Source organism: Grampus griseus, assembly GCF_964374135.1.
Source record: "Grampus griseus genome assembly, chromosome: X".
NCBI lineage: Eukaryota > Metazoa > Chordata > Mammalia > Artiodactyla > Delphinidae > Grampus > Grampus griseus.
Window position 1 is genome coordinate 79978626 of NC_138999.1, and position 144179 is coordinate 80122804.

At 36.4% G+C, this 144179-nt stretch overlaps 1 protein-coding gene across 1 annotated transcript; it reads left to right on the plus strand.

The window, feature by feature from the left end:
- Positions 1-2162: 2162 nt before the first annotated feature.
- FAM133A (family with sequence similarity 133 member A) lies at positions 2163-2922 on the plus strand (the record flags this gene model as incomplete). Its single annotated transcript, XM_082681342.1, has 1 exon — positions 2163-2922. Exon 1 carries the CDS (start codon positions 2173-2175, stop codon positions 2920-2922), a length of 750 nt encoding a protein of 249 aa, XP_082537468.1. The 5' UTR covers positions 2163-2172.
- Between the last annotated feature and the right edge of the window lie 141257 nt (positions 2923-144179).

Sequence of the window (144179 nt, forward strand, 5' to 3'; positions counted from 1 at the left end):
AAATACATGGTGCTCTTTCAGATTTCTCTGTTTTTTCACATATTGTTTCTTCTGCCTGGGGAATGTCTGTCATTTCCTCATTTCCCAGGTGAACTCCTATTTATCCTTCAAAATCCTATACTGACATCACCAACTACAGGAGGCTTCTGTGAATGCCCCTCTCTCACAGAGTTACCCCTGCATCAATCCATTGATTAGTTTGTTTATTATTGAGCAAATATTTATTGAGTACTTAGTGTGGGCCTGATGCCATGTTAGGTACTGGGAACACCATGGTGATAAGACAGATCAAACATGACCTTTACCCTTCTTACCTTATATTTAGCAATGAATACACACATGCATACACACACATACACAAACACAGACATCCAAATAGTCAAATAAAAAAAATAATCCTCAATTTTCTAAGTGCTACGAATAAAAGAAACAAGGAACTGTGATGCAGAATAATGACTATAAGGGATAGATACAGAGGCAACATAATATAAGGTTGAGCCATGTGAAATTACTGGTATTTGACTTTTTTTCTGTATAATTGGTGATTTTATATAGTTCCACCTAATAATTTCCTTTCTGAGGAATTGACCTCTAAACTGAGGCATGAAGATGAGGTGGAACTGGCCATGGTGGCTAAGCTTGGAGCTTAACATGTTCCAGAAACCAAGAGAAGATTGGAAAAGATAGAATTAAGAAAAGAAGTGAATAACTCTCAATGAAGTGTAAGAGCGATAAGCAAGACAGATCATGCAGGATCTTTATAGGAGTGTGGATCTAATTCTCATTAAAATGTAAAGCCATTGGAGTATTTTAAGATCCTTCTGATTTCAGTGTGGGACTGGAATGGAAGAGAGTAAGAATAAATATAGGGCTGTCAATTAAGAGGTTGAGGGACTTCTCTGGTGGCTCAGTGGTTAAGAATCCGCCTGCCAATGCAGGGAACACAGGTTCGATCCCTGGTCCGGGAAGATCCCACATGCCGCAGAGCAACTAAGCCCATGCACCACAACTACTGAGCCTGCGCTCTAGAGCCCGCAAGCCACAACTACTGAAGCCCACACACATAGAGCCTATGCTGTGCAAGAAGAGAAGCCACCGCAATGAGAAGCCCGCACACTGCAGCGATGAGTAGCCCTCACTCTCCGCAACTAGAGAAAGCCTGCGCACAGCAACGAAGACCCAACACAGCCATAAATAAATAAATAAATAAATAAATAAGAGGTTGATATAAGGAGGCAATATAATGTTGTGTTAGGTGTGCAGGGTTTGGCGACAGGCTGCCTTGATTTAAATCCTGGTTTTGCCATTTGCCATTTTTTATGTTACTTTATGCAAGTACTCATTACTCAAATTCTCTAAGCCTCAGTTTCTTCATCTGTGTAACAGGGATAATAATAGGATCAACTTCATAGGGTTAGTCTGGAGGCTGAACGAGATAATCCACTGCACAACACTAAGCAGTCCCTGGCACATAATAAACAATAGATACTAGAGATTAATAGTCCAAATGAAAAATGACAGTACCTGGACTATGTTGATGACAATATATTTGGAGAAAAGTGAATGGACATGAGACCTATTGTTGTGGGGGTTTAAACAGCAGGATTTAGTATGAATTGGATGTGATAATTGAGGGAGAAGGATTTTTCAGGTATGACTCCTAGGTTTCTATCAAAGAGTAGAGTGGATTGTGCTGCACTCTACTAAAATGGAGAAGGTCTGCCTGGTATAGAATTTAGCTATAGAAATTCCTCTCTCTCTTTATACCATATAAGGCAGAAAGAAAGAAAAAAAAAGGTAATTATCATACAATATAAAAGGAAATAGTTATTAAAAAAATTTAGATAACAGAACCTTACATGAGATATAAAAAACACTTTATGTTATATTCATACCACAACATCTAAAACATGCAAAAATCTTGTGTGTATATTCTTTTTTCTCAAGGTCTAAGATTTTGGAAATTTTTCTACTGTACTATGTGATAGACAGTGACCAATTAAACTTATGTGCTTACTTTGTCTTATATTAAAGGTGTTTTGTAATCATTCCATCTGCTTCTCTCACAGAATGGAGCCCACTTGGTATACTAGCAGATGAAGAATTTAAGGAGGATGTCTATCTTTATTCTCTTTAGCAACTGAGAGTCGGCTCTGGGAACCATCAGGCACCATGGGGAAGCGGGACAATCGGGTGGCCTATATGAATCCTATAGCAATGGCCAGATGGAGGGGCCCATCTCAATCTGCAGGCCCCACAATACAAGATTATCTGAATCGACCAAGGCCCACCTGGGAAGAAGTGAAGAAACAATTAGAAAATAAAAAGAAAGGCTCCAAGGCATTAGCTGAATTTGAAGAAAAAATGAATGAGAATTGGAAGAAGGAACTAGAAAAAAGCAGAGAGAAATTATTAAGTGGAAATGAGAGCTCATCCAAAAAAAGAGAAAGAAAGAAAAAGAAAAAGAAGAAATCTTGTCAGTCTTCATCTTCTTCTACATCAAGCTCTGATTCTTCAAGCAGTTCTTCAGATTCTGAGGATGAGGAAAAGAAACAAGGAAAAAAGAGAAAGAAAAAGAAGAACCGTTCATACAAATCATCAGAAAGCTGTACATGTGAATCTGAATCAGAGAGCAAAGAATCTGTAAAAAAGAAAAAGAAATCAAAGGATGAAACAGGCAAAGAAAAGTATATTAGAAGTCTCAGCAAAAAAAGAAAGAAGACTTGTCCTGAGGGTAAACCTTTATCATCAGAGTCCTCATCAGAATCAGATTATGAAGAGGAGGTACAAGCAAAAAAGAAGAGAAGACATGAAGAGCGAGAAAAAGCAATGGAAAAAGCAAAGAAGAAGAAGAAGAAACAGCACAAAAAACATAGTAAGAAGAAGAAAAAGAAGTCAGGTTCAAGTCACAAGTCCGGATAATATCAAGAAAAAAAGCAAGATTTCCCTATTGAAAAAAGCAAGGTGTAAAGGAAATTCAGCTGTGAATGTTAGGGCATATTTACCAAAATGCATGAGTTTCCCTGTGTTAGTAGAATTATTCCTGGACTTTGGGTTGCCAGTCAAATGCTACTGTGCCAGAAAGGGCCATAATTGTTGCCTGCAGCTTAAATGTAGGATTTTGGGTTTTTTTGTGTGTTCTTCCCTCCACTGGCTAATTCTTCTGAGAGCAAAACCGTGTTGTTATACTAGTGGTTAAAATGTTTGGAATTAAAGTAAAATGTTTTAGTTGGTAAATAATTTTGACCAAACAGTGGATCTAATGTTAAAAGTATCGAATTTGGCTACATCTTTAAAATATAATCAGAAATATCCAGGTGACAATAGCTGACATTTTTGAAGCATGGACTTAACATTGTCTCAAAATACTTACTTTTGAAGATGAAAAGTTTAGTTTAGTTTTCTTTTCTCCTTAATGAAATTTTGTTTACATGGGGAAAGGGTTTGTGGGGGAAAAAGAGTTTGCTCTCACTTTGGCGAGCTGAATAGTGTGCCTTTGATCCTTACACATCCTATTTTCGCCAGTGCAGCAGCCATTCTTTTATTACTTAGTAATGTATGCTGTTTCACATGAACAAGAAAGACAGCAATTTACAGTATATGTAAGGCCCCAGTTTTATGAAATTTACCTCCATTTTGACAGTACTGAATAGTATTTAGTGTTAGAGTGTTACACGATTTGAATTAACTTTGATACCCTTTGGAGGGGAATAATTTTAAATAGACCCTGGTATTTTTTGATTAATAAAGATTCTGAAATATTTTGCATGCTATATACTATTAAGTTTTGATTATCCAGAGATATTCTATATAACCAGTAATTCTTTTTTATATGATTTATGCTTAGGATACAAGTTTCAAGTTTGTAATTTCTTAATCTTACTATCTTAATTTCATGACTGTGTTTAATTGCACACTTGCCAAAATATTTAGCATGTAAAAAGAAGGTTTTTAAAAAATATTTAATGCCTTCATATTGAAGCTGGTTTACTGTAAGCAAGTTGAGTGCCAGACCTTTAGTACGCTGTATGTCTTGTTACATAAAACTACTGCCAAAATCTTAGCAACTATGCTGTTTAAAAATTTCTTGTCTTAAGCATTAATATTGAATTAAAATAGGAGTTAAATTTAGGAGATTATAATCTTTCTGTTTCACATTTTACTAACATTTGGAGTTTGTTGCCTTGTGTTTGTTGTTGAATCACATTTGCCACTATGCTGAAATAAGTTGAAATTTATTTTTACTCTACATTTTTTATATCAGAGTAATATGAATTATAAATTGATGTCTAACAAAAGCACCTGTTACAGAGGATGTGCTAATTGTAATGCCATATGTACAAAGTATTTTAGCATGAGGAGAGAATAAATAGCTATTTTTTTAAATAGCTGATTTCATGTCAGCTCCCTTGAATCACAAGTAAAATTATTATAAAGATAGAAAACATCTGGTAGATAAATAACATACTGGGTCCCCAAATTTTTGCAGTGCATACCCCGGAATCTCTCAGTAACATTCTTGGACCATTATAAATGTAATGCCTTGTTAGGTCACATTGAAGCTTCATAACTTTAGCTGTTTCCTAAAATATATGTCTATATGCTGATAAAAACTATTGCATTTAAGAGATATTTTCTATCCATATAGAGTTTTTCAAAAATTGTTTTTCATTAAAATATGAAAAAAAGCTTATATTATTTGTAGAATGTGGCAAAGACATTAACAGCTATCAAATATCTATGTGCCCCCATTCACTTCCCAGCCCCTTGTAGTTAGGCAATGCCATTACTTCTAGCAGAGGGATTACAGAGAGATTGTAAACAGAAGTGATGTGTCGTTTCAATACTGGAGCAGTAAAAAGTCCTGCGTGACCCTCCAGCTCTCTTTACCTGCCATGAGGACCTGAAAGCAGTGTCCTCCAAATAGTGTACCTACAAGATGGATGCAACCTGTATCTCTAAGTCGCTATTTGTAAGGGACCTGCCCTGGAGAGCTGATGCACTTACAGTGAATGTTCTGAGTGTGAGAAATAAACTGTTATGTGTTAAGCTACTGAGATTTTGGGTCTTTTTTATTACCACAGCAATCACCTATCCTACTCTAAATAGTAACATAGAACTCTAGAATGTCTGTTTCATTATTTACATAAAATAATTCACATATTTTCTATCACATCTTTGTGTAGTCGGCAGAATGATTCAGAGGTGATCACTTATGCCATAGCAGAAGTAAATGTTATTTAATAAAATAACATTGGTTTTTATGTAATGACTGAAGAAGAGGGTGGTCTAGCATGTTTCATACTTATCAGCAATGCTGACTGTCTAGGAAGTAAAATTACTTCATTATTCCTCTGATTATGGCCAAAACAATCTTCCAGTAAAGGTTTTAGGAAGGCAATTTTAAAAGCACTCATGGGAACTCAATAAAGAACAGGGATGCTATTCTTTAGATGTAAGTATAGACGATGGTAGAGAAAAGTGATATGGAAATATGTAAAGGACAATAGACTAAGTAGATATAGGTGAACATTTAATATGTAGCCTCCAGACTGAAAGCAAAATAACTTATCCTTTATGTGAAAAGCACTAAAGTTGTTATTAGTGATGTGCTTTATGTGATTCATAAGAATAGCTTTAGCCATAATATTCAACTAACTGTGGGAAAGGAAGCAGTGGGAAAGTCAATAAGAAAGTAGACAGGAGAGGGGGAAAATCGGTACAATCTAGATTAGGAATGTAATTGCAAGCACAAAAAGAAGAGTTTGAAAGATCTCAGGCTGAAAATAAAGGATTAGATTGGAGATAAGGAGAATGACTAGAATTGGGGGTTCTGGTTTTATATCTTGTGATAGTTTCTTTGTCTATTATAAATTTATTTTGAGAAAGTTTCACCTTTGACATTGTGATTCTGTAGTCATTTTCTGTTTGACCATATTTATTTTACCAAAAAAATAAGTATTTAATTTGTGATATAGGTTTGAAGCTACTTCATGACTCATGAAAATTGTAGTCAAATATTCAAACATACCCATGTACTTTAGAGCTGCAAGTAAGATGTGTTCTTTCTAGTCCTTCCTGAGCCGCAAATAAGATGTGTTCTTTCTTCAGGTGACTCTATCACTTTTATTTGACTCTTTCATGACACACCTCAATCTACCTTGTATTATGTATTTTGTGTATCTATAGACTCAAGTTGTTAAGAGCGCTGGCTCTTGGCTAAGCACTACGTTAAAATTCTCACCCTGCCGTTTCTTGATGTGTGACCCTATGTAAGTTAATTCACCTTTTATGTGTCTGTTTCCTCAGGTAAAAATCAGAAAAATAACAGTATCTATCTCTATGGTTGCTATGAGAATAAAACAAAATAACATTTAAAGCATTTAACACAGTTCTTGGAACATAGCAAATACTCAGTGAATGCTAACCCTTCTTTTCCCTCCTCTTCCTATCATCATCATCATCATCATCATCATCATTATTATATCATCATTTCCCTTTCTGCACTGTAACCTCCTGAAAGGTAAAGGCGGTTTCATCTTTTATCTCTTGCAATGATGGTACACAGCATTTTGCACATGATAGGTGCCTTGTGATTTTCATTAAATTGAATTACTTGGTCAGGCCCTTGGAAAAAAGAGAATCTGAATAAATCCAATGTACCAATGCTATGTATAAGCTCCTTGACTCACTTTTTAAACAGTTTATTGAGATATAATTCACATGCCATACAGTTCATGTTTTAAAAATATGTGGTTCGGTTTTTTTAGTATACTCACAGATATATGTAAGTGTAACCACAATCAATGTTAGGACATTTTAATCACCTCAAAAAAGAAACTCCGTATCTTATCCTCCCCACCACCCTCCAGCCTCCACATACTTTCTGTCTCTATAGATTTTATATAAACGGAATTACACAATATGTGGTCTTTTGTGGCCGACTTCTTTAACTTAGCATAATACTTTCAAGGTTCATGTGTTTTGTAATATGTATCAAGGACATTTATACCAAGATAAAATGAAAGAAAATCTAGTGCATCTTACCAAATTTCTGCTAGAACCAGAAGAAACACCACTTTCCATACATAGATGTGCTGGGCATCATTAATATGACTTGCACTTCTTTCTTTTTTTCTTTTTTATTCTTTTCCATTATGGCTAATCATAGGATATTGAATATAGTTCTCTGTGTTATACAGTAGGACCTTGTTGTTTATCCATTCTTTATATAAAAGCTTACATCTTCTAACCCCAACCTCCCACTCCATCTCTCCCCCAGCCCCCTCCCCCTTGGCAACCACAAGTCTGTTCTCTATGTCTGTGATTCTGTTTCTGTTTCATAGATGGGTTCGTTTGTATCATACTTTAGATTCCACATATAAGTGATATCATATGATATGTGCCTTTCTCTTTCTGACTTACTTCACTTGGTGTGATAATCTCCAGGTCCATCCATGTTGCTGCAAATGGCATTATTTCATTCTTTTTTTATGGCTGAGTAATATTCCATGTATATATGTACCACATCTTTATCCATTCTTCTGTCGATGGACATTTAGGTTGTTTCCATGTCTTGGCTATTGTGAATAGTGATGATTTGCACTTCTTTAAAATCCTGATTATACAGCAAGCTACTTGAGGGATTGTATTTTCCAGATGTAAAAATGTTCAAGTAAGTATTCATAAGAAGAAATTGGATCAATTTTTATGATGGAGGCTGATAATATTGACACAACACAAGTATGATTTTGTGCTCAGAAACTTGCCAAGAGAATAACTGTTTTAAGGATAGCTTGGATATGCTAATATTCCCTCCAATAAGCTATTATGAATGGTATAATTCAGAACTCTATATATGGTATTTTCAGATGTCTTTTCTCAGAAGCTGTTTACAAAAATTAATAATATTGCCATGATAAATCATCTTATTGCTAGTTAGTTTTAACATCTTGTTTCCCATGTGGAGAAAATAAACCTTTTATTTTTTCCTTGAATTTAAGCTGAAATAAAGTTTATAGAATTATTTTATATGCTGAAAAATGATCACCCATTTTGCTATCTTACTGAGAACTCAAAATGCTATAGCTCTATGGAAGCTAATGAAATATAAATAGAAACTAACTTATTAACCATTAAAATAACCAATTTGTATCACTTAAAATGGTTATATTATCAAATATTTGTATGAACTTTATTTTTCAAAAAAATCTTGATCAAATGTTTTTAGCAATAATACTAAGAATGAATGGTTAAAATATGATCTTGTAAAATCCAGGTTATTCTCCACACAAGAAGAAAAACCTGGGTGGTTTGAGAGTCTCTGCATTTGGTTTGTACATCCTGCTCTGTGACAGGCCTGCCGACTATGAGGTTAGTATTCCCACAATTCAGGCTATTCCCTGATGTTTTTAGACTCTGTGGAATTACATCAAAGAGCTTCAGATAATAATGCTGACAACTCAGGAAAGCATTCATTCATTCATTTATTATTTTACTTATGGAGTCTGACTATACGTAGTACTTTCATGAAAAGCCTGTTTCACAGAAATAATTAAAGGATATCTTCAAAAACCTTTAGTTGATAATAAAAATTAAAGATTTTGAATAAATAAAGGTTTTGAACCCTGTTCCCCATCTTGTTTCCTTTGATAGCATTGTATCAACCTCTTACAGGATTCAAATACATAGTGTGGCCAAAGGACCCCCCCACCCCACATTCTTTGAAAGACTACTGTAGACAATAAAGTCTCCCACCAAGGGAACTTGATTAACTCCTCCCCAACCTCATGGCAGGATTGTTGTTGCTTATGTTTAAAATAAGTACTTACGTACTTCTTTGTTTCTGGACTTGAAAACCCCTTTTCATATTAGTATTTCTAAGTCTTTTCTATACACAGACAATTGCAGCTGTCTGTTGATAGCCATGAGACTACCTTCCTCCCATCCCAGTTCAGAACCTAGGCCAGACCTCAACTGCCAATCATTTTACCTAAGCATAGTTATTATATAGTTGACATTAAATGCTATGAAACGGGGGCTTGGTATAAGTTATTTGGTTTGGATTAGTCCATGTTGCAGCTTTTATCATAGACTTTATTTGCAAATTTAGGTGCAAAAACTTAATGCCAAATTTAGAGGAGTACAGTGTGGAGATTAAGTGTGCAGGCCTTGGAGATAGACTGCTTCACAGAAGCCCTACAATTAAGTGAATTAATCCATGGAAATATTTAGGCTTTCAAACTCTCCAGCTTTTCAACCACTCCTATCATTTCCATTTCAAAAGCAAAAGATATCCCTTTGCATCCCAATATAGTACTCCGCTGCACCCCAAGTCTTAATACTCCCTTGCCTCACATGTGTGTGTATATATCTACATCAATACATCACCAAAGTGCAAATAGTAAAATAAATTCCCTGTAGTTTTTAAGATCTCATTTTTTCCTGTCTTCTCTTCATGAAACAGATTGTCTTCTTTCACAGACGTAATTGTCTTTCTGTCTTTAGTGCCCCCAAACAAAATAATTTATTTTGTTATCAGCATATCTCACTTTCAACCCATCTACCCCACATTTTAATCTTTATTCAATTAGTTTACCTAAAACTCTTTTAAAAGATGTATCCTATTTATTTCTTATACCAAACTTCACAAGATTAATTTATCTAGATCTTCTTCAGATATAATCCACAGGAAGATGTTTTGCTTTGTTATAGCCTCTTTACTCAGATAAAGATTTTACCAATACAACAAACAATAGAAAGTAAAGAACCATATGTTTTAATTCCATTACATCCATCACAAACGAACAGGAGGGAAACCAGTGAATAAAATCCATGACCTAGTATAACTCAACACAATCTCAACAATATGTCAGTACGTAAAACAAGATAAAATAGAAAAATAAATAACAACCCGCCAAATTTGAAACTTTAAAAAGACATAGTTTTGCCATTAAGCAGTCACTTAATGACTGCTTGAGCCTCATGGCCATATATTTCTAGGCATAACGAAGAATCCCATATGAATAATTTCTATAAGCCCAATAGTCCTTTGTAATATTACATAAATCTTTAACAATCAAATTCTAAAAGACAATTGCAATTAAGTAACAGGACAAAAAATGATTGCCCCCAAAATATATATCCATGTATATACATAAAAATTTTAGAAACTGCCTATAGATATCTGGCACATACCCACCCAGCCATAAATTGTAGGTTGTACCAAGATCACTGCCTAGGGGATTGTATAAGAGATTCAATCATTTAACAGAATGCACACACAAATTAGGATAATTTAAAAGGGTTTATTTATAAAAAGGTTTTTTACAAGGGTGTTGGCAGAATGTAGGAGAACCATATGAGATAGTGCAGTAACCTGGGGCTAGTAATAATGAGCTGTTACAACTTATAGACCTGAAGAGGTAAAAGTTGTGTATAGAAGACCCCCTTGAGTTGAGCATGGTCACAGTCAGCCTGAGCTGACATTTCAGAGAACAAGTACCATGATCTCACTTCTCTCTTTCTTTCTGATCTACTGTCTTTGTTCCCCATTAGCTGTACTCGACTGTAAATCAGAAGTCATGGGATCTCGTCAATATAGTCCAACATAAGTCAGCCTCCTGGGGGTTGAAAAAGGGTGGAGAGAACAGCTGCGGGGGCAAATGAAAGATAACCAGCACTGTACACTCCTTTTGCACCTCAGCATCCGTTCTTGACCTTCATCTGAGTAAAAATTTCATGTCTCCACCCAGTGGGTTGCATGAAGTCACACAAGCTACCATATCATTGCAGGGTGATGTCATTTTGATCATACTCCATGTAAAATATTAGCCACTACTGAGAATATTCATTAAAACAGTGGTGGAGTGTAGGGGAGAAGATAAAAGAACAAAAAACAGTGCTGTATTTTTCTCCTCTGTGACTATTCATGAGGCTATATTGGTAACCACAGCTGCCTTTCCTTTCCCGTTCTCTGCTCCCCTTACCCTCTGTCAGCACCTGGATGAATGGGGTTCGTCACCTGGTTGGGTGTAACAGACCTTCATTCCTGAAGGATCTGAGTCCTGTGGTCCTGACTTTGTTGGGCTGTTGCAGTTTTCAGTTGATGAGGACAGTTGACAGTTGTGCCTCTTGTTACTCCCTTGCCCAGCTGTCAAGCCTCTAGATTCCAAACATAATCCTCTTTGTCCCATTGTGTAGCAACAACTCAATTTCCCCCTAAAATTAGAATCAATTACCTAATTCAGTACAGTGAGTCCCTTCTTTGCATATTGGTTTAGGGGCATGAAGAGCTAAAAAAAAAAGCCCATGAAGTAGTGCCAGCTTCCCACCCATCAGACCCATGACATTGTTTCTTGGTGAAAATATTCCTCCCTTATACACTAGGATTTCCAAACCCACCAAGCCCAAGATTGTGGGAATGGAAGCAAAAATTCTTCAAGTAGGGGCGTCCCTGGTGGCGCAGTGATTGAGAGTCTGCCTGCCGATGCAGGAGATGCGGGTTCGTGCCCCGGTCCGGGAAGATCCCACATGCCACGGAGCAGCTAGGCCCGTGAGCCTTGGCTGCTGGGCCTGCGCGTCCGGAGCCTGTGCTCCGCAGCGGGAGAGGCCATAACAGTGAGAGGCCTGCATACCACAAAAAAAATTCCTCAAGTATATTATGAGCTATAATTGTAGGAAGGACTACACCCACCCACCACTTAGTTCCTGGTTATGGGAGAAATTGCACTATTTACTGGCCACTGGTTTGAGGCATACACTGCATCCTTTAGGACAGCATCTTAAACTTGCATGTTGCTTTCTCCTATTTGTCATAAAAAAATTAATCTTCAGCAGATTACATAAGGCACATAATAAAACCAGTGAATTCTGTCAGTGTGAGTCCATAGCTCTAAAGTGTATCCCTCAGCTAGAGATAATATTGTATGGGATACCATGGTAATTGATAAAGGGATTCTATAAGTCCATGAACAGTGATGCTGGCACAGTCTTTCCAGGCAGAGAAGGGAAATCCATATCCAGAATATGTGTCTATCCCATCGAGGACAAAGTGTTGCCTCCTTCATAAGAAAAGTTGTCTACTGTAATCAATCGGACACCAGATAGCCTGCTGGTCCGTTGGAAGTGATACCATATTTGGAACTCAACGTTAGCCTCTGCTGTGAGCAGGTTGGTCATTCAAAAGTGGTGGTAGCCAAATCAGCTCTGGCAATGGAAAGAACATATTGTTGAATCCATGCATAGCTTCTATCCCTGCCACCATGTACACTTTTACATGGGCCTATTGAATTAGCATCAAGGTGACTGTGGAAAGAGGTTGACTAACCAAAAGAGCCAGTCATCTTGTCCATTTGATTATTGAGAGCTTCCTTTGATATGGATGCCCTTTGGTCAGTATTTGCATAGGCTACAAACATCTTCACACTCTTAGCTCATTTGAAGAAGTCTATTCAAATACCTCTCTACCTACTGTGACTTCCTTATCACTGACTTCCTAATTCTGATCTTTCCAAATCCCTAACCAACCTATTAGCCTTTGCTTACGAATTGATATAGATCCATATTTCAGGCCATCTCTCCTCCCACTGATGTGCAAAGTCATATACACTGCTGAATATTCTGACCACTGGAAGGATTTCGCTACACCAGTGACTTTCACAGCCATTCCTTCTAGGTAGTATTGGCATACCTTGCAGTTCCATCTGTAAATCAGGCCCAATGCTTTTTCCTCCTCATTAACTACTCATAAGGAACTCCTCAGAAAGTAATAGATGTGTTTGAGGGAGAGGTGGTAAAGCGGTATAACTGGATGTCGTGAGAATCTGAGATATCTGCTCATAAATTTTAATAAACTTTATTTGTAGAGCACTTTTAGGTTCATAGCAAAATTGACTATAAAGAACAAAGAGTTCACATACACCCCCTTTCTCCACACACACATAGCCTCCCCCACTATCAACATTCAGCACCAGAGAGATACATTTGTTACAATTGATGAACCTACATTGATACATTATTATTACCCATACCCATTAGAGTATGCTCTTGGTGTTGTACAGTCTTTGGGTTTGGAAAAATGTATAACATGTATCCAACATTATAACATTATTCAGAGTAATTTTACTGCCTTAAAAATTATCTGTGCTCTGCCTATTTATTCCTTCTTGCCTCCAGCCCCTGGCAACCACTGATCCTTTTACTGTCTCCATAGTTTTACCTTTTCCAGAATGTCATATTGTTGGAATCAGACAATATGTAGACATTTCAGATTGGCTTCTTTCACTTAGTAATATGCATTTTAACTTTCCTCCCTGCCTTTTTATGGTTTGACAGCTCATTTCTTTATAGTGCTGAATAATATTCCATTATCTGAATATACCACAGTTTATCCATTCACCTACTGAAGGACATCTTGATTGCTTTCAAGTTGTGGCAATTATGAATAAAGCTGCTATAAGCATTAATGTGTAAGTTTTTGTGTGGACATAAGTTTTCAATTCATTTGGTTAAATACCAAGGAGCACAATTACTGGATCATCTGCTCATAGTCTTGACATTTCCTTCCAGATCTGTTTAGGCCAGGTATATACTACTTCCATTTTATAATGAAATGAGGCTGTGACATCCAAATTCATTGTTGTGTGAATCAGATAACACCAGTTCATGATGAACAATAGTCTCTTTTAGGGCCCATTCTTAACCCAGGATTTGTTTGGTTTGGTTTGGTTTTTAAATGGAAAATTGAGTAGAGTAAGACATTTCTCTTAAATCAAAGTGTACTGTGCTATTATCTTTCCATTGGGGTTTGCCAGAGGCTCCATATAACATGTCTTTCTGCCACAGAAACTCCGCTTATCTTTGGGACCCCTGGTTCATAAAGCCTTAGTAGTAAAACATGTTGCTCTAAAGCCTGGAACTGATGGAGAGCCCATTCTTTCCTAGAACCCAGTTAAAATTAGAAGATTTACAGACTACCAATGGATCTGTCAGAGAAGCACAAATGTGTTTTATGTTGCCTCCCAGATCCAAAGAGGACCGCCAAGCATTATGCTTATTTTTGTGTGTGAGTGTTAAAAGGTGAGGTAACTTGTCTCTCATTATGGAAGGAAATATCCCAATATACTCAAGACCACTGGACTCAGAAGCTTCACTAATATGGCAGACCCTGAATTTTTGCATGGTTTATCTCCTCCTCTCGGGCATTCATATGTCTTACTAAAATATATCTATGGCAGTGCTACTGAAATTGTTATATGGACTCGTGTCAGTTCCTCAACTGTTCATCATTTGTCTGCAACAAGATGAATATAGAAATTGATAGAAATATTAAAAAACTTATATAGCAAGTTGAGATACTTGCAATATCCAATCACATAAAGTTTTCTAATAATTTATATTTATTGTATTTTGCAGAAGTATCAGTCTGATTAAATGAAAAAATAAATTAATACAAACTTTTTTAAAAATTGGAAATTAAAAAAGAAATGATCCTTTACCAATGAAGTTTAATTAAAACTGATCTAGGGTGCTTGCTACTCCCTACTTGGTAGGTCCAATTAGCATAATGTCATCAATCTAATAGGCCAAAGTGATATTCTTCAGGATGTCAAGATGATCAAAGCTCCTCTGGACTATATTATGATTGAGAGCAGGAGAGTTCACAGCTCTGAAGCAATATAGTAAATAATATATCACTGTCCATGCCATGCAAATGTAAACTCTTTCTGATATTCCTTACTGATTAGAGGGTAAAGGAAAGCATTTTACAGGTCAGTAGCTGCATACTAGATTCCAGGGGCTGTGTTGATTTGCTCCAGTAAATATACCACATTTGAAACACAGCTGCAATTGGCAACACTCTCTGATTATTTGCAATAATCTACTGTCATTTTCCATGATCCATCTGGCTTCTTCATCAGCCAAAGTAGTGTGATAAATGGGAGTGTTATAGGAATCATTTCCCCTGCATCTCTAAAGTCTTTGATGGTGGCACTGATCTCTGCAAATTCTCCAAGGGCTTTTGGTTTGTTATCTTGGAAGAGGCCCCCACTTTACTTTTTCTAACATAATAGTCCTCCATGAAACTATTTTTCTACCATAATAGCCCTCCCACTTGACATATCACTTTACAACTCGATCAATTCTATAAAGTATTTCGACTTAACTCCATGAGACAAGGAGATATTGTGAAATTCTGCTAGTTACTTAATATATCTATTCCCACTATATACTCTGCAACAAGAGAAATAACAGAAAAGGTCTACATTCCAAATGGATGTATTGTGAACTGGATGTGAGCCAAGATTCCATCTCACCTGATTTCACTAAGTCTGTACTTTGACCAGTGGACTATGGTGACATTTTTGTCTCTAGTAGTCATCAACCTAAATTCCAGGTAAATCGCTATTAATCCCCAGAAGGTCAGGATATTTTCCTTCCTCCAGTGAAGGAACTTGGGTTCAGGTCTCACTAGAGAAGGATTGAGGGAGGATTCATGGTGTAAGCTTGTGGCTACACTGCAGGGTCCCTCCTCAAAGGTTCAGAATTTGCACATCAGTTAAAGGGCTTTGACTCAATTATATTTGAGGATTTGGAGAAAAGGCCATGGAGTCCCATGATGGTGACACAAGTTAGGCTTCTAACTTGATTTGGAATTTTTCTAACCTTTATCATCAACTAGCAACTTAGTATCCTGCCAATATAGTTAATTCTAGGGACTCTGTGATCAACTGGTCATTGCCACAGTTTGCTTTAGGTGAAAATACTCTATCATTACATTCCTTGGTTTATTGAGAAATTGCACACGCCTTGTCTCTGATAGTTCAATATTGTTATATAACCTCTAACACACCAGGACCCCATTGTTCCCATTGATGTCAGGGAACCTAAATCCACCAAAACACCCCCTATTGTTATCTCTGACTTACAGAGTTCAGCTGTGACAAAGAACAAACCTGACTCCATATTGTATCTATTCCTTTATCTGTATGTAACCTTTGTGCTCTGTAGCCTGTGCCTGGTCATGCTGACTCTGCACCTTTATGAAGGAATGCTGCCTGTACCCTGAAATATACATAATATCCCTTTCTCAAGGCTCTGCCTCCCAGGCTTGACCTTTAAGTATAACACTTTTAATTCATATAGAGATAAAAAGTTGCAGAACAGAGAATAACATTTGTCTTGTTGGAGGTTTACAGGAACTTCGTGACCAGACCTACATGGACAGCTGCAAGAAGAAAGGATTATCACATCTCCTCCGGGGTCTGACCAGCACCAAAAAGTTTACAACAACCAGCCACACCCCCTCCCCTTTTAGTATAAATGAAGCCTGAATTCTAACTCTGGTAAGATGGTTCTTTTGGACACTACTTCACCACCTTCTCCATCTGCTGGCTTTTTGAATAAAGTCACTATTCCTTGCCCCAACACCACATTTCTTGATTTATTGGCCTGTTGTGTGGTGAGCAGTACAAGTTTGGACTTGGTAACACAGCCATTACAGAGTTGAGAAGATTCATATAATGATCCATTCCAACATTCCTATTTCCCTCGGCCTTTGGCCTCTTTCCTCTAGTGCAGTGGTTCTCAAACATCAGTGAGCATCAGAGTCACTTGGAGGGTTTGTTAAATCACACATTACTGGGTCCCATGCCAAGAGTTCCTGATTAAGAAATTCTGGGGTGGTCCCCAAGAATTTGCAATAAAACAAGTTCCCAGTTTAGGCTGATGAAGCTGGTCTAGGGACTAGTTTTTGAGAACCACTGCTCCAGTGTATGCCAAGAAAATACTAGCATTTCAACCTCATTAACTGTAGGCCATTGTTTAGTCCAGAATTCAATTAGCCAATCTAGCAGACTGGTAGTGCTATTCCCAGGTTCTTGAGCAAACATACTGAATGCTGAATCCTAAGTGAATATACCCATGTCAATGCATTCAGTCTTTTATGTCATAAATCTCATCTTCCTTGGTTTAACATCCTTATAATCCACTCCCATACATGCCCTCTACACTCTTTTATGATCTTAAAGAAAGACACTGATAGATGGTGATTCATAAGGAAGAATAATTTCAGTTTGTGAGGCAACCATTCCTGGTGCTACTCCTGGAAGGGTTTTATTCAGAGATATTGCGTCTGCTGGAAAGAGAGATTAAGGGATACAGGAACCTGAACTGACCTCAAAGGGTGAGAGACAGGGGAATAAACACTAGGGACTCACTCAGCTCCCTCTCTGCTATCTCCTTCCGGGGCTCCCTTTAGGCCAAACCCACTGGGAGCTTATTGATGTAATCTGTAATGGTTAGACTCTCAGGACATAAGCAAAGGGTGGAGAAGCATGGAGAGCGGAGCTGGTAGGGCAAATAGATATTGAGCACAGGAATCCATCTGTTTATGATTAGTCTGCTCCCATGGAAATTTGAGCCCTAATTGGCCTTCTCTCCTGTCTGCTCTCAAATCTTTTATTGTCTTGTTGCCTAGGTCCTGAATCCTACTTGATATACCATCACTTCACAACTTGACTGATCCTATAAAGTATTTCAACCTACTAGTCATCTAATGGACTTTTCTTGGTGTGGTAGTCATTAGTGCTATTCAACAGATATTTATGGTTCTCCTCCCAAACACGTGATAATATTTCACTTGTTTAGCTCCTTGAAGTGCAGAGTCACTATGTCTACATACCAACACAGATGCTCCATTATGCTAAGCGTATTCAAAAATTTTCCATAAACAAAAACTAAAAATAATCTCAACTTTTACGTATAGAAAAATCATTTACATGTCTACTTTGAACACTCAATTGTCAAAAAGCCTTCATCTAAATTAGGATTAGAAAGAGCTAATAAAAACTGATTGTGACAATAGAGAGTTGGAAGAATTTACAGTTCTACACAATCAACAATCTTGAGCCTCTCAAGTTTGTCAAAAGGAAACTAGACAAATTAGGAGCATTAAAAAGACATTGGAGCTGGGAGGTTGAAATTGGAGAACTAAAAATTTTAAACTGAAATAAGAGACTGCAATATTAACAGGAAAAAGGTAAAATAAATTTTAGTATAGGCATACAATAAAATAGTATAAACAATTCCATGTTTTGTTTATGGGTAAATAGTGCTTATCCAAGTAATAAGCAAAGTAAAGCTTTTTTCAAGAGTTTTACTTGGAAAAAACTCTTTAAAAAATTAAAATCTGGTCATATTGGACTTTTGTTATGAATTATGGCTACAACTATCTTTTCATCTTGTGTATGACACACTGTAGTATCAACCAGTCAACTCATATTTATAGGTTTTTATAAAACATTCTTGTAAAACTAACTTGACGTGACTGGATGATGGTTCATTTTGACAAAATCCATGTCAGAAATGAAAATTGCTGAAATAGTCATACCAAATATGTCCTTCAGGACATTCTTTATACATCATTAACCTATCCTTATCTCAAGCATTTCATTTAAGGAATTTTTTTTCAAAATGTTGTGCTCAGATTTCATGTGTCAGAATCACATGGGGTACATGTTAAAAATAGATTCCCGGGCTTCCCTGGTGGCGCAGTGGTTGAGAGTCCGCCTGCTGATGCAGGGGACACGGGTTCGTGCCCCGGTCCGAGAAGATCCCACATGCCGCGGAGCGGCTGGGCCCGTGAGCCAATGGCCACTGAGCCTGCGCGTCCGGAGCCTGTGCTCCACAACGGGAGAGGCCACAACAGTGAGAGGCCCGCGTACTGCAAAAAAAAAAAAAAAAAGATTCCTGAGCCTCACGCTAGACCATCTGAATCAAACTTTCTAGGTGTTGACCTGAGATTCTTCATTTTTTTTCTTAACATCTTTATTGGAGTATAATTGCTTTACAATGGTGTGTTAGTTTCTGCTTTATAACAATGTGAGTCAGCTATGCATATACATATATCCCCATATCTCCTCCCTCTTGCATTTCCCTCCCACCCTCCCTATCCCACCCCTCTAGGTGGTCACAAAGCACTGAGCTGATCTCCCTGTGTGACGGGGCTGCTTCCCACTAGCTATCTATTTTACATTTGGTAGTGTATATATGTCCATGCCACTCTCTCACTTCATCCCAGCTTACACTTCCCCCTCCCGGTGTCCTCAAGTCCATTCTCTATGTCTGCGTCTTTATTCCTGTCCTGCCCCTCGGTTCTTCAGAACCATTTTTTTTTTTTTAGATTCCATATATATGTGTTAGCATATGGTATTTTTTTAAACATCTTTATTGGTGTACAATTGCTTTACAATGGTGTGTTAGTTTCTGCTTTATAACAAAGTGAATCAGTTATACATATACATATGTTCCCATATCTCTTCCCTCTTGTGTCTCCCTCCCTCCCACCCTCCCTATCCCACCCCTCTAGGTGGTCACAAAGCACCGAGCTGATCTCCCTGTGCCATGCGGCTGCTTCCCACTAGCTATCTATTTTACATTTGGTAGCGTATATATGTCCATGCCACTCTCTCACTTTGTCACAGCTTACCCTTCCCCCTCCCCATAACCTCAAGTCCATTCTCTAGTAGGTCTATGTCTTTATTCCTGTCTTACCCCTAGGTTCTTCATGACATTTTTTTCCCCTTAGATTCCATATATATGTGTTAGCATACGGTATTTGTCTTTCTCTTTCTGACTTACTTCACTCTGTATGACTCTAGGTCCATCCACCTAAGTGTTCATCGACAGATGAATGGATAAAGAAGATGTGGCACAGATTCTTCATTTTTGACAAAGGTCTAAGCCAAAACTTCAACACTAACTTCTGAGAAGTAGTTTATGAAATAAAAAGGAAATTAGTGGTAATGTTTGCTATATATGGTGTTTTTACATGAGAGTTAGTGAAGTGAAAACAATAAATTTGAACTTGACTAGGTAGAATATTCATTCAACACATATTTAAAGAGTACTGACTTTGTGTCAGACACTGCTAGGAGCTAGGGATAGAACATTTGTTATGACATGGTCTTAGCGGAGGAGATAGACATACAGGTAGATCATTATAATTAATTGTAGTTAGTGAATTTATAGTGATATGCACAGAAGAAGGATACCTAACCCAGACTGAGGAAGCCAACAGGGTCTTTTTGGAGGTGGTGACACCTGAGCTGAATCTTAAAGAATAGGTAGAAGATGACCCAGTGAAGGGAAAGATGTTTCAGGTACAATAACCCTTTTGTTATTCCAAACCAAAGGGATGGATGGAACATATTGGGAGGTATTTGACTTGTAGAAGAGTGAACCTGAAAGCCTTATAAGTTAGATAATTTTCCTACCACTTTTGCTCTCTAATCTCTCCTTCTTTGAAGCTGCCACTTTTTGCCCACCCTTTTCCTAGACTCAGTTTTTAAAAGCTAATATCTTAGGCATTCCCCATCTCTGGGGAGGGATTTGGCACTTCGCTCACAGTTTCCCATTTATTTATTCTCTTGTCATCCTGAGTAAATATGTTCTCAGCAAATTCAAAATCATAATAATGACCCATCTAACAATCTAGCTTCACAATGCTGATATCTATCTTTTAGTCCATCAAAGATTCTCACCAACATGCCTGTAATTCCCTCTCATGGCTATACCCTAGGACTTGTAAACATCTGCAAAAGTACAAGCTCTGAATTCTTGAATTCTGAAACTCTTCTCTCTTATCACATTCTCATATCTTTCCACTTCTTCCACTTTCTCATTTCCCACATTTCAAACTTCTATACAAGCCTTTGATACTTCCCAATTCTCCCAGTCTGTCAGGCTCCTCCAGGTTTCACTACCTGCCCATTCTAGCCTAGATATCTTGTCAACTACACCTTTAGGCATACAGCTCCTCAATTTCCATTTTTATTCACCTTCGAACTTATCTATTTTCAGAGTCTTGATTTTGTCCCTTCTCATTCTTTACTCTCTATCTGAGGAATCATATCTATTTATGAATATGACACAGTCTTTATGCTGAAGGAGCTCAGAGTCTAGTTTTAATAGACATATATAGAAAGATATTGATTTAACATAGCAAGGTAAATTGCTTCAACTGTTAACTAGAGGCTGATGTTCCCCAGCTTTACAACGTCAGCCATAAGCTCTTGCTCCTAAGCCTCAGACTATATATCCAAACCTCTGCTAGATAACTTTACTTTTATATTCACAGGCACTTCTAACTTGAGATGCTCCAGCTGAACTTGTTATATCCCTATACAATTTTTTGGAGGTCTCAACTTGATGATTTTATCTGGACAGTCAATAGTTGCCTTATCCTCACTATAAAAGAAGCCTCTAAAGTCAATTAATTTACTTCTGAGTATTTTTTGCCTGTATAATTCCCTATAAAATGAGAATTGTTATAATAATAATAACTATACACACATATATCGCATAGAGTCATGGAGAGGAACAAAAAGGTTAGTATAGATGTAAAGATCTTGGAACAATGTCTCATATATAGTAAGGGCTACATACATATGTTCTAAATATTATTAAGGTAATCAGATATTTTTAATATAGTATGTGACCAAATTGTTATTTAGGAGTGCACCATATTTGTTTCTAAGCATTTGGTCTCTTTTGATATTACTAATTTTAAGTTTTGTTATCAAAGTTTAGCCTGTGATGTTTCTGCACAATTGACTTTAAATTTTCTTGGTAGCTTAATATATGATAAATTTTTATATACAAAGAGGAGCATTTTGAAAAGAATGTATAATCTCAGTGAGTTATAGACTTCCTCAATGCTATTTAATTTGTTTTGTGTTACCTGTTGTAGATTGATTAATTGAATATATCACACTACAATTTTGTTTCCCTCAATTTCTCTTTGTTTCTAGTATTTTCTAACTTTTGCTTCATATATTTTAGCTTTTCTTTATCTTTGTGTTCAAAGCAGGTCTCTTGTAAGCAACATATTATTGAGTTTTATTTTTAACTCAGTCCGAGGTGTTATATGATTGGATGGATGAATCTAGGCCACTTACATTCCTTGTGATAATTAATATACTTTGCTGCCAGGTTAGATCACAGTTTGTTTGCTTATTTATTTGCATACAGACATCCAGTTGCTGTTGTAGTACTGAGGTCCTTGTTTTCTTGCTGACTGACAGCTGAGACAGATCTTTGCTCCTAAAGGATACCTGTGTTACTTCTCATGCTTTCCATGTGTTCCCCTTCTGCAACAGTGAGTTGAGTCCCTTTCATGCTTTAAATCTTTCTGACATTCCCTTATGCCACATTTCTGACTTCAGACGAAAAAAATTTGGTGCATTTAAGAGCCCATGTAATTACACTGGGTCTACTTAGGTAATCAAGGATAATCTCTGTATCTTAATGTTGGTGACATTAATTACATGTGCAAACTCCTTTTTGCCATATAATGTAACATATTAATAAATTCCTGGCATTAAGATTGTGGACAATTTGGGGGATATTCTGTCTACCCCAATACCTCTGGCCCACTAAGATTCATGTCCATCCCAAATGAAAAATATATTCACTTCATCTAAAGGTCCTAAAAGTTCTCATCCCATTGCAACATCAACTCCAAATCCAAAACCCTCACATAGATCTCAGCAGTTCAATAATCCCAAGTCTCATCATCTAAACCAGGTGTGGATGAGGCTCTGGCTATAATCCATTAAGTTCAACTCTTAGGGCACAGTTTCATTCCATCTGGGGACCTGTGAAACTAAAGAAACAAGTTATCTGCTCCCAACATACACTTCTGGCACAGGCGTATGATAGCAGATTATAGATATTCCATTTCCAAAAGGGGATATTGTATAGTAAAATAGAATCACCTGTCCAAATGAGTTTTGAAGTCCAGCCATTCAAGTTCCCTTATCGTTTGATACCTGGAAATAATTTTCTGTAGCTCTCAGCTTTGCCCTCTATGCTCTAAGCTCTTCTCTCTCATCTCTTGGCTCTGCCCTCTGAGTCATCTTTCGTTTTTCATGAAAGGAAGCGCATGTTTGCAGCTGAGTAGTTTTATCAGCCTGCTTACTGCCAGTAGCATTTTAAAGGTTCAGCAGCCTTCATTCATTCTGTACTCTCTCTGTCCTTTTCAATCCAAGCTGGCAGTGTTTGTGCTGATATAAAATTTTAAGAACGTTGTTGGTCTCCTGTGGATGTCACAAAGATTCAGCTCATTAGACAGAAGTTAGGTCTACAAATCTTTCTGAGACAATCCCTCCTCTATTTTTGGCTTCTGCTGAGATGTCTGAGAAAATACCCTTAAAATTTCTAGAGGCTCCCTGATTTGTTTGAGGGGATCTGAATCACACTCATTCTTTTCAAAGAGCATTTTGTCTGACGGAATACTCTGACCTTTTAGCACCTGAATACTCTTAAGAATTTCTCAAATCATTAAGTCCTGATTCCTTTTTGTTTCACAGTACGTCCCTTAATTTAAATCTCTCTTCTTGCATTCTACTATATACATCAAGAAAAAACCATCTTCAACAGTTTGCTTGGAAATGCCGTCTAAATGATCGGAGTTATTTACCAATTCTGCTTTCTGTATAACTGCAGGACACAATTCCACTGAACTGTCGCCAATCATGACAAGGGTCCCTTGTCTTTCAGTTTCTAAAAACATGTTCCTTATTTCTTTCTGAGCCTTCACCAGTAGTATCCTCCAAGTTCAGATTTCATGGTGATGTAGTCTTTCTCTAAAGTGTTTAGGATTTCTTTTAAATTTCCTCTCTTCCTTCTGAGCCCTTACAAACAGCATCCACATTTCTACGACAGGGTATTCAAGGCAATATAGACTTTTTCTATCATGTTCTTCAAAATTCTTCAAACCACCACTTACTACACAATTCCAAACCCACTTGCATATTTTTTTGGTATTTGTTGTATAACCGCTCCACTTCTGATACCAAGATATGTATTCTTTTTCCACTGCTGCCTTAACAAATTACCACAAATGTAACATCTTAAAACAACACTCATTTATTATCTCACAGTTCTGTAGGTCAGAAACCCAGGCACAACATGGCTCAGCTGGGTCCTCTGTGCAAGGCCTCATAAAACCCAAGTCAAGGTGTCAGCAGAACTGCATTGCTTACTGAAGGATCTGGGAAAGAATCTGCTTCCAAGCTTATGCAGGTGTTGGCCAAATACATTTCCTTGCTGGACCACTAAAGTCCCCATTTCCTTGCTGACTGTCAGCTGGAGCCAATCTTTGCTTCTAGAAGCGGCCCTCATTCCTTCTCATGCTTTCCATGTGTCTTCCTCCAGCAATGGCACGTTGAGTCCTTGCATACTTTAAATCTCTCTGACTTCTCTTTCCTCTGATTCTGACTTCAGCCATGACTTTAATTGCACACGCACTGTCCCTTTTGCCATGCAACATACCATATTCACAGGTTCCAAGGATTAGTGCATGGACATCTTTGGTGGCCATTCTACCTACCTCAATATTTTAAAGAAGTTAACAGGAGGAAAAATAGGCTATTATATTTGCCTTCTGGTAGTTGCTTTTTACAGTTTTCCCAGAGGTTTTAGTTGTAATCAGTGGAAGAGAGAGGCTATAGTTGACTTACTCTATCTTGACTGGCACCAGAAGTCCTAATCTTTGATTTTTAATTGATTAATTAAAGAACAAGTGTTTATTGAGTAACTTCTATGCACTTAGCACTGAGATACCAGGCATAAAAGATAGGGTGTTTTTCCTGACCCTAAAGAACTGGTAGTCTTTGTAGTGAAGAATAAAAGCTCATTATATTCTGAGATTCAGGAAATCTAAGCTCTATTCCTTTTTTAAACAGCAATTTTTCAGCAAGTTATTTGACTCTGTCCTCATATAGTTGTAATTCTTTAATAGACTTTCATTGGAATAAGAACAAGGCGGCTCTTGAAATATCAGCATAGTCATGAATAGCTAATTTAATTTTCTGATTGACCTTAAAAGGCTGTATCAGTTGCAAAAAGAAAAAAAATCAGTTATTTGAAAACTGCTGCTATAGAAACAGCCTTATTTCAGCACTTCCAAAAGGTTATTTGTGTGAGTTTGAGGGTGAAGTTTAGGGAGAGAATGAGAGCTAAAAAAGAAGCATGCACACATACAAAAGGGATTTTACAAATATATATTAGAGAAAAGAAATATGAGAGAAAGAATGAGATGGAAAGAAAAGAATGAGAAATTGAATGAACATGTGAGGAATTCTTCCAAGGCTGAGGTAGTGGCTTTAGTTGCAGAGTCAGTGCCATAAAGGAGACAGTGCTAGTTATTTGGTTAACAGTACACAGAAGGAATTAGCCATTCTATTCTCAACATTGTAAGAGGAAACTGCTACTGTTCATTATGAGTGCTTCAGGAAGATTTCTCTGGTACTGGGTTCTGAGGAAATGATCTCCTTGACATAACAAAGCAGCACCAGTGAATTGATTAAGTGCCCAGTTTCTGAAGATAGATGGTCTAGATTTGAATCCTGGTTCCAAACCATCTGTGAATACTTGGGCAAGTTACTTAACCTCCCTGTGCCTCTGTGTCCTGATCTGTAGGATGGGAACATTAAAAATAGCACCTGTCTTATTAGGTTATTGTGAGGATTAGATGAGTTTTACATGTAAAAACTTAGAATAGTACTTGGCAGAAAGTGAATACTGTGCTAGTTATTATTATTACTGCAGCCAGCAACAATAGCAAGCAAGAAGTTAGGTCTGATTTCCTCTCTTTAGGCTGTTGCAAAAGCAGACTTATCTGCTCAGGAGACAATGTACAGCCATCAGGACACATCTTCCACCTCAGTCATGACCTTTTGGAGCTTTGAAGGTAACTTAAAGGAAGACAAAGACACTTGGCAAACAGAACATTAAAATATTTTCTTGATTTCATAGTGTCTTCAATGCCGTAGGCTATGAGGCAAAGTCCTAGCTCAAGTCTGACTGATAGTGAAAGAGGAGACAAAAAGAAAGACATATTTTCACCAAGTTCCACTATAAAGTAAACTTTATGAAGGTAGGGATTTTGTTTTGTTTTGGTCATTGATGTATCACAAGCTCCTAGAACAGTGCCTGGTACACAGTAGTTACCCAGTAAATATCTGTTGAATGAATGAATGTTATAAGCAGTTCCAAGTACCCTCCGAGTTTCACTCCCTCCTCCAACATAATGCTAATCATCCATATGATGTTGGGGTAGAGAGCCAGTAGGGGGAACTTACTTCCATGAGTGAAGATAATCAATGAGTAAATTTCTCCCATCATCCTAAAAGTTGTAAAATCCTATTTTATCCAAAAGCTTCCTCTTGTCCTTTGATACTCCAGATAGGCCATGACCAGACATCTAGGGGTCCCAAGCTAGCTGTTGAAAATCTTACATTTATCCACTTTTCCTAATATGTAGCCTTTTTTTTTAATAGGTGGAGGTCAATAGTGTTCTAACTTAATTAATTGTGAATTAAGGGAAAAAATAACAGTCATTATGCAGATATCTGCCCATTCAAAGCCATCAAACTTAAATTCATTAGCTCCTTCATTTTTCTAATGCAGTGCTTTTCAAATTTTAGCATGGGTCAGAATCTCCTGGAAGGAATGTTAAAACACAGATTGTTGGCCTTCAATCACAGCATTTCTGATCAGTTGTTCTGGGATGGGGGCCCAATAATTTACATTAAAAGTATTTTTAATTGAAAAATAGTTGATTTACAATGTTTCAGGTGTATAGCAAAGTGATTCAGTTATATATATATTTTTTTCAGATTCTTTCCCACTCTAGGTTATTATAAGATATTGAATATAGTTCTCTGTGCTATACAGTAGGTCCTTGTTGTTTATTTTATATATAGTAGTGTGTATAGGTTAACCCCAAACTCCTAATTTATCCCTCCCCCCCACGTCTTTCCCCTTTGACCATAAGTTTGTTTTTGCAGTCTGTGAGTCTGTTTCTGTTTTGTAAATAAGTTCGTTTGTATCATGTTTTTAGATTCCTGATATAAGTGATATCATATGATATTTGTCTTTCTCTGTCTGACTCGCTTCACTTAGTATGATAATCTCTAGGTCCATCCATGTTGCTGCAAATAGCATTATTTCATTCTTTTGTATGGCTGAGTAATAGTCCATTGTATATATGTACCACATCTTCTTTATCCATTCCTCTGTTGATGGACATTTAGGTTGCTCCCATGTCTTGACTATTGTAAGCAGTACTGCAATGAACAAGGGTTGCATGTATCCTTTCGAATTAGAGTTTTCTTTGGATATATGCCCTGGAGTGGGATTGCTGGATCATATGGTGGCTCTATTTTTAGTTTTTTAAGGAACCTGTGCACTGTTCTCCATAGTGGCTGCACCAGTTTACATTCCCACCAACAGTGTAGTAGGGTTCTCTTTTCTCCACACACTCTCCAGCATTTATTTTTTGTAGACTATTTGATGATGGCCATTCTGACCGGAATTTGCATTTTTAACAAGTGCCAGGCTGATGCTGCTGAGGCTGATCCAGAGACCACACTTTGAATGACATTGATCTCACAAGAAAATTGAGCGCCAGCTATATTTCAGGCACTATCCTGGATGTTGGGGATATGGTATGTACTATCACGAAGCTTAAAATATAATGTGGGAAATAGACAAAAAATATAATATCAGGTATGAAAAGTGTCATGAAGAAAATAAAAGCCAGCATGCTAATGGGATAGAAAGTGATGGGATGCTTTTATAGACAGAGTAGTCAGGAAAGATCTCTGTGCTGAGTGGCATTTCAGAAGACATCTTAATGAATCTGAGCCAATGCGGGAGGAATGAAATTCCTTAAACCACTCTAGAATTAACATCAGTTCTTCTTTTGATTTTTAATATTGTATTTCATAAATTCTATTTTCAAGATAGAGTTTTGTTGACAATCCTTTAGAATCTTCTGAGATACTTAGCAGTTGGATAAAATATTTAATATTTTATCTGTTCAGAACAAAGAAAAACACATTTCCCCCCTGTCTTTAAGATCTCGGTTGTTCCCTGCCTCTCTAGGAGGCAGTGATAATGGTCCTCATTGTGTACAAAGGAATGGACTCTAAAAGGGTCAGACATGATCTTCATTATAAAAGAAAACTGGGCTATTTAGGCAAATCTTTAATATTTTGAAGGACTCAGAAATGGCAGCCTTCTTCACTGGGTTCCTCAGCATCCTTAACAAAGACAGATTCCCAGATTTCTCCTCAGGCAAAAATGGACTCTGGTCTGGTATGTTATGTTGAAATGTAGTTTTCCTCTTGTCTCAATGTGGATCTCTATCCCTCAGTTTTTCCTTTTTGTGCTTCAGTTTGTAACAAGGAAGAGCTAAATTTGACTCCATGTTGGATCTGTTTCTTTGACTTTAACCTTTGCTTTTCGTTGCTTTTGTTATTATAATCATACATAAAGCCCTGCCTCAGGGAGCCCTGCCCCTCTGCTGTTCAGCTCACAGGGAGACAATCTGACCCTACCCTCCTGTGAATGGCTGCAAGAAAAAAGAAGCTAACACATCCCCTCACAGAGGCTGGTCATTCCAGGAGATGTTTTGCAAGACTGACCCTTTTACTTTACTTCCTCACTGCCTCTCCCTCTCTGATTCTATAAAAGAAAGTGGCATCCAGACCCCAATAAGATGTTTTTTCAGAGACACTAGTCTGCCATCTTCTCGGTCTACTGGCTTTCTGAATAGTCGTACTCCTTGCCTCAACACCTCGTCTCTGATTCATTTTGCCTGTTGTGTGGTGAGCAGAGCGAGCTTGGAATCGGTAACAGGTTTTATCCCTTCTTTGAGTCAACCCTCAGTTATGGTTTCTCTGTTGCATACTGTACAAGCCACTGCTTCAATTCTTCTTTCTTAAAATAAACATAGGAAAAAACATGAAATTTATTAAGTATGCCATTGAAAAAACGTTTCTGTACTTTCCAAGAGGCAATGATGTAAACTGGGCCAAGTATATCAACTTTGAGTCAGACCTGGTGGCATCCCTGTTGTTCTTTACAAATTATATTTTCCATCTGAGCTTATTTCTTGATTTCTGAAATGAGGATGAAGAACTATAAGACATTCTCTAAAAGTATACCTTTTCTTTTGGGTAAGAAATTCCATGTGTTTACTCATCCTCCTATTATATTGTGCTTTGCTTCTGAAGCTAAACTTCTGTATGCAGGAATAACTCACATCTACACCCAGAGCAGGTAAGAGGGGGGCATTCTGAATGATTATTTTCTCCCACATCCCTTACTCAGATATTACCTTCATCTTGATGAACAATAGGGGACTTAGTGGATTATCTAATCCAGGCTCTGTTTCCCGTGTCTCCCCTCTTGGCATGCTTCTCCTTGGAGCATTTCCTCTTAGCATCAACCTATAGGATTTTCTTTAGCTTTTCTTGCTCTTGACACTGTTCACATACACACACACACACACACACACACACACACACACACACACACAATAAGCCTTTTGCTCTTTTGGACTCCAGGCTTTTCTAGATTTGTTTTACATACCCAGTTGCTAAGACATTTATTCTTTTGCTCATTATGCCATACAAATATAAAAAAAAAATCACCATTTTAGTTATTTATCAGTTTTCTGCTTAGCTTACCTACTATTTTCATATTTTTCTGATTGATACTTTAGGATGCAACCATCTGGAGTGTTGAGACCTATAACAAGCAGAGTTTCTTAATTCTGTATCAACAGCAAATCCTGCTTCAAAATGTAATCATTTGAAAGAGGAAATCAGTTCTGCTGCTTATGCAGCTATGTGGTCATAAAGAAAAATGTGTTTTAAAAGCAACAAGTTATGAATGGTACTTGTTAGAATCAATTACTAGCTGCAATTGAACGAGGTTTACAATCATAATTTTTCTTACTAGACATTTATTATATCAGTTCCCTGAAAGAATGGAAGTGACACTATTTAACAATTTTCAAAGGAAAAAAAAGTTCTAAAATTTTTCCTTAATTATCTGAATTTCAGGGTTTTATTTCTTGCCTGTCTTATTTGTTTTGCCTTTGTAATAACACATTTATCTAAATTTACTCAGTGCCAAGATTCTATGCAGTTCGACAATCATTTGGGCAAGGAGGACATTATGCAGGAAGATTCTGCTGAAATGAGAGGAGCAGTTGTCAAGGAAGTTCACATAATTAGACAGTGGCAAGGTGTGCGCCAAATATGCAGGCATAAGGAGATATAGGAGTAGCCAAAAACATTTGCATTCATGCTTTCTTCGTGTTCCTCCATGTCAAGCTGCTAACTCTAAGTTGGAAAGACATTATACACAGAGATTAAATCAATTTACAGACACAAAGTGGATGACAAATGCATCTTAAAATGGTACCTGGGGAACAAATGAATATAGAAGAAAGAAAGACCTTAGTCAAGGAAGGTATTCTGCAACCTCTAATGGTGACTGATGCCAAGTTTACAGAACCCTTGGATCAAGCTCCTCTTTTTCTGAGACTGAGTTAAGGGCATTATTGAAGTATGCCATGGATACTTAAAACACTGAGGCAGACGTTAGAGGGAGTGGGGTAGGATGTGGATGCAGAACTACTCTTTGATAAGAAGGTAGCTGATATCTTACCCAAAGATGGCTCAACACGACTTGATTAAAATTTCAGTATTAGCCACATCTTTGCAAGACATTGGAAACTCTTCTTAAAATACTTGAGCTAGGTAGGAGTAGAAATCATTAATTCATATTAATTAATATTTATTGAGAGCCCACTATGCACTAGATGCCATGCCTGGTGTGGTTGGTACTACAATGAACAGAACTGGGTCTCTGACTTCAAGGAATTTCTAGTCTGATAGGGGAAGTGGACAAGTAAATGTGCCATTAAATACAAGTTGAATGGTATGGGTAGGGGTGATGGGCTAAGTATATGTGGCTAAAAGATCACAGAGGAGGGCCACATTACTCAAATGGAGGTTGGGTCAGGAATGGCTTCCGAGAGGAAGTAATGTCTGAGCTGAGACAAACAGCACAGATAAGGTTGAAATAGTGAGTAGGATGTCACTTACATAAAGGGATTAGAGATAGAGGGGAATTTTCCTTTTTTTAAAAGCTATTCTTTTTAATTAAAAAATAATTTTAATTGAAGTATAGTTGATTTACAATGTTGTGTTAGTTTCAGGTGTACAGCAAAGTGATTCAGTTATACATACATATATATATATATATATATACACATATATGTATGTACACATACATATATTCTTTTTCAGATTGTTTTCCATTATAGGTTATCACAAAATGTTGAGTATATTTCCCTGTGCTATACAGTAGATACTTGTTGGTTATGTATTTTATATATAGTGTGTATATGTTAATCCCAAACTCTTAATTTATCCCTCCCCCCGCAACCTTTCCCCTTTGGTAAACATAAGTTTGTTTTCTATGTCTGTGGGTCTATTTCTGTTTTGTAACTAACTTCATTTGTATCATTTTTTTTTTTAGATTCTGCATATAATGATAGCATATGATATTTGTCTTTTTCTGGCTGGCTTAATTTACTTAGTATGCTCTCCAGGTCCATCCATGTTGCTGCAAATGGCATTATTTCATTCTTTTGTATGGCTGAGTAATTTTCTATTCTCTCTCTCTCTCTCTCTCTCTCTCTCTCTCTGTATATATATATATATATATATATATATATATATATACACACATATATATACACCCCATATCGTCTTTATTTTCAATAGAAGATTTTACTAAATTAATATCTATTAGGTGGGTAAAGGAAGTAACAGACAAATAAATGGAGTGCAACGCATGAGGTGGTATGCATACACACATGTGCAAACAAAAGTCATTCAATATTTTGGTTCCTTGGCATGCCATTTAAGATCAACACCATTTTGACCCTCAGCTTCCATCCCAATTTCATTTTTTATAATCCTGCTAATCCTAAACCTTCTCAATTTAGACGATATTTTCATCATAAAACAGAATTATTGGGTTCTAATTTTGCTTTTCTGTTTTGTTATTGTGGTTTTGTTTTAATTTCTTGAGATTAAGTTTGTGATCTATTCCCTCTTACATGCTTAAACTTGTCAGATATTTAAAAAACAACAAACCTCAAATTCTGAAATAGCAGATTGAAGGCTTTAATTGTACTCCTGCAAGATATTTAAGATATAACATTGCAATGTTCAAGAAAAGATGTACTGAAAATCAACGAATCTTTAGGGCTTCAGAGCCTTGTATTATAAGGAGAGAGCAATTTGGAAGGATATTTTAGCAGTATGTTCTGTCGTCTGTCTTTCTCCTGAACTGGAATGATTTACATATGACAATTGTAGTGTATATGCTTAATTAATTTTCTTTCTCAGATACTATTATGAAAGGAAGACAAAAATCCCAATGATATAGAACTATGCACAACTAGAATGGCTAAAATTAAAAAGACTGGAAATGCCAAGTTTTGGCAGGGATGTGTAGCAATTAGAACCCTCATTCTTTGCTAGTGGGAATGAAAAATGGTACATCCCCTGTGATAAACACTTTGACAGTTCCTAAATTGTTAAACATCCACCTATCATATGATCCAGCCATTGCACTCCTAGGTAATTACACAAGAGAAAAAGAAACATATGTCTATACTGAGACCTTATATGAATGTTCATAGCAGCATTATTCATAAAAGCCACAAACTGGAAACAGTTCAGCTGTCCATCAATAGGTAATGGGTAATGGATTAAAAGAACTGACTTATCTACATACAATGTACTACCTGTCAGCAATAACATGCAATGATATAAATGAATCTTGAAAGAATTATGCTAAGTAACAAAAGCCAGACATGAAAGACTGCATACTGTATGATTCCATATATATGAGTTTCTAGAAAAAGCAAAACTATAGGGACAAAAAAATAGATGAGTAGTTTCCAGAGCCTGGGGGTTTGTAGAGCAAATTTACTACAAAGGAACACAAGGAAACTTTCTGAGATGATGGAAATAGTCTATATCTTGAGTATGATGTTGATTACATGACTTGTATACATTTTTCAAAACCCATTGAAATGTGCATTTTTAAGGGGAAAATTTTATTTTATATAAATTATACCTCAAAAGTTAAAAAGATAGACAACAGCTGTGAATTGTGTATTTTCTTACTATCTAAGATAATCTGTAAAAAATTAACCATAGTCCCTAATAATGCTATAGAATGTGGGGTGGAGTAAACCTTATAATGAACAACCCGTCTTTTGTTCTTCTCATTCCCTATTAATAAGTCAGGTAGTTAAGGAGGCACCTCTAATTTCCAGTTAGGATATTTGGTAGGCAGTGAGCAGTTCTAGATTTCATGACTCAGTAAGAAAGAGAGCAAGGATATTTGTATGAGGTGGAATTACCTTATATCAGTAATAGTGTTGTTTTTTTTTAAATGTGGTTTGGGGTTACTAGTTGCTTATGAATCAGTTTAGTAGGTCATGACAATTTGTTTTTATTTTTTAAATAGAATAAAGGACAACTGAAGATATAAGATTACATCTCAAGTAATAAATATTGCTTTGTTTAACTTTTGGTTTTTATGTGTGTATGTTTGTGTGTGTTTATACATGTGTGTATATATACACACACATATATAATACATGTATATATGTAACTGAGCAGGACCCTAAGAGGCCTTCCCAGAATAGACCTCCACCCACATCCTCCGCCTGCCTTCGTCTGTAGAAAAACTTTAGTCAAAGAATAAATTTAATCAGAGAAATGAGAAAATGCAGAAAGAAATGAAAACAGTCAAGCAAGAAAAAATAATAATACTTTAGCCATGAAACAAAGTCAAGGACGTTTAGTTCTTCCTTAAGGACAATAGATAATATTCTGAGCCATGTCCTTTGAGCTGTTTTGCAGATACTGAAACCCCCACCTGGTGGAAGAAGTTAACTGTCTGCTGCCCACAAGCATGTAGACCCCAGACTGGTTGGAACCAGAAGGTTGGTGATGCTGAGTTCCAATTACTCACCACCAACCAATCAGGAGAATGTCCACGAGCTGATCATACCCTACACCTTGAACACTATAAGACTCCTCACTACCCCCTCCAGGGTGGGACACACAGTCTTGAGGGCATTAGCCCACTATGGCCCCCTTTGCCTGGCAAAGCAATAAAGCTATTTCTTTCTACTTTACCCAAAACTCTGTCTTGGAGATTTAATCTGGCATCAGTGTATAGAGGCCAAAATTCAGCAACATATATATATTATATATTATATAATATATATTCCATGTATATACATACAATATACATTCCATATGTAGTGGAAATGCATACCTATGTGTGTGCATGTGTGTGTGTAATGATTCAAGATATAAAATATATTTTTTTATAATAGATTTCAATTTAAAAAAAAACTTGAAAGCTTGAATGCCAGTGCCTTATATAGCAATAGATATTTGGGTGTTGATATGGTTTCTCCTAAACCTAATGGGATAAAAGGCAGAGTGTCTGTGTCTCAGACTCCTCTGACATGGCCAGGTCTGCATTCTGCATGACCATGAAATATATGGTGTGCCTCCATGAGGAACTAATAAGGCAAGGAGGACTTACATCCACCAACTCATTTGTATCTTAGTTGGGCCTAGCTAACTAGGAACCAGTATGCCTTTTTCAGCACTTCCTAAGTAGCCGTTGGTCAAAACCCAGAGCTAATGTGCTTACAAGGACTAACCTAAGGATGAATGGCCGACTGCATTATGTGGTATGAAAGGAACAGGCTAAACATTGTTCCCCCTCAAAAGTCTTCTTTTGAAATGGAATTATTTCTGAGGAGGCTACAAAAGAGTATTTGATATAGAGAACTTTATTGGTAATTATTAGTATATTTGATGCTTTCTTTTTCTGGAATGGAAGAGCAGTAAGTGTAGCAGGAAGGCACTTGATATCTAAGAGATAAGAGAAATTTTAAAATCTGGCAAATATTTTAAAAGATGGGATGTATCAAAGGTCACTATCACATAATTTATTTTTTTATACAGAACCAGTTCTAGAGGCTGTTCAATTTATTTTCCTGACGACCTAGTGATCTTTGCTGTGACTCATAGTCATACCAACCAGCTATCTTTAAACAAAAATATCTGTTTTTGATTACAAGGGGAATTGGGCAAGAGTAGCGTATCCATGTACCTCTATGCAACCTCTAACCCATTCATCCAACTGGAAATACTCTGAACCATCTATAATATCTATCTCTATCTCTATCTCTATCTATCTATCTACCTACCTGTGAAAATGAACACATTTCCATTACAGGGGGAAAACAAGCTTCCTAATAATTAAACAGTGAGTTGGGTCAAAATTTTCTGATGACACCCTAATATGTATTATAACATCACTCTCTTTCACTCTTTATTTGAGATAAATGAAAATAACCATTACTGACATGGAATAAGAATTCTTTGAAATTCTAGTCAAACAAAAACTTTGGCTGTTTCTGGCTTATCTTACTGTAACAATACTGATTCAATTTGTGAAAATTGTATGATATTATTGGATCGAGTTGGTGCTTATCTCCTGAATTAAAAGTAAAGCATTCTGATGTGTTCTTCTGGGTGTCCCTCTCTCTAAATGACTTCAAGATGACCAATTTCACTGATGCCATGGTATTAAGCTACCTAAGTAATGGCAACCCATTTTCCTGAAGTATGAACTCCTTCAGGGCAGGGAGTAGATCTGATCCCTCTCTGAATGCTCAGTGCTCAGTGCAGTGTCTGGCACAGTGGAAGGGAGCAAGAAATGTTTTTGAGTTAACTGCTTCAATTGCTTTATATGAGCTTACAGATGGAGAAAGGGATAAAAGGGAATGATCATATCTAAAAAATAAGTTATGGCCAGGGAAGTAGCTTTTACTGGAAAACTGTCAGGGAAAAGAGGACTATTTTAATTCTTAAGTGTTCCCCGCCCCCACAAAAGAAAAACAAAAACAAAAAAACAAAACAGAGAAGGAGAAGTATGCATGGCTAATTTATTTCATCAGTACAAGCTGAAGTGCACTGTTTTCCAAGAGACTCTGGGACAAGATGTTGAAACGGAACATGCACTTATGGTAAAAAGCAAATGTCAGGGTCATTCAGCTGTGCTGCCTTCTCAGCAGGTGGCAGGCCAAGAGAGCACTTGGGTCCAGGGTTGCTGGCAGTGACGGAAGGGACACAGGCTGTACCATTATTTATTGTGTACACAGTCACAATGATGCTGGATGATTCGCTCATGCTGTATGGACAGAGAGTGGGCTAGGAGGAGATTGTGTGTGTGTGTTTGCCATAAAACCAATACCACCCACACACACTGGGTTAACATGGATGTGTTTTACTTTTCCCCAAACATTCATAAAGGCAGTTTGGTTCCTCCTTTACCTTTCTCCCAAAAACAAATAGATAAACAAAAAACTGCAACAATCCCTCTCCCTCATACCTACAAAATGAGTAACTATGTCTGGACCTGTGCCTTTCAAGTTGTGTTGCAAAGTGATTGCTCAAAAAGATGAGTTCTCACTGTGAGGCTGCAGGAGGATATGGTCTTGAATTCCTAATGAGAAAATACTGCAGTCCTTTTTCAGGCAAAACCTGCCTTGTATGCAAAATGAGGATCAGTACCATTTCTTGTTCAAGTTCCCTACAGAAAAGCAATTGAAGGTGAGGGAAGAAGAGCAATCAATATTAAGGCGTTTAGAAAGCAATTAACACTTTCAGGTCCCAGAAAGCCTTAAAGCCTAATGTCTGATGACAGTAGCTTTTGAAACTGAGCAGGACCCTGTGGGACTCCTGGGCACAAAAGCTCTTTTGTGTTCCCCATTTTTTGTTTGCAGGATATAGGTTTCATTCAGCCTCCATGACCTCCCCTGAGTTCCAAAGGGCAGGTTCAAACAGTTGCTAATTAGGGGAGGGAGGGGATTCAGAGAGAAGGGAGGAACAGTCAAGAAACCATAGTGCAGCCTTGGGATAGGGTCCTGGTTCCCCCTCAAGGGATATACATAACAATATCTTTGAGCTGTTTTGCAGATACTGAAGCCCCCACCAGGTGGAAGAAGTTAACTGTATGCTGCCCACAAGCACATAGACCCCAGACTGGTTGGAACCAGAAGGCTGATGATGCTGACGACCATTTACCTCACCACCAACCAATCAGAAGAATGTCCATGAGCTGATCACGCCCTGCTCCTTGAACACTATAAGACTCCTCACTCCCTCCTCCCGGGACACAGTCCTAAGGGCATTAGCCCACTGTGGCCCCCTTTGCCTGGCAAAGCAATAAAGCTCTTCTTTTCTACTTCACACAAAACTGTGTCTCTAAGATTCAATTCAGTACCAGTGTACAGAGGCTGAATTCAGCTACACTTTTGGTGTACTTACCAAGTGTCAGGCACTTTTGTAACTGTTCAGCATAGATAGTTTCTCTTAATCATCATAACTCTTAGTGAGTTTCTTAATGGAGAACCAAATTTAGGGAATCTGATTCCAGAGCTCCAGGTCTAAAGCCATGTGTGGACTGCCAGATACATAAGCTTTGGGTTCAGACAGCTCTGGATTAAAATGCAGCTTCCGTCAATCACCAGCCTTGTTACTTTAGGCAGATAACCTTATCGAGCTGCATTTCCTCATCTGGAAAACAGGGAAAACAATACCTGGATCACAGCATTGTCTAAGGCTTAAGTGAAATAAATCTCACACTTAAAACATTTTGCACAGTGTCTAACACCGAGTAATTCCTCTATACATGATAACAGTTATTATAAGCAACTGAATGCAGTCCTTTATATATTTATTACATACATCTTTACTAACATCAGCATAGAGAATAGTGATAAGCTTATATAGATAGGCAATGGCCAAATCAGAAAAGATCTTGTCCACTTTGCTCCCAAAAAGGAATCTTATGAATATATTTGCCTTTTAAAAAGATAAATTGACTTCCCTGGTGGTCCAGTGGTTAAGATTCTATGCTTCCACTGCAGGGGACACAGGTTTGATCCCTGGTCAGGGAACTAAGATCTTGTATGCCACGTGGAACAGCAAAAAAAAAGAATTTTAAAAGATAATTCTGCAGCACAGTAAGTGGAGGCTGACCTTTGAGGCCAAGAAAATCAGTTAGGATACTACAACAATAGTCCAGGGGAGAAATAAAAACTTAAGGTAAGAGAGTAGCTGTAGACAGAGATAAGAAAATAGATATGAATTATTTTAACACAGTCATGTTGAAATGTCCTAAGGATTGCTTGGATATGTGGGATAAGGGAGGTGGGACTAACAAAGATATGACCCAGATTTCTGGCTTGGATAGATAGTAGGATAATTGTTTTCAATGGCTGAAATAGGAAACACAGGAAGAGGAGTAGGCTTGTAAAGGAATAGCTTTACTTGGATAAAAATGAGTTATATTTTGGATGTGTTGAAATGGAGTTATCTGTGGGACAATTGAAAATATATAGGTTGTTGCCTTGGAAAAAAATATGGCCGGAAGAAATAGATTTGGGGTTTGTCAGCACACAGGTTGAAATATTAAATGTGATTGGAATCAAACTAAGGACCACATTTTGAGACAGTTTGGCTGAGGGCAAAATCCTGGGGCACACCCACATGTATGAGGTAGGTAGGGAGAGGAAGAGAATGTGACAAAAAATTCAAGAAAGAGCAATCAGGAAAGTCAGAGAAATATTAAAGGGCAAAAATGCATAAATCATTGGAGTGGGTATGATGATCAGAGGGACCCAGAGTGTCAAATATTGCAGAGATCAAACAAGTTAAGAATTGCAAGGTGGTCATTGGCTCTGAGAAGATGGACATGCTGCCTATCTCCTGGAGGCCTCTCCAGATCCACTTTTCACCCTTCTCCACTATACTCTGCTCTGTGCCTAGGCAGTTGATGTGTATGAACTTCATCAATAGACTTTGATTCAGGCTCAAATGTTGGGGAACCCTTGTAGGTCTGTATGAAGGAGGAAAGTGAGGTTTGGATATTTATTCACCTTGCTCCTGTTACCAAACCAAACTTGGTCATCTCTTCTATGCATGCGGTAAAGCCAATCTACAGACAGCAGGTTGTGGAGAAAGAAAGTGCAGCATTCATTGCAGAGTGCGAAGCAAGGAGTCTATCTCTTTCCTGCTGGTGTCCCTACTGATACTTGGGGATGGTTGGAAGAGTTTCAGTGTAGTAGTGGGGATAAAGTGTAACCTAGCAGGACCCTATGGGGCCTTCAGGGCAGGTCCTTCCCCCACATCCTCTGCTTTAGCTCCACCCTAAAGTACCTAGATAACAGAATCTGATGCACATTTCCTGAGTTGTTTTACAGATGTGAAATCTCCCACCAAATGGAAGACATTAACTACTTGATGACAATGACTGCATAGCCCCCAGGCCTACTGGAGCCTGAGGATTGATAATGTTAGCCTCTGTGACACCGCCCTGCTACCTCATCATCAACCAATCAGAGAACTGTGCAGGAGCTGATCACATACCCTGCAATCCCCCTCCCTCACCAGGCTTTTAAAAATGCTTTGCTGAAACCCTTCAGGGAGTTCAGGTTTTTGAGTAGGAGCCACCCGTTCTCCTTGCATGGCCCTGCAATAAACATTTCTGTGCTCCAAATTCCAACTTTTCGGTTTGTTTGGCATCACTGTGCATCAGGCACACAGACTTGTGGTCGCTAACAAAAGCTAGACTAGATGGAAATGTGGAGCAAATGGAAGATGAGGGAATGGAAATAGTCTAAGTACAGAAAACTCTTTTAAGGTTAATAGTTAAAGTGAAGAGAGGGACTAGTAGCTAGAAGGGGACGTAGAGGGGTCAAGGGCTTACTATTTTTAATGTATGTGGGGTTTTAAAATATTTATAGACCAAAGTAAACCAGCCAGAAAATAGAGAAGGATAGATTGAAGATATAGTAAAGGGAAAAACTAGTGTTAGAGCAAGATTTCAGAGGAGACAGTAAAGGATGTAACCCAGAGCACAGGCAGAAACATTCATCTTAGAAAGAAAGAGACTGAACCAATAGAAATAAGGTTATATATAGATATAGATAAGTTTGCAGGTTGGGGACAGGAAATTGCAGTAGTTTTTGCTTGAAAACATCTATTCTCTGAGATGAGTAGAGAATTGTGAATAATAGAGGATGTCAGAAATGGAAGAAGTATCTTCCCAGGGACACTTGAATAAATTACCTTGCTTTTCTGAGAGCTCAGCTGTGGTTGGAATCCATACATTTGTGGTTTTACCAATATTCATAATTATGGGGAGATGGCCAATCTCAGTGACCTAAGTTGGGAGTGAGGGAGTTAGTAGGTTGGCTTGGTCCATGTTTTGGAATTTGCAGGTCAATAACAGTGCAAGGGAGTGAAGGATACTAACACAAGAATAACTGCAGAGATTGGTCATAGGGTAAGAGTTGAATAAAGAGGAAAATGAGATTAGAAGTGGGCTGATGACTTGAGGAAAAAGGAAAAAGAATAAAGGAACTAAAGAGTGTGAATGAAAAATGTTGCCTGCCATATCAGCTAACAAAGGATTCTGCATCCATCAAGCCATCAGCAACTTCTGCCCCAACCGGTGAGCCCTGAGGGAATTCAGGATGGTGACAAATGGGCTGCCTACTGCCAAGCCCTCAGCCACTGCAGCCACCCCCAGGGGTACAGCCTGAGGGGACTCAGAAGGGAAAAGAACAGGCTACTGGCCTCAGAGAGCTGAGGTGCATAACAAAGGAATGATTTCAGTGAGCCCAGATTCTTGCATTTTCCCATACATAGAAAACCACTAAATTCATTAACTTGAGATTATCTGGTTTTCTTTAATTAACAGCAATCTTTTGATGTTCTGACTACCTGGTTTTTTTTGCAAAACTACATATCCTGGCTCCTCCCTTACCTCTTTAGAGCAGTCCCCCAGAGCTATCTGAAAGGCTGTCTTCCAGGATTAAGTTCTCAGAAATTCCACTAAATAAAATACAATTCTCAACTTTTAGATTGTGCGTTTTTTTTTTTTTCAGTCGACAAGAGCTAGATAAGCTCAAAGAACAAGTATAGTGGAAATAAGGAAATAAGAACATGGAAAGTGACATTGGCAGGTTGGTTTCCAGTGAGGCAGTCCTGAACAACGATATGGTCTAAGGTATGGCAACCAATTGTTAAATAAACTTGACTTACAAAACATACAAGTTAGTATTATGTTACCTTATACTTTCTTGGTTTCTTCATATTATTTAGAGACTCATATTTACCAACTCATGTATTTTTACTATTTTCTACCTGGATAAATATTTACATGATGCTGTTAATATGAATTTTTTTCTCAAATTCATAGCTATTTATAAAAGCTTACAAACTTGTTTTAGTAATGTTAATTAAAGATATTAAATGTCACTTTTAATAGTCCCTAAGTGTAAAAGACTTTACTAATAGATCTTCCTTTCTAAATTTTAAAATTGAGCAGATTATTTTATTATATATAACAGTAGACAAATTTCTTTTCTTGCTAGCATTTTGTACCCTGCCAGGATCAGTTATATCTCTTGATTGTTTATGATTAATGGCTGACTAATTAGTAGCAGAAAGGAGTGTGGCAGGTCCTTTTGGACATTCTCAAATATTTAATAAGATAGATGTATAATAAATGTTATTTATGTAATTTTTAGCTAGAGCTTAAAAGCAGAATCTTATTTTGGGGAGAGAACATTTATTCTCTACCCCCTTTGCTTTCTTCCATGTGAAGAGAGCTCCATTAGTGACTTTTATGAATGATGAGTTTGGGAAAAGGAACTGAGCTTCTGTGGCTCAGTGATTAACTCATGCATCCTCTTTGGATTCTGTCTGCATCTGCTTTGCAGTAAAGGCCAAGTCCCTGGGTGCAAGGTCTAGCATTCTGTGGCTGCCTGTTACCTAGGCAGATAAGCCTACCTAATTCAGGGATTGTGTTAAGAACCATACTTTTCCTCTCAGGAAGCCATACTCTCCAACATCAATTTTATAAGTTATAGAGGGGATCTTTTGACGTCCATCTGCTGCACCTCTCTGCCTCTATTTCTTAATTAGTTCTGATGCTGACAGCAACCCTGCAAGGGCAACATGGCACAGTGGTTAAGAGTGGGCCATGGAATTAAACTGCTAGACTTTGAATGCCACATATACCACATACTAGCATTGTGATTTTGAGCATTTTCTTCACTTCTCTGTCCTTAAATTTCTTAATTTATAAAATGGAGATTATAGTAGTACCTACCACATACAGTTGTTTAGATGAAATGAGGTAATACATTTAAAACAGTTAGATATGTACCTGGAACCTAGAAGTACGCAGTAGCTATTATTATTTCCACTTTAGAGATAAAAATCAGAGGTTCAGAAAACATATGTGGCTTGCCCAAAGCCACCTGTCTAGTAAACAGAACTGGAATTATAAACCAGGTCCTCTGGGTTCCAAACCTCCCACACATTTTCCTATACCTGAATGTCCTCTTGGGAGGCCTTGGTTCATCCATCTTGTTTTAGATTGAATTTGAATCTAAATTCAAATTCAATTGAATTTGAATTAAATTAAATTAAATTGAATTTGAATTAAATTAAATTAAATTATATTGAGATTGAATTTCATTAATCTCCTAGAAGAAAGGCATGAAACCAAAACATCCAATCCTGTTGGAAGCAAGCCCACCTCTGTGTTATCTATGATGCAAAATATAGTGAGTATATGGATCATTGGCTCACTTTTTGTCCAGATGTGTGATGGCCTATATTTGCCTTCACAACACTTGATAGTACCCATTAGTCCGTTATCAAAGTGTAGTCAGGATGAGCATCATCTGCATGACTTGGGAACTTGTTAGAAATGCAGAATCCCAGGCCCCACCCTGGACTGAAACAGAGTCTGCAATTTAACAAGATCCAGTTAATTCATATGTACATTACTGTATGACAAGTACTGCTATAGTTAGTAATTAATAGTGGAAATTAATTAAATGGGTGTTTGACATATTACACTTTCTGTACGTTTACAGTCAAATTTTAATAAGTCTATCTATGCTATTTATATATTTAGAATTTAGGCAAGATTTCATATTACCCAAGCATTTGAACATCTAACTACTAAACTAGATATTTATTTTTAAGAGAACAATAAAGAGTCAAAGGATTAGAATTTCTGCATAGCAATTCAACCCCAAATCACTACAGTTCTTAATTTTTCCTGAACATCTGTGAAGTATAATTATAATTAACCATGCTTTGCATATTAATTGTGTCTGTGTCATTAAAGTGTTAGGACAATGTGAATCAATAATATGCAAACTCTTATTTAAGAACTCTGCCAAATGTTTCAATCATTTATTTTAGATTTTTCAACTAAGGAAATCATTATTAATAATTGAGTGTCTCTTACGTTCTCCAGCAAACAAGCAAATAATTCCATAATAGATGCTGAAATATAAAAGTAGTGATTTTGAGTTGTGGGGAGGTGCTATGTGCCGGTTACTTTCTACAGTAAAATAATTCCATAGCTCCTCCATATATTTCTTAAAATCTCTCTGAAATCCAAATTATATTAATAGATCTTTGTGGAATTACTTATCATGAGAATTTTATTCACTATATTAGAAATATATGGCAACATTTGCATAATTATTTCGCTAAAAACGAAAGACTGAAAACCAGTATTTCAGATTCCAGGTGTTTTTTTTTTTTAATTCATAGACAGTGATAGTAATGCTCATTGATTTACAAATAAAGCTTAGCAATTTATAAAGTGACATTAAAAATGAAATACACCTACAATTTAAATGAGGAGAATTGCCATAATAGATAAATATGGACTCATTAAACAAAGTGAAGTTGATTTTTGAACTCAACTTTTTGGAATTTTGCTTTTATCTGTTCTAATGACCTTTATTAAATTTTAAAATATTGGACAGAGAAATGAGAACTTATGTTCACAGAAAAAAATGTACAGAAATGTTTATAGCAGCTTTATTCTAATAGCCCAGACTGGAAACCACTCAGATGTACTTCAGTGGGGGAATGGTTAAACCAACTGTGGCACATCTATACCATTGAATAGTACTCAGCAAAAAAAGGGAAAAAAACACACAACTTGGATGTATCTCACAGACATTATGCTGAGTGAAAAAAGTCACTCAAAATGTAACATGATGTATGATTCCAATTTTATAAACTTCTTGAAATGTTAAAATTACAGAGATGGAGAACATATTAATGGCTTCCAAGGGTTAGGGATAGTGGAGGGAATGGAGGTAAGTGTGACTATAAAGGGGTAGTACAGGGAAATCTTTGTGGTGACGGAACAGTTCTGTATTTTGATTGTTGTGGTGATTACTGTGAAAACCTCCACATGTGATAAAGTGACATAGAACTATACACACATGTGATACCAATGTCAGTTTCTTGGTTTTGATATTGTATTATACTTACATAGATGTGCCCACTGACGGAAGCAGCTAAAGCGTGCATAGGACCTCTCTGTACTATCTTTGCAATTTTCAGTGTATCTATAATTAATTTAAAAAAATTCTTAAGTATGTTAAAGTAGTAGAATTAATGAAATAATTTGCTAAGAGCAGCTGACCCAGCTGTATTTCAAAAATCATGCCATAAATATTAGCTCGTTGGATACTACTAGTGTCACCACTGAACACTGTATACTGGACGCTGCCCTTGGCCCTGCTACCAATGCTGTGCCTAGAAACTGGATTTTCTTGCGGTTCCTGCTCCCACCATCACAGATACAGCAATGAATTCCATCATTGAATCTTTGAATCACTCCTTTCAGATCAAGTGTTAGGTTGGAATTATGACTGTGCAGTAGAAGACTTGACTCCGCAGGTCAGGGGTGTTCAAACTCTGTGCATTCCGAAAAATGTCTGCACATTCCAAAGAAAGGTCCATCTCTTGACAAGATCCTGGGAGATAACCTCTAAGCCCTTGGCATATCATGTTTGATTAGAGTCTCTTTGTTCACCAGGGGCTTTGGGTCAACAGATGGTTTATATTAAGAGTATGGTTTATAGTGGAGCCTTGATCCTTGCGGCATTAGTTTGACCTCTGCACAGGCTGGAGACTGAGTAACTAAGGTTAGCCACCCAGGTGTACCATGCCTACATGACTGACCTCCAGTAAAATCCCAGGCGCCAAGGTTCAGGCGAGCTTGTCTGGTTATCACACATCTTGATGGGAGAATTAAGCACTGGTCATACAACTCCACTGAGAGAGGACAACTGGAAGCTCATCCTTGTTCTCTCCTGGACTTTGACTTATGCACCTTTTAGCTTTGTGGATTTAAATTGGTAGCCTTTCATTGTAATAAACCATAGCCATGAATGTAAAAAAAAAAAAAAAGAAAAGAAATATTAGTAAAAGAAATATATCATAAATTCACTGTTGAACAGAGATATATTCAAATTTTTAACAGCTTCCACCTATATGGCATGATAATGATTTCACATACATTAGCTTGTGATCTCTCTTCTGAGAGAGGCTAGCTAGACACATTATATCATCTCCATTTTGCAGAGAGGTTAACAGATTTGTCCAGTCATAGGGTCAGTAAATGGCAGACTAAAGTCAAATTAAGATTATTTAAATCCCAGTGTAGTACTTATTTTCACTATACTATACCACATTTCTAAAGGCTATTTGATTGTGGATATAAGAAGGATAATGTCATCAAGGCTTTATTTTATTTGTTGTAGACCTGAAACCAGTATTGTTATGGCTCCAAAGGAGGGAGTAAGCATGTATTTTATCCTCCTTCTCTAAATTTGCATAAAAATAAAAAAGGTTTATATCTATGGATAATGACAGTTTGATGGCTTAGAAATGGGCCACAAACCTTGCTGGGTTATTTCAAATTTTAATTAAAAATCAACATATTTATAATGTTGCACTGAAAACTAATATTATTTTACATAGGAAGGAAAGGTGGAGAAGGATGGGAGATAATTTTTAAAAAAAAATTATTGAAGTATAGTTGGTTTACAATGTTGTGTTAATTTCTGTTGCACAGTAAAGTGATTCAGTTATACATATATATTCTTTTTATTTCTTTTTTTTCATTTCTTTAGCTTTTTAATGACAAATAATATAGAACAGAGAAGTTAGCATAGGTGTACAACTCACTGCAAATTCATAAAATGAACAGTGTATATTCTTTTTCATATTCTTTTCCATTATGGTTTATCACAGGATATTGAATATATTTCCCTGCGCTATAAGGTAGGACCTTGTTGTTTATCCATCCTATATATGAGGAAGGAAGAGATTTTTAAGTGCCTATTGTGTGTCAGATACAATGCTGCCACATACGGATGCTAATGACTTGCCTAAGGTCATGTAGTGAGTGGAATCAGAACTGAAATCACAATCTGGGAACTCCCCATCCTGTATTCTTTCCAATATCTTTAAGATGAGACTTTTACTAGATCTTCTCATACAAAACTGGCAATGGCAAGTCACAAAGGAAAATCTAAGATGCCCAAGCATTTTGAAATGTTATGATATGCAGGCTGATAATGGAATAATTGAGTATTGGTATTTAGTACAAGTGTTGGTAAAATATTGTATCTTAGAAAGTGAAACATTTCTAGTATGTTGGTGTTGGATTAATTCCTTCAACAAATAGGAATTGAGCTCCTACTGTTGCTAGGCCCTATTCCAGCCTCAGAGGATACATTAAGTCCCCTACATATGAACCTTCAAGTTGCAAACTTTCCAAGATGCAAACGTGCATTCGCATGTCCAATCTCATAAGTTAGTTCATGTGTTTGGCGTACATTGTCACGTGTGTGCCTCCTCTACAAGTGGTTGTGCTTTTGTGTACTTTACTGCACAGTACTTTATGGAGTACAGTAGTACAGTATCTTTATTTCAAGCCCAGGATGTCTGGAAGCAAGCGTAAAAGCAGCGATGATGTAGCTGGTACTGCTAAGAAGTGCCAGGAATTGGAGGTCCAAAGGACGAAGAGAGACAAGAGGAAGAAGAAGTAACTGGAGAACCGAAGAGATTCATGACGCAGGAAATGGCAATGGGATTTTCTATATTGAGGAGGCACTGTTAGTTTTTGAGGCACAGGACCTGAACGTAGAACGGTACACGAGAGTTGCAGCAGCTGTTCAGAATGCAGTCCAGTGCTACATGTCATCTATGACAAGAAAAAAAGAGCTACTACCCAGATATCACTGGATCATGTTTTCAAGAGGGTAGATAGAATTGAATTCAGCAAAGAACCAGAACCTGTGCCATCAACATCAGGCATGAGCGAAATTGCAGCTTGCCCTCCATCTCCTGTTGCTGACGATTCTACCATCTCCCACCCCCTCTCCCTCCTCCAGTCAGTAACTCTTCTTGCCTGTTCACTTGATGCCAGCCCCTGTATGTCAGCTGTTGTATTGTACTACTGTACTTTTCAAGGTACTGCACTGTAAGATTAAAAATGTTTTCTTTATTTTTTGTGTTTGTTTTTTATATATTGTTTGTGTGAAAAGTATTATAAACCTATTACGGTACAGTACTATATAGCTGATTGTGTTAGTTGGGTACCTAGGATAACTTTGTTGGACTTACGAGCAAATAGGACTTACGAATGCGCCCTCAGAACAGAACTCGTTTGTATGTAGGGGACTTACTGTACATTAGTGAACACAAGAAAGACCCTGCTTTCATGAAGGCTAGTCTGGGACATGGAGGGTGTTTGCAAACAGTAATCAAGCAAACAAAAAATAAACTAGATAATTAACTTTTCACTTGTAGAGGGTGATAAAACTATTTAAAACTAGATAACTAAGATTTCTGAACAGTCAAGTCAATTCATATAGGGCACTTTTCAGAAGATGAAATTTTTAAAAACAGTTTACAATTTATAGAATTGTAAAGGAATAAAATTATACCATAAACAATATATTTTGATGCTCCTCTAATAGATGTTTCTTAAAATTGATCAAAAGGGAGCACTGAAATCAGATTCTGGGATAGTGGATATTCAAGACTTGCTTAGGTACCACTTTTTTATTACTCACAGGTGACTGGATTTCTAATTCTGTATGTTGAACTCACTCTTTTTGCATCTTATTATAGATTTATTTGTTGTTTATGAACTGTTGGCATCAAACCAATTGTGTGACTTCTTCCCTTACCACTTTATTAATAAATGTTTTTAATTAAAATTCAAGTACATGCCAGGATATTGCTCATGCATAGAAGATATATTATCCTAAGCCACTTCATGAAGCAAGCAGGGAAAACACAATGAAGCTAATTACAGATTATTTCTTTTATGGGAAAACATTTAAAAACAATCTCAGTTTTCCATATGAAAATTTTATGTAGTTAGATGAACACTTCCTTAGAAGACAGATTCTGAAATGTTTCAGATAAATGAATAAAATGATTGCTACCAACTGGAATTGAAAACATAGGAATTTTGAGTTTCTGTGCTATTTAGACACATGATCATGTGAATAGGGTGAAACATCATGTAGTTTCAATAATTTACTGGTATACAGTAATCATCAGGTTATATAAATTATATCTAGCCCCACTTCTTTTCATTTCTATATTTTGTCAATAGCATATATAAAAATGCCTAGAACAATGTTGGTACAAAGAAAATGCTCAATTCATACTTATTAAACAAAATAGTTACAAACCACCCCACTTCTGTAGCACTGACAAATATGTGAAAAAAACAAATGGACTTCATTCTCCCAACATGTTTTTGGTAGTAATAAATATAATAATAATAGTAATCATGTACTGAACATTAATTAAGTCCCAGGCACTTATTACATGGATCAGATCACCCCAGCCTCAAAAAAACCCTTTGGGGTAAGGTATAGTATACCTTAAGGTATAGTACTCTTATCTTCCTTCCAAAGGTGAGGAAACTGAGACACTTAAGTGACATATCCAACCCTATGAAGCTAGCATGTGAAAAGACCAGGCCTCAGTAGAAAGAGCATGGATTTATTCTAAGAGCTAGGTTTGAATCTTGCCTCTACCACTTATTAGTGATGAGACCTTGGGTAACACTTAATTTCTCTTAGCTTTAAATTTCTCATTTATAAAATGGAGCTGTTATCTATTTTATAGGATTGGTGTCAAGATTAATGTAGGAAAAGTACATAAATTTCCTGAGTGTGCCTAGTATATACATAGTAGAAGTCCAACAAATATTAATCTAATTTTCTCTCTCCTCCTTCTGCAATACACCTCCTTCCCCAAGGTTAAAGGAAAGGAAGAAATCGGAAGAATAAAATAAAAATTTTAAAAAGCATTACTGTGTTTATTAGGACCAGATACCAAATGGTATAAGAGTTAAATTGGTGGTGAGACTCCCCAAAGCACAGTAAGATATTTAACCAATCATATTTTGGTAACAATTGACATTTTATAATTTCAAAATTTTCATTCAGTAACATGGCATTTTTCCCCACTAATGACGTTCAGTTAATTATGTTGCATCTTCATATAAGACCTATATATTTGTTGTTTAAATTCTAGAATTTTATGAATGGAATCCTGCCTCACCATTATAATTTTTAAATGCCTATTCATGGCAAATAAGAAAGCTACTTTTCTGTTTGCTTATTTTGCATTTCATATGCAGCCACCTTGTTAAACTCTCTTATTAGGTCTGATTGTTTTTCATTTGATGTTTGTGGATTTTCTAGGTATACATGATAATATCTGCAAACAATTTTGTCTCTTCATTTGCAACAGCGCTACTTCTCCATTTCAATAGTTATGCAGAATTTAATTGCATTTGTTAGAACTTGGCAAAACAGACTCCACTGTATGTATATAAATGTATGTCTCTGGGTGCTATGATTGCCTGTGATTTTAATATTTATAGGCATACTTTACAATATTTTCTACCATGAGTAATCATTTCCTTTAAAACCAGAAAAACCGGTACAATTATTTTTTAAAATTCTGCCTAGTTTTTTTTTTTTTTTTTTTTTTTTTTTTTTGCAGTACGCGGACCTCTCACTGTTGTGGCCTCTCCTGTTGCGGAGCACAGGTTCCAGACGCGCAGGCTCAGCGGCCATGGCTCACGGGCCCAGCCACTCTGCGGCATGTGGGATCTTCCCGGACCGGGGCACGAACCCGTGTCCCCTGCGTTGGCAGGCGGACTCTCAACCACTGTGCCACCAGGGAAGTCCTCTGCCTAGTTTTAAATCTGTTGATGCCAGGTGCCATTCACAGTGCTTAGCCAAATTGCTAGGTTCTACCGATATTTACTCAACATTTTTACCTGCTGTGCCTGGTTCTCTCTTAAGAGATCGGCTTTTTTTTTTTTCCCCTCCTGCAGATTTGAAAGGGTATGTAGTTCTTTCCCAGCCAGAATGAGTGCACAGAAAACTACAACTCCCAGAGAGCAAAGCTCCCAGATCGGTTCTCCCCTTCCTGCTATTGAATTTATGACTTCACAGTCCAGAATGCAATGTGAGAAATGTAAACTTCCACCAGGAGCCAGGTTGCATTGCTGGGAAGTGTAGTCCTGGAATGAAGGTGGACAGTGAGCTACCGACTGCTGGAGAGGCCCAGGTTAGAGGTGGAGGTGGGGGCAGCTTTGGAGGTAGGAGTAAAACTACAAAGAGCTGCACCTGCACAGTGGAGGAGGTGGCTACAGCTCTTCTGGTCAGGAAGGCCAGTTCAATGGTCCTCACACTTTTTGGTCATATGCTTCCTAAAAGAACTGTGAAAAACTCTATACCCCTTTGCACGTTTTCAAGATGACCTATTGATTGTTTTTTTCATCATGAGTTTAAATAATTGGGAAGGATAAGATTTCTAGGTTTGTGTAAATACACTATTGTCTTTTAATTCATTTGTTGAGGTATAAGTAAATACAATGAAGTCCAGAGACCTTGAATGGACAGCTGGGTGAACATGCATACTGCTGTTCAGTCCTGCAGATCCACTTATTCACGATATTTCCATACTCTTTGAAGGCTCTCTCATGTGCCGCTCAGTCAGAACACTCCAGAGATAACCACTATTTTGACTTTTATCACAAATGATTAGTTTTGGCTATTCTTGAACTATGTGTACAACAGTGTATAAGCAAACAATGTGTCAATATTATATTGTAGATATACCAAATGGAAGCTAAATACTGGAATGAAACCCATTATTATGTATTTAAAATTCATGAAAAAGTTCTTTTTTAATTGTTGAAAATTCTACATAATTTCTTTTTCTCCTTGAACCTCTGCTTACATACTCTTACCCCTACAGAATTTTATTCACATGTTATTACATTGTACATTGAATACCCTATCATACTTCTGTGCAACAAAAATATGTTAATTTGTTACCATTTAATTTTTTATATATCCTCTCATAAGGTTCTGGGTTAAAACAGTTTTTCTACATTGGGTTATTATCATTATTATTGGTCATAGAACATTGATCAAAGCAACCTAAAATATATAATTAATTTTTTTCCTGTTTTTATTTTTACATTTCTTTTCTACTTTTTTTACTACTTATTTTATATATTTATTTTCTTTATTTTTTTGGCTGCATTGAGTCTTAATTGCGGCACGTGGGATCTTCGAGGCATGTGGGATCTTTAGTTGTGGTGCATGGGCTTCTCTCTAGTTGTGGAATGCAAATTTTCTCTCTCTAGTTGTGGCGTGTGGGCTCCAGAGCACATGGGCTCTGTAGTTTTGCGACATGCAAGCTCTGTCATTGAGGTGCACAATCTCAGTAGCTGTGGCACGCGGTCTTAGTTGCCCTGCAGCATGTGGGATCTTAGTTCCCAGACCAGGGATCAAAACCACGTCCCCTCCATTGGAAGGCAGATTCTTTACCACTTTACCACCAGGGAAGTCCCTAAAATATATAATTTTTGATTAATAATTGTTAACCATTAAACTGAATATGCAATTTGAAATGCATTTTTAAATGTAATGGATTTTTTCATTAATTTATATATATGTATTAATATTACTTATTGGTATAGTGAGACAGTTTGTCATCAAACCTATATCTCTTTTGTTGTCTTTGTAAATGTAAGTAATGAAGAAATTTACTCAGTAGATGTGAATACAAGATATATTACAGCAATATCACTCTCTTCTTTGACTTCCTTCGTCATTTTATGCCAAAAATAAGTGATCTATCATAAAGAATAATTTTTAATGACCTACCAGCTGATAATTGGATTTAATACTCTTACTCTCTCAATTTTGTTGAAAACAAAGAATTGGAAACCACCTGGATTGCAAATGGATTTGTTCCCAACATCACAGTCCAACTAGACACCAATATTTCTTAATTGTCCCTTTGTTTCCTTGGAGGTTTTTTCCCCCAACAGCTTTACTGAGGCATAATTTACATATCAAAAATTCAGCCATTGTCAGTATACAATACAATGATTTTTAGTAAGTTTATAGAGTTGTGCAACCAACATCACAATATAGTTTTAGAACATTTCCATCATGCCCCAAATTTTCACTCATATCTTTGTGCCTTCAATCATTGCTCCTAACCCCAGGCCCAAGCAACCACTGTTTTGCTTTCTGGCTATATAGATTTACTTTTTCTGGAACTTTTATATAAACATAATCATACAATAAGTAGTACTTTGTGTCAGACTTCTTTAACTGAGCAAAATGCTTTTGGAGTTTCCTCCATATTGTAGCATACCATCTGAGACAATCATCAATAAATCAGGTTTTGGATGGATATGAGGTATATTTTTCTTCTGTCAAATAAGAGAAGGGTAATTGTGAAAGGGAATTAAGGAAATGATCAATATTAAGACAGAAAAAATACATACAGAAGCTGAGATTTTGAAAAAGATTTTTAAAAAATAACCTATGCCTCTGCACTCCTTGGAAAGTTTTCATGTATTATCAGGAGTGTACATACTCCATTTTGAAAAAAAACTGGGCTGAATTTTGTGGAGTACCTAACACAGTGGATTAGAAAAGAAGTTTCAAAAGGTGTTTTGTTCACTTGGTCTTTGGGCTTTAATTTCCTGATCTACAAAATGAGCACAATAATATCTACCTTATGCTTTTGTTGTGGGGATTGGAGAGTCCAAGGATTGTGAGGAGAGGATTGAAAATGCTTCCAGTATCTGCCCTTTTAGAAACCAGTCAGCAAGTGATAATACAGAACTTCTGGACAAGAGGTTTCATTTAGCTTCAATATGACTCTTCCACATCATAAAATATCTGCCTGGGATCTTGCCTGGGATGAGAGTTAGGATCCACAGATCTCTTTCTGCAATAATTGATTTCTATCTTTAGCTAAATTCTGATAATAAAGATCTACTTGGAACTTGAAGAACCTATAGGCTGAGCCCAAAGAATAGGACCTATCGTGTTAAGAGATAAAGGAATTTCACATTCAAAAGACTTCAAAACAAATTTTATTAATTTGATTTAAAAAATGAATGCATGTATGCAGAAAACTATAAGACACTGGTGAAAGAAATCAAAGATGACACAAACAGATGGAGAGAAATACCATGTTCTTGGATTGGAAGAATCAATATTGTGAAAATGACTATACTACCCAAAGCAATCTACAGATTTAATGCAATCCCTATCAAATTACCAATGGCATTTTTCACAGAACTAGAACAAAAAATTTAAAATTTGTATGGAGACACAAAAGACCCTGAGTAGACAAAGCAATCTTGAGGAAAAAAACAAAAAAACACAGCTGGAGGAATAAAACTCCCTGACTTCAGACTATACTACAAAGCTACAGTAATCAACACAGTATGGTATTGGCACAAAAACAGAAATATAGATCAATGGAACAGGATAGAATGCCCAGAGATTAACCCACACACATATGGTCACCTTATCTTTGATAAAGGAGGAAAGAATATACAATGAAGAAAAGATAGCCTCTTCAATAAGTGGTGCTGGGAAAACTGGACAGCTACCTGTAAAAGAATGAAATTAGAACACTCCCTAACACCATACACAAAAATAAACACAAAGTGGATTAAAGACCTAAATGTAAGGCCAGACACTATAGAACTCTTAGAGGAAAACGTAGGCAGAACACTCTTTGCCGTAAATTGCAGCAAGATCGTTTTTGACCCACCTCCTAGAGTAATGAGACTAAAAACAAAAATAAACAAATGGGACCTAATGAAACTTAGAAGCTTTTGCACACCAAAAGAAACCAAAACAAGATGAAAAGACAACCCTCAGAATGGGAGAAAATATTTGCAAACAAAGCAACTGACAAAGGATTAATCTCCAAAATATAAAAAACAGCTTATTGCAGCTCAATATAAAAAAAAACAAACAAGTCAATCAAAAAATGTGCAGAGACCTAAATAGACATTTCTCCCAAGAAGACATACAGATGGCCAATAGGCATATGAAAAGATGCTCAATGTCAGTAATTATTAGAGAAATGCAAATCAAAACTACAATGACGTATCACCTCACACCAGTCAGAATGGCCATCATCAAAAAATCTACAAAAAATAGGGCTTCCCTGGTGGTGCAGTGGTTAAGAATCTGCCTGCCAATGCAGAGGACATGGGTTTGAGCCCTGGTCTGGGAAGATCCCACATACTGTGGAGCAACTAAGCCTGTGCACCACAACTACTGAACCTGTGCTCTAGAACCCGAGAGCCACAACTACTGAAGCCCGCATACCTAGAGCCTGTGCTCTGCAACAAGAGAAGCCACCACAACCAGAAGCCCATGCATCATAACAAAGTAGTCCCTGCTCTCTGCAACTAGAGAAAGCCCATGCACAGTGACAAAGACCAACTCAGCCAAAAATAAATAAATTAATTAATTAATTTAAAAAATCTACAAACAATAAATGTTAGAGAGGGTGTGGATAAAAGGGAACCCTCTTGCACTGTTGGTGGGAATGTAAATTGATACAGCCACTATGGAGAACAGTATGGAGGTTCCTTAAAAACCTGAAAATAGAGCTACCATATAACCCAGCAATCCCACTACTGGGCATATACCCAGAGAAAACTGTACTTCAAAAAGGCACATGAACCCCAGTGTTCATTGCCGCACTATTTACAATAGCCAGGACATGGAACAACCTAAATGTCGATCAACAGAGGAGTGGAAAAAGAAGATGTGGTACATATATACAATGGAATACTACTCAGCCATTAAAAGAAATGAAACTGGGTCATTTGTAGAGATGTGGATGGACACAGAGACTGTCATACAGAGTGAAGGAAGTCAGAGAAAGAAAAACAAATATCATATACTAACACATAAATGTGGAATGTAAAAAAATGTATAGATGATCTTATTTGCAAAGCAGAACTAGAGACTCAGATGTAGAAAACAAATGTATGGATACCAACGGGGAAGGGGAGGTGGGATGAATTGGGAGATTGGGATTGACATATATACACTATTGATACTATGTATAAAATAGATAACTAATGAGAACCTACTGTATAGCACAGGGAACTCTACTCAGTGCTCTACGGTGACCTAAACGGGAAGGAAATCTAAAAAAGAGGGGATATATGTATACATATAGCTAATTAACTTTGCTGTGCAGTAGAAACTAACACATTGTAAAGCAACTATAGTCCAATAAAAAAATTTAAAAAACCAAAAATGAATGCAATTTAATTGAAAGATGTACATGGTATACTTACATTGGTATAGAAACCCCCAAGTTCCTCCCTCCCTAACACCCCCACAACTCCTAAGCTCCTAAAGCAGTTGGATGGAGGTAAATCTGTCACAGTGATGTTGTTCAATCCAATTTATCAGTCAGCTCTTTTAGACTTCCAATTTGGAAGTGACTTGATTATTTATCAAGAATAGGGAGTCCTGAGCAGACAGAAGAACTGAACATCCTTTTTAAAGAATGGTAATATTTACAACCTTCTCCATAAGTCTGAGGGATTCAGGAAAATGAGGTGGGGAAAGGGATAAAATCTTCTGGTTTTCTGTAGGCAAACTGTTTTAATTGAATTAATTTTCCAATTATAACTGGAAAGATGAACTGAAGCTTCAGTAATGATGACAGTATTGTTGCCTAGCAAAAGGGAGGCTTAACATGTTGCTGCAGCTGGATAGAAATTCAGCACACCTGGCGACCAATCACTGCAGGACTTGATGAGGCTGCTTCTTTCCCAAAGTAGCAACAGATGCACATGAGTAAAAGAGATAAATAGTAATCACTGTTGAAAATCCCCAAAGAGCAGAATGGAGCTAAATAAGATACTTGACACACATTTTCAGACTCTTGCATGTGAGGTGGTAGACGTACAATATTTATCACTAAACCAAATACTTTCTCTGTGATAATGCTAAGCCGATGCCAGCAAAATGGATCCCTTTTGCTATTATTTAGCTTGATTCCACACTCACTGTCCTTAAAGAGACACCAGAAAATCCCTTTCCTTGTCCTTCCACTGTAACATCCGTTCCTTAAAGATTGTCCAGCTAGAGTTCTCACTCCCTAATCAAGCATTCTTGTTGTATACAGTGTCTGGATACTGTCTGCTCAGATTATGTGTTTTGGGCATTGAAAAGGCTCTGTACCCAGGCCTGGAAAGGCCACATAATTCTCCAGAATCCTATATGAACACATTCTCCAAGGTCATTTGTATCTTCCCCTGCTCCCAAACTCTCCATCCCAGATAATAGGCTACAGTAGGAGTAGAGAGAAATATGAGATCACTACAGTATATTTTTTCCTGAATCAATTGTATCTAAATTATAGTTCAGTTATTGGGTAGTTTCTATTAGGAAAGGATGCTAGTGAATAGACACAAGATCTATGAGGGAGAAAATTACTCACCCTACACCTAAACATTCTATTGTGGAATATTTCAAACATATCCAAAAGTAGAGGGAATACTATAATATAATATAATGAACCTCCATGTATACATCACTCAGCCTCAATAATTATCATTTTTTTTAAAAAGTATTTATTTAAGTATAGTTGATTTATAATGTATTAGTTTCTGGTGTACAGCAAAGTGATTCATATATATATATATTTATTTATGTGTATGTGTGTATATATATATATATATTCTTTTCCATTATAGGCTATTACAAGTTATTGAATATAGTTCCCTGTACTCTACAGTAGGGTCTTAGGGTCTTGTTGTTTACCTAGTTTATGTATAGTAGTGTGTATCCATTAATCACAACCTCCTAATTTATCCCTCCCCCCTTCCCCTTTGGTAATGACAAACTTGTTTTCTATGTCTGTGAGTCAGTTTCTGTTTTGTAAATAAGATCATTTGTATCATTTTTTAAGATTCCACATATAAGTGATAACATATGATATCTGCCTTTCTCTTTCTGATTTACTTCACTCAGTATGACAATCTCTAGTTCCATCCATGTCTCTATAAATGACCAATTTCATTCCTTTGAATGGCTGAGTAGTATTCCATTGTATACATATTATCACATCTTCTTTATCCATTCATCTGTCGATGGACATTCAGGTTGCTTCTATGTCCTGGCTATTGTAAATAGAGCTGCAATGAATATTGAGGTGCATGTATCTTCTCGAATTATGGTTTTCTCTGGATATATGCCCAGGAGTGGGATTGCAGGATTATATGGTAGCTCTATTTTTAGTTTTTTAAGGAACCTCCATACTGTCCTCCATAGTGGCTGTACCAATTTACAGTCCTACAAGCAGTATGAGAGAGTTCCCTGTTCTCCACGCCCTCTCCAGCATTTATTGTTTGCAGATTTTTTTTTTTTTTTTTTTTTTTTTTGCGGTACACGGGCCCCTCACTGTTGTGGCCTCTCCTGTTGCGGAGCACAGGCTCCGGATGCGCAGGCTCAGTGGCCATGGCTCACGGGCCCAGCCACTCCACAGCATGTGGGTTCCTCCCAGACCGGGGCACAAACCCATGTCCCCTGCATCAGCAGGCAGACTCTCAACCACTGCACCACCAGGGAAGCCCTGTTTGCAGATATTTTGATGATGGCCATTCTGACTGGTGTGAGGTGATACCTCATTGTAGTTTTGATTTGCACTTCTCTAATAATTAGTGATGTTGAGCATCTTTTCATGTGCCTATTGGCCATCTGTATGTGTTCTTTGGAGAAATGTCTATTTAGGTCTCTGCCATTTTTTGCTTGGATTGTTTGTTTCTTCTGATATTGAGCTCTATGAGTTGTTTATATATTTTGGAAATCAAGCTCTTGTCAGTGGCATCGTTTGTGAATATTTTCTCTAATTCCATAGGTTGTCTTTTCATTTTGTCTAGCTGTGCAAAAGCTTATAAGTTTGATTAGGTCCCATTTATTTATTTTTGCTTTTCTTTTGCATTGGGAAAGCTATCTAAGAGAATATTGCTATGATTTATGTCAGATAAATTTTTGCCTATGTTCTAGGAATTTTATGGTGTCCTGTCTTATATTTAAGTCTTTAGGCCATTTGAGTTGTGTATGGTGAGATGGTGTGTTCTAACTTCATTGCTTTACATGTGACTGTCCAGCTTTCCCAACACCACTGGCTAAAGAGACTGTCTTTCCTCCACTGTATATTCTTGCATCCTTTGTTAAAGATTAATTGACCCTAGTCGTGTGGATTTATTTCTGGCCTCTTTATTCTGTCCTGTTGATCCATATGTCTGTTTTTGTGCCAATACCACACTGTTTTGATTACTATAGCTTTGTAGTATTGTCTGAAGTCTGAGAGGGTTATGCCTCCAGCTTTGTTATTTTTCCTCAAGATTGCTTTGTCAATCCTTGGTCTTTTGTAATTCCATATGAATTTTAGGATTATTTGTTCTAGTTCTGTGAAAAATGTCATGGGTAATTTGATAAGGGATCACAATAAAGCTGTAGATTGCTTTGGGTAGTATGACCTTTTTAACAATATTAATTCTTCCAATCCAAGAGCATGGGATATCTTTTCATTTCTTTGAATCATCTTCAATTTCCTTCATCAACGTTTTATATTTCTCAGCATATAAGTCTTTTACTTCCTCAGTCAGGCTTATTCCTAGGTATTTTATTTTTTATGTGATTTTAAAAGGGATTTTTTAAACTTTCTCTTGCTGATATTTCATTGTTAGTGTAAAGAAATGCAACAGATTTCTGTATGTTGATCTTATATCCTGCTACCTTGCAATATTCATTTATCAGTTCTAATTGTTTTTGTGTGGAGTCTTTAGGGTTTTCTATATATAGTATCATGTCATCTGCATACAATGACAATTTTACCTCTTTCCTTCCAAATAATTATCATTTTATGGCCAAATTTTTCCTTTGTAAACCCCCATCTACTTCCCATCCCCACTTCCAGAATGATTTGAAGTAAATCCCAGACATCATATAATTTCATTCATAAATATTTAGTATGTATCTCTAAAAGGACTCCTTTAACACAAAGTCATTATACACACCTAAAAAACTTAAGTGATTCATAATATTATCAAATAATCATTCATATTTCTTGATTATCTCACAGATAAGTGCTTCTCAAACATTAATGTGTACAGGAATCATTGGGGATCTTCTTAAAAGGCAGATTCTGATTCAGTAGATCTAGGGTGGAACCTGAGATTCTATGTTTCTGACAAGCTCCCACATGATGCCAATGTTGCTGATTATCAGGTCACACTTTGATTAGCAAGGTCATATTTTTGTTCGTTTATCTCTAAATTTTTAATATGTTGGAATTTTCACCTTAAAGATGAATGTGCCTAAAGATGTCAGAGAAATGCACAATACTATTTTTATCATTCATTTACTCCCAAACAAACTTTGGTGTATACCTGGCACAGTGCTGGGCATTGGGAATCAGGGAGGTGAGTGGTGTACAGAACATCTTCATTTCTGTGGTCAGCTAACAGCTTAATTAAAGGGTAGAAATATGTACACATATTCCATACATATATATATATATATATATATATATATATATATATATATATATATATATATATATACTTTCCTTTTATGAGAGGATTGGTGTATTAGTTTCCTGTGGCTGCTGTAACAAATTACCACAAATGTGGTGGCTTAAAACAACAGAAATTTATTTTCTCACGGTTTTGGAGTTCATAAGTCCAAATAAGTTTCACTAAACTGAAATCAAGGTGTTGGCAGGGCTGCACTTCTGCAGATTCTAGGGGAGAATCCATTTCTTGCCAATTCCAGCTTCTTGTGGGTGCTGACATTCCTTGGTGTTCTTTTCCTCGTGGCCACATCATTCCAATCTCTGCCTACGTGGCCTTCTCTTGTTTGTTTCTCTAACCCACTAACCTTTGCCTCACTCTTATATAAAGACTCATGATTAGATTTAGGGCCCATCTGGATAATCCAGAATAATATTACTATGTCAAGATCCTTAGGTTCCTTGGGTATCTTTGGGTAATTATTATTCAGTGTACTACATTGGTCTCTTAATTTAGGTGAAAATTTATGAACTACAAAAGCTTTTCCAAGAGCCTTATCCTCCCAAAGCTAAGTAAAGTAGATCTGCCATAATTCTTTAATTTACCCCATGGAGAATGAGGAGACTCCATCCCTACCCGAGATTGGGTAAACTGGGGTGGGGAGGTACATAAGGATGGGAGCATGATGAGGAGTGAGGAATCCAGTAATTGGATACAGTACTCGTATTCCAAAGACCATAAGTTGATTGTCACAAAGAGGATAATATCACTAATATTAATGCTTTCATGAGTGAATATAATTAGTAGATGTATAGAATATAAAATTATATTCATAATGAAAATGGTCAACCTATCATTTACAACACCTGGCATGTCAGCTGCCACCTTGCAGTATTAGTTTCATTATTGCAAATTATACACATGGTCAATGGTCCCTCAATATTTTACTGCCTTTTAATTATGATTCTGGATTTGAAAACATCATCATTCTAGATTCATAAGGGAGAGGGAAGTGCAAATTCATGCAATTCTCGGAATTGATCATCTCTTCTCTTAATTGTGAAAGGTCTGTGAGAAGAATGTCAGTTCAGTTTCCATATAACAGACATTGCCAAACCACTTTAAAATAAGAAGACTCAAGTATGATTCCTAGGTTCCCTTACCAGCACTCTTATCAGGTGACAGAATATTACCAACCTAGTAGCCACCCATGCATTCCCTTCAAGTCATTACTCTCTCCTTCAGAGTAACCTTCACTACAGAATATTTTTTTCAGCTTTATATTTTATATAAGTGGAATCATATAATTTGTGTGTGTGTCTGCATTTTTCTACTTAGTATTATGTTTGTGAGAATCCATATTTTGGGGCTTAGTTGTAGATCACTCATTGTCATTTCTCTACAGCCTCCAACTGTGTGAATATACTATGATTTATTTATCTATTCTACCTTTGATGGGCACTCAGATTTTCAGATTTTTAACTATTAAACATAGTGTTGCCAGGAACATTCTAGTAGATATCTTTTAGTGAACATATGTCCACATTTCTATTTCATATATATCTAGGAGTGCAGTAGCAGGATCATAAAATAGGCATATGCTTAGATTTAAGAGATATTGGCAAAATGTTTGTACAAATTTACATTCCCACAAACAATGTATTGATATAAAAGTCCAAGATTCTCCACAACCTTGTCGACCCTTAATTTTTTTCTTTTTAGCCATTCTCATGGATGTGTAGTGGTATTGCATTCTGGCTTTAATTTATATTCCCAATGACTAATGAAGTTGAGCACTTGTTGTATGTTAATTGGCTATTTGGATAGCTTCTTAATGAGGTAACTGTTGGTCAAGTCTTTGCTCATTTTTCTATTGGGTTGTATATTCTTTTCTTTATATACTCTGGATGAGTCCTAGGACAGATATATGTGCTACAAATATCTTTTCCCACTTAGTCATTGCTTTTTAATTCCCTTTATAATATCAAAAATGGTAAGTTTTGATACAAAGCTCATGGGACTTTTTTTTTTTATGTTGACCATTTTTAAAGTCTTTATTGAGTTTGTTACAATATTGCTTCTGTTTATGTTTTAGTTTTTTGGCCGTGAGGCCTGTGGGATAGACCAGGGATCGAACCCTCACCCCCTGCATTGGAAGGCAAGGTATAACCACGGTACCGCCAGGGAAGTCCCTTGTTCCATACATTTTTTTTAATGTAATTTTAAAAAATTTATTTATTTTATTTATTTTTGGCTGCATTGGGTCTTTGTTGTTGCGCACGGGCTTTCTCTAGCTGTGGCAACTGGGGGCTACTCTTCATTGCGGTGTGCGGGCTTCTCATTGTGGTGGCTTCTCCTGTTGGGAGCACAGGCTCTAGGCGTGTGGGCTTCAGTAGTTGTGGCACATGGGCTCAGTAGTTGTGGCACATGGGCTTAGTTGCTCCACGGCATGTGGGATCTTCTAAGCACAAGGGACATCTTTAAAATTAATTTTATTGAAGTATAGTTGATTTACAATGTAGTTCTAACTTCTGCTGTATAGCAAAGTGACTCAGTTATACATATTCTGTTGATATTCTTTTCCATCCTCGTTTATCACAGGATATTGGATCTTTACCCCTGTGCTATGCAGTAGGACATATATATATATATATATATATATATATATATATATATATATTATATATAGTAGTTTGCATCCGATAATCCCAAACTCCTAATTTATCCCTCCCCCATCCCTCTTCCCCTTTGGTAAACATAAGTTTGTTTTCTATGTCTGTGAGTCTGTTTTGTAAATAAATTCATTTGTATCATATTTTAGATTCCATATATAAGTGGCATCATATGGTATTTGTCTTTCTCTTTCTGACTTACTTCACGTACTATGATAATTTCTAAGTCCATCCATGTTGCTGTAAACAGCATTATTTTTTATGGTTGAGTAGTATTCCATTGTATATATATACCACATCTCCTTTATCTGTTCAGCTGTTGATGGACATTTATGTTGCTTCCATGTCTTGGCTATTGTAAATAGTGCTACAATGAACATTGAGGTGCATGTAACTTTTCGAATTATGTTTTTTTCCCGTTATATGCCCAGGAGTGGGATTGCTGGATCATATGGTAACTCTATGTCTGTTTTCTGAGGAACCTCCATACCTTTCTCCATAATAGCTGTACCAATTTACATTCCCACCAACAGTGTAAGAGGCTTCCCTTTTCTCAGCACCCTCTCCAGCATTTGTTATCTGTAGACTTTTAAATGATGGCCATTCTAACCAGTGTGAGATTATACCTCTATGTAGTTTTGATTGCATTTCTCTAATAAGTAGCGATGTTGAGCATCTTTTCATGTGCCTATTGGCCATCTGTATGTCTTTTTTGAAAAAAAATGTCTATTTAGGTCTTCTGCCCATTTTTTTATTGGGTTGTTTGTTTTTTTGTTATTGAGTTGTATATTTTAGAAATTAAGTCCTCGTCGGTCACATTATTTACAAATATGTTGTACCCTTATAGTAGGCAATTAATAAATGTGTGTTGAATGAACAAATTAGAGCTGGAAATTACCATGCAGATAATCTAATTCAACTGGTTTATTTTAAGAATGTGTTAACTGGGGTCAAGAGGTGAAGTGGCTTGCCCATCATCACACAGCTAGTAAGTGCCAGAATTACAGAAAAATTCCAAAGTGTCTTGAGTGACGTTTCAGTGTTCTTTCTCTTGCTCCATGTTCTGGATATCTATTTTCAAAACAGAGGCCATTTACTTCACTGTAAAATCTTGCTAACCTCCACTGATTTCAAAAGATAATCATGACTCTACAGAGAACAGGAATAGAGGGAACCTACCTCAACATAATAAAAGCCATATATGACAAACCCACAGCAAGCATCATACTCAATGGTGAAAAACTGAAAGCATATCCACTAAGATCAGGAACAAGACAAGGATGTCCACTCTTGTCACTCTTATTCAACATAGTTTTGGAAGTTCTAGCCATGGCAATCAGAGAAGAAAAAGAAATAAAAGGAATACAATTTGGAAAAGAAGAAGTAAAACTGTCACTGTTTGCAGACAACATGAAACTATACAAAGAAAATCCGAAAAAATACCACCAGAAAACTACTAGAACTAATTAATGAATTTGATAAGGTTGCAGGATACAAAAGTAATTCACAGAAATCTCTGGCATTCCTATACACCAACAACAAAAACTCAGAAAGAGAAATTAAGGAAACAATCTTATTTACCATCGCAACAAAAATAATAAAAAACCTAGGAATAAACCTGCCTAAGGAAAGAAAAGACCTGTATGCAGAAAACTATAAAACACTGATGAAAGAAATCAAAGATGACATAAACAGATGGGGAAATACACGATGTTCTTCAATTGGAAGAATAAATATTGTGAAAATGACTATATTACCCAAAGCAATCTACAGATTCAATGCAATCCCTATCAAACTACTAATGGCATCCTTCACAGAAATAGAAAAAAAAATTACAATTCATATGGAAACATAAAAGACCCCGAATAGCCAAAGCAATCTTGAGAAAGAAAAAAGGAGTTGGAGGACTCAGGCTCCCCAACTACAAACTATACCACAAAGCTACAGTAATCAAGACAGTATGGTACTGGCATAAAAACAGAAATATAGATCAATGATACAGGATAGAATACCCACAGATAAACCCACACACATATGGTCACCTAATTTATGACAAGGGAGGCAAGCACATACAATGGAGAAAGGACAGCCCCTTCAATAAGTGGTGCTGGGAAATCTGGGCAGCTTCTGTAAAAGAATGAAATTAGAACACCACCTAACACCATACACAAAAATAAACTCAAAATGGATTAAAGACTTAAATGTCAGACACTCTAAAACTCTTGGAGGAAAACATCTGAAAAACACACTTTGACATAAACCACAGCAAGATCTTTTTTGATCCCCCTCCTAGAGTAACGGAAATAAAAACAAAAATAAACAGATGGGACTTAATTAAACTTAGAAGCTTTTGCACAGCAAAGGAAACCATAAACAAGACAAAAAGATAACCCTCAGAATGGGAGAAAATATTTGCAAATGAAACAACATACAAAGGATTAATCTCCAAAATATACAAACATCTCATGGAGCTCAATATCAAAAAAACAAACAATCCAATTAAAAAATGGGCAGAAGATCTAAATAGACATTTCACCAAGGAAGACATATAGATGGCCAAGAGGCACATGAAAAGATGCTCAACATCACTAACTATTAGAGAAATGCAAATCAAAACTACAATGAGGTATCACCTCACACCGGTCAGAATGGCTATTATCAAAAAATCTAGAAACAATAAATGCTGGAAAGGGTGTGGTGAAAAGGGAACCCTCCTGCACCGTTGGTGGGAATGTAAATTGATACAACCATTATGGAAAACAGTATGGAGGTTCCTTTAAAAATTAAAAATAGAACTACCATAGGACCCAGCAGTCCCACTATTGGGTATGTACCTTGAGAAAACAATAATTCAAAAAGAGACATGTACCACAATGTTCATTGCAGCAGTATATACAATAGCCAGGACATGAAACCAACCTAAATGTCCATTGACAGATGAGTGGATAAAGAAGATGTGACACATGTATACAATGGAATATTACTCAGCCACAGAAAGAAACGAAATTGAGTTATTTGTAGTGAGGTGGATGGACATAGAGTCTGTCATACAGAGTGAAGTAAGTCAGAAAGAGAAAAACAAATACTGTATTCTAACACATATATATGGAATCTAAAAAAAAATGGTACTGATGAACATAGTTGCAGGGAAGGAATAAAGATGTAGACATAGAGAGTGGACTTGAGGACACGGGGTGGGAGGGGGAAGCTGGGGCAAAGTAAGAGTAGCATGGACATATATACACTACCAAATGTAAAATAGTTAGCTAGTGGGAAGCAGCAGCATAGCCCCGGGAGATCAGCTTGGTGCTTTGCGATGACCTAGAGGGGTGAGATAAGGAGATGGGAGGGAGGCTCAAGAGGGAGGGGATATGGGGACATACGTATGCATATGGCTGATTCACTTTGGTGTACAACAGAAACTAACACAGTATTGTGAAGCAATTTTAATCCAATAAAGATCTATTAAAAAAAGATAATCTTGGGCACAAGGCATTTCTGGTGATAAAAACTCTCACTTATGTACATGTCATGACAGCTAAACAAACCACCTGAAATCATAGGCTCATGGACTTATCTATAGAATCATATTGTTAGAGCTGAGTAAACCTATTGTCTTCCTGCAAAGTGAAAAGTGCAAAGACTTTGAAATCCTTGAATGTTTTTCAATGTGAGAACAAACTGAGATTTTCATGTGTTCATTTGGCACTGTGGCTAGATTGAAGGCAGCCTTTATGTATACTGCCCTCATCTGCTTTAGTGCTCTTCTTTCCTCCCCTCCCTGAGACAAAATCTAACCACTGCTCTTGTTTAGACTGTATATCCAGACTGCTAACTAAGCCTAATTTAAGATAGCTTAGGCACTGACAGCTATTTCCTGTTTTTTTCTGTTTTGTAGTTTCACCAAATACAAACTTGCATCAGGAAAATCGAATGGAAAGAGCTTTGGAAAAGATTGACTTTGGTAAGTGAGCTAAAATTTAACTAATATTTCCCTCATTGATTTTAGTTTTCTAACACATTGCTTCTTGTGTTATCTTTTGAGGTCATGGCGTGCATAATTTCTGCACTACATTCCAGATCTGTAATGAAATAATCAGAGAAAAAAGAAGTAATTAAGACAAAAAAGGAATAAAGCAGTATAGCAAAAGGCATACATTTAGCTCAAAACAATCCAATTTTCATTGATTTCCAATTTATTATACTGTGGTAAAAGATATAAGCTTACCTTCTGTTTTTATCATAGACTTTAGTAGATCAAATAACATTATCTGACTATTGAAATTCCTAAACCTTAGAAGTATTGTTCCTGGACTTTCAGAACTGAATTGGCTAAGGTAGTGATTTCTACATAAGTAAACTTGTGTTTATTTTCAAAGCCTTGCTGTTTTAAAGTTTAATTCCTTATAGAATATGCATCACATAATTGTTCAAAATAAGCTAATCTACCTCCTAAAGCCATTGTGCTTGAATTTCTTATAATTCTCTCTATTGTTTATAAGTGAAGTAAACTTTCTTTTAGAACACTAGTCATTCTGCTGCTCATTTTCTTATACTCACTGCCTTCTGAAGCCTATAATCTGGTGCTGAAACTAAACACAGTATTTTTTAATTATGGAAAATTTTAACCTTTTGCAAAAGTAGAGAGTGTAGTATAATGAACCATGTGTACACCTTACCCAGCTTCAACCATTCATTATTAACTAATAGCCAATCATGTGTCACCTGAATTCCTCTCTTCCCCTCCCTGGATTATTTTGAGGCAAATCTCAACCATCATATTAATTTATCCATAAAATTTTCAGTATGTATCTTTTAACAAAGGAACTATTTTTGTAAAAAAAAATGATACCATTATTACAGCTAAAACAAAAATCAGTAAATATTTATCAAATATGCAATTGATGTTCGAATTTACCCAAATCTTTTAGACATTTTTATGGTTACTTGTTTGAATCCATATCCAAACTAGTCTGTCAAAACATTACATTTGTTTCATGTCTTTTAAATCTTTTAGTCTGTAAAATTCCCTTTCCATTTTTCCCCTTGTTGTTTTTTTTTTTGAAGAAATCAGATTTTTTTGTCTTGTAGAGTTCCTGGCATTCTGAATTTTACTAATTGCATCCCTGTGGTATTTGAAAAACAAAACAAAACAAAACAAAATGTGTCCCTCCATCCCCTATATTGCCTGTAAATTGAGAGTTTAATCTAGAAGCTGCATCAGATTCAGGATTATTTGGCTTTGTTTGTTTGTTAACAAAACTTAATGAGTGGTATTTTAAACTTCTTATTGTTATCACATTAGAAAGTGTATAATGTCTGATTATCTCTCCTTTAGTCATGTTAGGATTGATCATTGAAATCAGGTTGTTGTTTGTTGATCCCTGCATTATAAAAATTTCCATCAGCTTTTCATTATTTTATTAGGAGAGTCAAATTGGTGATATTCTGAGTCTATGATTACTTCATTTATTAACTGGCATTCTTTAAAAAAAATTTTTTCAGAACTTCTTTTGAGGAGAAATTTTCCTATCAACTATTTGGTTACTTGATATACAATTTATCAAAGAAAGTCAGGATAAATGCTTGCTTCCTCTTTTTTCACCAGTCTTTAGAATAATGAATTAATTTTCTTGCATCACTGAAAGATGATCACTAAGTTTTTAAAAGGTAATTATTTAAAAACCTCATATTTTTACCCACGTAGTTACCATTTCCATTTTTTTTCATTCCTCCTTGTAGACACAGTTGCCCTCTGGTATTATTTGCCTTCTACCTGAAGGACTTCCTTTATCATTTCTTGTAGTACATGTCTGCTGGTGATGCATTCTTTCAGTTTTTGTGTTTCTGAAAATGTCTTTAGTTTGCCTTAACGTTTGAAAAAATTTTTCACTGGGTACAGAATTCTAGCTTGACTTTTTTTTTTTATCTTTAATACTTTAAAGATATTGCTCCAGTGTCTTCTCACTTGTATTGTGTACAGTGAAAAATCTTCTATTGCCCTCATCTTTAGTCCTCTGTACATATGTGTCTCTTTTTCCTCTGGCTGTTTTAAAAGGATTTTTCTTTTTATTGCTAATATGAACAATGTGGTTATGATGTGGCATTCTTCCTGTTTCTTGTGTTTGAATTTCACTGAGATTCTGGATCTACTGATTTATAATTTTCATCTAATTTAGAAAATCTTCAGCCATTATTTCTTTAAATAGTTTTTCTGTCCCCCACCCCTTTCCTTTGGAGACTCCGATTACCTGAAGTTGTTCCACAGCTCACTGATTATTTATTCTTTCTTTCTGTTTTATTTCAGATAGTTTATATTGCTATGTCTTCAAGTTCTCTAATATTCTCTTTCACAATATCTAATCTACTATTAATCCCATCTAGTGTAATTTTTGTCTGACATTGTAGTCTTTCACTTTAGATGTTTGATTTAGGTCTTTTTACATCTGCTATGACTTCAGTATATAGAATACAGTTATAACAACTTGTTTTTATGCCCTTGCCACTAATTCTAAGATGTGGGTTGGGTTTTGGTCAGTTTCAATTGATTGATTTTTATCCTCATTATGTGTCGTATTTTCTTGCTTTTTTCATGCTTGATAATCTTTGATCAAATGCCAGACATTTTGAAGTTTACCCTGTTATGTGCTGGACTTTTTTTGTATTCCTACAAATATTCTTCAGCTTTGTTCTGGAACACAGTTAATTTACTTGGAAATAGTTTGATCCTTTCATATTTTGCTTTTAAAATTTGTTAGGTCAGACCAAAGTAGTGCTTAGTCTAGGCCAGCGGTCCCCAACATTTTTGGCACCAGGGACTGGTTTCGTGGAAGACAATTTTTCCATGGATTGTAGTGGGGGATGGTGGGATGGTTTCAGGATGATTCAAGCACATTACATTTATTGTGTACTTTATTTCTCTTATTATTACATTGTATTATATAATGAAACAATTATACAACTCACTATAATGCAGAATCAGTGAGAGCCCTGAGCTTGTTTTCCTGCAACTAGATTGTCCCATCTGGGGGTGATGGGAGACAGTGACACCTGAAGTGTGTTGTTTATGTCCAGTCTACTCCATAATCTCATTTTGGTTGCTGTTACTGCAGAAAACACTGCTTCACAAAGATAGGATGTTGGAAATTTAAGCAGGCGTTTCAGGACTTCTGTGGCAATCTCAGGATATTCTGCCTTGACTTTAATCCAGAATGCATGGAGATTTCAAGTTGTCTCAAACATACTTTTAAGGCCGCCATCATTTGCGATCTCAAGCAGTAGATCCTCTTCTAGCATGGACAAAGTCGATTTCACCTGGCTTATTCACAAATGGGTCACGGATCCATTTCTTCTTAGTTCAGGGGTCTTTTGTATTTGGGAAGTAATGCTCAACTCTTTTGAAAGCTGAGATAGGTGATCATGCACCAGCTGGGGGAAAGAAGGCCCTGGCTCAGTCTTTTCCAAAATCCCTGCTAATGGTTGAAACATGTCAAAAATCTCAATGTTCACTCATCACCCCCATAATTCCAGTTTGGCTTTGAATGCAGCCACTTTATCTGCCGACTTGAACACAGTTGTCGTTCTCCCCTGAAGTGACAGATTGAGTTCGTTGAGCAGGTTGAATACGTCACACAAGTATGCAAGTTTTGCAACCCATTCTGTGTCACTGAAACGTGCTGCCAGTGGTGAATGTTTTTCTAAAAGAAATCTCTGGAGTGACTCTTGTAACTCAAAAACCCTGGCCAGTGATCTACCTTTAGAAAACCATCTCACTTCTGTGTACAAAAGATGTGTGTGCTCTGCATCCATCTTCTCACAGAGCCGTGCAAACAGACGTGAGTTAAGGGCATGTAATTTAATGTGGTTGGTAATTTTAATCACATCCTACAAGACGTTGTTAAGTTCAGGAGACATTTTTTGGCTAGCCAGCATTTCTCTATGGATGACACAGTGCATCGACTCACATTCAGAAGCAACCTCTTTGACCCAAGTAGTGAAACCAGAAAGCTGTCTGGTCATGGCAGCCCCTCCATCCATGCATATACTGACACAAAATGACCAATTCAGTTTTCCTGATATATAATCATTCAAAGACTTGAATAGTTCTGCAGCTGTGGTGTTGGTTGGCAACAAAAGTGCACATAACATATCCTCATGCACATCCTCCTGAAAAATATATCACACAAAAACAAGCATTGTTGCCTTGTTGTCAACATCTGTAGACTCATCAGCCTGGATTGTGTACCATGGTGACTCATTAATCCTCTCTAAAAATTGTGTCTCAATATCCTCTGCTATTTCATCATTCGTCTAGTTATGGTGCTAGCTGAAAGAGGAACATGTGCCACCTTTTGAACTGCAGCCTCTCCTAAAAGTTCACAACAAATGTCCTTAGCAGCAGGCAGAATCAACTCTTCACCAATAGTAAAGGGCTTCTTAGCTTTAGCAATGTGGTTAGCCACTAAGACTGATGCTCTCAGTTTAGACACATTTAGTGAAGTGGTGGCCTTCAATAATTGCTTCTGTCCTTTGTATTCACATTTTATTCTTTTGAAAAATTTCAAAGGCTTGTCTTTTAATGCAGGGTGCTTGGTCTCCAAGTGAGGAAGCAGTTTTGAAGGTTTCATGACTTTGTTGGATAGCTGGTCACCACATATTATACAAAGCAGGCTTGGAGAATGTGAATCACCTGTTGCAATGAACCTGTAATTTAAGTAGGCCTCTTGGTATTTTCTTTTAATTGCAGCTTTCTTTTTGTTGGCAGTCTTAGAGTCATCTGCTGTCTCATCATTGGGTCTTACCCCGTTTTCAAAGAAGCTCTCCAACGACGTTTATTTTTTACTCATTTTGGCTAGGGTTAGCTTGTGGGCTTACCAAAACTGTGACTGAGACAAGTGCGGAGTGCAGAAAAGAGGCACAGTTGGAAGTGGTAAATAAAATAATGGTCAGGCCTTGAGCGGATTAAAATAAGTGTCGGATTCTGACTTAAAGCCTGCCACCAGATGCAGCTGTACAATTGAAGCAAATCAACTCACTTGCCACTGTAAAGCCCGCCACCTGATGCAGCTTAATTGTCCCTTGCCACTCACTGATAGGAGTTTGATATGAGTCTGCAAGCAATTGAGTCATTATGGTCTCTGTGCAGTCAAACCTCTCTGCTAAAGATAATCTGTATTTGCAGCTGCTCCCCAGTGCTAGCATCACCACCTTAGCTCCATCTCAGATCATCAGGCATTAGACTCATAAGGAGCGTGAAACGTAGATCCCTCGCATGCACAGTTCACAGTAGGGTTCAGGCTCCTATAAGAATCTAATGCCACCGCTGATCTGACAGGAGGTGGAGCTCAGGTGGTAATGCGAGTGATGGGGAGCGGCTATAAATACAGATGAAGCTTCGTTTGCTCACCTGCCACTCACCTCCTGCTGTGCGGCCCAGTTCCTAACAGGCCATGGACCAGTAATGGTCTGTGGCCAACTGGTTGGGGACCCCTTGTCTAGGCTAATTGTTCCCCACTACTATGGTAAGACTCATCCAATACTCTACCCTGCGCACTTAAATCTTGAGGTTTTTGCAATCTAGCTAGTGGGAACAGGAACTGTTTCTTGCCATGTTTGAATGTTAGGCACTGTTCCCTCTAATCAGGTGGTTCTTTCCCTGGACTTGAGTAATTTCTTGGGTATGCATGATCAGTATGCATCTAGATACTCAAGGGAGGGGGGCCCCTACTTATGTTTGGTGTTCTTTCTCTATGCAGCTCTCTCCTCTCCTGTACTTTATTCACTGGAATTTACACATTTTGGTGGAAATTAGCCATCTTGGTGTCCTGGTTACTAAACTCCATTGACTCAACTCAGGAAAGCCATCAGAATCCACCTCAGGTCTACTTCACTGTACATGGCCTGGAAACTCATTGATGCCAGTAAGCTTGGACATTTGTAAGGATCACCTTGTTTGTTTTCTGTCTTGCAGTAATCACTACCATTGCCTGATATCCAGTGTCTTTTGTGTTTTTGTTATTTCAGGCAGGAGGATAAATCCAGTCCCTATTCTTTGATCTTGGTTAGAATTTAAAGTCAGTTTAAAAAAACTATATAATTATGAAATCATGGACTTTTAACATATTTGATGTGTTTCAATTCACCATAGATAATAGTGTTAATGCTCAACTTGTCCCATTTTGGTTAGTGAGGGCCCCTTCAAGTTGGCTTTTGAAAGATCCCAGGGGTCCTTTATGCTTTCCTTGTTTCCTTGTCAAAATGATGTTTCAGACTCATTTTGTATATTTTTGGCCTTAAATCACTATTTTCTCCAAGGATGCAAGAGAGCTATTTTTGAGAAATGACCCAGGCCTGGGATACTGAGAATACGCCAAGGAGAACATCTGAAAGGCAAAAGATTTCTAGAGACTACCTGAAACATATCCAGAGAATAACCAAAAGCTCAATGAGGAAACCTCAGGCATATGACCCCTTTCAGTACTCCTCTCACTGTCCTCTCCCCCTGCCTCTACCACACACTCACTCATTCATGCCAAAAGGCAATCTTTCATACTGGTTGCTCTGGAATACTGGAAGCAATTGAAATTGATATCAAATATGGACAAGTCTGAGCATTAAATGGCCATTTAATTTTCATTTCAGAGAATAGACTCCTATTACTTCTTGCATGATCAGTCTTCTAATATAAGTGGTTTGGGAAAATTCCATAAAAGATACAAAGCCCAAAGCAGATTAAAATTCTGAGGCTCTAAATTAATTTCTCAACTCAAAATATTTTGGAAAAAAAGAACATGCAATAGTGAAATCCATGAATGATCAATTCAAACTCTTGTTTTTAAACACTATTTTCAACTTTCATTTTCAGCAAAAATTACCATAGTCAGTAAAAGGAAACTGATCTATCTCATTTTACTGATACTTTTTTCTTCTCCCAGGCTCATCATTTTAGAATAGTTTAGAGGCCAAAAAAGCAAGTGATGCAAGAAAATAGCACTGATTATTGTACAAATGAGGTGATCATTTAATCCTTGATAATCAGCAAGTCATGCAGTGCATTCGATAATGTGGGTTCATGAGAATGTTTGAACTGGTTTCCTCATGTGGGTTTCTGGTCTCTGTACCTCATCTTACATTTGGAAGATTATTTGCGTCATAACAGAAAAAATCTTTGGGGAAGCGAAAAAGCAGTTGTGACTGTTGAATACTGAGACATTACTAATGTCTGACAATAATACATGAGGTTATAAACCATAAACCATTAGTTAATGTCTTTTCCATGTTCAAATGTTGGATTAGTCCATTATCCATCCCATCTGTAATATGTCATATTTAAAACAATTGATCTTTATTAGTGCAATGTTGTAATTCTTAATTACATTGTAATTTCTTAACTTTTCAATAAAAAAATTAAGAAAAACAAAACCAAAATAAAACAATTGATCTTTAGAAGATAAATCCGAAGTCCTCCCACCATCCTTCCCACTATCTACTAGGGGTAAAGGTATGACCAATGAGAGAAAGTCTCTCCCTCTCTAAACACCTCTGTAGTAACTAGATCATTGTTTATGTTCACCCATATTCAGGTAATTCTAATAAAAACAATATTAATTTAGAAGTACAATTAGGATTTTAAATCAAAATGAGAGTTCTTTGAGCATAATCCAGTTGTCATAGTATGGATAAAATTACAACCATATTTTACCAAATTATTTTACACAAGTAATAAATATATTTAATGTAAAAATATAGGAAATAAAAATAAGCAATAATAAAATATTAAGTTAAAATCGCATAAAAAGCCTCTACCACAAGATGACTACTGGCTGCATATTGAGAATATCTTTCCCGACATTTCTTATGGAAATATAATTAGGTTTTTTTTTTTTTCAAAAAAGGCATTATCCTTTTCATATTGTTCTGAAACGGTTTTTGGTTTTTAAATTAAAAAATAGAAGTCATATGTACCCATAATTAAAAATTCAAATAGTATGGTAAGATATAAAATGAAAATTAGAAGTCTACCTAGGCTTACTCTGCAGATATAGCCATTAATAATTTTAAACATATGAAAAATTTTTTATATATAAGTATCAGCATATACACCCAAATACATGCATACATTATTCACAAGAATGGGATAATGGCAAACCTACTATTATGTACCTTACTTTTTAAAATTAGTAATATTATCCATCATCATTGTGGAGATACTTTCCTATCAGCACATATATATTTTCCTTAGTCTCTCTTCACTCTCACAAAGTACCCATATGCATTCATTTGGATTATATATAAGCAATGAAAGACTTAACAAGTCATGGAAAAGTAATTTAAACTCCTTAAGTGACCAAAAAATATTCTCTGTTAAGTAAGCCAAACTGCCATTAATGTAACATGGAGAGTGGTGTTCCAATAAACTCTATTGATGAAAAACACACAAGAAAATTTATAAGAATAATTCGAGTATTACTTAAACTGTTTGAGAAGCATAAAGGCAGAAAGCCAAATGATTTTGAATCTTCACACATTTCCTTGATGAATGGGCTTTATCTTACTCTCCCTTATTTCATTTATTCTCCATACTGCTGTGCTTTTAGTCTTTGTGCATGCATATTCCGAATACTGTTTCTGTTTTCCCCTTATCTATCTAAGTATCTATGTATCTACATATCTATGTATCTATTATCTATCTATCTATCTATCTATCTTATCTGTCTACACCAACATCTAACACTACATACACCCACACAGTTCCAGAACAATACAACATGCCACTCTGGTCACACAGGACGAAAGGAGACCAATGAACTCTAAGTGTGAGCCCAAAATAAGGGTTGTTGATGATTGTAGTTTTATTCTTTTGTTTGTAGCTGATTTGATGATTATTCCTGTATTGGGTAGAATTCAGTGGATAGAGGAAATGGGTGTGTGTGTGTGTGTGTGTGTGTGTGTGTGTGTATGTGTATGTGTGTGTGTGTCTTAAGGGTGGGGAAGAATAGGAGAGAGATTTCAGGGTGCACACAGCCCAATATTTTGTTTGTCACAAGGCCTAATGATTAGATTTACCCACTTACTTTATAAGTGATGAATGATTTTATTTCCAGCAGTATATCAATATCTCCTTGTGCACATAAAAGAAATTATAACCACTCCAATCTTAACTACTCTTCACTGAGCCCTCTTGAATGTTAGATACTTCTAGATCATTGTAATTGAACCATGTCTGCTTCTAAATGTTATATGCATCACTTGTGTAATGACCTGAAGAGGACGAATCAATGGCTGACAGCACTGAGAAGCCAATAGGAATAAGGAAAACATGGCGTTTCAGATTGTATTTCTGTTCTTCAGCTTCAGTTTTAGTGCACTATATCTAACGATAAATATCCAGAGCTCTCACCAGAACCCAAAGCACTCAGAAATGAGTTGTTGAACATACTTGTAGGCATATTCTGTAGCAATTTTGATGTCATCATCTTCTTTCTTGCTCCTGACGGCTTTGAGCCAAGTACTTCCTGAAGTGCTTACCCTATTTTCCCTTGTTTTAAGACTTCCTCCTGTGCCAGTCAACCTCTCCCTGATGCCCTTTTTTACTTTATCCTTATCAAAATCTTTATCTCATTCAGACTGTTGGATCTGGCTCAGTGACTGCTTAGGGCTCCTCAGTTCCATAGGTTTCTGGCATTACTTGAAAATAAGCCTCTGCAAATCTTGTATCTGGGCTGCTAGCAGGTTCATCATCATCGTCACAGCCCAAACAGTGAGATCGGTCCCTCTGTTATCTCTTAAACAGCTGTTGCATTTTCATCCTTGCTCATTCCCTTCAATACTAAGTTTTCTAATGTGAATTTATCAGAACTCTATTCATTATGTTAAAAACTTTTCCTGAAGTTTTTCTGCTGCTGCTCCGTTTGACATTTTACATAGACTGGCTAAGGGCCACTAATTCTGACTCTTTCGATCAATCCATAAAGCCATGCAACTCTGGGATTTGAAGTTAGATTTCCTTGACCATGTATAAGGGTAATAGTGAAGGTATTCACTGTGTGAGAGGCTTTCAGTGATCAAGAACCTGAAGTATGTGTGCTCCCAAGGATAAAAGGCAGCCTTATATTTTCAATGCAGTGAAATGTTGGAGTTGGATATCTTGGAATGGTGACTTTCCGGCCAAACTCTGTAAAGTGAGAGAGCCACGTTTAAGCTATGACTTTTTAGATGAAGAGTAAGAATGCTGCAAAGTCAGTTAAATTTATGCATGGCAAAAACACTTCTCAATCCACTTCTTTTAGGAATATTCCAGTTCTTTTGCCCAAAAGAAAAGTCAGAGGAACTTACGTTTACCAAGGAGACAATGGGAAATGTCAGGGTAGAGCTCATTAAATTGTCCTACCTGGGAAATGGTCAGTCCACTTGCTTTACATATGATATAGTAGTGAACCTCAAATTCCAAGTTAGTGATATAAGTATTCTCAGGTACTAGAAATATCTGTTGAGCTTTCTACCAGTTATGGGTTTAATATTTCAAATTTTATTTATTTTTGTGTCCCCTTTAAGTTGTTCTAAAAACTGAATAAAAAACTCATGAACATCGAGGTATTTATAGATAAATGATGCAATATCTAGGATTGGCTTTAAATAAGTCAGCAAAAGAAAAAAGGGAGCATAGATGTAACAAGATTGGACAGGAGTTGATAAATGTTGAAGCTGAGTGTTGGATACGAGGTGGTTCATTGTAATCTTGGCTCTACTTCTATGTATGTTTGAAAATTTCCATAATAAAAGTTTTAAAAACTTAAGCATTATTCTGCATATAACCAGAGAATCTCTGGCAGCAGCTGAAACAGTATGTTTAATCTTCTGGAGTAAACCTTTCTTAGTTTCAGAGCTACAGACATCCTTCTTAATAAGCAAGAGTGCAAAAGCCTGGTAAAAGCACTGAATGGGATTTTCTTCCATGAAATATCTTGCTTAGGTAAATCATTAGTACATGAATACATGACTAAAATGAAAACAGAGACTGTAAAATAGCCTTCATAAAGCTGGCATTTCCAAAACCAGTCTTGAAGTCGTTGCTGTAGGTGAGCAGAAAGGGGTCCCTGGCTTATTCCACTCAGTGTGATCCTGGTTATACGTTTGTTTGGCTTTGTTTATAAACATGGAAAGTGGCTGGCTTAGAGTGAAACCCTTACCATATTTGTGGAGGAGTGAGCAGAGGGGATCTGGCTAGACATACCAGTTATACCTTGGTTAGAATTTTCAGAAAAGAGTTCCCCTGTTGTAGTCCTGCTACCAGAAAAGAATGAGGACCACTAAGGTCTGAAGTCTTTTCTTCAGTATGTTTCAGACCCTGCTGTTTCTCTCTGCTGCTCTTTCAATACTTTCCAGTGGGGGGAGGGGGTCTGTCTTACTACTAAGATTTGATGATACAACATTCTCCTCTGAATAATCTTTGTCCATATCTGAAGCAGTTCTAATTTTTTTTTTTTTTTTTGCGGTACGCGGGCCTCTCACTGCTGTGGCCTCTCCCGTTGTGGAGCACAGGCTCCGGACACACGGGCTCAGCGGCCATGGCTCACGGGCCCAGCCACTCCGCGGCATGTGGGATCTTCCCAGACCGGGGCACGAACCCGTGTCCCCTGCATCGGCAGGCGGACTCTCAACCACTGCGCCACCAGGGAAGCCCCAGCAGTTCTAATTTTTAATAACTCTAAGTGGTGTTGACTGTGACTTTCAAACAGTAGATTGTCCCAGGCATTTCTTTTGTAGCCTTTGGGGCTACTCTAATTAGATTACCAAGAATCTTTCAAAATAGAAGCTCATCTTTAGTCTCCAAACTTGCTGCTTTTTAAGGAACTTGTTTATTCACTTTTTGGTTTCTTTCTGTGATGTTTTAACTACCTAGAACAGTTCCAATGCTAAAATATACCATTGATAAGATTTCATAGATGTGTGAAGATTATTTTGATGGACCACATCTAGAAATAACTCCCTTTGATCTGCATCCTTATAAGATACTTTGTCAATAGTCGGGAGTCTGTTCTTATAGAGTTAACATCAAGTGACTTTGATTTGCTCTGTCAGGCCATATAAATCAAAATTTTAATCTTATAACTTAGCTGAAATATCCTTGGAATGCCTCCAGTTTTGTAGTGAACCACCAGGCTAACTTACTCTGTTTTCCACAAATTCAAAAGTTCTTTTATTTTTTTCCTTTTCTATGTTGTGAAACAAGCCTGGATGCTACAAATTCAGAGAGGATCATATATTTAGAGAAATTATCCTTTTTAAAAATTGCTTTTAGCCAAATAATAGCATACAACTTCACCAGAACATTTTGATGCTGGGGGAAAGGAGGACTAGAGAGTTGATTGTCTTTTACAGCCTGAATTAGAAAGGGACACAGGATTTATTCTGGGATTTTTACCTTTGCTTCCTTCACCTCCACTAGCAGGAAGAGTTTGGGAAACTACCTCTAACTTTTGTTTTTGTTCTTTTATGATTTATTAAGTTATTATTTACCTACAATACAATTCACTAATTTTAAACGCATAATTTGATGAATTTTGGTAATTGTATGCAAATATGTAACTACCATGATGATTAGTCTATAGAACTTTTCCTTCACCCTAAGAAGTTTCCAGGTGTCTGTTTTAACTTCTACATCCAATTCTGCTACATCCTCCCACACCCCCACCCCAGGTAACTATTGACTTGTTTCCTGTCACAAAATTTAGCCCTTTATAGGATTTCATATAAATGGAATCATATTCTCTTGTGTTTGACTTCTTTCACTTTGTATTGATTTTGAGATTCATCAATGTTGTTTCTACTACTGACATTTCAATTTTTTTTGTTACTGAGTAGTATTCCATGGTATGAATATACCACAATTTGTTTATCTATTCACTAGTTGAGGTTCATTTGGGTAACTTCCACTTTTTGGCTATTGTGAATAATGCTGCTATGAACATTCATATTCAGGTTGTTGTGTGGACATAGTTTTCATTTGCCTTGGTAAACACCAAGGAATGGAATTGCTTGGAGTTAGTATGCTTAACTTTATAAGGTGTGCCATACTATTTTCCATAGTGATTGTAGAATTTTCCATTTCCAGCAGTAACAGATGAAAGTTCCAGCTTCTCCACATCTTTGCCAAAGGTTGGTATTTTCAGTCTTTAATTTTAGGCATTCTAGTAAGTGGGTAAATATAATATATCTCATTGGGGTTTTAATTTGCATTTTCAGATGACTAGCGATGTTGGACATCTTTCCATGTGCTCATCAGTTACTAATATATTTTCTTTTTTGAAGTGCCTGTTTAAATCTTTTGCCTATTTTTAATTAGATTAAAAAAGAAACTAGGTTGTTTGTCCTGGGGAATTTCTCTCAATCTTACCAATTTATTTTTATTATCATTGAGGTAGAATACATTTCCATGTATTTATTGTCATTTGGGTTTCCCTTCTTGTACTGCACATTTATGCCATTTGAACATGGGCATAAATGGAGAGTCATCCTTTCCTCATAGATCTGTAGTAATTTAGTACGTATATGGATAGAAAATCTTTGTCTTATATTTGTAAATGTTTTCCTAGTTTGTTTTTAACCTTTTATGATGGTATTTTGACAAATCTTTTAACAATTTAATAAAAACATTCTGAATGTACTCAATTAATTATAATCTCTTCTTAAAAAATATTTGGTAGTAAGTAATTAACTGATCTTCATCTTAGTCCATTTCCCCCCATTTTGGGGGGCCTTATTTTTTTTATGTGTCTCACATTATCTTCACTTCTTCTGCTGTGTACACTGTGTGCTCTCTCTACACTGTCCATCTCCATGTTCACTACTAATTTGCTGTGTTTTCTATTTTATTACTGAATATTCCTCACAGTCTGGGCACTTGCATTCAAGTACTCTCTGTTATCTCCATACTTAGGGTTCTTATTTTTGGAACCTGATTCTACACGGCAGAAATCTTATGATTTGGATGGGAAATGACTTGTTTTTTAGGCAGTACCACCAGGAAAACAGTTTTGCCCTTCATCTAGGTCCTCTCTATCATGATTGCATTGTCATTTCTATAAAACATCCACTTGCCATTTCAAAAATTGTTATATATCAGTCAGTTGCCTGTTGCTGCCGCCCTGGAAATGAGCTTTCCATACGAACCATTTCTGAGCACTAAGTGTGCCACACACAAATGTCTCCCTTTCCCACCCTAAACTATTCTCTCTCTCCACCCTGCTCTTCTAACATTCACTCCTGGTATTAAAGAAAACCCTTAGAGAATGCTCTCCATTTTATAATAATGATTTTAGATTTGTTTAATGACTACCTTGGTTCATAATCATCCATATTTATTACTACAGCAAGTAAGCCAACAATGAAACAGTAGTGATAGTTTATGGCAGAAAATATTTGAAATATTGATGAATAATAAGCAAATTATAGTCATCCAGGGAAGTGCCATAGTGTTACACCAGCTTTTTACATTAGATGTCGAGAAATACCTTTGCCTTTTGTAATATTCTTGCCAGAAGATCATGAAGTTTTGGGGAATTATAGCCTCATTAGACCTTCAAGATTTATTTTTTAATAATAAGTAGACCACCTTAAAGTTAGTTTATGTGGAAAAAAATTCCTTTTAAAACACAGACCAAAAATGGTCAATAAGATCCTTTTTGATAAAACAATAACTGGGATGAAATTAGAGTCAGATTATTTATAAAGGAATAATGTTTGGCTCATTTCTCTAATGGTTAAAGGACATTTGGATCATTTGGACTCATACTGTAACTTTTCTTCTTTATTAAATTGGAATTATCCATGATTCATGGAAGTAGACATTATCAAGAATACTTTCTTTATCAAAAACAAAGATGTGCTTGTAACTATCAAGTACAAGTGGGGACAAATTTTTGGTTTGTTTTGGTGAAGATCTAGTTAAGATAATTTAAAAAAAAAAAAACAGTCCATGTGTAAATAGGACTAAAACTTGATAAAGCAGAAGAGTCTCAAGAACCTTTTTAGCTTTAGTTGAATTGAAGCCCAACTACATGGTAGTTTGGGTTGAGTGACTGCAGTTTTTGAATTTCTGCCAGTTGCGTGGCCAAATTGACTTTTCCTGTCTCCTTCAGATACCCTACCTGCTGTCTCTTGGCTGCTTGGGGCCCATTTGAAAGCTTCAAATGTTCAAATAAGGACACCATGCCTCTGGCCTCTTTACCCGAGCAAAATTCATCTGATCTTCTGCTTCTGGTTTCCTTAGAGATTCCATTAGAGTTTTTGACTAAATGGCAGTGGGTAGGAGTGTATTAATCAGATAAATTAGTCCCTGTTACAGTGTAATGAGCTGGTGGGCTGTCCCATTCAAAGAAGATAATGAATGCCTTGACCAAATTAAAATGTACTCAGGGGCTTCCCTGGTGGCGCAGTGGTTGAGAGTCCGCCTGCCGATGCGGGGGACACGGGTTCATGCCCCGGTCCGGGAAGATCCCACATGCCGCGGAGCGGCTGGACCCATGAGCCATGGCCTCTGAGCCTGCGCGTCCGGAGCCTGTGCTCCGCAACGGGAGAGGCCACAGCAGTGAGAGGCCCGCGTACCGCAAAAAAAAAGTACTCAGATTCATGAAAAGTGTTTCTTCTAATGGTGGAAATTTAAGGCAATGTGGTAGTCCGGTAATGGTATACATTGCTTCCTCAATCATACTACATAGCCCCTGTTATAAGACTGGCTCTTTTCAACTACTTGGTGTCTTTCATTGCTAGTCCTGTCTTTTAGCCCATGAATCCAGCATAATCTTTAATCTTAGCAGGGGAATTTATGGTCTGCTGGACACACGGGAAGCAGTTCCTATTTGTTCTTACTACTGCAAAAAAGTACTTTTATAAGTCTGTATGGATCTAGAGAGGGTCTTAAAGACATGGAAGGCTGGAATCTTGACTGGGTTTGAATATTAATAGCCAACCAAGACACATGTTTTCTAGAAATACTTGAATATTATGTAAAAATATTCTGTTTCTCCTTTTGAGGAAATATAAAACTTTTGTAAAAACCTTACTTTACATCTACATGGTGCTTGACAGCATAAAGTGATTTCATAAGCATTATTTAATTTGAACTTCAAAACAGACCCGTGAGTTAGACTTGACAGAAACTCTCACTCCCATGTAACAGATAAAAACACTAAAGTGATTTGTTCAAGTTCACCCAGCCCTTTAGTGGCAGAACCTATGTCCTCTGTCCATTCGGTGTAATTCAACTTGTAAGTGCCAAGCAGATGCAAGATCTGACAGGTAAGGCGTTCCTCAAGGGAGGATGCTTGATTTCATTTCCTCTCCCTCTCCTACTCCCAAAGGAAGACAGTTCTTGGTAAGAATCCTGACAGAGTTTTTGCCATCATATCTATTAGATGAAAGTGAAAAAAAAAAAAAAAACAACTTGTGACCTGGATATTTTTCTTTTTGATACTATGTATACTGAGATTTGGGAACATAAAAATTATTGCCTGGCCTTGGTCCTTCTTATCCTGGTGTCGATTCTGCATTAGTCTGAGACCTTCACCCAGTTACCTGGAAGTGAAGAATTACTGTATGAGGTGTTCCTTTATTACACAAATATTTGTTGAAAATCTTCTGTTAGGAAGAAAACAAAGCAAGGTAATGGGGCAGAGAATGGTGGGGGTGGGGATAGGACCTGGGAGTATTTTATATAGGATGGTTTGAGACAACCTCTTGGAAGAGATGATATTTGACCTGAGCTCTGAATGATGCAAAAGTGGGGAGAGAATTACAGGTAGATGGTGCAGTAAGCACAAAGGCTCTGAGGCAGAGATCAGTTTGATGTCTTCATGAAACAGAAGAGCAGTGTGACTGGGGTATAGTGGGCAAGGGGGAGAATGAAACGATATGAAGTTTGAAAAAGAGGCAGTGGACAGATCACATAGGGATGTGTTTCAAGTGCAATAAGTCATCACATGATTTTAAAGAAGGGATGATTTAGGAGGAAAGTTATATGGAAACTACTTGCCCTCAGCAACCCTTTGTCTTTCAGTGAAAACACCCTTCCAAATCTTTGTGGAGTTAGTTAGGTTGTAGAATGTGGTACCCCCAGAAACTTGGCCTATTTGATCCTAGGAACCTACTTCTCCACCACCATCCATATTGGTGAACCTAGTGTAGTTTTCCCTGTGAATGGAACATTTCTCTCTGTAGCCTTCTGGAATGTCAAAGTTCACTCTGGTGAAATTTTTTAATCTTAAGATTATTTCCTGAAAGCACAGTGAATCCATAAAATTGGAAGAAGGGAGGGTATACTCAGTGAGGGGTGGGAAAGGTAGGTTAGAAGCTACTTTATTCTTTGGTTCTAGAATTTTAAATGTCAGTGATGCCATATAATTTTGGAGAACACCATAAACATATCTTTGTGAAAGAATTCTATGAACATATGTTTTTTTCTAGGCTATTGGCACAACTGCCTGCATAAAGTAATATCAACTCCAAACCATATCACTCAAAGAGTTTCCATTAAACCTGTACCTTAACTTTAACTTTAAATTCCAGTAGTTCAGAAGTTCTTTTGCCAAAAGGATGAAAGTGTCTAAATATCCCTTAAAAAGGACAAAATGTTTCTTTGACTATCTTGAGATGAAAAGGTAACCTTCTCTACCATAAAGGCAACATTTCTCCTTTCACTTTCTTTAAAGACTTGCTTTGTAATACATGAAACCTTTTTTCCCCCTAGAACCTAATACCTAAGATGTACTGAGATTTCAAACACACACACACAAAAGCACACGCACACACACATACTTCTTTCCAATGTGCTTTCAAAGTGCTTTCTTTTGATTCAGGTCATTAGCAATGGCCATGGAAATAGTCTCTGATAGCTAGAGGGAAATGCAGTAATTTAGTAGAAAAGTTTCCTTTTGGGTTTAACTCTACAGTTTGGTCTAATTTTATTTGACATTTTGGTCCATCATAGTATAAGAGTCTTTCGTTTTTCTTTTCATAGAGTGAAAGAACAGTTTATTTCTTTTAGGCTGCTGCCCTGTTATTTGCTGGTCAAAAGGAAAAAAAGTTTTCTTTTTAATCTTTCTTTTTTCTTAGCCTCTGAGTGGAAGGTGTACCAAGATTGGGGAATTGGTAGCAGTAGGAGATTAAGAAATGTCTTTAATTCATAAGCAGCTGTGGAATTACAGTTGTTCAGCCTTCATGATGAGCTAGAGTTATGCTTTTCTCACTTCTTATGTGGGTAAGGAAATCACTCACTGAGTTTCCAGTTTCTACTTCAAGGATATTTTCGTTCCGGGAGATGGGATATATTGGCAAAGAGCGAGGAAGAGAAGGCATACCACTTATGGAATCAATAAACCTAGCTTCTAACAGGCTGGAGAAAAACATCTTTGTAGTCAGACCATAGCTATCTATGAAATTAGGAAAAGTGATCAAACATTTCCTGAGTGCTGCTGAATTCTGAGGATGGTACTAGGCATTTTATATATAGTATATCATTCTCAGAATGTTTTTGTGAATTAGATATTTCTATCTTCCATTAACTGAGGCTTAACTAATTTGCTATTTGATCATCATACTGCTCTGTGGGTTTCAGACCTTGGATTTTGACACGAGTCTGCTCATGCTATTTTCTACTGCATTATGTTTTCTTTTTTAGGGATGGTCAAGAATGCAGCAACCAACATCTCTGTGTATTCCCTCATTTCTAGTCACAAATGTCTACATTTGGTGCTGTATATCTCCCTGAGTGTATCATGCATGACATGTCTTTGAGAACCTTAGTGATGTATCTTTTCTGATGGGTTAACAAGGGTAGGAAGTTTAGGTCACCCTTGTGCATGTTCATATAAACCATCCCTGATCACACATAAAAGTAATGATAGTAGCTAATATATTTATTTATTTTTTTTGCAGTACACGGGCCTCTCACTGCCGTGGCCTCTCCCGTTGCGGAGCACAGGCTCCGGACGCGCAGGCTCAGCGGCCATGGCTCATAGGCCCAGCCGTTCCGCGGCACGTGGGATCCTCCCAGACCGGGGCACGAACCCATGTCCCCTGCATCGGCAGGCGGACTCCCAACCACTGCGCCACCAGGGAAGCCAAGTAGCTAATATTAATTGAACCCTTAGCATGCACCAGGCACTCTATTAAGAATTTTTGAAATATTATTTAATGCTCACAACCCCAGGAATGCGACATATAATATTGTCATTAGCATTTCAAGAAATGGAGATACAAATAGATTAAGTGGCTTGTTCAAAGTCACAAAGCTGTTAAGTAGCAGAGTCAGAGTTTGAAGTTGGATAGGCTGATTCCATAAACTATGCCTTTATTCATGTGCTATACTACTTGTTATATACATGAGGGAGCATGGGAGGAAGCGAGATCGAAGTATAATAGAATATATCAGGCCTCAGTGATTTTCATATGTTGTCTGAGAAGCATACTAATGCTTTTGACTGAATTAGCCAACTATGCTTTCCAATTCAGTGTTATTATTTACAAACTATGCAGAGTAAAGTGTTGTAATCAAATATTCCAAATCTCACATCACCAACATATCTGCTGAGCCCCTACTATATTATTGATATAAGCCAGAATTTAGATAGAGTTAAAGAAGAGCCAGCTCAGTCACCACCCTAACAAACTTGCCTGGACTCTGCTTTTAGTGCCAGTATGATAAACCTATATCTGCTGATGTTCCAATGAGCATTCTTTTAAAAATCCATACTAACGGTGTACTGAAAAGAAAGGAATTATTCTAGCATTCTTGAGATAGCACATGATTTATTGAATCTAAAAAAAAAACATGGTTGGCAGTGGGTGTGTGATCCATAGTCTCATATTTTCCAGTGAAGCCTATTGAATCTAGGTGACATATAAGTAGGATATGAATGGTATAACATTCCATTAGGAAGAAGAGAATAAAGTCAACCAAATCATGGCATGGTGAGCTCAGGGAATTGTCTCATATGTCACCTAAACATCACATTTATAGCTTAACCAGCAATCACTGATGGCACAGATTCCATTCTTGACTACCATCCATATACAATCAAAAGCTGCCATATACCATTGGAACATTTTTAAATTTCAGAGTAACAATGATACAGTAGAGATAGAAAACAGCATTTGTCAGGTAGTTATCTAGTGATATAGTGGCAGTGTAGCGTAATAGTCAAGTATGAAGACTCTGGAGCCAGGTTGTCCAGATTTGAATTATGATTCTCTGGCTGTGTGACTTTAGTAAGCTAGTTACCTCTCTATGCATCAATTTCCTCATTTTTAAACTACTATTTACCTCATGAGGTTGTTGTAAAGATTACATTAATTCATCTAAGACATTGAAAACAATGCTTGGCATGTGTCAGTAATAAGCATTGTAATTATTATGTTATTTTAATTTAGTAAAATACAGTCTCTCTAAGATTCATCTAAGAAACTAAATGATTGAGCTGCTGAACTGTGTAACATTTCTTTTTTTCATTTTGAGGGGCTTTGTGGCTTTATGAGCTGTGTTTCTTAATTCTTCATATAACACAGAGATGCTCAGAAGCGGTAAAATACTTTTATAGCACTTTGTTGTTATTATCATCACTCTGACCTTAGAAAATACATTTATGTCGACAATTTTTAAAGTTTTGTATTTTCGTGCTTGTCACAATAAGTTGAATTTTGCAGTTATTTGGTATCCTTTTAGAAGACTGTGGTGTTGATTTCCTTTTTAAATTTTACTCTGCCTTTGGAAATAAAAGAGCCTGAATGCATAATATATTTTGGTTATGCTTAGCTGGACACACTGCTTCAATGGCTTCATGAATACTAACATTCATATTCAAAAGGGTTTTTTTCTCCTTGAGTAAGGAAAGTATGACTTTGTTGCAATTAACTGCAATTGGGGATCATTTGATGTTTATCTCCGAGATGAAACCTTTTAATGTTGAGATCAGAAGGGCTGGTGAATTTGGTATGAGGGAATAATATCAATAAAACCGGCAAAGAATGGCCACATGAAGAGTCAGAAAATTATAATTTGGTAAAGAGGGAACATGTTGCTACTGAGAAACATTCTGGTCAATTAAAAGCATACCAGCCCCTGATTATTTCTCTAATACCTTTTGATTAACTGCTGTACAAAAATGAATTTTATTATTTTCAGCCCAGAGGAACACATTAGCACTGCAGTTAATGTCTGATTATGCATGTCTGGTTTACTAGCCCTGAGAGGCTGTAATCCAACCTGTGGGCTAGCTGTTCCTTGTCCGGCAAACTGAAAGCACTAGAAGCAACCCACCTAACCCTGAGTATTTTGGCTTGGCTGAGTGAATGGATTTTAAGTTCCTACTTCACACACATGATCAAACCCTAATCAACATTCTAGGAACACTGCTATATTTAACACTCAGCCCGATTTCCCTTGGTTTTGGAGAAGCTGATTATACAATCTATACCTTTTAACTTTTCCTCCTATCAAATTGATATGTTTTGAAATGTATCTATTTTGCTTAGGTACATAACCACTTAGATTCATTACTAATCAGTTGCCTCCTTGGTAGTGGAGCCATGCCTACAAGTCATCTATGTGCTTTGTTGCAATCAGTTTCTTTACTGAGCAGTAGTAAATAAGAAATATGTTCTCAACAGTGATTTGCAGAATGAGCTTCAGCTGGTAAAATGTATTTAGGGAGGCTTGTTTCCATTGCTAGTATTAGCAGTGGATATATTAGGCAGGTTAAAATCCAGATGCCATTAGAAGAGCAGAGATAGTTTGACGTTATAAACCATCTACTCTTCTACCATTGCTCTAGTAGTTGTAATGATAGTTGAAATTTACAGCTATTTCTAGTTCACAGAATGTCTTGACTTTTCTTTTTTTAACAGCTTTGTTGAGATATAATTCACACGCTATACAATTTAACCTTTTAAAGTTTACAGTTCAATGGTTTTTAATTATATTCACAGAGTTGTGCAACTGTTGCCACTATCTACTTCCAGAATATTTACATCACCCCCAAAACAAAGCCTGTACCTCCCAATCTCCCCTCTCACCATTCCTTGACAAATACTAATTTACTTTTTGTCTCTGTGTATTTGCCTATTCTGGACATTTTATATTAATAGAATCATACAATACGTGGCCTTTTGTGATTGGCTTCTTTCACCTCACATAATGTTTTCAGGGTTCATTCATATTACAACATGTATCAATACTTTATTCCTTTTTATTATCGAACAGTACTCCATTGTTTGGATATACCACAGTTTATCCATTCATTATTTGATGGACATTTGGGTTGTTTTCACTTTTTGGCTATTATGAATAATGCTGCAATGAATATCCGTGTACACATTTTTGTGTAAACCTATGTTTTCACTTTCCTTGGGTATATATCTAGGACTGGAATTGCTGGGTTATATGATAACTATGTTTAAACTTTACTGGAACTGACAGTTTTCCAAATGTTTTCATTTTTCTAATATGATCATTAAAACAACTTGCTTAAGAATATGTGCCAATTAGTTATTATCTTCATTTTTAAAAACATGGTATCTAAAGTTTGGAGCCATTAGGTTACTTTCTCAAGTTAGGAGAGCTAAGGAACTGTAAATCAAGGTTACTGACCATCCATTGTAAACTTTAAGATAAATACCTATATTCTATCTAGAATTTCTTATTTTCCTTAACTAAATTTGTATCTGTTACTATCTAGAATAATGAGTACAGAGCTTAGGGTTCTAAGGTCAGTTTTGCCATTAACAAGTTACTGGGAAATTTCTCCTCTGATAGTATCCAAAATCTCTGCTCTCTTGACTTGATGAGGTTCCTAAAAGGAACCTGGGTTTAGATACTAGATCCACTGTTTACTAGACACTTTGGGTACACCTGTTTTCTTGTCTCAACTCTACAAATAACTAGCTGTATGATTTTTCCTAAACTCAAGCTCTCTGAGGCTCAGAACCCAGTCTTTCAAAGGTTCCTGTGAGGATTTAATGAAATAAAGCATGTAACATGTCTAGCATAGTGCTCGACACAAAAAGTAGAAAAGTTCGGGCTTCCCTGGTGGCGCAGTGGTTGAGAGTCCGCCTGCTGATGCAGGGGACACGGGTTCGTGCCCCGGTCCGGGAAGATCCCACATGCCGTGGAGCGGCTAGGCCCGTGAGCCATGGCCGCTGAGCCTGCATGTCCGGAGTCTGTGCTCTGCAACGGGAGAGGCCACGACAGTGAGAGGCCCGCGTACCGCAAAAAAAAAAAAAAGAAAAGAAAAGTTCAAACTCTATATAATGCTCAGGAATATATATATATATATATATATATATATATCTCTTCACACTTCTCATTTCATCCTCTCCTCCAAATGTGGAGACTGTCTACCATGTCAACACCACACCAAACAGTTTTGGAAATGAAATAAATATTGGAACTTGTGGATTTGACAATTAACAATTCAGAATGTCTTCGTTGAAGATGAAATGTTATTCTCTGTAAAAAAGACAAGCCAGCTGGACTACTTATTTGCCAACTTAACATTTATCTCTGTTCTGTAGCAAGTACTTTACCATCCCTCAGCTACATACTTAGGTCTCCACAATTTGCAGCTTAGAACTAACAACTAAATCAAACCACTTCAGCATTTAGAAAGGTCTACTCTAAAAAAACAGTTTATTTCCTTTGAACAACTAGCAGCTGAGCTAGTTGCACATAGTGATTTTAGTTCAAGTGATTAAATTAGAGTCTCCCTTAGGAACACAAGCTGAGACAATATATCAAGTGTTTTTCAAACATATTAGATTATTTAGCTTATTTTCTACCACATTTTCTAACACTTACTACATTAGGGATGTGTTGATAATGATTCTAGAACAAGTCAAAAGCAAAGAAAAAATTCTATTAATTTATTATTTGATTCCACCTAAACCTCCATCTTATTTATTGCAGTGACTTTTTAGTGCTTTTGGGTATATGGATATCCACCTAGAGACATAATTACTTGTGTTTACAAAAAACTTGAGAACAATTAAAATACAAAGTTATTATAATAAATACAAATAATCTGAATAAGAGCAAGTACAATTTACAGAATGTCTACATTTTCCAGTAAGTATTCCTACTGATATAGATATGTATATATATTTACAGCAATGTATGCATATTTTGAAATAAGTATTTTCTGGTTATACTTTGTATATAATTTGGAAGTTCTGTTACATTACTGCAAAGGCTTCACAGTGGAATCATGAAATATTCAGAATTTGAGACCAAATTTAGACATATTCGCTTTTAAAAAATGAGGTTGTTTGCCTATCTTTATTCTTTAGCTTATTTGCTCATCTCTGAATACCAAAAGTGGAGGCATTTAAATACTTTCACCTTCTATCAGAAATAAACTATTATACCAACTCAAAAAGCAGCTCCTTATTTCCCAAATGGGTAAAATGTTTTATGAAGAAAGGTTATCAAAATGCTTTGTGACAATTCTTTGGTTCTACTGGGTTTATCAGTTTTAAACTAAAATGTGTCATGGAGAGTGTGCTTCTTTTCTCCTTATTCTGATAGGTGTAAAATTTATCAACATAAGACTGCCTGAGACAGTGGTGATATAGCACCTGCTAGTCACTACATTTTAGTGTAAATCACATTTTTGTCTCCATAACCCAGTGGCCTTGATCACACACACCTTCAAATGTGGGAAGAATCAAACTCCACAGTTCTCATTAGAGCAAATGTTACTTTGTACTAATCCTCAACAAAAGTAGCTTTGAAAATGTCCTTACTCTATAAGAATCTGGCCCCTTTTTAGTTCTTGTTTCAACTATTCAGAATGAAAATCATATCATTTATCTTAACATATCTTCAGCTCTATGAAAGTCAATAATTCTATGTGTAATATATCATCAGGAATGTTGAAATCTCATTTCAGAATATTTATTACATTAGAATCTAATGCATAAATGAATTAAGTTACAGTTATAATTTAGGCCAATTTTTCAATCTCTCTTAACACTATTAAGTAGAAAAAATATTTTTATACTACTAAATGGCAGAGAAAACCCAATATTTAGAATGAAATCAAATCAATGAAAGAGAATCAGTGCCAAATGAGGGCCATTTTAATATTTTCTGATTCTAACTGCACACATCTTCACTTTTACTTTCCGTCTGTTTTCCCCAATGTGCTCCCACAGCTTTTACATAACAAACCTGTTACACTTCAGATTTTCTCATTAAATGTGTGACTTGAATCTCTGACTTAGGCAATAGTCCCTGAAGTAAATTACCTGGAGAATTTTTCAGATTAAATATTGGTTTGAGGGCTATCTACCATATACATGTATAATTTCCTTCCTGAGGACTCAAGTACTAATTCGTTTAAACAAATTATTAGTTAGTTCTTTGCCTGCTCAGTAAGAAACTGAATTTCATTCCAAATATGCATTAGATTTTTGTTTGTCAATTGTTTTCTTACTTCCAATAAATATTCAATAACTTTTACTTTTTCTTAATGCTTATATGACTCTATTTTTAATCTCAAAGGAACACATTCTCAAATATATCCAATGAATTGCCATTTCTGTTTTGCTTCACCCCCTGAACAAATGAAATGTAATTTCCTCAGATGTCATATGAACTCATGTGTCCTGCTGATATTAATATACAGAGTAATTATGTGCCTGTCCTTAAAGACAAACCATTTATTTCTTAAACAACTAATGCAGATACATTATAATGCAGATTTCAATTATACAGGCAATATAGATAATATGTAATACAGATACAGGGTCAAGAAATGACTTCCAAGATTAGATTTAACATCTTTTATTCTTAATAGATTTAAAATGAGTTGATTTGTGATCATAAATGTTCCTCTTAAAGAAAAAGTTGACCTTGATTTAATGTACAAATAATACTAAAATGCTAATGGGTAGTGTGTTGTAACAGAAAAAAGTGAGACTAAGGAGATCTGGGTGAGTTTAGGCAAATCATTTTACATTTCTAGATTTTTGTTCCCTAATCTGAAACATCAAAGAGGATGATTAGGTGATTAATTTCTATGGTACTTATACACATGATATTTTAAGCAAAAAAATAAAAGTATAATATGGATATCAGATAGCAAAGCAATTGACTATCTTCATTATTAGAATTATGACTTTAGTAGCTTGGAATTATCAAATTTAATTTTATGAGGTAGTTAAAGGAAATTAGATATTTTTGTTACTGACGTTTAAATAAAATTTGCCAGAGTTTTTAAATATAGTGATTCTCATTTATTTTCAGTAATTTCTCTAGGATAGAGTTTTTTAACTTTTGTTACAAAAAAAATGGTCTCCATACACTTTGTTCTTAAAGGAGATACTATGCTCTCATAAACCTACTTATTTTTTTTTACTATTTCTCCTTTTTATACATTTCACAAACCTTTTAATTTGAAAAAAATCCAAACCTGCTGAAAAGTTGAAAGAATAGAATAATGAGTACCCATATAATATATCTCACCTAGATTCACCAATTGTTAACATTTTGCCATATTTGGTTTCTCCTTTTCTTTAAATAGAGACAGACAGACACATACACACACACACACACATACACACACACACACACACACACACACACACACACATTTGGAACCCTTTCAAAATAAATTGTTGGGTTTTTTCAAGATGGTGGAGGAATAGGAGGATGTGGAGTCCATCTCTCTCCACAAATGCATCAAGAATACAGCTACAGATGGGACAATTCTCACAGAGCACCAGCTGAACACTAGAAGAAGACCTTGGACACTGGAAATGACTGGAAAGATCCCTGCATAACTGGGTAGGACAAAAGAAAGAGGAAGGGAAAAAGAAGAGGAGAGGAAGTGGGATGGGATCTGTGCCCCTGTGTGGGGAGCTGAGGAAGAGAAAAGGTTCCTGCATCCAGAGAAGCTCCCTCACTGAAGGGGAAATCAGTTGGGACAGAAGGGTAACATCTGAGGCTGTTGGAGGAGGGTGAAACAGCCGGTCTGTGGCAGATAAGACAGAGTGAGACCTACACAAATGGTCTGTGCCACACCCTTGTGTGTCCCAGACTGGGATGTGTGTCCATCGGTGTGCACAGGGGCTGGGAGCTGGAATGTGGGTATTGGAGAGCAAACCCAGGGCAAAGACTGCCATTGGCTGCAAGCAGACAGCCTGAAGGGTTGGGAGGGAGGTAATCCACAACCAGGAATACTTATGCAGGAGGCCCGGGCTGCCACAGAAGCAAGGCAATGCTGTTGAGTGATGTGCAAGAGGTGGAGGCACCATTGAAGCTTCTCTCTCCCCACTCACTGGCCCCTGCCACCCCAGGTGCTAGGAAAGGGCTCCGCCAAGGCTGGCACACATGTGCCTGCTGCTGGGTGCCAGGAACAACCCCTACTGGGGCTGACCTTCTTGTGCCTGTTGCCAGGCACTATGAAAGGCCACCACCAGGGTCGTGCTAAGAAAGGCTCCTACTAGGGCTGCATCTCTCACCTGTGGCTGCCAGCTTCCCCGCACACCTTTTCACCAGTGGGACCAGATCTCTCGTGGCTGTCGACCCCCACTATGCACCTGTCACCGCCGGGGCTCCTGGGACCCTGGCAGCTGTACCACCTCTGCGCCCTGTCCTCACTGAGGCAGACCCGAGTGCTCCAGGACAGCCTCAGGAGCAGAACCCTGTGGGTGGCCCACATGCAGAGGTGGGGCTAGTACCACAGCTGAGCCCCAGGTGCAGGGAAACTAAAGAAGAGGAACAAAAATCTTTCATGCAGCTGCACAAGCTGCAGATTAAATTCCTGTTATCAGCTTGGTAAACCTTGTGTATACGGAATATCTGAATGGACAAGTGTTCCCATAACTGAGACGGTTCTGTAGGGGAAAGTACACACAAGAGTTGGTACAGGTCACAGTCTGACCTGCCCCCACAGTGCCCACAGCAGTTCCAGAGACCTACCTAGAGGTATTGGAGGGCCTCTTGGGGAGGCAGAGGTTGGCCATGACTCATGGTGGGGGAAAGGACACTGACAGAGGAGGCCCCAGAAAAATATTTTTATTACTATTTTTTTTATGTTTTGTTTTCTTGTTGTTTCATTATATTTAAAAATAAAATTATTTATTTAAAAGTTTAAAAAATTTAATATATTTTTCATTTTTAAAATTTTTCTATTTTTACTTTACTTTTCATTGTTTTGTGTTTTCTCCTTGTTTTGCTGTGTTTTTTAATTTTTTTGATTTTTCTGTGCCTGTTTTATGTTTTCTTTGCTTTTTTTTAGTTTGCATTCTGCATTTGTTATGTTGTTTGCTTTTGTTAGTTTTGTTTTTAATTGCTTGGTTTCATTTTTGGGTTCATTTATTTGTCTGGTTGTTCTCTTGTTTTTTGTTATCTTTGTTTTTGTTTCTTTTTTCGTATGTGTGTGTTTCTTAGTTTTTGTTTGTTTGGTTTTGCTTTTACCATTTGTCTTGGGTTTTATTTGTCTGTTTATTTCTTTTTTTAAACTGTTGCTGTTACTGTTTGTTTGTTTTTGTCATCGCTATTTGTCTTGAGTTCTGTTAGTCTCTTTGTTTTCTTCCCTCCTCTTTTTTTCTTTTTTTCTCCACACCATGTGGCTTGTGGCATCTTAGTTCCCCAGCCAGGGGTCGGGCCTGAGCCTCTGGGGTGGGACTGTCGAGTCCAGGATGTTGGATTGCCAGAGAATTCTTGGCTCCAGGGAATATTAATTGGCGAGAGCTCTCCAGGAAGTCTCCATCTCAATTCCAAGACCCGGCCCCTTAACTGCCTACAGTCTCCAGTGCTGGACACCTCACTCCAAACAACAAGCAAGACAGGAACACAACCCCACCCATTAGCAGAAAGGCTGCCTAAGGTCATACTAAGCTTACAGACACCCCAAAACACACTACCTGAAGTGGCCCTGCCCATCAGAAAGACAAGATCCATCTCCACCCACCAGAGCACAGGCACCAGTCCCTTCTACCAGGAAGCCTACACAAGCCACTGGACCAACCTCACCCACGGGGGGAAGACACCTGAAGCAAGAAGAACAATGACCCTGCAGGCTGTGGAAAGGAGACCTCAAACACAATAAGTTAGACAAGATGAGAAGAAAGAGAAATATATTGCAGACAAAGGAGCAAAGTAAAAACCCACAAGAACAAATAGATGAAGAAGAAATAGGCCAATCTATCTGAAAAACTATTCAGAGTAATGATAGTAAAGATGATCCAGGACATCGGAAAAAGAATGGAGGCAAGGATCGAGAAGATGCAAGAAATGTCTAACAAAGACCTACAAGAATTAAAGAACAAACAAACAGAGATGAACAATACAAAAACTGAAATGAAAAATACACTAGAAGGAATCAATGGCAGAAAAATTGAGGCAGAAAAACGGATAAGTGAGCTGGAAGATAAATTGATGGAAATAACTGCCACAGAGCAGAATAAAGAAAAAAGAATGAAAAGAAATGAGGACAGTCTCAGAGACCACTTAAATGCACTAATATTTGAATTATAAGAGTCCCAGAAGAAGAAGAGAAAGAGAAAGGGTCTGAGAAAATATTTGAAGAGCTTATACTTGAAAACTTCCCTAACATGGGAAAGGAAATAGCCACCTAAGTCCAGGAAGCACAGAGAGTCCCACACAGGATAAACCCAAGGAGAAACACACTGAGACACATATTAATCAAACTAAAAATATAAACACAAAGACAAAATATTAAAAGCAGCAAGGGAAAAGCAATACAAGAGAATCCCCATAAGGTTATCAGCTGACTTTTCAGCAGAAACTCTGCAGGCCAGAAGGGAGTGGCAGGACATATTTAAACTGATGAAAGGGAAAGACCTACAACCAAGGTTACGCTATCCAGCAAGGATATCATTCAGATTCAATGGAGAAATCAAAAGCTTTACAGACAAGCAAAAGTTAGAGAATTCAGCACCACCAAACCAGCTTTACAACAAATGCTAAAGGAAATTTTCTAGGTGAGAAACACAAGAGAAGAAAAGACTTACAAAAACAAACACAAAGCAATTAAGAAAATGGTAATAGGAACATACATATCGATAATTACCTTAAATGTAAATGGATTAAATGCTCCAACCAAAAGACACAGACTGGCTGAATGGATACAGAAACAAGACCCATATATATGCTGTCTACAAGAGACCCACTTCAGACCTAGGGACACACACAGACTGAAAATGAGGGGATAGAAAAAAAATATTCCATGTGAATGGAAATCAAAAGAAAGCTGTAGTAGAAATACTCATATCAGACAAAATATATTTTAAAATAAGTACTCTGACAAGAGACAAGGAAGAAGACTACATAATGATCAAGGGATCAATCCAAGAAGAAGATATAACAATTATAAATATTTATGCACCCAACACAGGAGCACCTCAATACATAAGGCAAGTGCTAGCAGCCATAAAGGGGGCAATCAACAGTAACACAGTAATAGTGGGGGTCTTTAAGACCCCACTTACACCAATGGACAGATCATCCAGACAGAAACTTAATAAGGAAACACAAGCCTTAAATGACATATTAGACAAGATAGACTTAATTGATATGTATAGGACATTATATCCAAAAGCAGCAGAATACACTTTCTTCTCAAGCACACACAGAACATACCTGAGGATGGATCATATCTTGGGTCACAAATCAAGCCTCAGTACATTTAAGAAAATTGAAATAATATCAAGCATATTTTCTAATCAAAATGCTATGAGATTAGAAATCAATTACAGAAAAAAAAACTGTAAAAAACACAAACAAATGGAGGCTAAACAATTTGCTACTAAACAACCAAGAGATAACTGAAGAAATCAAACAGGAAATCAAAAATTACCTAGAAACAAATGACAATGAAAACACAATGACCCAAAACCTATGGGATGCAGCAAAAGCAGTTCTAAGAGGGAAATTTATAGCAATACAATCCTACCTCAAGAAACATGAAAACTTTCAAATAAACAACCTAACCTTACACCTAAAGAAACTAGAGAAAGAAGAAAAAAACAAAACCCAAAGTTAGTAGGAGGAAAGAAATCATAAAGATCAGAACAGAAATAAATGAAATAGAGATGAAGAAAACAATAGCAAAGATCAATAAAACTAAAAGCTGGTTCTTTGAGAAGATAAACAAAATTGATAAACCTTTAGTCAGACTCATCAAGAAAAAAAAGGAGAGGACTCAAATCAATAAAATTAGAAATGAAAAAGGAGAAGTTACAACTGACACCGCAGAAATACAAAGAACATAAGAGACTACTACAAGCAACTCTATGCCAATAAAATGGACAACCTGGAAGAAATGGACAAATTCTTAGAAAAGTACAACCTTCCAAGATGGAACCAGGAAGAAATAGAAAATATAAACAGACCAATCACAAGTAATGAAATTGAAACTGTGATTAAAATTCTTCCAACAAACGAAAGTCCAGGACCAGATGGCTTCACAGGTGAATTCTATCAAACATTTAGAGAAGAGCTAAGACCCATCCTTCTCAAACTCTTCCAAATAATTACAGAGGGAGGAACACTCCCAAACTCATTCTGTGAGGCCAGCATCACCCTGATACCAAAATCAGACAAGGCTATCACAAAAAAAGAAATTACAGGCCAACATCACTGATGAACATAGACACAAAAATCATTAACAAAATACTAGCAGACCGAATCCAACAACACATTAAAAGCATCATACACTGTGATCAAGTGAGATTTATTCCAGGGATGCACGTATTCTTCAATATATGCAAATTAATCAATGTCATACACCATATTAACAAACTGAAGAACAAAAAACATATGATAATTTCAATAGATGCAGAAAAAGCTTTTGAAAAACTCAACACATATTTATGATAAAAAACACTCCAGAAAGTGGGCATAGAGGGAACCTAGCTCAACATAATAAAAGCCATATATGACAAACCCACAGAAGACATCATTCGCAATGGTGAAAAACTGAAAGTATTTCTTCTAAGATCAGAAAAAAGACAACGGTGTCCACTCTTGCCACTGTTATTCAGCATAGTCTTGGAAGTTCTAGCCACAGCAATCAGGGAAGAATAAGAAACAAAAGAAATCCAAATTGGAAAAGAAGAAGTAAAACTGTCACTGTTTGCAGATGACATGACCCTATACATAGAGAATCCTAAAGATGCCACCAGAAAACTACTAGAGCTAATCAATGAATTTAGTAAAGTTGCAGGATACAAAATTTATACGCAGAAATCTTCCATCACTATACACTAACAATGAAAGATCAGAAAGAGAAATTAACAACACAATCCCATTTACCACTGCAACAAAAGGAGTAAAATACCTAGGAATAAACCTACCTAAGGAGGCAAAAGACCTGTATGCAGAAAAACTGTAAGATGCTGATGAAAGAAATCAAAGATGACACAAACAGATAGAGAGATATACCATGTTCTTGGACTGGAAGAATCAATATTGTGAAAATGACCATACTACCTAAAGCAATCCACAGATTCAATGCAATCCCTATCAAACTACCAATGACATTTTTCACAGAACTGTAATAAAAATTTTTACAGTTTGTATGGAAACACAGAAGACCCCGAATAGCCAAAGCAATCTTGAGAACAAAAAACGGAGCTGGAGGAATCAAGCTTCCTAACTTCAGACTATACTACAAAGCTACAGCCATCAAATCAGTATGGTATTGGCACAAAAACAGACATATGGATCAACGGAACAGAATAGAGAGCCCAGAGATAAACCCATGCACCTATGGTCACCTAATCTATGACAAAGTAGGCAAGAATATACAATGGATAAAGACAGCCTCTTCAATAAGTGGTGCTGGGAAAACTGGACAACTACATGTAAAAGAATGAAATTAGAATACTCCGTAACACCATACACAAAAATAAACTCAAAATAGATTAAAGACCTTAATGTAAGGCCAGACACTATAAAACTTTTAGAGGAAAATATAGGCAGAACCCTCTTTGACATAAATTGTGGCAAGATCCTTTCTGACCCACCTCCTAGAGTAATGGGAATAAAAACCAAAATAAACACATGGGACCTAATGAGACTTAAAAGCTTTTGCACAGCAAAAGAAACCATAAACAAGACGAAAAGACAACCCTCAGAATGGGAGAGAATATTTGCAAATGATACAACTGACAAAGGATTAATCTCCAAAATACACAAACAGCTCATCCAACTGAATATCAAAAAAACAAACCACCCAATAAAAAATTGAGCAGAAGACTTAAATAGACATTTCTCCGAAGAAGACATACAGATGGCCAACAAACTCATGAAAAGATGCTCAACATCACTACTTATTAGAGATATGCAAATCAAAACTGCAATAAGGTATCACCTCACACCCATCAGAATAGCCCTCATTAAAAAATCTATAAACAATAAATGCTGGAGAGGGTGTGGAGGAAAGGGAACCCTCTTGCACTGTTGGTGGGAATGTAAAAGGATACAGTCACTATGGAGAACTGTATGGAGTTTCCTTAAAAAACTAAAAATAGAACTACAATATGACCCAGCAATCCCACTACTGGGCCTATACCCTGAGAAAACCATAATTCAGAAAGATACATGCACTCCAATATTCATTGTAGCACTATTTACAATAGCCTGGACATGGGAGCAACCTAAATGTCCATCAACAGAGGAATGGATTAAGAAGATATTGTGCATATATACAATAGAGTATTAGTCAGCCATATAAAGGAACAAAATTGGGTTATTTGTAGAGATGTGGATGGACCTATAGACTGTCATACAGAGTGAAGTAAGTCAAGAAAGAGAAAAACAAATATTGTATACTAATGCATATATGTGGAATCTAAAAAAATTGTATAGATGATCTTATTTGCAAGACAGAAATAAAGGCACAGACATAGAGAACAGACGTATGGATACCAAGGGGGAAGGGGGGGGTCAGGTCAGATGAATTGGGAGACTGGGATTGACATATATACAATATTGATTCTATGTCTAAAATAAGTAACTATTGAAAACTTTCTGTATAGCTCAGGGAACTCAGTGCTGTGTGGTGACCTAAATGGGACAGAAATTCCAAAAAGAGGGGATGTATGTATATGCATAGCTGATTGACTTTGCTATACAGTAGAAAGTAACACAACATTGTAAAGCAACTATACTCCAATAAAATTTAATTTAAAAGAAACAAAGTAAGTTGCTGATATCATGAAACTTTACCCCTAGTACTTCAGCAGCATGTGTCCCCAAAGAACATGAAGTTTGTCCTGCATAACCACAAAATTATTACAACAACCAAGAAATTTAAATGTGTAAAAAATATTATCTACCATATTTGAATATCCCTAATTATTCTAATAATGGGCTTTATAGTTATTGCTTTTGACTGATTCAATATTCAACCACAACATTAACATTTTAAGGAGTTCAGACCAGTTACTTTGTAAAAAATATACAAACTAGATTTTTCTGATTGTTTCTTCATTATTAAATTCAGATTAAACAATTTTGGTAAGATTACTACATAGGTGATATTGTATATTTTCATAACATCAGAAAGTAAATAATGACATCATGGACCCACTATCGATGATGTTGAATTTGACTGATCACTTAGATAATGTCTGCCTGAAAAGGTACTTTTCTCCTCTGTAAAGGTACATTTCCTTTATGAATTAATAATTAGTATTCTATTGTGTGCGTGTGTGTGCGCGCATGTGTGTGTGTATCCTACATCTTCTTTTTCCCTTCTTCCATTGGTGGGCACTTAGGTTCTTTTTATATCATGGCTATTGTAAATCATGCTGTGGTGAGCATAGGGGTGCATACATCATTCTGAATAAGTGTTTTCATTTACTTTGGATAAATGTCCATACGTGGAATAGCTGGATCATATGGTAGGTCTATTCTTAATTTTTGAGGAATCTCCAGAATGTAAAAAACAAAAAAACAAACAAAATAAATGAACAAACCAAAGCAAACAAGAAGAAACACATAGATACAGAGAACAGAGTAGTGGTTACCAGAGGGGAAGAGGCTGGGAGGAGGAGACCTAAATGGGTAAAGGTGATCAACTGTATGGTAATGAAAGGAAACTCAATTTCTGGTGGTGAGCATGCTGTAGTGTATATAGAAGTAGAAATATAATGTACACATGAAACTTATGTAATGTTGTAAACCAATGCTACCTCAATTAAAAAAAGAAAAGAAAATTGATAATAACAACCACACAGACATGAAAGAAATCAATAAGTAAACTGTAGGGTGATACTTTGAGACCATCTGAATATCTTGGTCTCCAGCACCTTTTCACTCAATGGCTTTAGCATGCGTAAAGGATCATTAGCATGATCCCTGCCTGAATTAGTCATTACGTTACAGTGGCAAAGTGGTTATAATCTAATTATATTTTTCCTTTAATATTTATTAGCTAGCATTTTTCTTTAAAGAAAGTTTTCTTTTAATAACTTTCTTATTAAAGAAATTTACAAAGATAAACAAAATAGAATAATACAATGAACTCCCATGTATTCATCACACAACCTCAACTGTTATTAATGTTTTGCCAGTGTTGCTTCATTTACTTTTTTATGTTGGCATGCTTGTGTTGCTGGAGTATTTTAAAGAAAAGTCCAGACATGATGTCATTTCATGCCTACTTTATAAAAAAAAGTAGCCACAATTTAACTAAACTCTATTTTCTCTTTTCCTACTAGATTAGAAGTAACCAATTTAGAATATACAGAGAAATGTTGGAGGCAAGCAACATGAGAGCAGTGAGTTTTAACAGCTCATAGTGAAATAGTATAATGAAAAAGTATATGCAGAATATGGTTGTGTGCTATAGTAGAATACAATATTGAATATCTATGATAACCCTGAGTTAGCTAAAAGAAAGTTGTGTATAATGTTTAATAACTTTTATATAAGAATGCAAGGACATGCATAATTATTTTGTAATGTTCTATAGACAGATGCCTATAGAAATACTTACTAAAAGATTTTTGAATGAATACAGGGTTTTGTACTTGAATGGATTATCTTCAGTACCTAGAAAATTTACCCATAAGGCCAGATATGAATCTGACAGTATTATGTGTTAAAAAGTAATAAATATAACATAGTTTCATTTTAGGCCCTGTTACCTAAGTGGAAATAAAAGTTTTAAACAGGGCTATAAAATACATATGAATCACAAAAAAATATTATTTAGTCTTATATGCTTCCCAGGTATCAGCAGTCAGAGTAGACTAGATGGATTTAGGGATGACTGAATCTGTAGGTAGATCTGAATCATTTTGTTGTGTGAATCCCAGAAGCTAATTGTAAAAACACCTAGGTATTAGGACAGGACATGCCAGACCTCAACTGAATGGAAGAGCCTTAAATGGCAGTTAAGTTCAGTCAGACCAAGTGTATGATTTTTTTCCCGACTTTACATAGAGTGCTTTAGGATTCACCTCTCAAAATTATATGTCTAGTAATATTAATTAAGATGAGCAAAAACTCACCATCTTATACTTTGCAACTAGGTGTAAGTTCTTCCACTGAGACTTTTCTGGACTGATGTCCATTTCCAGAAATGAAGACATACTTACTTTTTGAAGTTCTACACTTGACTTCAAAACTCTTTTTTATAATCAACACAGCAATGTTGGAACCTGGCTCCTTTTTAGAATAGAAACCACAGGAAAACGCAAAGATGTCCAATGATTTGGTATATGGAATATTAGACAAAGATCAAGAGGGGCTGGGGAAACTCCATAGTTTATTTCCTAATGAAAAAAGGTTTATGAAAATTTTGGCCAAAGCCTTTAATTTTTTTTCCTTTTTACAAATACGTTAGTTTAAGGAATTTCCACCCATTGGCAGCATAATTAGAAGCAAAAGGTGATTTTACTTGTCCCATGTCATCACAACAATTTAATCGTGAATTGGAGCAATTGTGGAAAAGTGGGAGGAGTCAATTAATAGTAGGTTACTATGAGTATGGAAACCAATTTGTTCTTGAGAATGGAAGAGGTATGACAGGAATTTGTAATAAGAGAGGGGCATTTCAATATTTATAATTTTGAAAGTGGAGTAGTATCTAATCATGAGGAGAGCAATTACATAGTGGCATTATTGGGTGACTGATCATAATAGATGAGATTGTGGAAGTTGAGGAGCCAAGGTGTCATCTTTATACCTGTTGAAATCTGTGACTGCACAGCTAAGAGAAGGATAGATTGGTGTGAAGATTATGAGATGCTGAGGTCATTGAAGATGATGGAAGAGCATCCTAGAGTCTGATAGATGAATGTAATATGAAATAGAGAAGTGATGTAAAAATATGCCTAAAATTTCAAAATGGAAGACATTTTAAAGTGAAGGTTGCAGAACAGTGGTGGGGAAATAGTGAAGAACGAGGATTATGGCAACCTGTATTTGTCAGGAGCAGTAACCTCTGTTGTAGGCAGTTATAGAGCATGTAAGTTTGGGCAAATGTGTTTTTCCTGGTTAAGGAATGCAAAATTGAACTATCTCCCTGATGACATCTTTATTACCTTTAATATACATAGACATGTTTTGCCTGTGTTCCATGCTGTCCTTTTAAAATTAATGTTTCATTTACTTAGATTTATACGCTATAGGGGAGAAATGCAACAAGCACTTAAGATAAATGGGCAAAAATCTTTGGACACGTTGAAATATGTTGCACATTTTGCCCAGGTTTGAACATAGTTTTCCTAATGATAAATGTAATCTGCAGGGTCAGTGTGGAAAATTTGTTAAGCATAAGTAAAGTACGTAGAAATAAAAGGAAAAAAAAGCATGTCCCACTCCTCAGAGATATGTTTCTTAAAAAATATTTCCTTTTGGTCTTTTTTTCTTTATTTTGAAAGAAATATATTCTAAACATATAGGAAAATATAGAGAATAATATTACAGTTATGCATATGCTCAACCACCCAGCTGTCACAAATATTAACAATTTGCCATAACATCAATTTTTTAAAAAGGAAATAACATTTAACCAAAGAGATTAACAGCATTCTCCAAACTATTCCCACACACTCTCTTCCCAGTAAGTACCATCTTGAAGTTGATTTCCATCCTTTCTGTATTTTTATACATGTCCTATATATTTATGTATTCATAAATTATATAAAGGAACATGTTTTTAAAATTTACAAAAATTGTATCACACTGTGCATATCCTTCTGAAACTCACATTTTTCACTCAAAGTCATGTCTTTTAAAAGATTGTGCATGTTGATACATGGAGATCTAATTGATTCATTTTAACTGCTAAACAATATTCCATTGCATGAGTTAGTATACCATCATTTTTTTCTCAATTTTCCTATTAATAGAATTCCAGTTATTTCTGTTAAAAATTAAAAAGTGTTGCAGTGAAAATCCTCATTCATGTGGCCTTGTACAAATTGATAAATTTTCTCTAGTGTATGTATCTGGAAGTGGACTTGCCGGGTCATAAGTTACATGTTTAACTTTATTAGATACAGCCAAAATGTCCTTCAAAGTGGCCATAACGATTTACCATACCATCAACAATGTTCCCCTTTTCCTACATGAACACTTAGTGTCGTCAGTCTTTTTACATTTTCGCCAATCTGCTAACTGTAAACTAATCTCTGGCTCCATTTCTTTCCCCTGATTTCTAGTGAGGTTAGGGTTAGAATGTCTTTCTCTTTAAGGCATGTACTGACCAATATGATTTCCTCTTTTGTGAACTTTTTGTTCATTTTTCTGTGGGTAGTTTGTCTTTTATGATTTGTAGTTTTTACATGTTATGGATACTATTGTTTTTGTCAGTTATATGAATTTCAGATATCTTCCAGTCGGTATCTTCTCTTTTAGCTTAGCTTATGGTGTATTTTGATGTATAGATGTCTTTAATTCTAATGTAGTCAAAGAAGAGATTGTGGTGAGCAAAAGAACTTTGCATTATTGATAGTTCACTTATTTAGTTTTCATTTGTTAACTATTTATTGGGCATCAACTAGGTGCCAGACACTCTTCTAAGAAACAAGAACCAACCTAAGTCTCTGAACTCATGGGCATTACTAGTAGGTGAAATTGGCAATAAAAACGCAAATACACATCCACATAAAATATATCACAATGATAAATATTGTAAAGTGAAATAAAGCAGGGTAAGGGGGTATAGAATGAAAGAGAGTGGTGTGCTCTTTTATATAGCGTGGTTAGGGATGGCCTTTCTAAGAGGTAATATTTGAATGAAGAACTGAATGAAGTGAAAGAGTGAATCACACCTGTGTGTAAAACCTTCCAAGCCATGTAGAGACACATGTAGAGGCTTTGAAGCTACTATAGTGTTCTTGGGGTATTTGACCAAAAGTACGGAGGGGCAGTGTGCCTGGCATGCAGTGACTGAGGGGAGATGAAGTTGGGGAGGTACAGGTTAGTGGGATGGAAACTAAAGACTGAGGGATATTGATCTCCATCAAACCTTTCTGTTGTGGTTGTTTTTCCTGATTGCATTTTTAATGGATGGGCTGAATCTATTGAAATTGTCCAGATTAAAATGTCCATCAACTGTCTTGTGAACTATATGCTATATGGTATTATTATCACCAATTTTTCAGCCAAGAAAAGAGAAAAGCAACTCACCTCAGGATAACCGATGGAGGGAATTTGTTCTCAGGTGTTTTTACTATATGATCTCATTCTACTAAGCCATGAAAGACTAAGCTAGTAGTCCTTCAACATTAGTGTGCATAATAGTTTTGTATGGTGTTTAACATGCAAATTACTGAGCCCCATCTGGAGAGATTCAGATTCAGTAGATCTGTGGGAGGTTCTAGGAATCTGCATTTTAGCAAGAACCACCATCCCACCTCATGTTATCTAATGCATTTATTCCAGGGATCACATATTGAGAAAAACTATGCCAATGAGCCAAGTTTGAGTTCAGAAGTTTTATACAGAAGATATAGAGACAGTGGTAGGGCAAGATCCAAGTGAATAGTGAGATGGCATAGAGGTACCAGTCAGGTAGTTTGAAAAGAGGTAAATGGGCAGAGCTTACTACTCCAGAGGTAGGTGTCAGAGACCCAGCTGAAGAGGGATGAGCTACCTTGGGACAGTGTTTCCAAAACATTTTGCAAATCATAATTATTTGGGAAGCTTTAAACATAGATTCGCAGAGCCCACCCTAAACATTATTTAACAATGCCAGGGAGAAGAAAGGGAGTGGTAGACAGGACCCCAAGAATTCCCAAGGTCAGCTAGAATTAGAATCCACTGAGATTAGCACTCAGTCATTGAGAGGCTGAGCTGAAGAGGATAAAAATCCAGCCCTAACATACTAAAATGCAGCCCTTGAAAGGCAGAAGCACAAAGGACTGAGAGTCAAGCTCACCAGGGATTGAGGAATTCAGCAGCCAGAGTGACCTGAAGCTGAGTTAGAGATCTTTTGAACTAGGAGCTCAAGTAGAACTGAGTTGTCTTGAGAAGAAAAATAAATCCTCCTGCTAGGATTAGGAGAGGCTGGGTTGGGGAACAGGCAAGCTAAGTAAAATGATTCATTTGATTTCTCTTTATGTTTTAGGATGAGCTGAAAGCATGTTTTTGACTTTTTAATTAATTCATTTTTTTCTGCTGAAAGGAGAAAACATAAAGAAGGGAAATATTTTTTCTTGATTGAAATTTATAGTTTGTTTCATGTAAGCCATTGTATTAACATGCTAGGCCTTGTTTCAGCAATCGTCTTTGTTCCTTTTGTTTTTATTTTCTGGGCTTTGGGTGGATAAACAGATCAGAAAGTGAACATTGCTGTAAGAGCTTTTATTTTGATACAGCCTGCACTGCACCATTTGGCATCCTAAAGATGTGGATTCTTTTTTTATCCTTATAAATATGATGCAGTCTTTCCCCCTCCTTCCTCTGTACCCCTCTCTCTGAAATCTCATTCTTTTTATTTCACTGTAACTGTCCTGTTCCTTTCAGTTTATTTAAAGGTTTTCAATGTGCAAAATATTGTAACATGTTTAGCATACCGTGTGAAAATGAAAAATAAAATTAAATGTGCAGGAAATGAAATTAGATAGTGCTCATGTTATAGTTATATGCTTATCAAATCTGAGAACAAAAAGCTAGAGGTGTTCAAGGGCCAACAAAGGTCATTTGCAGCTGGTTTTGGAGTCTTTTTGTTGGTGGTAGTTTTTCTGTTGTTGTTTGAATTGTCAGCTTCAGAGAGTCCCTTTGAAACAGATCCAGACTGTTGTACAATGCAACACTTTCATGAGAATAATAACCAAGTTGACCTTCCCTTGAGTTCCCTATTTTAGCCTTATTTCTAGTTAGGTCGAATTTAATATTTACAACCTAATTTTTTTTCAGGATCTTATCTTTAACATAAGTACTATAGAGATTAATGTAATCGATCAGATTTTTCAAATGATGCCCATTGGCAAATTCCAGTGTTGAGAATTGTTTTTCATTAAGTTTTAATGAGAAAATCATGCAACAATGTCTTGTATAATGAGATTTTACCAAAATAAGGGTTATAGGATCCAGAGTGAAAATCTAAATGTAAAAATCAATAGCCTTGTGCCTTCTGACCAGAGAATGACTCAGCAGTCCCTTGGTACACACGGTGCCAGTGCTGCAGCTTCCCTATTGAATTGTAGGATTATTAAGTGGGCGTGTAGCCAGGTCAGTGCAGGATCCCTGTTGGCAAAGAGCAGGGGAGAGACCACTTCTGGTTTCGAGATTGCTCCTTCCTTTGTGTCTTCTTTCCCAGAGATAGCTACTGCAGCCATGGATTTTTGACCCATTTGCTATAGTACCAAAGGACTGTGCCAGTAACTAAACCCACCTTTCCCTGTAAAATTGTTCTTCCTTTGTTTCTAATTTTAATGACTGTCACTGCATAATAATTATGGGTTCCTGGCCGGCTGTTTCTCTCCACTAGAAACAAGGAATTGAATAAACACCGTCTCCCTGGATTTAATAATTAGATTTCATAATCCCAAGAAAAGATGTAGTATATTTACATCTACTACTTTAAACACCAACTTTACTGAGGTATAATTTACACACAATAAAATGGCACACATTTTATAGTTTAATGTGTTTTGACAAATGTATTCACGCATGTAACTACCATCCCAGTCATAATAGAGAACATTTTCATCACCTCTAAAGCTTCCCTCAAGATCCCTTGTAATCAATCCCCCATCTCCTGCCCCAGGCAACAACATAGCTACCTTGTATTATTCTAGATTAGTTTTACTTCTTCAAGATCATAATATAAGTGGGAATCATACAATGTGTACTCTGGCATCTAGCTTCTTTCACTCGCATAGTGTTTTTTTTTTTTTCTCCTCTTTTTTTTTTTTTTGTGGTATGCAGGCCTCTCACTGTTGTGGCCTCTCCCGTTGCAGAGCACAGGCTCCGGATGCGCAGGCTCAGCGGCCATGGCTCACGGGCCCAGCCGCTCCGCGGCATGTGGGATCTTCCCGGACCGGGGCATGAACCCGTGTCCCCTGCACTGGCAGGCGGACTCTCAACCACTGCGCCACCAGGGAAGCCCCCGCAGAGTGTTTTTTGAGCATCATCCATGCTATTGCATGTATTTGTAGCTCATTCTTTTTTATTGCTCTATAGTGTACCATTATATATGGCTATGCCACCATTTATTTTTCTATTTTCCTATTGATGAACATTTGGTTGTTTCCAGACTTTGGCTATTATGAATAAAGCTGCTGTAAACATTCATTTAGAAGTCTTTCTGTGAACATATATTTGCATCATTATTGAATAAATATCTAAAAGCAGAGTTGCCAGGTCAAAGGGCAAGTGCATATTTAACTCTGTAACAAATGTCAAAACTATTTTCCAACATGATTTTATCATTTCATACTCCCACCAGCTGTGAATGAGAGTTCTAGTTTGCTCTATATCCTTGCCAACACTTGGTATTGCCAGTTTTATTTTATTTTAAAAAATTTTATCCATTCTTGTCATGTTTATCAGTACTTCATTGTGGTTTTAAGTTGACATTCCACAGATGAATAGATTCTCAACATATTTTCATGTACTAATTGGACATTCATATATTTGTTTAGATGAAGTGTCTGTTTTTAATTGTTTATCTATATTTTATTGAGTTTATATAATCTGATACAAATCCTTTGTCAGATATATAGTACACATACCTTGCCCCCAGTTTACTGTTTTCATTTTCCTAACAAGGTCTTTCAAATAGTAAATGTTTAAAAATTTTGATTAAATTTACTTATTTTTTTCTTTTATGGTTAGTACTGTATATGTCCTGTCTAACATTTGCCTAATCCAAAGTTGCAAAGATTTTTTTCTATACTTTCTTCTAGAGGATTTATAGCTGGTTTTTATGGTCTGTGATCGATTTTGAGTTTTCTTTTGTATGTGGTATGAAGTAGGGTTGAGACTTATTTTTTTCCAAACTGATTTTGATATATATATATATATATATATATATATATATGTGTGTGTATATATATATATATGTGTGTGTATATATATATATATATATATATATATATTTTTTTTTTTTTGCAGTACGCGGGCCTCTCACTGTTGTGGCCTCTCCCGTTGCGGAGTACACGCTCCAGACGCGCAGGCTCAGTGGCCATGGCTCACGGGCCCAGCCGCTCCGCGGCATGTGGGATCTTCCCGGACCGGGGCACGAACCCGTGTCCCCTGCATCGGCAGGCGGACTCTCAACCCCTGCACCACCAGGGAAGCCCTGATTTTGATATATTTTTAAAAGATTAAAAAAAAATATTTTCCAAAGTAATATATGTTCAGTGAAGATAATTTGGGAAACACAGAAAAGCGCAAAAGGAAAATAAATGCCCATAATCTCAATGCCCTAAGACAACAAGTGTTTACAACTATCTCTGTCTTTATTTTTCCTCTGCATATATGTCCATACTTTTTTGATTTAAAAAAGCATCAGACTATAGAATCTATTCTGTAACCTAGAATTTGTACATAGCAATATGTTGTTTTCTTGAATCAATAATATTAATGGTTTTATTAATGGCTTTTTAATGGTTGCATGGTATTCCATCACATAGATATTCTAGCATTTATTCTACCACTTCTTGATTTTTATACATTTGGGCTACTCTTTTTATTTATCCAGTTTTGCCATTATAAATAATGATGTAATTAATCTTAAATAAACTTTATTTTAGAACAATTTTATATTTATGAAAAAACTGTGAAGATGATTCATATATTCCCCTATTATCTTACATTAATAATATTATGCTATTATTATTATGTTATTATCTTACATTAGAGTGACACATTTTTCACAGTTAGTGAACCAATAGTGATACATTTTTATTAACTAAAATCCATACTTTATTCAGATTTCCTGTTTTTCTCTAATGTCCTTTTTCTGTTCCCAGATCCCATCCAGAATACCACATTACATTTAGTTATCAATTTATCCTTAGGCTGCCCTCAGCTATGATAGATTCTCAGACTTTCCTTGTTTTTGATGACCTTGACAGTTTGAGGAGTATTGTTCAGGTATTTTGTAGACGTGTCCCTCTAGTGAAATGTCTGATGTCTTTCTCATGATTAGAGTGGGGTTGTACATTCTTGGGCAGAAGATTACAGGGGTAAAGTTCCATTCTCAGCACATAACATCAAGGGTACATACTATCAATATGATTTATGATTATTGATATTGACATTGATCACCTGGCTGAGGTAATATTTCTCAAGTTTCTCCACTGAAAAATTACTCTTCCCCACTCCCTTTCCAAATTCTACTCTTTGGAAGGAAGCTACTCTGCACAGCCCACACTTAAGAGATAGTGCGAGTGATTCATTTTTTTGTATATGCACCTTTACCATATATTTGATTTTCCCCCCTTAAAATCAGTTCCTAGAAATGGAATTGCTTGGTTTAAGATTTAGGGTATCCTTAAAGATACTGTTAATTATTTTATCACAAAATGATATGAAGTCAGAAGAAAAAAATGGAACACCACAAAAATGTAGAAAGTAAGAGAGAAATATTTTCCCTCCAGTCATCTGCAACACTTTGGTATATATCCTTCAAAATTCTATATGCTCATGTAATTTGTACACATCCATGCACATACACACAAACACAGATCACTTCACACACCATGCACATTCCACATACACCCTCCACATGCCACAAAGCCTCTACATGCTGCAAGCACACACATGCACTCATACACATGGTTTAAAAGAAAAAACCCATGTTTTGCAATTAGTTTTTCATTTGTTATTACAACAGTAGAGTGTAGTGCTTAAAGTATAGTCTATGGAGCCATACTGTCTCTGTTTTAATGCAGGTTCTGCCATTTGCTACCTGTGTGACCTTGAGCAATTTACTTAGCTTCTCTGCCTCTGAGATTTTTTTATAAAGCAGTTGAGAAATGATTAAATTAGAATATACATGGGAACTTAGAACACTGACTGGACAGTCACTCAATAAGTGCTCAATAAACGTTTTAGTAAGAAAGTGCTCCATAAATGTGTTAGCTATTTTTCATTATTGTTATTGTTATTTTTTTCATGTAATTACATAGAATTTTATCTCGTTCTTTCCAATGATATCATAGTTCTCCATTGTACAGGTATAATAAATTAATATAACTAATCTTGTATTGATGTGAATGCCTTTCTTTTTGCTTTAAACTAGACTTTTAAAACTAGTAATACGCACATTATTTTATTAAAATAAACAAGTTATATGAAATAATCTAAAATTAAAATTCTTCACACTGTACCATTTCCTAGTGGTAAACACTTTTAAACAGTTTCTGTATTTTAGTTCTAATGGTAATCATTAAAACTGAAATACTATACTTTAATTTCTATTTCTCAGTACATCAGTTTTAGGCACCTGTGTTGACTGTCCACTGTGAAAGGTGGCAATTTACTGCACTTACACAGCCTCTCATAGACCATGGAGAAGGAAATGTACTCTTCTGCCTTTAAACCTGTCTCTCACACAACAATGTCTCAAACATGCACAAGGCCATGAGTTTTCTTTTCTTTAATTTATTCTCACATTTCTTTACTTATTCTAGGCTCTACTGAGCTGTTACTGTTTCCTACACTGTTGTTACTTATAATACATATTATCACCTAACCACTCTGGAGATAAACTTCCAACCAGCCGTTTTGCAAGTGTCTATTTCCCCCACCCCTGCTGATACTTGTATATTTCAATTTTCTTTAAAATTCCTATTTGGTAGATGAGTGGTGGTACTAGGTTTTTTATAATTGATTGCTAGTGAGCTTGAACATAATTTAATTCTTCAACTGGAAATAAAATATACCATAGTTATTAAAAGCTACAGCTCAAGAATAGGAGACCTGGGTTCAAATACCAGCACTCTTTGATCCAGGCAAGTGAGTTAACCTTTCTGAGACTCCATTACTCCTATGTCAAATACAGGTAATTATAATATATTCTTCATATGTCAAATATAGATAATTATAATATATTTTTCATAGGATTGTTGTGAAGACCAAATGAGGAAATTCTTGTAAAGTTCTGAGCACAGTACTTGGTATATTATAAGGATTAAATAGACATTGGCTCTCATTTTTTCACGTGTATTGCTTTTTTTTTTTTTTACGGTACACGGGCCTCCCACCGCTGTGGCCTCTCCCGCTGTGGAGCACAGGCTCCGGACGCGCAGGCTCAGCGGCCATGGCTCACGGGCCCAGCCGCTCTGCGACATGTGGGATCTTCCCGGACCAGGGCGCGAACCCTCGTCCCCTGCATCGGCAGGCGGACTCCCAACCACTGCGCCACCAGGGAAGCCCAGCCCCACCTGTGTTGCTTTTTTAATGCATCACCTTTTCATTTTCTTTCTATACTTTTCATGTTACTGACTTGTAGGATTTGTTTATATATTTAGGTTATTAAACCTTTGTCATATATGCTGCAGTTTTTTCTTGGTTTGTAATTGCCTTTTATTTTGGTTTATAATTCTTTGACATAGAAGTATATTAAAATAATGTAACCATAGCTATTGCATTTCCTTTATGGATTTGCTTTGATGGTATGCTTAGGATTGCTTTTCTCAGTCCAAGATTTTATATACATATATATATCCTTATATTTATTTCATAGTTTAATTTTTAACATATAAATTTTTAACTCATTAAAATTTATGAATTAAAGAGGTTAATTGTATGTCCTTTTTTAATGGACAGTTTTCCTAATATTATTTATTAATTAATCTTTGCCTCACTGATTTGAAATGTCAATTTTATTATATATGAACTTATAATAAAGATTTTTCTTTTCTGTTCAATTTCTCTCTCTGCTCCTTGCCATATCCATACTTTAATTTATTGTATTTCTTGTAAAGCAAGTTCTCCCGTAGTACCATTGTTTCTAATATTTGCCTGGTAATATGACCTGTTTATTTTTCCAAATACATTTTAAAGTCATGTGTTAAATTCCCAAAAGATCTCAATAGGATTTTGAATTAAATGTATTTAATTCAGTTGCATTAAATGTACACATAAAGCTAGGAAGAATTTTCATTTTTACAAAATTGAGACTTCCCATCCAGGGACACAGTGTTTCTTTTTCTTTGTTCAATTCTACTTGTCTCTGCATAGGAATCTAAATGGAAAATAAAACTCTCCACACCAGTTGTGAAACCCTTCCAGACCCGTTTCAAGTTCCATTTTCTTAATTAAGACTTCTCCAATGTCTCTGATTAAATGAGCTAGTGAAGTCCATGAGATACTGAGGTCATTTAGAATTTATAGACGTGTTTATCTATTAGGTGCTGCATAAATTTTAGTTTAGTCTGAACTAAAATATATCCTGTACTATAAAATTTGTCCTAAATAAAATGCTCAGTTTTGAAACTTGTACAAAGCATATCTTGTATACCTTCAAGAGCAAAATAGAATCCAGAAAATGAGCATTTCAGTTGTGATCCTGCTTCTGGCTGGCTACATGATCTTGACAAGTTATTTAACTTCTCTGACATTCACATACTCATCTGTGGAAAATAAGAGGAAAGATTTCAAAAAATATCTACCTCACTGGGTTCTTTAAACCATGATGTCCTATAGAAATGTATGCTTTTATCTTTATTTTCCTCCATTTCTTATGAACAAATAACTCTTTTTGTATATGTGCGTGCATGTGTGCGCCAATAAAACTTTATTAAAACAGGCAGTGGGCTGATTTGGCCCATAGGTCATAGTTTGCTGATATCTGGTCTAAAGCAGAATTTTAAAGCTAAGATCTACATAACCACCACCCAAGTCAAGAATATACATGACACCACAGAAATCTCTGTTTGCCCCTCCTAGATGATAATTTCTCACGCTCTTCTAGACACTTATGGTAAGCATTTTCTTGCTTCTCTTTAAAGCTTTGCCATCTATATATGCATTCCTGAACAGGATAGCTTATTTTTGTCTCTTTTTGAACATTAGCTAAATGGAACCATATTTAATGCATTGTTCTTTTTCCTCTTCTCCCCCTCCTCCACCTTCTTCTCGGTTTGCCTCTTTTATGCTTGTGAGATTCATCCACAAGTGACTATAGTTTGTCATTTTATTACTATACAGTGTTCCATTGTATATACACATTTTTCTTTCTTCCATTTCACTGCTGATTGAAAATTGGGCGGTTTTCAGTTGGGGGCTATTATGAACAATGTTCCTATGAATGTTTCATGAGTGCTCTGATACACAAATACATATACATAGGAGAGGAATGGGGGGGATAGGCTGTGTATATCTTTAACTTGCAAACGACTTTCCTAACTGGTTGTACCCATTTACACTCCCAACTTCAGTGAATGAGGGTTCCCATTCAGCCACAGTGTATGTAAGTTTCATTGCTCACTTTCTCATCAACATTTGGTATTGTCAGACTTTATTTTGCTTGTCTGGTGAGTGTGTAATGCTATCTCATTGTGGTTTTCATCAGCAACTCTTGATCTCTAAGAATATTTAAGGTTTGTAAAGGACAGTGGCCTTATCTTTATTTTTTTGTACGTTATTTGTACTTGCTAAGTTCTAGTAGATTTAGTTTAGGTAATACAAATATTATAAAACAATGAAAATATGTTCTTTTAGGATGAATTAAATATTCAAGCACATAGTATGGGTTGTATAACAGAGTAAAAACATTTTCTAGATAAAACATTTGTTACAATATATACAAACTTCAGACTTGTACTCTTTAGGTTCAGAAAGTGATTTTTAAAGTAAATGTTTATTTTGCTTTTGGGAACAAATGAGTTTTCATTGTAGCAAAAGTCATGTGCCTTGTGGAGCAGTTAAGATGGTCAAATAGGTTTAGAGTGAAACTTCGGCCATTTTTCTCTCAACCTATTATATTTCCAAAAACTTCAAGGAGTCAAATGACAATGTATTTGTGAAGATGCTGTTATTCAAACATTTGGGATATATTTTATTTTATTATTTATAAATGGAATCAAACCACTTGAAAGACTATGTGAAAAAAATAAAAATAAAATTTTAAAACAGAAATAAGGTATAATTTTACCATTGTGACAGGTTATCATTTTCCCATTATTTTCTTCTTAGTTTTCTCTAGTACATCTCATCTTCAAATGTAGCATAGATTCAGTGGTATGGTGCCTTAACCTCCTTGAAATCTTTCAGATATTTGAATGTTTTACACTCATGGTCAAAAAATAGGTGGTGTGTAAGTGTTTCACACAACATATAGACACTAGGTATCACCAGTATGTATCATAAGTGTGTTTCTTTATTGATAATCACAAGTGTTTCTTTATTGATAATCACAAGTGTGTTTCTGTATTGACACTATAACTATACCTATACATTTTCATGATTGAACTCATTGAATCAATGTATCTTTTTCTCAATTTCTTCATTGAAGATGAACACTGCATTTATTTCTAATGTGTATTTACAGAGCTTTTCTTTTTTTAACTTTTTATTTTATACTGGAGTATAGTTGATTAATAATGTGTTAGTTTCGGTATTGATATTGCTTAACTCACAGTTCTCTCCCACTTTGTAAAAATAAATCGATGGACCAGTGCTTAATGAAGTTCTATAACATAATGCATACAAATTACTTATTTTCATCCTTATTATAGACTAAAGGAAATGAGACAAAATGAGTAAAATTTTATTTGTTAATTCTTTCTTTAATATGAGTGTTTGAAACCTTCAAATAGTATTGATTTAATACGTAATCTTAGGTCGAGTGACTTTGGGAAGAATTTCAGTCAAAAGGAGGAGTTGGTGATGAACTTTTTGTCTGGCAGCATTACAATAATTCAAAAAAAAATTCCTATGTTAGTTGATTGTACAGATCTAGCTTATGAAGCTTGTATGCTAAATCTATATTTGTATGACCATGGGAATATTAGAGCTTTTATTTACTTATTTTTAAATTTTTATTGGGGTATAGTTGATTTACAATGTTGTATTAGTTTCAGGTATACAGCAAAGTGAATCTGTTATACATATACATATACCCACTCTTTTTTAGATTATTTTCCCATATAGACCATTACAGAGTATTGAGTAGAATTCCCTGTGCTATACAGTAGGTCCTTATTAGTTATCTATTTTATATATAGTAGTGTGTACATGTCAATCCCAATCTTTCAATTTATCCCACTGCCCCCATTTACCTCAGGTAACCATAAGTTTATTTTCTACATCTGTAACTCTATTTCTGTTTTGTAGATAAGTTCATTTGTAGCCTTTTTTAAGATTCCACATATAAGCGATATCATATGATACTTTTGTCTTTCTCTGTCTGACTTACTTCACTCAGCTCATGCAGTTCAATATAGAAAAACAAACAACCCAGTCAAAAATTGGCAGAAGATCTAAATAGACATTTCTCCAAAGAAGACATACTGATGGTTAAAAAGTACATGAGGACTTCCCTGGTAGCACAGTAGTTAAGAATCCGCCTGCCAGCTCTATTTACAATAGCCAGGACATGGAAGCAACCTAAGTGTCCATGAACAGATGAATGGATAAAGAAGATGTGGCACATATATACAATGGAATATTACTCAGCCATAAAAAGAAACGAAATTGAGTTATTTGTAGTGAGGTGGATGGACCTAGAGTCTGCCATACAGAGTGAAGTAAGTCAGAAAGAGAAAAACAAATACAGTATGCTAACACATATATATGGAATCTAAAAAAAAGGTCATGAAGAACCTAGGGGTAAGACGGGAATAAAGATGCAGACCTACTAGAGAATGGACTTGAGGACACAGGGAAGGGGAAGGGTAAGCTGGGACAAAGTGAGAGAGTGGCATGGACATATATACACTACCAAATGTAAAACCGATAGCTAGTGGGAAGCAGCCGCATAGCACAGGGAGATCAGCTTGGTGCTTTGTGACCACCTAGAGGGGTGGGATAGGGAGGGTGGGAGGGAGGGAGATGCAAGAGGGAAGAGATATGGGGATATATGTATATGTATAACTGATTCACTTTGTTATAAAGCAGAAAGTAACACATCATTGTAAAGCAATTATACTCCAATAAAGATGTTAAAAAAAAAGTTTTGTACTTAAAAAAAAGAACAAAAAAATAGCTTAAAAAATTAACATATAAAGAGTTTCCATAGAAAATGCTGCTAAAAAATGATTAATAAACTTTCCAATTAAAAAAAAAAAAGAATCCGCCTGCCAATGCAGGGGACGCGGGTTCGAGCCCTGGTTCCAGGAAGATCCCACATGGTGCAGAGCAACTAAGCCCGTGAGCCACAACTACTGAGCCCATGTGCCACAACTACTGAAACCTGCGTGCCTAGAGCCTGCGCTCCACAACAAGAGAAGTTACCGCAATGAGAAGCCTGCGCACCACAACGAAGAGTGGCCCCCGCTCGCGCAACCAGAGAAAGCCCGCAGGCAGCAACGAAGAAACAATGCAGCCAAAAATAAATAAATAAATATTTTTAAAAAGCACATGAAAAGATGCTCAACATCACTAATTATTAGAGATATGCAAATCAAAACTACAATGAGGTATCACCTCACGCCAGTCAGAATGGCCATCATCAAAAAATCTTGAATCAATAAATGCTGGAGAGGGTGTAGAGAAAAGGGAACCCTCCTACACTGTTAGTGGGAATGTAAACTGGTACAGCCACTATGGAGAACAGCATGAGGTTCCTTAAAAAACTGGAGCTTTTAAATGTCGACCAATTTGCCAGGGTTTGTCATCAAGCTCTGTGCATCGAGATTATCCTGTAGGGCACGTTACAGAAAATTGGACCAATTGGACTTTTGAGCTTCGTTTTCTACTTTCTTTGTTGTACAGCTCTTGCGTTAAATTAAGGAGTAGAGAGTATAAACACAGCTGGAGGAGGTGCAGGTGCAGCTATAAATCAGGAAACAAGCATATGTGGTAGATATAAAAATGAGGAAAATTAAAAGAAAGCTAACAAGAGGCTCAGTAGGAAGTCAATGAGAGTAAATAAATAAATAAATAAAATAACAGGAAAAGGAAGACATAGAACAAAAAAATCGAGCAAACATTTTTTTTTTTTTTTTTTTTTGTGGTACACGGGCCTCTCACTGCTGTGGCCTCTCCCGTTGCGGAGCACAGGCTCCGGACGCTCAGGCTCAGCGGCAATGGCTCACGGGCCCAGCCACTCCGCGGCATGTGGGATCTTCCCGGACCGGGGCACGAACCCGTGTACCGTGCATCAGCAGGCGGACTCTCAAACACTGCGCCACCAGGGAAGCCCCAAACAAACATTTCAACATCATTATTTAGGGTAGGTCATTATTGGTAAGTTATATTTGAAGTAATTTTTCTTAAACAATGCATTTTCAGAACAAAATTTCATTTTGTGTGTGATGAATAGTGATGACTGATCTCATATAAGTTGTTTCTCAGAAGCAATGTAATTTTGGGCTTTGAAAGACTACTGTGAACTATTTTCTACCTACTCATTTTCTTCACGAACTACATTTTAATTAGTATTTTTTGTTTTTACCAATGACTTTATAATGTCTACCTTTGTTCACTTAAATCAAAAGGGCTTTTCTTTTAAGTACTTTTTACCTCAAAACAAATATTTTTTATGAATTTTGGAATTTTAATTTTTACCTAAAAGTAAGCTATCCAATATCAAGCAGTTTTATATTTTATACTTATACTTGAATCAGTTCATTATTAAGGAAAATACTTTGCTAATTTTAAATTTGATTTGAAGCCTTTCTTTAATTAGCTAGGCTTGCTTTTATCAGTTCTATACAGTGAGCCTACCAACATTACACTGTACCAAAAATAAAGCAATTCCCAATAGGAAGATATCTGGTTTAGGAAAAAAAAAATAGGATGATTTTTCCATCAGCGTCTGCTATTAAGACTGAGCAATTAATGGACGACATTATTGCTTATTACTACATCTGTTGTAGCCCTCTGAGTTTCTGCACTCCAGTCTCTAAGTGGGAAGAGGCAGCCCTTTGTGAGGCCCCAGTTTTATTTTTATTTGGTTTTGCTTGTTTTTCCTTTGCTAAAAAGAATCCAAAGAACCCTCCAGGCCAGTTTGACCAAATGAGTTTACCTTTTAAGCTCTAATACCAAGGACTTCTCTTTCCTTCTGACCCTACTCCCTCCCCTCCATTAACCCCATTTCTCTCCCAATGACGCATAAACCTTTTCATTTGGGGTCATGGATATGTCCTGATTGTTCAGTAACTGCATCACTCTTTTCTTTTTACCTTTCTTGTATTTCCACAGTTATTATTATTATTGGTTAGTTTATTTAACACTTACAGAGTGTATACTCTTTCAGACTCTAGTCTCAGCACTATACAAGTATTAACTCTTGCACCCTATTTTGAAGGACGCTGCTTGATTTTGCATCTCATTCTCATTCTGATGTTGACCCTGTCTGGTTCTAGCAATAGCTTCTGTATTAGATCCTTGACTGTTTAAATAAGGAAATTATCAGGCAGAAAATGAAGAGAGGGAGAGTATGAGATAGAAGATAATAGGGCTGTTTTCTGTTTTGAATAATATCTACTTCCATTTTGCCAGTGATGTAGATAGGGCATTAAGGGTGACATTATTGATAATACTGATGGTTGCCATTTATATAGTGCTTCCTGTTTTAAGCACTTTACCGTGTATTATCTTTGATCCTGACAACAACCACCCCAGGCAATTTAGCGTTATCATTTCCAGTTACAAAAAAGATAACTGAGGCTCAAAAAGGTTAAGTAACTGCATGTGGGAATTTAATCCAGTGGGTCAGACACCCAAGCCTATGCTCCTTCCATTTTTACTAGGATGCATTTTACAGATATGAAAACTGAGGTACAGGAAAAAGACAATATTAATTGAGTGCCAACTCTAAACATACAATTTATCAATTAATCCTCTTGACAATGTATGTGGTAGGCATTGGTGACTTGCCAAGATCACATATTAGTACACAGAGCCAGTTTTCTAAATCAGACTTGTCTGATTTCAAATCTTGGTAGTGTTTTGACCATACAAGAGTCTCACAAAGGGTGGTGGAACATAAGATAAGTTTAGGTGATCAATGGAAAACATTTTATTTTAAAAGTCATGTATTTATTTTAAAGTATTTTGTAGAGATATAGCTAGTGTAAAGTTAATAAATAAACCCCCAATTAAATACAGTTTGGAGACCAGAACGGAGAGTTCTCACGCCTTGTGACAATAGCAGACCCCAACAGGACGAAGAAAGACTCCTTTCTTGGCCAGGAATCAGCCAAAGAAAAGCCATGAACTCTTTGTTTACTGTAGCCCTCCCAACTTCCTCTTCCTCTCTATAAAAGCTTTCTCCTTCCCTTGTCCTGCAGGGAATTGCACACGGCTCACCAAGTTGGCTGACCCTGAATTGTAATTCTCTGCTGATGCTATAAGCCCATCTTCACTAAAGAAATATCTGGCAGTCTATTTGTTTTAGGTCATCACTAGCATATCACACCTGATATTTTGTTGACATCATTTACTAGGCTAAGTATGAGGTTTTAAAAGTTAATCTTATTTAAAAAAATATTAAGAAAATAATAATATAGTGTAAGAGATATGGCATAGTATGTATAATAACAGTGTAATAAGATAGTGTATAGATATGGTGGAAAGTGTGAAGATGCTATTTACATGACTGAAGTCTGGGAAACACTGGAGAACATTAGGCCACATTTTATAGGTGGAAAGATGATTAATGACTTGCCCAAGGTTATGAAGCTGACTTACAAAGAGATTAAGGAAAGGTTTACACTTTAGGTGGATCCTGAAATACATGGACACAGAGGAAAGGGAGTGGCATAACCATGTCCAGAGCTGTTCTCAAAGTATGGAAAATGGAGTCATTTCTCTCCAGGGCCTGAATTGGATATAGTGGTGGTGAGTGAACTTATGTTGCTGCAGTGACTGGCAGTAGAGCAAGGTCTTTTTCCCTTCCAGGGGCAGGCAATGTAAGGTATGAAAGCTGTGATTTCTCCCATTTCTCTCTTTCTCCTTTTCTTTTTCCTTTCCTCTCTTCCCCCAAGAATGGCATCCTGATTCCTTTAGGCTGTTCTTGACATTCAGGATGACCTGATTTCATCTGTCTAAAACTGTTAGCTAGGATCAGGAGGGAGAATGAGGCACAGAGTGGCTCTTGCCCTGGGGCTTTATACATTCCCTCTCTTCTTCCTCTTGGCCATCCCTGAAAATGTCTTTCAGAAGATAATTTTTGTGCTAATAGCTATTGCAGTTTTAGTGAGCTTGTGCTGAGGCAAGAACAAAGCAACCTTACTTAAAGAATGACAGGTTACATAGCCAAGAAACATTCAAAGCAAATGGGTTTGTGATGAGATTTATTGCAATTAAATAGCAAATGTCAATTCAGAATTAAAGCTGGAAACTGCCGTGCAAGTTAAAGACGCCTCTGAGCACTTTCTTGGCAGATAACAAAATGTCTGGGTGATTTTTTGGCAACAGAAGAAGGTTAATCTCTATGTAAGGATGAACTATTCCAGACAAAGTTCTCCATCAGTTTTGTTCAAACAAACTTTCTAGCAGCATCAAGTGTAGATTTACAAATCTATTTTTTCTTCTTCTGTGCATCTGGAAAAAAGCAACCTAGAAAACACCACTTTTGCAAAGACATTTTTTCAGATGAAAAAAGAGCAGTATGTGTTAGGGCCAGTCAGCCCTTGGCAAAATTGTGAAGCAACAAAGTTTATCTTGAGAGGGTGACCTCCCACTAGCTATCCAAGAGTCTTGCTCAGCAGGACCTTTCTTAGTCTGAGAGAATAAAAATTGACAAGTTCAGTCACATCAAGGTGTGAATCACTTAATGTGTTAATTTTTTTGGGGGGGGGAATTTGAATTTTAATAGAAAATCTATTAAAAAGAGCAGTGGTTAACACAAAAGATTGACTGTATCGTGATCTCAGGCACTGTAGGGAAAAGTGTGTGTGTGAGTGTGTGTGTTTATTGGAGGGATGGTAGAGGTGATAAAGAAGTATTTTTGAGTGGGAGGATACTACAGTTCACTCATAACAACTAAATCTAGCCCTGGCAATTGTAACTGTAAAAGTGGTTCACTCTTCACTGATTATTGAATATAAACACAATGTTGAATGATTGTGGTTAATTTATAGAATGCCTACACTCTTCAAGACTCACTTCAGTAATATGCCAGACAGAAAAAATGCCCCAGGCTTCACAGAATGATAATAACAGTTAACATTTTTTGAGGCCTTACTGTGCCAGGCATTGGTATAATAAGTTTAAATCTATTAACTCATTTAATCTTCACAGCAGTCATATAAGTAGGAACTATTATTTTCATACATGGAAATTGAGGTTTTGAGAGTCTAAGTAACTAGCCCAAGGCCATACAGCAAATGCGGGAGCTGCTAAATATTACTTTATACTCTTAGAAGCACATAGTACCTTAGAAATAATTTATATAGCAGAGAACTGATGTACTTCTGTTACTGAACCAAACTTGGGTCCTCTGGCCCGCATGCAGTAAAGCCAATCTGACACTGGGTTGTGGTAAAGGAAAAAGAAAGTGCAGCGTTTATTGCAGGGCACCAAGCAAGGGACAGTTAGTGCTCAAAAAGCCCAAACTCCCCAATGGCTTTCAGCAAAATATTTTTAAAGGCCAGGTGAGGGAGGGGAGTCACAGGGTGTGTGATCAGCTTGTACACAATTCTCTGACTGTTTTGATGGTGAGGTAACAGGGTGGTGTCACAGGGGTTAACATTTTCAATCCTCAGTCTCCAGTAGGTCTGGGAGCTAGTGCTCGTGGTCATCAAGTAGTTAACATCCTCCATTTGGTGGAGGTTTAGGATCTGTAAAACAAGTCAGGAAATGTGCAACAGATACTGTTATCTAGGTACTTCAAAGAGGAAGTAAAGCATAGGGCATGGGGGAGGGATTTGTCCCAGGAAGGCCCCATAAGATCCTACTCGGTTACACTCCAGATAGGTCAAGTGACTTAGCTTAGGATTACCATTTAAAATGTGGGAAAACCTAGAATTAGAACCCTGGTCTGATTTTTCAGTCCTTCCCACAGTCTCTGTTGCCTTTTGACATGATAATTTCTCTTATTTCTCTTGTTCTCTGTTTCTCTTGTTTCACAATGCGAAGCTGGGGTTTGTAGAGGTAGAAAATAGTGAAGTCAGGTGATACAACTGCTGGAAGTGCAAGAAACTCTGATACCAACCATCAAGTAATAAGTGCCATAAGATAAGTGTAATTAGTACTGGAGGGTTTTGAAGGCAAGAGAGTTTACATGGAAATGGAGGATCCATAAAACTCTCATGAAATAGATGGTACTTAAGTTGGGGGACTACACAACCGGGTCCCACTTCACTTTAGGAATCTTAAGTGAAAAGCAGTGCATAAGATACAGTAGAGATGGTAGAGAGATAGAAAGTGGAGAAACTAGTTCTGAAGCTATCAGAGTAGCACAAGCATGAGGCAATCAGAGACAGTGGGAATAAAAGAGAAGTGATAGGGTTGACAGATGCAGCAGAGGTAAAAAATCTATCATTACTTGTCAAGTGTCTGCCCAGAAGGGTGATGGAGAAGTTGGAACCAAAAATGACTCCTAGATTTTAAATCTGATTGACCATTAACAGAAACAGGAAAATCAGGAGGAAAAGTGACTTGGAAGGGGAGAGTATGAGCCCAGTCAATAGTGCAGGCAGGACATCTTGGGGGGAAATGTCCACATAGAGACATAAAGCTAGTACCCAGGAAAAGAAGTGAAGTTTGCCATCGAGATTTGCGGGACATATTCATGAGAGTGGATAGGATTTCCAAGAAGAGGGTAAGGGCTTTACTTAGGTGTGGGGAGAGGGAGTGTCAGGACAAGAACAAGAACATGCATAACCAAACCTTGGCAAACATGAGACAGTGCTATTTTTGGTAATAAACCTAACAGGTTCTAATGATTTACACTTTAAAAATCTATCACATGCATGATCTCATGTACTCCCAGAACTCCCATCTGACACAGTATTGCCTGAATTTTACAGATGCAGACAATAAGGAACTCTGTGACTCCCAAGCCTCAATTTAATCACTTCACTACTCATCACTACCAACTAGCTGCTTTTTATATCCTGGCAACCTCTATAAAACCTTATTCTCCTTAAATCTGACTTCCACATGCTACAGTTTAGCCCCAGAACCCTTCAGTATTGCCCTTTGACTAAGGGCACTAACCCAAGACAGAACACCTTAGTATTATTCCCAGCCTAGTCATACACAGTCATTTATATCTTTCAAGAATTATTTATTGAGAACAAATTGAGGACCAAAGCTTGAATTCAAACAAAAGAGATATGGACCTTTTAATTTTTGACTTTGGGGTCTTGATGTAATCCAGAATTATTTTCTCAGAGTCAAGCATTTGAAGGTGAGGTTTTCATTCCTCCCCTGCTCTATCAAGAGAAGGCCCTGTGCTTTTGGGCACTCTGCAAAGGAGCAGTGTCTTTGCAATTTACACAGTAGAATCAGAGCCAGCCTTCAGCAATGATGTGAAAGGCAAGTGGTTGTACAGCACACTCCCCTTTTTGGTAGACTTCCTTTTATCCTTTGTTCTTAGTTCTTATCTGCCCAATACCCCATATTGTAGCCCTTGAAAGTATTCTCTCACCCTGAACTCTGAAGGAAATGGAAACATGTATTTCTTTGCTGTGTACATTAGAAACAGAGAAGGGTATTTCAAGGTTATCTGTTCTATGGGATTTAAAGGACATTTTGTTTAGTTTTTAGTTAAACTTGAGTTTTTGAAAGAAGACCAATTATCATTGGAGGTTATGTTGTATCTAACAGGAGAGAAAAAGAGTTTAACTAGGTAAGCAATTCCTAGTTGATATGGGAGAAACAGATCAATAAAGAAGATGGAGGAAGCAAATTAAGTTAGTTTGAAAATGCCAGTAACTTAATTAAAATAAAAGCCATTAAGCAGTCAAGTATACAGTAAAATTGCCTATTTATTTGGTGATTATGTTGTTCATCCTTTTAGTTACATAAATTATTACTGATATGTGGCCTCAGTATATGTTGACTTCCTATATGATTTGCGATAGATGCCTACATGGTCAAATTTAGCCTTTTGTTGGGTCTCATATGCAAGGCAGGAATTCTCTTAGAGAAACTAAGGGAAGTATATACTACTTGAATCCTGGGATTAAAGAATCCTATACTTGATATGTTTCTTAACATAATTTGTAAGATTCTTAAAGTATCTGAAATGCCATGTGAAATGTGAAACAAGAAATATGACATATTTATTTGCTGTCTTAACATAGACTGGCCTCATGCTGAGATTAGAAAGACATTTATTTTGTATAGAAAAGGGTATGTAAAATACAAATTGTGAATATAAATAGCAACATTATGATAAGATTAATGGTAAATAAAAGGAATAATATTTCAATTTTTGAAGTACATCTATTTTGATTTTAAATCCCATTATAATTTCAGCTTACCAGTAATTTACCAAAATTATGAGTTTTATTTTTCCTATAATTATTCACAAACTGAAAGTGAATATTAAGGGTGTTCCTCTTAAATACTCAGTATTCCATAATGGATAGGGTAAAATGGCATACTTCAGCCAAAGAATGAATTACATAAGTACTCACCTTCATCAGCTCATGAAATTTGACTTCACTTGTTGGGAGGGGACACAGGAGAATAGGGACACAAAGGAAAATCTACTAATAGCTTATGAGTAGTGGACATTTAATGTCTATATTTCTTTTTTATCTTTTGTTTAAAAAGTGTGTCACCCTGTAGGCATTCAACAAATGTTTGTTGAATGAACAAATAAATGTCAATCCTAAGTCAATGATTCCCAACATTTTCCCCACCCTAACACCCTGGAAGGATATTTCAAGCTCTCATCAGCAACAGTGGGTTGATGAGAGATTCTCAACTAGAGAGTGAGGGGGTTGGGCAGTGTGTAATTTGAGAAGCCTCACTGGCTAATTCTGATACATGGACCCACCTGGATAGAAAAATCCCTGGCTTAGACAATTCTCTATGACAAATTAAAAGGAAGCTAATGTTTGCCGGATTTCTAGAATCCATATTCTTTTAATGCAAGGAAATAGGTAGAAATCTATCATCATAATGGATTTCAGTTACTCTGGGATTGTAATTTGATATCCATCTAGCATGGATGCCAGTAGAGGGTTGGCAGCACATGCAGTGAGTTTAGATATCCTAGATAACTAATCCAACAATTTATCTGAAATTCTACTTGCTCTCAAATTTTTGGATATGGGCATATGGAAGTTTTCTTTTTAATTCCGTGTGTGTGTGTGTGTGTGTGTGTGTGTGTGTGTGTGTATTCATCTGAATTCTCTTGATAGCCTCAGAAGTTTGCAAGTCAGCCTCAAGGCTGTAATCTAGGACTTAATCATCATGTCAGGAACAAGAAAAAAATATGGGTAAATAATCATTTGGGAGGTAGGGAGCAATCAGAGGTTAAAGTCAGGAGGCACTTATTGAGCTCTCTGAACTGGAGTCTACCAGACAACCTAGGAGACAGGGAGCAAAGTCGGCACAGGATCAGCTCAGCACAGCAACCCTATTTTTTTTGTGAGAACTCAAAGGGCTGGCCAATCTAGAGGTGATGAAATAAGTGGTCAGGAGACTTGGGATAATGACGTCTAATCAGTGAAACCTTAGTAATTCATGCTGATTTTTGTGGATATAATTTTAATTGTTCAACAAAAATAAAAGCGTTTTTTTTTCCTTGTTGTTTTATCCACTGAATTTTCAATCCTAAGGCATTATCCCGGTAAGAATCAAAGACTAGTTCCTCCACCTTAACAGTTTGGGTAGAAGAATGTTGTAAGAATGCGCTAAAAACATCCCTATACCTTAATTCAAAGAGAGAAGATGCCTGTCTGCCACAATTTTGAGTAAATAGCTGTGCACCACTTTGGGCTACTGCTTCTCCCTGGTGCTGGGTTTATGCAATTCAATCACCTGCAAATGTTTGCTCCATCCTGCAACCACCCCCCTCAGGTTTGATGTTGTTTTGTATAGATTTTCACAAATGACAGTGCCTTAAGCTAACATACATTTTGCACATATTCTAGAGGGCCTGCTTCTATAGATCACTCTAAAAAAATCAGAGGGTTTTCGAACTTTCTCATTAATAAGTTGTTACAGATGGATCATTCAACTGCCCTTTAAATAGGAGGATGGAGGACCAAAAAGTCAAACTGTTTGTCCAATTTTTATTAGCAGTAGCCTCCTAGTTTGGGGAAGGAAATGACCCTTCACCTCCCCAATGAGTCAGGAAATGACTGAGGGGTGCAAAGATTGTCTGGGCATTGCATAATACTGTTTTCAAGCTGCTAGGGATAGCTGCTCGTTTCAGGGAATCATGACCTATGAGTAGCCTTGGACCCCACTGCCTAATGTTGTGTGAACAAAACTGCTGAATACATAGCTAATATTTTTGAGCTCTTGTATTATTTCATTTAATCTTTGCAATATGGGTTATTATTATTCCTATTTTATAGACTAAGAAAGTGAACCTTAGAATGATTAAATAACTCATTCCCTTTACAGAGATATCTAGTAAGGAAGCCAGATTTTTCGATTTGAGTTTGTCTGACTGCAAATCCAGCATTATTACCCATTACCCTGGAGTTGTTCTTATATACTACAAGAAGAGTAAGGTCAAGGTCAACTGGATGTATGAGAGGTGAGTTAGCTGTCCTTCCATGGATTTCTGGTATCCATCGGTGGTTGGATAAGTCATAAGGTACAAAAGGAAGGCGGAAAAGAGTTTCACACCAAGAACAAAGTAATATACCCTCAATGAGATGATTGTATCCTGCATTTATTGCATGCGAATATTATTTCTTGCCTCTGTCCTGAACAGCAATGACTACCAGGAAAACTTTTGCATTTTTCAGAATGTGACTGTGCTGATGAATCAGTGTTGTTGATATATTTCCAAAAACCTTCTGTGATAGACTTATAAGAATTTTTCTATGCAGCCAGTATCCAATCAATCAGTGAGTCCATGACGAATCATGAAACACATTTGTTGACAAATAAAACCTTGTGTTCAATGCCAATCAATCCAACTGTGCCACCACTGTTCCAATTGACAGCCATGAAATATTACTCTGAAACATGAAATTTATTGTTGGAAAGAGCCAGCATCAATTTAGTTATCCTGCTGCCATTCAGCAGGTTCATCTTGCTATTCAGCAAGCATATCCAAATGTATTGATTCCAAGTATATATCCATCTTAGCCTTAAACTCATTTATGCTGCCTTCTCTGACTACCTTATATATTATGCTGTTCCCAATTCTAATATCTTTCTTGAAGACGGAAGCTTTTCTAAACTTAAATATAGCCTACACTTTTCCTTGCATGACAACAGACCTATCCTTTCCATATATATTTTTAAAAATAATAAACACAGATTCATATACTAGATCTTTGTGTCAATATAAATTTGGTAAATTCTAGCTAAAAGAAAGAAAACATCAAGTGCTCCATGGAAATCTCTGAATAAAAGAACAGTTTGAATTCAGGGCTTTGATGACAATTAAACTGAGGAAGAACTAATCACTTTTGTAATGCTCAACTCAACCAAATACACATTTTTTCAAAAATAGTGGATTACCTATAAGAGTATAAATATTTCCCTGTATATGAGGAGACTGATTGTGTTTTTTGCCTCCTTTGTAAAATATTAGTTCAATTAACAGTCAAATCTGACATGAGGAAGAAGTGGATGAGTGGTTTATGCTCTATCACGAAGAATATTTGGGTGCAATTTTAGGTGATAGGATGGATTCACATATAACATTCATGGATTTAACTTTCAGCAAACGAGACTGTAAAGGAGTGTACAGAACCAAAATAATGCTAATCATAATTTCATCTTTTTGTAGAGGCTGCAGGAGGCATGAAACACCTTACAGTGACTCTGGAGCATCATTTTGCACTCCAGTGATTATTGTGGCAGATAATTGAGAGTTTTTTTAAAGTCGTTTTTGCTTCTGCTCGGCAGTTAATTTCACTAATTCTTGCTGACATTTTGTTTACAAAACCAATCCAGCATTAGACTAACATGAAATACTTGATTGGTTAATTTCCTTGAGACTCAGAAAGGGCAGAGAAGCTAACTACTGTGTTATCTGTCTCTTTTAGAGCTGTAGTAGATTGGTCACAGAGAAGCAGATTTGCCACATAGACTTAACTATTGATGAGGAATATTACTGTACATTGCAAAATTTACTGCGAGTGTTTTCCATCTGGAGATTATGCAATGCCAGGCCTATATGAGAGTTGCAACTAAAGGGGCCCATTGGTATGGTACCTAGAAGCTATATGTTCAACAAATATTAGTGAAATAATTTGGTGAATTGAAACATCTGATCTGGCACAAAAAGAGACATGAGTTATTTCTATGTGATTGTATTTACACAAATTCCAAATGCAGCCCTGATTTTCTACCTTCTTTCCTGTATTTTCATTTTCTAACAGAACTGTGCCATCACTTCAAAAAAAGAACACTCTAAAAGGAACACATCATTGTTCTCCCAAGCAGCAGCTATTAAAAATATGCTTGACCTGAGGATTGCACAAATTTCTTGTTTACTAGGTTGAAAATCTTGGGGTCATCATTTAACATCAGATTTTATTACCCATTCCTATTGTCTTAACCCACCTTCCACTCCTCAACATATATCCTTTTGTATCCTAATTTGTCAGCTTGAATCCCTAATCATTACGGCTCAGCTCAAACTTTACCTCTCTTGAGAGTCTTTTCAGATGTTCTCTGTGCCCATTATCAGTTGCATGTTTCTTCTTTGTTTTGCCATAGTACCATGAGCATACCTGGGTAATAGTATTGTACTATAGTAAATGTGGTATTGCAGCAGTGGGTCTGCTATATAGTTGTTGCCCAGTACATGCATGTTAAGTGATGAAATGTGTTAACCATTTCCCTTTAACTACTTTATAAGGTCAGGAAAAGCCTCATTCTCCTTAATATTTCCCATAACACTGGGTAGACAGTAGATGCTCACTAAATATCTGATGTTTTTATTACAGACCGTAACTGTAATACTGCCCTTGCCTAGAGTCAAGACTTCTGTATATGCAATGACATGTCTTAAAAAACAAACTTAATGAGAACACTAATCTTTGTGGAAGAATAGATGTTTGGTAGCCAGTGTTTCTATCTCACTAAGAGTATAGTTTGGGTAAGTGATTGTGGAAAATTGAAACAAGTGTTGAAGAAATTTTGACAACAGTTAGGCAAAAGTCATATCCCCTACATTCTGTGGTGAATAGCCTTAATGTTGAATGACTGAATCTACAATGGCCATGTTGAAATTTGTTAACAGATAATGCATAAAATGCCAGAAAAGCAATTTATCTTGTATACTTTTAGACATCTGGCATTGTGTACATCCACTGAATCAAAAAGAAGATGTGGCACATATATACAATGGAATATTACTCAGCCATAAAGAGAAACAAAATTGAATTATTTGTAGTGAGGTGGATGGACGTAGAGTCTGCCATACAGAGTGAAGTAAGTCAGAAAGAGAAAAACAAATACCTTATGCTAACACAAATGTATGGAAACTTAAAAAAAATGGTTATGAAGAACATGTGGCAGGACAGGAATAAAGATGCAGAGGTAGAGAATGGGCTTGAGGACACGGGGAGGGGTACAGGTAAGCTGCGACGAAGTGAGAGAGTGGCATGGACTTATATATACTACCAAATGTAAAATAGATGGCTAGTGGGAAGCAGCCGCATAGCACAGGGAGATCAGCTAGGTGCTTTGTGACCACCTAGAGGGGTGGGATAGGGAGGGTGGGAGGGAGATGCAAGAGAGAGGAGATATGGGGATATATGTATATGTATAGCTGATTCACTTTGTTATAAAGCAGAAACTAACACACCATTGTAAAGCAATTATACTCCAATAAAGATGTTAAAAAATAAATAAATAAATAAAAAAGAATACTGTGGATGAAAATGTTCACAGTTCATTATCAGCATTATTGCTCTTGGGCAATAGAGCTGTACACATTTTCAACATTCAGTCAAAGCCAATGATCATCTCAGACATTTTCAATCTTAGAACAATTTTGCTTGGTGTTGTGCAGTACAGGATGTTTCTACTTGACATTTTGTTTCTATTGTTTGTGAAGAAAGTGACTATTCATGCTATGTTTATTGAACTGACATTGGTGGTATCTAGTATTCTAAGCAAGGAACCACTATAAAGGTAGTGTTAGGTTTGTTAAGGTAGTTTGAAATGGCATCCCAGATGCCCAGTGTTTAATAAATATCATAAAACCAGGTCAATCCAATGATGTCTGAAGTATTCCTTTATGTGGAAAATAAGTATTCAGGATAAACTGATGAAGAGAAGTTATATTCAGTATCTTTCTGTGGAAGTTAGTAAACTTCATAAACAATGGATCAGCAACTGACTATGAAATGAAGTATTTCCCTATCTTTTATACCAGGAAATATTCCTTTTAACCAAAAGGCAAATGAAGGCATTGTAAGAATTAGCTTCCTCTGGTTCCCAGTGGGAGCAGAGTCCTACCATTTATTTTTGTGACATGGAATGAATGTGTTATGTTTGTACATTTTGGAATGGGCAGAACACACCAGTAACCTAAAAATGGTTCTTGAACCTCAAAGCACAAGAGCAGGGTAGCTTTATACCATAATGATAGTACCACTTATTAGAGCAATTGAAGTTATATTGAACACATTTTTCTAGTTTCTGATATAAATATTTCTCTGGCCCCAGTATATGATTTTTGCCTTTAAACACAGACATGGGTACACACGCGTTTGTGTGGGCACTCACAGGTACATTCACATCATATGTTTTAAAAAGGAAGAAGTGTCTAGAAACTAACTTACAATGATCCTCTGTTTTATGCAGGGACTTCAGTGTCACATGTGTACACACACAAACACAAATATATTGCAAGACGAGACAAAAGATAAATATAATCACAACATATTTTGTAAAGAAAATGGTGCATAATTAAGTATGAATAAATATTCAGGGCAATTGGTTCAATGAAAAATGATGCTACTTTCATATTTTCCTCCAAAGTGTAGTCCAACAAAATATAGTTTAAAACACTTTCCAGGTAAGTAAAACTTGAGATCAAGACACTTTGTCTGGGTCTGTGGAACATTATGCCTATTCTAAATTATTATAGCTTTAATATACAGAATGATGACTATGTGCCAGGCCCTGTGCTAAGCAGTTAACATGTGACTTCTCATTTTGTTAATACCACACCCTGACATTAGGAATGATTACCTTGTTTAACAGATGAATAAACTGAACCAAAGCTCATGGTCTTAACTATTATACTAGATTGTTCCCTTTTTCGGAAAATCTACTAGAATAGTTTCCATTTCTGTGTTCTGATATGTTCTCATCTTAAGTAACAATTTTTAAATTATTGAAAGAAAGCTTTTGGGACTTAATTATTTTCTTCCTTCACTCTATTTTAGTCCTATTTCTAAAACCATGATTTCTAAAGCCTGGATTCTCATGTACTATCATAATAGGCTAGTGTCACTACCGCTGTAGATAAATGAGTTGACCTTGTCGATGTTCCTGCCTGTCGCAGGGAATTGAAAGCCCAGCAGAGAGCAATTACAAGCAATATTACCACCTTGGCAGAAGCTGTCAAGATTCACATTTCTGGTCCGATGCTGGATATGTGTATGCTGAATGACAATCACAGAAACAGGACATTTCCGATCATCTTTAAAAATGAGAGAAAGTCATGAAGTTCTAAAAGACTTTGTTTCCATGAAATCTACAAACAGTGCAAATAAAATATATTTTGTGTGTATGAGTGTATGTATAGATATGTGTGTGTATAATCTCCCTGAATGCCTGAATAATGCTATCCTTAAGCTCCAAAAGAATATAATAGATCCATGCATGAGCCCAATATAGTAAAGTTCCATTTACTCAGAATCCAAAATAACAAGATGGTGAAATAACCTGAATTTAGTTTTCAAGCATGTAGAACAATTGTTGCTATTCATTCAGATATATTCTAAAATAAAACAAACAAGTCTGCAATTCTCGTTTTAGTGATAAGCATTGTTTTGATATTAAAATCCTCTTGTTTATATAATGGAATTTAAAGAAAGTCAGTTAAGCATGAGAGTTAATTAATTAGAATACTCCATCACTCATTTTTTATAAGCTCCATTTGTTGATTCCAGAAGGAATACATTGATATCATTTGATAACTTTGATATCATTGATATCACTTGATATCTTTGAAACTGGCTTGTGTAATAAGCCTTCAGAACAAAAGGTGAATTAGGGGCAGTTGGTGAATTAGGATTCATTAGCGAATGAACACAAATAACAATGGTAATTTAGACAAAATGAATGTTTTCTTTTATGTTTTTATATCTATACGTATATCATGCATTGCAAAGTCCAATTTCCCAACCAAAATAGGGCATCTGTACCTGGGAGGTTAATTTCTGAGCTGAAATCATAAGCTTGAATCAGCAAGGCAATATATTGGGAGTTTCAGGTAGACTGGCTAATCTAAAAGTAGGCAGTGAGGACATGTAACCCTTTCCAAAGTGGTTCTTGAGCTATTTCCTAATGAGAGTTTCTTGTGAAGGAGCTATGCTGGAGGGTCATAGCACAGCTCCAGACATATCAATTGTGTGATCATTATGATGTGAAGGAGTGCATGGTGAACTCAACCACTGTGAGAAAAGGTCTAAGTAGGAGTGTGTACAAATTGTCTTTACCTAGAGTCACATTGCATAAATTCAATTATGAAACAAAAATAATAACATGAAAATATTTCCTCTAGAGTCACCCTTTCTTTGTTGCTTCAGGGATATTGGTATTATCCTCACCATTGAAGATGTTCCTCCCTTTCTTTCAAACATTAATAGCCACCATACTCCTTGCCCAACCAAAGCCTTCTCTATTATAGGGTAAATGACCTTACTTCCTTTGACAATTCCTCGACTTCTTTATTTTTAAACATCCATTTCGACTAAGATTAAATTTTTTTTTCATAAAATGGTTGTTCAGAGCTGGAAACAATCCTAATATGTAATTTGACCAAATTATTGTACACTGCATCACTTGATACACTATATTTTTCCCCAAAAATCTTAGGATATTTTATTGTCTGTCTGGCCTCTATTGGCCTGTGGCTGGTTCAAAGACGAAAACTCAACAAAGATTGTTTTAGTCCTAATATTACAGTATCTTTTCCAGTCTAGGTGAAAATTCACTCTGTCCCATAACCTAACAAAACATTGAGGAAAGATGATCCTTTAACATTCCATGATTTACAGCAACATCAAAGACAATAGTTTTGGGAGTTAAAGATTACTGAAAATGTACCTGTTTTCAAACTGGGCCCTTATCTAACTGAACTGAAAAATAGCATAGGTCTTCTTAAGCAAATAATTGCATAAAAAAGAAGACAAAAAGGAAAAGATTTTATAAATGTCTGAGCAATCAGCTGTATTCCACTTTGTGGTAAAATAGCTGGATCTCTGGTTCTCAACCCCACGTACATATTAGAACCATCTGAGGAGCTGTTAAAAATAATGACTATAATCTTCAAAAAATTGTTTTAATTGCTTTATTGAGGTAGAATTGACACACAATAAATTACACATATTTAAAATATACAACTTGACAGTCTTAACATATATTTACAATGGTGAAGCCATCACCAAAAAACAACATAATGAATATATCAACCCAACCCAAAATGTTTCCTAGTACCCCTTTGTAGTCTTTACCCTTCAACATTCACAGGTGATCACTGACCTGCCTTCTACCATTACAGAATATTTTGCATTTTCTAGAGTTTTAAAATAAATGGAATCTTGCAGTATTTACTCCTTTTCTGTTTTCTTTCACTAAGCATAATTATTTTGAGATTCACTGATGCTGTAATCTGCACTTACAGTTCATTAATTTTTATTGCTGAGTAGTATTCCATTTTATGTATTCCACAGTTCGTTTATCCACTCACTACACATTTGAGTTGTTTTCAGTTCTTGGATTACAAATAGAGCTGTATTATTATTTGTTTACCAGTCTTTGTATGAATGTATACTTTCATTACTCTTGGATAAAAACTTAAAAGTGAAATGGCTGAACCATATAGAAGGAATATGTTTAACTTTTAAAGATATGTATAGCCTCTTGTCCCTGCACCATTTCCTGAAAAGACTATTCTTTCTCTACTGAACTGACAAAACATGGTTGTCAAAATTAGGTTGTCCGTTTATGTGAATTTATATCTGGATTTTTTATTCTGTTCCATGGATCTAGTTTCATATCAATAGAATGCTGTCTTTGATTACAGTTGCTTTATAAGACTTGAAATAAGATAATGTTAGTTAGTACTCCAACTTTTTTCTTCTTTTTCAGAGTTATTTTAGCTATTATGGATTCTTTTCATTTCTATATGAATTTCAGAATCAGTTTGTCAGTTTCTACAAAAAGACAGCTGGGATTTTGATTGGAATTACTTTGAATTTATAGACCCATTTGTGGATATTAGCAACAATCTTAACAATACTGAGTCTTTCACCTCATGAACATGGTGAAACTCTCTGTTTATTTAGTTCTTTAACTTCTCTCAGGGATGTTTTGAAATTTTTGCTGTATCAGTCTTTCATGTCTATTGTTTTTCTGTTTTCTATTAAATTGACATCCATGCTGATCTTAATATGTTTCATTCTTATCCTTACTTTGGAATGAATTTACTGTTCTTTTCCTAGTTTCCAAAGGTGGAAGCAGAGGTCTTTCATTGGAAACCTTTCTTCTTTTCTAATATAAGCATTTAATGCTATAAATTTCCCCCTAAGTACTGATATAGTGGCATCCCACAAATATTGGTATGCTGTAATTTCATTTTCATTTAATTCACAGTCCTTCTTAATGTAACTTTTGAAATCAGTGTTCACCCATGGGTTAGTTGGAAGTGTGGTGTTTAGTTTGATGGAGTTCAGGACATGCTACCCCAAAGTATTGCACCTTGGCATATTTAATATCTTAAGCTGAAGGAATTTGAGAAAACAGTAGAAGCAAGAAGGTCACTCTGAACTCACTCCCACACTTCACCCTTATTCCTTGAAAACAAGAGATAAATCTCCCATGAGAAAAAAGGAACACATTCTTATCATCGGAGACAGGGAATTTGGGGCCAAAAAATTCTATATAAGCAAATCTTATTAGGCTAACCCTTACCTTCCAAGTTATTTCTTCACCATTTGCTACCCATAGCCCTTTGTTTTATCACTCTTCACACAGATTTACTGTTTCTTTTTCTGAAAGGCTTAAAAACTTCCTACTCTGGTCATTTCTTCAGGACTTCATTCACTTGTGAAGGCTCCCATGTACCTGAAAGAATTTAATAAAATATGAATGCTTTTCTTCTGTTAATATTTGTCAGTTTAATTTTCAGACCCAGTCAGGAACCCTAGGAGTGTTGAAGAAAACTATTTCCTCTCCCAGAGTTTGTAAATACTTCAAGATTTTCCAGAGAATTTTTCTGTTATTGATTTCTAATTTTATTCCATGTGGTTGCAAAGCATACTTGATATGACTTGAATCCTTTTAAATTCACTGAGACTTGTTTTATGTCCCAGAATATGGTCTTTCTTGGTCAACATCCATGTGCATTTGAGAAGAATGTGTATTTACAGCTATTGGGTGGAGTATATTATAAATGCCAATAAGGTCAAATTGGTTGATAGTGTTGTTCATCTACCACATCCTTGCTGATTTTCTGTCTACTTGTTCTATCAATTACCAAAAAAGAAGTACTGATATTTCTGACTATAATTATGGATCTATTTCTCTTTCCTGTTCTATCAGTTTCTGCTTCATGTATTTGGTACCTGCTAATAGGTATATAAATGTTTAGGATTGTCATGTGCTCTTTATGGATTGACAACTTTAATATTATGAGATTATCTTCTTTATTCTTGGTAATATCCCTTGCTCTGAAATCTTCTTTAGCTGAAAGCTATAGCCACTTTAGCTTTCTTTTGATTAATGTCAGCATGTATATCCTTTCCCATTTGTTATGGGTTGAATTATGTTCTCCCAAAAAGATAGGGTCTTTACAGAGTTAAAATGAGGTCCAATATGACTGATATCCTTATAAAAAAGAGAATTTTGGACAGAAGCTATGTAATGAGGGAAGATGATCTGAAGACAGACACAGGCAGAATGCCACATGAAGATGAAAGCAGTGATTGGTCTGATGGAGCTGTAAGCCAAGGAATGCCAAACATTTCCAGCCACCCTAAGAAAGTAGGAGGAGGCCCAGAAGGATTCTTCCCAGAGTCTCAGAGGAAGCATGATCCTGCTAACACCTTACTTACAGACTTTTAGCCTCCAGAACTATGAGATAATAAATCTGTTGTTTTAAGTCACCCAAATTTTGGTACTTTGTACAGAAGCTTCAGCAAACTAATATACATCCTGTTACTTTTATTGTATGTGTGTATTTATATTTACAGTGGGTTCCAAATAGGCAGCATATAGTTAGATTTTGCTTTAATTATCCAATATGACAATCTCTGACTTTTAATTAGGCCATTTAAACCTTTGCATTTAAGGCAATTAGTGATATGTGTGAGGTTAAGTCTGTCATGTTGCTGTGTTTTTTATTTGCCTCATGTTCTTTGTTTCGTTTCCTCTTTTTCTGATTTATTTTAGATTAATTAAATATTTTAATTGTTCAATCTTATCTCTTTCATTGCCTTATTATATGGAAATCTTTATTTTAATTGTTTTAGTGGTTGTTTTAGGGTATATATTAGCCTTTTCTTTTTAGACACCTACACTACAATGTTAACTCAATCAAGAAGTGTATAACCAAACAACAGAATAGAGGTGATTTTTAGGGCAACATCATTATTTGTGTTGGTGAAATCATGACTTTGGCTTAAAATTGTTATTGTTTCATTGTTAAAGTTAAGGAATGCTTATATTTTGTTTATTTAATGTCACTGGAAGTAGGCAAAACATTTAATAACCAGTTGGCCTTGTTTCTATGATGTTAAACAGCCAAATGGATCTAATCCTTTTTTTTTTTTTGAGAGAGAGAGAGAGAGAAAGAGAGAGAGTATGTGTGTGTGTGTGTTTTCCCTTGGTTAACATGGTGCAGCATGGGCCAGGGATGCCCAGATGTTTATATTTTATGTACAGTTGTCAACTTTTAATTTTTCCAGGTAATGATATTTTTAAAATGCCATGTACTATCATAAAGTTCACAAAGAAAGGATGTTTGGACACCAAAAACATACAGAGAATATTACTTCATAAAAAAAATTCTTTGAATTAAATACACTTAGCTTTTTGTTGATTCTCACTATATCATCCTTATTTTCTTATTTTTCTCTGTATCAAAAATATAAATTCATATATAATCATGTGACCCTTGAACATGTCATTTAGAGGACAGCTCATATAATTGAGTTCAGTCTTCCACATTTTAAGAAATGTATTTATTCAGTTTGGTGGGATTGCCTGGGAGCACAAGTTTTATATTTCATAGAGATTATCACTGTGTTCTTGAACATGTCCTTGGCAAAACTGGAGAAGTGAAATCATGTTTTCCTCTCCGGTCATTGTCAGTGTAGCTATTTCTCCATCTTCATTCTGTCCACTGCCTTGTGTGAGAGGAGGCAGTTTTTTATCCATAGGGTGAAGTTTCAAAGGCAATGGAGAGCCAAATGAGGATACACTGGGCATTTGGTGGATGAGGGAGGACTTCAAAACTGTAGAGAAAGTAATTAAACAATATAAATTTGACTTGCTTTTAATGTTAGCAAGAATGTGCTTTGCTCACGCATAATTTAGAAACCATGGTTAATATTGAACTGATCCTAGACTTAGACTGCTTAATAGAATTAAATCAAGTGCAAAGTACTTTGTACCTTCAATATCTGCATTAATTGTTTAAAGCTTTTCTGAGTTTGAAGGGTAAAAAGGATAAACTAGCTAGCTTTTTGATTTTTATTTTTACAGTTGGTTGCCATTGCTAAATTCAAAACAATATTCCAAGACATTTCAGAAAGACACTCAGAGTCTCTAGAATAGGATAGACTAGTAGTTCTTAGAATTTGGGTGGGATTGAGGCACAAAATCAAAAGTTTGTATATATGATTTCTGGACTCAAATGGAGATTTCAACTTTTTTTCTAAAACATGTGCAACATTTAGATTTCTGTAGTAAAAGTCATTATTTTATGGCCTTTTGAAAGAGCACTCCTTTTTAAAGCTTTCTCTAGCACTAAAAATATATAACAAAGCAGTTAATAAATGTCAGCAATATAAAATGTTGCAAACTAGAAAAGCAGTAAAAATAAGTTCTGGGTTTTCAGCTGTCAAAAAATACATAATGTCTGAAGCTGAATTTTGACAATTATCTTGGCAGCAGTCCATTACATGTATATGTATAAACATTAATCTCTTTCAAAATTCAAAAATGACATTTCTGGATAGCAGTTAGATAAATCACTAAAATAATTTTTTGCAGACATACCCACACACTCAATCACATATACACAAAGATCCCTTTTAATCAGTTATTTTGAATTTCTGTTTCTATTTAACAGGCATTTATGCAGTCTGGAAGAACTAATAGATAAATAGTACATTATTTCAAATTATGATGTTAGGAATAAATATCCATGACTGTTAAATTAGTCTGTGTCACTTCCATTGCTGGGGTATAAAGACAAGCGCATAGAGAAGTTAGAAAAGATTATAAGAACCATTGAAATTAAAGTCAGAAAAATAAGTACATCCAAAGGAGAAGCTATCCAATGGAATTTGCAGGGTGTGTTATTTAGGGCAAGTTGACAAGGGACAAGCGGTTTGCACTGAACTTGAAATATTTCTTTTTGAGTAGGTCGGTGGTTGGTATAATGCTATTTCTAGGTATGGGCTATTGAGCCACATTCTTATATTGCCTGAAGCAAGAAGGAGTCATTTAGTGCATTGAAGTAGGAATATCCCTTTCCAATGGCCTGAAAGATTTCTGCACTGTGTGAAATCTGTAAAATATTCTGTAAAATCTGTCTGTAAAAATATTCACACTATTAATAGTCACAGTATTAATATGACAATGTAATACCATGCTAAGTCTTTTGTACGTATTATTTCCTTTAATCCTGGCAATAACCTTTAGAAAAACACTTGATTTTCATTATTCATGGTACTTATGTTCTGTAAAGTCACTGCAAAATCTGAATTAGTGAGTACTGACCTATTGTTCCTAGGCAAAATACAAGGTTAGATACCTGGTCACAAAATTTTCATCAACTGATCAACACATAACCTTGCTTTATCTGTGTTTCTGTTTAAAGACCTCTTATTTAATACATATTGTTGATTTATTAACCTCGATCTCATGGCCAACAGCATTACAACTCATGTCTGAATGAAGTTTATCTAACATAGTGTTTTCTCCCTAATTATTACATATTCAAGACTTCTTGTGCTTAAGAACACTAGACATTACTTCAGCACTATATTTTAGGGCCATTTTCAATAGCAAAATCACCAAAAAAAAAAGCAGAGAAATGTGAAAAATGTGGCACTAAATAGACCATGAAAAGAACACTTGCTTACATGATGAGAGCTGAAATGAAAAGGTAGATCACTGCTTTGTTCAAGCTTAGCTGGGAACACATGCATCATCAGGTGAGTCAAATTTTTTGCCACACTTCACTTGTCTACAAATGACCAGAAAAGCACCACGTGTCTTTACTTTGGGGTTACAAATAAATTTTAATGAGTAGGTGAATTTGCAAATATGGAATCTATGAATAATGAGGATCAATTTTAGATACAAATTATTACTAGAGGAAACAAAGACTCAGAGAAGATGAATAACTTGCCTATGGTCAGCTGCTAGTGGGTGATAGAGTATTCAGGCCCAAGTTTAACTCCAAAGTTTATGCTTCTAAACACCTAATACCAATTATTATTCATATCATTCAAAGATCAAAATAGCAGTAATTTGTATAAATGGGCTTCCAGAGATTGCCTCCTGAACTGTGTGTTACAGTTAACACGTTTGCAAAACTTCTTCATAGATTACATTATTATTGAAGCTAGAGCTCATGGCATTATAGGTGTTAAAACAGGCAGGTAACTAGATATGAGCAGAGAAGGGGGAGCACGGGCCAAATGTCAGGAAACCATACATCTTGTAAACAAAGAAAAGCAGGAACCTCCAGACTGACAGGAAACCACATATTTTGGGGTGATGTGTCCTGGAGGCAGACAAAGAAAGGTGGGAAAAGGCAGGAATCTCTGGGGTCCGAACGTAACTTTTTGCTCATTATGCTCTCATTTCAATAAAATTAGCCTTGCAGATAAGAAGCACCCATAATGCACCGACGCTGTGACACTTCTGATCTAAGCTAAATAAGGACAAAAATCCCTCCTCCCCTCGGGAAGATGGAGCTGGGATGAAAATCAGGGAATACGAACCACAAACCTCTCCCTCCCCAGTGAATTTTCCACCCCATTCATTTCTATGCCCCTCATAACAGGTTTGCCAAAGAAACCCAAGGCAGCTACTCAAATGAGACTGCCTGCTCTCCCCTTGAGAGTGTACTATTGCTCAAATAAATCCTCACTTTACTTTCTTGACCTCCGTGTCTCATCTCTGAATTCTTTCTGCAACGAGACAAGAAACTACCCTCCATTATCATAGACAGGGTATATTAGTGATTGGTAGGGCATAAACTAGAAGAGGGTAACAAATAGTGTGGCAGAAGAAACTGGACAGATAAGCATTGGTCAGATAGAAAGATAAATACTTGGGCACATGTATCTAGGAATGGTTAGCAATCTTGAAGATACATTGAGGATCACTGTTTAAAAATATTGATGTCCAAGTTTCATTCTTAGAGCTGACTCAGTTGATCTGGAGTGAAATCCACGCACCTTTGCTTTTCCGAAACTCCGCAAGGCCTTCTGATGTATCACCCAGTGTTGATCTAGAGTAGTCGAGGTCTTTGAATGTCTACAAGTCCAGTTATGAGCAATACTTGTACCTTTCAATGGGCGTGTTGTCATATCTCAAGCCACGTGCTCTTGGATGTCTGTGATTCACTTATGTAATCCTACAATGCTTCATATAATTTTTTCCTCTAGTTTTATTGAGATATAATGGACATGCAGCAGTGTATAAGCTTAAGGTATATAGCATAATAAATTGATTTACATATATCATGAAATGAATATCACAGTAAATAAATATCCATCATCTTATATCATACAAAATTAAAGAAATATAGAAAAATATTTTCTTGTGATAAGAACACTTAGGATTTTCTCTCTTAACAACTTCCATATATAACACACTGCAGTGTTAATGATATTCATCAAGTTGTACATTACATCCCTATTACTTATTTATCTTGTAACCGAAAGTTTGTACCTTTTGACTGTCTCCATCCAATTCCCTCTCCCCTCACTCCACACCTCTTGTAACCACAAATCTGATCTCTTTTTCTATGGGTTTTTTTGTTTTTGAAGTGTAATTGACCTACAACACTATGTTAGTTTCTGTTGCTGAATATAGTGATACAGTGCTCCTATACATTTCAATATGATCACCAAGATAAGTCGAGTTACAATGTGTCACCATACAAAGATATTACATTACTATTGACTATGTTCCCCACAGTGTACATTTCATACCCTTGACTCATTTATTTTGCAATTGGAAGTTTGTACTTCTTAATCTCCCTCACCTATTTTTCTCCTCCTCCTCCCCTCCTCCCCTCTGACAACCACCTGTTTCTTCTCTGTATCTGTAATTCTATTTCTATTTTGTTGTGTTTGTTCATTTGTTTTTTAGATTCCACATATAAGTGAAATCATACAATATCTTTCTCTGTCTGACTTATCTCACATTGCATAATATCCTCTAGGTCCATCCTACTTGTTGCAAATGGCAATATTTCATACTCTTTTATGGCTGAGTAATATTCCATTGTATATATACATATCACATCTTTATCCATTCATTCATTGATAGGCATGTAGGTTGCTTCC